This window comes from Oncorhynchus kisutch, linkage group LG24 (genome assembly GCF_002021735.2).
Source record: "Oncorhynchus kisutch isolate 150728-3 linkage group LG24, Okis_V2, whole genome shotgun sequence".
In the NCBI taxonomy this organism is placed as follows: domain Eukaryota; kingdom Metazoa; phylum Chordata; class Actinopteri; order Salmoniformes; family Salmonidae; genus Oncorhynchus; species Oncorhynchus kisutch.
This window is the reverse complement of record NC_034197.2, coordinates 14296014-14434877: the sequence shown is the minus strand read 5'-3', so window position 1 is coordinate 14434877 and position 138864 is coordinate 14296014. Positions and strand designations below refer to the sequence as shown.

At 41.0% G+C, this 138864-nt stretch overlaps 9 protein-coding genes across 10 annotated transcripts; 6 read left to right on the top strand and 3 right to left on the bottom strand.

Moving 5' to 3' along the window:
- The first annotated feature begins 570 nt into the window (after positions 1-570).
- On the top strand, positions 571-2494 carry tcf15 (transcription factor 15). Its single transcript, XM_020459709.2, has 2 exons — positions 571-1282; positions 2134-2494. Exons 1-2 carry the CDS (start codon positions 794-796, stop codon positions 2197-2199), a joined length of 555 nt encoding a protein of 184 aa, XP_020315298.1. The 5' UTR covers positions 571-793; the 3' UTR covers positions 2200-2494.
- A 33539-nt stretch (positions 2495-36033) lies between these two features.
- Positions 36034-48410, top strand: slc13a3 (solute carrier family 13 member 3). Its single transcript, XM_020459360.2, has 13 exons — positions 36034-36382; positions 36993-37258; positions 37455-37618; positions 39853-39913; positions 40025-40204; positions 40554-40679; positions 40877-40969; positions 41261-41365; positions 41489-41586; positions 45626-45738; positions 45963-46124; positions 46807-46944; positions 47060-48410. The coding sequence occupies exons 1-13, from the start codon at positions 36266-36268 to the stop codon at positions 47243-47245; spliced, it is 1809 nt and encodes a 602-aa protein (XP_020314949.1). The 5' UTR covers positions 36034-36265; the 3' UTR covers positions 47246-48410.
- Positions 48411-49832: 1422 nt separating this feature from the next.
- Positions 49833-52014, top strand: ocstamp (osteoclast stimulatory transmembrane protein). The gene is made up of 2 exons (XM_031803481.1): positions 49833-50993; positions 51151-52014. Exons 1-2 carry the CDS (start codon positions 49908-49910, stop codon positions 51529-51531), a joined length of 1467 nt encoding a protein of 488 aa, XP_031659341.1. The 5' UTR covers positions 49833-49907; the 3' UTR covers positions 51532-52014.
- A 9542-nt stretch (positions 52015-61556) lies between these two features.
- LOC109869593 (thyrotropin-releasing hormone receptor) lies at positions 61557-64506 on the top strand. Its single transcript, XM_020459828.2, has 2 exons — positions 61557-62418; positions 63263-64506. Exons 1-2 carry the CDS (start codon positions 61624-61626, stop codon positions 63674-63676), a joined length of 1209 nt encoding a protein of 402 aa, XP_020315417.1. The 5' UTR covers positions 61557-61623; the 3' UTR covers positions 63677-64506.
- A 12114-nt stretch (positions 64507-76620) lies between these two features.
- On the top strand, positions 76621-83528 carry LOC109869517 (transmembrane protein 198-like). The gene is made up of 5 exons (XM_020459710.2): positions 76621-76767; positions 77875-78349; positions 79608-80183; positions 80336-80475; positions 80648-83528. The coding sequence occupies exons 2-5, from the start codon at positions 78160-78162 to the stop codon at positions 80789-80791; spliced, it is 1050 nt and encodes a 349-aa protein (XP_020315299.1). The 5' UTR covers positions 76621-76767; positions 77875-78159; the 3' UTR covers positions 80792-83528.
- On the bottom strand, positions 83503-84779 carry LOC116357023 (matrix metalloproteinase-19-like). Its single transcript, XM_031804335.1, has 4 exons — positions 84479-84779; positions 84169-84336; positions 83887-84014; positions 83503-83764 (listed from the first exon to the last, which is right to left on the bottom strand). Exons 1-4 carry the CDS (start codon positions 84483-84485, stop codon positions 83528-83530), a joined length of 540 nt encoding a protein of 179 aa, XP_031660195.1. The 5' UTR covers positions 84486-84779; the 3' UTR covers positions 83503-83527.
- Positions 84780-84802: 23 nt separating this feature from the next.
- LOC109869694 (matrix metalloproteinase-19-like) lies at positions 84803-91040 on the bottom strand. The gene is made up of 5 exons (XM_031804344.1): positions 91029-91040; positions 90778-90869; positions 90517-90647; positions 90134-90352; positions 84803-85132 (listed from the first exon to the last, which is right to left on the bottom strand). Exons 1-5 carry the CDS (start codon positions 91038-91040, stop codon positions 84828-84830), a joined length of 759 nt encoding a protein of 252 aa, XP_031660204.1. The 3' UTR covers positions 84803-84827.
- A 631-nt stretch (positions 91041-91671) lies between these two features.
- Positions 91672-99684, bottom strand: LOC109869444 (partner of Y14 and mago B). The gene is made up of 3 exons (XM_020459610.2): positions 99566-99684; positions 93318-93411; positions 91672-93229 (listed from the first exon to the last, which is right to left on the bottom strand). Exons 1-3 carry the CDS (start codon positions 99603-99605, stop codon positions 92740-92742), a joined length of 624 nt encoding a protein of 207 aa, XP_020315199.1. The 5' UTR covers positions 99606-99684; the 3' UTR covers positions 91672-92739.
- Positions 99685-108675: 8991 nt separating this feature from the next.
- LOC109869199 (spermatogenesis-associated serine-rich protein 2) lies at positions 108676-133241 on the top strand. Of its 2 annotated transcripts, XM_020459170.2 has the most exons (14): positions 108676-108840; positions 121324-121544; positions 121643-121684; positions 122715-122794; positions 122974-123082; positions 123254-123303; positions 123702-123939; positions 124082-124264; positions 124361-124496; positions 125124-125182; positions 127975-128084; positions 128238-128340; positions 130172-130305; positions 130433-133241. In XM_020459170.2, the coding sequence occupies exons 3-14, from the start codon at positions 121660-121662 to the stop codon at positions 130709-130711; spliced, it is 1506 nt and encodes a 501-aa protein (XP_020314759.1). In that variant the 5' UTR covers positions 108676-108840; positions 121324-121544; positions 121643-121659; the 3' UTR covers positions 130712-133241. The 2 variants fall into 2 exon arrangements, with proteins under 2 accessions (XP_020314759.1, XP_020314758.1); XM_020459169.2 differs by having other exon boundaries at positions 121324-121684.
- The last annotated feature ends 5623 nt before the right edge of the window (positions 133242-138864 follow it).

Here is a 138864-nt window from a genome sequence, read left to right as displayed (position 1 = left end):
TATATGGCAAGGTTGGAACTCGTAAGATGTTGACCTTCTCAGTCAGTGCCATCTTTATTGTCCTTATTTTAAACAATTAATTAGGCCTATAAGGGTTCATTAGTGATCTATCAGATACATATACTTTTTTTTTTTACTGTCAACAACATATAAACCGTTTACAGCCACCTTTAAATTGTACCTTAATGTAAAGGGTTACCAAAAGTTTTAGAAATGTTACTTTTAAACTGCGATATGCATAATAATAATACATTTACCATGCATGACTATAACAGCCTTATTGTATTAAAATATGAATTGCCAGGCTACTTATTATTGACAATAATAAATGGTATTACTATCATTACAGGCCTATTAATTATATTATTATTAAACACTTTAAAATCCAATTAAATCCAATTAAATAGACAATAGAGGCAATTGAAAAATAGATGATGAAAAATAGATCGTATTTACTATAGTAGTCTGCAATAGGCTGGTTATAGGGCCTACATCTCGATTGGAGGCTGAACATTCCATGCACTGAACAACTCCTCCCATCCAACTATAAGAGCTATGTGGGCCGGTACACTGACTATGAGATGCTCAAGACTTTGAAAAAACACGTGGCTGAGGAAAACTAGACATTTCTAACTCGTTTTGGAACTACCAATAGGCCTATTTTAGACATAGGCCAAGTCTACATTAGGTCACCAAGATGCATGCATAGAAGATTAATTCGTTTAGGGATTTGTTTGCTCCTCTTATTTTTTCTTGGGCCATCGTTTTAGAGACCCAGACCCAAAACATTTCGATGATGACCTTTGCCATGCTGCGGCCAATTGCGACTCATCTGATCAGCTACCCGGACCTGAGTATGATGTCCGAGGACGAGGAGAACCGCAGCGAGAGCGACGGCAGTTCGGATCAGAGCTATGGATGCTGCGTAGCCGCGGACAAACGGCGGAGGATTTCTCTAAAGTCGGGAGGCAGCAGTGTTGTCATTGTGAAACAGCGGAACGCAGCCAATGCCAGGGAGCGCGACCGAACCCAAAGTGTCAACACTGCATTTACTGCACTTCGGACTCTAATACCCACTGAGCCAGTGGACAGAAAGCTCTCCAAGATTGAGACGCTTCGCCTAGCATCAAGCTACATCTCCCACCTCGCCAACACCCTGCTGCTCCGTGACGGGAATGGAGATGGACAACCTTGTCTTGGCGCGGTTTACGCGCAAGGAGAGAGCAGAGGAAAGCAGCCTCGCACCATCTGCACCTTCTGTTTGAGCAACCAAAGAAAAGGGGTAATTTAATGCGTTTTATTAAATATTATTGTCCACAATTCAAGTGGAAAAGGTTTAGATCAGTGAAGAAAACAATAGATTGAAAACATGGCTGAACGTCAGGCAAATAGCAATCCAATTATAGACAGGCCCTGCCTATCACGTTGTTGGGAAGTAATAGGGAATTATTTGTTTTTGGAAGACATACATTTGACACTGATTGACATTTCCAAATTATTATTTGTTCTATTCTGTATCGAAATCTTCGCGCGTAAAACAATATTTCCCCCATTTTCGCACGTAAAAACAATATTTCCCTCATCTTCGCACGAGGCGTCATTATGCCCATACTGAGGGGTCAACGCGACACCTAAAATTTGATAAATGTGATTGAACTATTTCTTTAACTTTTCTTTTACAATGTTTTTTAATTAATTCAAGGATATTGAATTTGTTCATCGGTGTTCCCTCAAGATGACGCCTCTTTCTTCCACTGCCAGTGTTTCATGTATTAGCATTTTGAAGAACAAAATATTTAAAATATATAGGATAGCCTATTATTTTGTAAAAAGAAAACATACATTGTTTGCACAAGTTTTTTTATTTATTTGAATTTATGCCTAATGCAATATTCAATACACATTTATAACAGAATAGTATTACATTTATGTAATACACTTTAAGTAACCTTAAATCAGTGGCGCTAATACTATATCAGCATCGCCATCATTATTATCATCGTCATCATTATTACCATATACTGTATACTGTTGTTTATGTGTTGTTGTTGTCGTTGGTTGTGGTATATGCAGTGCCATTTTGAAATTGTTCACTTATTAATTGTCCCCAAAAACGTGCTTTTCCCCCCCCAGATAAAGGATAGCAAAGACTGTCTGAAGATGCGAGGCGTTGATTCTCTGAGGGTGAACCGCAGATAGAAGGCCGTGAAACACAACAACAAGAACCCGAACCAGAACTCCTCATCCACAAACTCAGGGAACACTAAAAGCAGGCCATAACAGAACCATTCTCATCATGCTGGAGAACATTATATAACAAGAGACTATTTATGCTTGAGAGAATGCCGTGAGAGGCACGGAACAAACCAATGTCCAATGTGAATGAAGCCTTTAACAAATGCAGTGCATTTATAGATAGAGAAATTATAGATGTGTATATTTGTGTGATATTTGTGTTGTACATGTATTACATTTTGAAATAAAATAATTGTTTTATCTGAATGAAATTTCTCCTAGTGGTTTTCTTTCCTTTGAACACGTGTGTATATTCCTCCTCTGTTGTTGCAGTTAAGATTCATTTAAAGACACATATGACAGACCTATTCACTTGATTCCTTGTCTAGTTCATGCCAGGGCACAGAAAAACAGGAAAACGTTGAGACTGAGATTTGAGGACTTTTCCATATTTATTCTTTATGTTGCTAAGGATTTCCTCATGGCAACCCCTGTGCCAGAGTAGATGGCAGGCGGTCAGTTAGGGTACAAGGTTATAAAAACACGAGAAATGTTACATTGACTAAAACAGCATTTACAATTAAAGCATTTAGGGTCGGGTATTGATTGTAAATGTTTTTCTTAATGCAATGTAAAACTATAAAAGCTTTGGAGATGGTACAAGCATTTATGTGTGTGTACTGTATGGTCCAAGAACATGACATTTACTGCATTCAAAACAAAACCCTGGGAAAATGAGTCCAACAGTTTAAGAGTACAAAATAAGGTTAACATCCTCAAGAGAATTAAGCTGGGCGCCAATCGTCTGCTGGGTGGCATCTCCAAGAGGCTTGTCAATGAATACCTCTAATGGCAGGTTTATTTGGTCTTAACAGTTACACAGGAAAGATAAGGAGAAAGGAACCCTCTACATTAAGCACTTATCTAGATATCCTTGATTAGACTCAAATCTATTTCAGTTTCAGTCAAACAATCAGGAGCTCAATTTAAAGTTTCTCTCTCTCTCTCTCTCTCTCGCTCTCTCTCTCTCTATTCAATTTCAATTTAAGGTGCTTTATTGGCATGGGAAACATATGGTTACATTGCCGAAGCAAGTGAAATAGATAATAAACAAAAGTAAAATAAACAATAACAAATTAACAGTAAACATTACACTCACAAAAGTTCCAAAAGAATAAAGACATTTCAAACGTCATATTATGTCTATATACAGTGTTGTAATGATGTGCAAATAGTTAAAGTACTAAAGGGAAATAAATACAAATAAATATAGGTTGTATTTACAATGGTGTTTGTTCTTCACTGGTTGCCCTTTTCTTGTGGCAACAGGTCACAAATCTTGCTGCTGCAATTGCACACTGTTTTGTTTTACCCATTATATATGGAACTTTATAAAAATAGGATTGTTTTCAAATTCCTTGTGAGTCTGTGTAATTTGAGGGAAATATGTGTCTCTAATATGGTCGTACATTTGGCAGGAGGTTAAGAAGTGCAGATCAGTTTCCACCTCATTTTGTGGGCAGTGTGCACATAGCCTGTCTTCTCTTGAGAGCCAGGTCTGCCTTCGGCTGCCTTTCTCAATAGCAAGGCTATGCTCACTGAGTCTGTACATAGTCAAATATTTCCTTAATTTTGGGTCAGTCACAGTGATCTGGTATTCTGCTACCGTGTGTACCCTCTGTTTAGGGCCAAATACTATTCTAGTTTGCTCCGTTTTTTTGTAAATTCTATACCAATTTGTCAAGTAATTATCTTTTTGTTTTCTCATGATTTGGTTGGGTCTAATTGTTTTGCTGTCCTGGGGCTCTGTGGGTTCTGTTTGTGAACAGAGCCCCAGGACCAGCTTGCTCAGGGGGCTCTTCTCCAGGTTAATTTCTCTGTAGTTAATGGCTTTGTTATGGAAGGTTTGGGAATCACTTCCTTTTAGGTGGTTGTAGAATTTAATAGCTCTTTTCTGGATTTTGATAATTAGCGGGTATCGGCCTAATTCTGCTCTGCATGCATAAAAGGCAATTGGTTCTATAACTGATTCAAGAAATCAGTAATTGGTATGTCTAATGTTATGTTCCTTTTGATGGATGGCATAGCAGGCCCTTCTTTCCTTGTCTCTCAGATCGTTCACAGATTCGTGGAAGTTACCTGTGGCGCTGATGTTTAGGTATGTATACAAAAATATGTGCCTTGCAAAAATATTCAGCCCCCTTGGCATTTTTCCTATTTTGTTTTGCATTAGAACCTGTAATTTAAATGCATTTTTATCATGTAATGGACATACACAAAATAGTAAAAGTTGGTGAATTATTTAAAAAAAAAATGGAAAAGTGGTGCGTGCCTATTTATTCACCCCCTTTGCTATGAAGCCCCTAAATAAGATCTGGTGCAACCAATTACTGTCAGAAGTCACATAATTAGTTGAAAAAAGTCCACCTGTGTGCAATCAAAGCAAAATCAAAGTTTCACCTTACAGTGAAATGCTTACTTACAGGCTCTAACCAATAGTGCAAAAAAGGTATTAGGTGAACAATAGGTAGGTAAAGAAATAAAACAGTAAAAAGACAGGCTATATACAGTAGCGAGGCCACATACAGACACCGGTTAGTCAGGCTGATTGAGGTAGTATGTACATGTAGATATGGTTAAAGTGATGAACAGAGAGTAGCAGTAGCGTAAAAGAGTGTACCGGCATTCAGAGGAAGAAGGTGAGGACCAAGATGCAGCGTGGTACCTGTTCATATTTATTAAATAGAACTGAACACTAAACACAAAGTAACAAAAGGAATAACCTAAACAGTTCGGAAAGGTGGTACAAACACTAAACAGAAAACAACTACCCACAAAACCCATGTGGGCAAGAGTTACCTAAGTATGGTTCTCAATCAGAGACAACGACAGACAGCTGTCCCTGATTGAGAACCATACCGGCCAAAAACAAAGAAATACAAAAACATAGAAAAAGGAACATAGAATGCCCACCCTAGTGACACCCTGGCCAAACCAAAATAGAGAATAAAAAGCCTCTATGGCCAGGGCGTGACAAAGATGGGTTGGCGGCTGGTGGGTGGCGGGACACAATGCAGATAGCCAGGTTAGCCAATGTGCGGGAGCACTGGTTGGCCGGCCCAATTGAGGTAGTATGTACATGAATGTATAGTTAAAGTGACTATGCATATATGATGAACATAGAGTAGCATCAGTGTAAAAGAGGGGTTGGGGGGGCACACAATGCAAATAGTCCGGGTAGCCATTTGATTACCTGTTCAGGAGTCTTATGGCTTGGGAGTAAAAACTGTTGAGAAGCATTTTTGTCCAAGACTTGGCACTCAGGTACCGCTTGCCATGCGGTAGTAGAGAGAACAGTCTATGACAGGGATGGCTGGGGTCTTTGACAATTTTTAGGGCCTTCCTCTGACAGCATCTGGTGTAGAGGTATTGGATAGCAGGCAGCTTAGCCCCAGTGATGTACTGGGCCGCTGCACTACCCTCTGTAGTGCCTTGCGGTCAGAGGCAGAGCAATTGCCGTACCAGGCAGTGATGCAACCAGTTGTCACGCCCTGGTCTTAGTATTTTGTGTTTTCTTTATTTATTTGGTCAGGCCAGGGTGTGACATGGGTTTATTTTGTGGTGTGTTTGTGTATGGGGGTTTTTCGTAGGTTTTGGGATTGTGGCTTAGTGGGGTGTTCTAGCAAAGTCTATGGTTGCCTGAGGCGGTTCTCAATCAGAGGCAGGTGATTCTCGTTGTCTCTGATTGGGAACCATATTTAGGCAGCCATATTCTTTGAGTGTTTCGTGGGTGATTGTTCATGTCTCTGTGTGTGTTAGCACAAGATAGACTGTTTAGGTTTTCACGTTACGGTTGTTGTTTTTGTTTTGTTTGTTTTTGCTTCGCTATTAAACATGTATCTAACTTACCACGCTGCATTTTGGTCCGACTCTCTTTCGACAGAAGAAAACCGTAACACCAGTGCTCTCGATGTTGCAGCTTTATAATTATCCTTTTGAGGATCTCAGTACCCATGCCAAATCTTTCTAGTTTTGTGAGGGGGAATAGACTTTGTCGTGCCTTCTTCACGACTTTCTTGGTGTGTTTGGACCATTTTTTAGTTTGTTGTTGATGTGGACATCAAGGGACTTGAAGCTCTCAACCTGCTCCACTAGAGCCCCGTCGATGAGAATGGGGGCGTGCTCGGTCCTCCTTTTCCTGTAGTCCACAATCATCTCCTTAGTCTTGGTTACGTTGAGGGATAGGTTGTTATTCTGGCACCACCCAGCCAGGTCTCTGACCTTCTCCCTATAGGTTGTCTCGTCATTGTCAGTGATCAGGTCTACCACTGTTGTGTCATCAGCAAACTTAATGATGGTGTTGGAGTCGTGCCTGGCCATGCAGTCGTGGGTGAACAGGGAGTACAGGAGGGGACTGAGCACGCACCCCTGAGGAGCTCCAGTGTTGAGGATCAGCGTGGCAGATGTGTTGCTACCTACCCTCACCACCTGGGGGCGGCCCGTCCGGAAGTCCAGGATCCAGTTGCAGAGGGAGGTGTTTAGTCCCAGGATCCTTAGCTTAGCGATGAGCTTTGAGGGTAACTTTGGTGTTGAATGCTGAGCTGTAGTCAATGAATAGCATTCTCACATTAGTGTTTCTTTTGTCCAGGTGGGAAAGGGCAGTGTGGAGTGCAAAAGAGATTGCATCATCTGTGGATCTGTTTGGGCAGTATGCAAATTGGAGAGGGTTTCTGGGATAATGGTGTTGATGTGAGCCATTACCAACCTTTCAAAGCACTTCATGGCTACGGACGTGAGTGCTACAGGTCTGTAGTCATTTAGGTAGGTTGCCTTTGTGTTCTTGGGCACAGGGACTATGGTGGTCTGCTTGAAACATGTTGGTATTACCGACTCAATCAGGGACATGTTGAAAATGTCAGTGAAGACACCTGCCAGTTGGTCAGCACATGCCCGGAACACACGTCCTGGTAATCCATCTGGCCCCGCAACCTTGTGTATGTTGACCTGTTTAAAGTTCTTACTCACGTCGGCTACGGAGAGAGTGATCACACAGTCATCCGGAACAGCTGATGCTCTCATGCATGCCTCAGTGTTGCTTGCTTCGAAGCGAGGGTAGAAGTGATTTAGCTCGTCTGGTAGGCTTGTGTCACTGTGCAGCTCGCGGCTGTGCTTCCCTTTGTAGTATGTAATAGTTTGAAAGCCCTGCCACACAAGACGAGTGTTGGAGCCGGTGTAGTATGATTCAATCTTAGCCCTGTATTGATGTTTTCCCAGAATGGTTAGATTCTATGGATTCTTCAGTTACATTGAGCTGATTTCTGACGTGCTGTTACTACTTTTTCCGTAGTGTATTTCTGTATTCTTTTTGTGATTCACAATAGTGAAGGCATAGGCTCAGGTTTTCTCAATGGATAGGTTTCTCAATTAATTTCTTAGATTTTTGCATTCTTCATCAATCTCACGCCCTGACCATAGAGATCCTTTTATGTCTCTATTTTGGTTTGGTCAGTGCATGAGTTGGGGTGGGTATTCTATGTTCTAGGTTGTGTAGTTCTATGTTTTGGCCGGGTAGGGTTCTTAATCAGGGACAGCTGTCTATCGTTGCCTCTGATTGAGAACCATACTTAGGCAGCCCTTTTTCCCACCTGTGGTTGTGGGAAGTTGACTTTGTTTATGGCACATAGCCTTTAGCGTCACGGTTTGCTGTGTAGTGTTTATTGTTTTGTTCGGCATCTTTTCTAAATAAAAGATTAGTACGCTCATCACGCTGCACCTTGGTCCTCTTCATTCAACGGCCGTGACAATCAAACCATTTGTCATTGTTAATTTTCTTAGGTTGTCTGATTTAAGTTCTTAGATTTGATTTGGAAGCTGAGAGGTCAAATATACTGTTCAGGTTTTCTACTGCCAAGTTTACACCTTCACTATTACAGTGAAATCTTTGGTCCAGGAAATTGTTTAGAAGGGATTGAATTTGTTGCCTTTGTTTTTTGGTCGATTTCCACACTATTTTCTTTCCATCTATAGCATTTCTTAATATTATTCAGTTCCTTTGGCTTTGATGCCTCATGATTCAGCCCAGCTCTGTTCAAGTAGAGTGTGTTTTACTGTGATCAGATAAGGGTGTCAGTGTACTGAATGTGAACGGTTTAAGAGATCTGGGTTGAGGTCAGTGATAAAGTAGTCTACAGTACTATTGCCAAGAAATTAGCTATAGGTGTACCTACCATAGGAGTCCCCTCAAAAGCTACCATTGACTATGTACATACCCACCCTCTGACAGAGCTGCAGGAGTTGTGATCTACTTTTTTTGGTTATGATGTTGTTGTTGTTGTGTCTAGGGGGGGCATATTGGGGAGGGAATGTTGTCACCTCCAGGTAGGCGTTTGTCCCTCTGTGTGCTAAGGGTTCTTGTCTAGTTCTGGCATTTCGGTCGCCACAGACCAGTACATGTCCGTGGGCCTGGAAATAGTTGATCTCCCCCTCTAGGATGGAGAAGCTGTCATCGTTAAACTATGGGGATTCTATTGGGGGGATATAGGTGGCACACATTTTTGCCTGTTGAGATAATTTCCTTCATTTCTAGCCAGATGTAAAATGTTCCTGTTTTGACTAATTTAATAGAGTGGGTTAGGTCGGCTCTTTATCAAATTAGCATACCCCCTGAGTCTCTTCCCTGTTTCACACCTGGTAGTTTGGTGGATGGGACTACCAGCTCTCTGTAACCTAGAGGGCAACCAGTGGGTCCTACTCCTTTATACCATGTGCCTTGTAGGATGACAATGTCTGTATTTCCAATTTATTTGATGAAGTCTGGGTTCCTGCTCTTTAGACCAAAGGTAGATGACCTCAGACCTTGTATATTCTGGGATGAGATAGTTAAAGCTTTGTGTTCCATAGCGTTTAGTGTTGTTTTTGTGGGGTTTGGCCTGGACCATCACAGTAGGTGTGAGCAGAGCATGTTGAGTATCTGATACATACATCTCACGTCGCAGGATGGGACTTGGGCGGGTGCAATGCTGTCATGCTGAGGTCCTTGCCGCAGGGGTGGGGTGGGTGGCATGGAGTGGGCAGAAGGGGCATAGGTCTGATATGGGGGGGGTCCAATATAGGGTGTGGCCAGGGTTTGCTTGGGGTGGTCTTAACTGGTTGGGGTGTGGCTGGTGATCTCTTACACACTCGTAATTCCCATTCCATTGTTTCCAATAGCTGTGCCAATACACAATACAGGTTAAGTCTGTAGATGCATAGCTAAGGATCATGGTTTCTTGTGTTATTCATTGACTGGTGTATTTTTGCAAATCTCACGGTTGCCTCATTTGAAGCCTGGTATCGATTAGTCACGGCAAATAGTAACTCGCACTCTGCTCCGAGACCCTGACACAGCTGTTGGGATGTCAGAGGTATAAATCACTGCAGTGGCCCAATGGAGGAGGAGGGAGCTTAAGAAGTTGGATGTCTTTGTGGAGCAAGAGGGGACAGGGCTAAAGAAGAGCAATAAGACCCTGTTGACATGAAGTCACAGTCCAGGAAAAATGTTGTTGAAATATATACATTGTAATACAGGTCCTCGCATGATACCAGGAGGATACTGTGCCCTAATCTTGTTACCATGGAAAGTTTGGCCAAGTTTGAACCTGTTCAACATGCTGATGGTTTCAGCAGGCAGAGAGTAGACACAGACACACAAGCTCAGTGCTCACATTCGAATCCTGTCTGGGATCACTTTGAATGAGATTGCAGATGGATCAGAGTGCAGAGCCCCGTATGGCTGAGGAAGGCTCCCTGGTGTTGATTGTGGTATATGGAAAGTCAATTTCCAGACAGTAAACAGTTCACACAGGCTTGGGATCCGGGTCCAAGTCCATCCCCTCTCCTATTCTCCTCTCCCCACCTGCCCTGTCAGGGACTCAGCCTAATTAGACTTTTCTGTGCTCAGCCCCTTGTGCTCCGGACCCAGGCCTCTCCAAATTGCTCCCCGAGGCTCCCTCCGGCATGAAGATGTCACAGAGGCACAGGAAGGAAAAACACGCAGGGCCGACCTCTCGGAGCTACTCTCTGTGCGGCAGGCTTTGGGTCAGCGCCAGTCTTGACATCATCCGGCGGTGAGACACAGATGTACGGCTCTCTGTGGTTCACCTGAATGAACGAAAAAGTGTGTTTTTAAACCAACATATTCAGGAAGCTTTTCCAGGGATGACAGGGACAAATTGATGATAACCCTTAAGAGGAAAAAAGGAGAAAAGCAAAGGTAGCAGAATATGGAAGGTCACAAATGGATGGAGTTAAATTTCTGCTTGCGTTTCCCCACTGCCCCCAAAGTATATCCTACAGGAAGACTTTCAGCAGGGGTGAAATGGAGCTAGACAGCACTTCTCACTGAGATAAGAAATAATAATTTAAAAAACAGCCTGCATACTGTGTGTGTTCTATTATCAGTGAACGAGGAGGGAAGAAACAACCAAAAATAAGAAAATCATACTGAGTAACTTTTCAACTTATTTTTCTTAATTTGAGCAACAATTCTTTCAGTGACCCTAACTGTAGAGGGATTATTTTGCAGTTTATTTGGGTGGGAGTTAATGTCAACTCTGTTGACATAGTTGGAGCATGGGTTCAAATGTTTGCATCTCTGTCATGGTTTTCCACGTTGATTCAACGTCGTCACATTGAATTTTTGTTGTTGAAATGATGTGGAAACAACACTGATTGAACCAGATTTTGCCCAGTATATCTTCTCTCTCTTTCTCTCGCTCTCTCTGTCTCCCCTCCTGGAGGACATGAGCCCTAGGACCATGACGACTCCTGGCTGTCTCTGTCCCCAGTCAACCTTGTCATGCTGCTGGTCCAGACCTGGACCGGGAATTTTTACTAACTGCTGTGCATCTGCATTGCTTTCTCTTTGGGGTTTTAGGTTGGGTTTATGTATACTGCTGACATCAAATGGATTTATTAAATACATTTGATTTATTGATTTAATCTGTCATGGACCACTCTAATATCTCCTTCCCCCACTCTCCCCTACAAGAAAAACTAAAACAGTTTTTGTCAACACCATAAGGGAGCACTGTCTCAATTCTCTACCGTACAGTATGGTTACTTCCAGACGTTTGTAGCCCAGAGGGCCTCGCTAAACAGTTGTAGATGGAAAATGGTGCGCAGAGGTAATGTTTTAATAACATACTGAAGTAAACACAATATCATCACATTTCAAACACCCATTGACAGGGGAGATGTCCTCTTGCTCAACCTGCATGTCAGAGATTTTAAATGGCTGCCGGACACTTGTTGTGGCTCTCCGTTCAGCGGCTTGGATATACCCCTTCACCCTTTGATATTTTATGAACAACTCTCCAGAGAAGAAGTAGGAGGAGGAGGACATCTGACCAAGCAGATGAGGTTGTGCACCTGAATAGGTCATGACTGTAGCAGTACCCTCCCATGAGCACATGTACACAAGAACCATTGATTTTATGTGCTGCTGAGTTTGGCAGGGGGATTGAAAGCGTGTGTGTGTGTGTGTGTTTATGAGTGTTTGGAGATGATGGTCAGTCGGAAAGCAGAGAAATTCCCAGAGAAGGTCCGCGCGGAACAATGCAGGCTATCCTACTAATTGCTTTACTCTGGCACAGGCTGCTGTGACCCACCTTCAGAATCTGTGTCCATGTACAGAGGCAGAGGTGAGAAGTCTGCAACAGCCATTCTAAGAAAACGCTTCCTTGTGGAAAACAATTGAACAATGCGAGACAGGACTGTGTGTGCTCACACTATCCTGTTCCAAAGATGAGGTCATTTAATCCTAATCAATCTATGAACTATTATGATAGGGACTGTTTATTGTCCATGTCAGCGAAAGGATGCATGGGTAAGTTATAATTAGACTAAGATGATGACAGCATTCTTTCTGCAACACAAGTAACATGGCTGAAGTATTTCATAAAGCAATTTCTATCTTCTAATGTGAAAATTAAGATTTTTGGGGGGGGATGAGTTGCAAGTGTGTGTCAGACAATATCTACATGTCTGGTGAGATCAGGATGGGATGTGTGTGTATGTGTCACATGGGAAATTTTCCCAGCTGTGTTAGGCGCTAGGCCTGCTGGAGACCTAGAGCGGAACCATTGGCTTATTACATTTCGCACAAGAGCAAAAACTCAGAGGATATCCTTAATCAGGGGCCAGAGAGTGTGCAATGAACAACCTTGTTGACAGAAAAATGGAGCCCTACACTTGCAGCTGGGCATGTTAACAACCTCAGGGATTTACTGTAGTGTGACATAGTAAAGAACAGAATGACTCTCCACCCCACAAAAACACAGACACACCTACTCCGCTGGGAGATGTTGCAGTGACTGTTTTTAGACTACATGCGGATGCAACTTCTGTTGATATCTGTACAGCCTTTGGTCCTCTGTTTTGCACACCGTGACATGTTGTATCAGTTGCAGCTCATTCCACAGCATTTGAATAAGATGTGCTTCTACACCTGCATTGCTTGCTGTTTGGGGTTTTAGGCTGGGTTTCTGTACAGCACTTTGAGATATCAGTTGATGTACGAAGGGCTATATAAATACATTTGATTTGATTTGATTTTACTGAGCCTAACATCGGAACACCTGGACGTTCGCATGGTCTAACGAGGAAAATATTATCTTGACAAAGTGTTGCAAGCCTCAGCACCAAAACAATTGGGAACATATTTGTTAGACCAAGTGGTGTGGAATATTCCATTCCACTTTATTGCAGTAAGTTTTCTATGTTCATTCTAGAACAGTACGAAAGCAATTTTAACACAGTTTTATGGCCTTTACAGTACTTCAATTTTAGTCTCTCGTGACGTACTGTCATGTGTGCTCCCTCTCCAGGTCACCAGGCTGCTCGTTATGGAGCACACCTGTCACCATCGTTACGCGCACCTGCGCATCATCAGACTCACCTGGACTCCATCACTTCCTTGATTACCTTCCCTATCTATGTCACTCCCTTTGGTTCCTTCCCCAGGCGTCATTGTTTCTGTTTCAGTTCCCTGTCTGTGCGTTGTTAGTGTTTCTTTTTTTGTTGTGTTATGTTGTGTTTATTTATTAAAACACTCCCTGAACTTGCTTCCCAACTCTCAGCGCACATGGTTACACATACTTAACATAAAAGTCCAGCACACATGAGATTTGGGACTGGGTTCTGAAATTGCTTTAATTACTAAGGTTCATGGAATCATGCAGGGGGAAAAAATGAATAAACTTATCCAGCATTATAGCATCGTCTCCAAGATCACCACCTCTTGCTAATGTGTAAACACTCATAGCTGCAACGACCAACATTTAATAGGAAGTGGCCACATTTCCATTGATCTTATTTGGTCTTCAGCAGCAGCTCGCTATTCCTCCCTCCCTGTCGCTCATTGTGTCAGTATCTCCTGAAAGAGGAGGCATTGTTTATCCAGATGGTAGGAACCCAAAGGCCTCACTCCATAAAGTCAGTCTCCTAATAATAACTCATATCTGAATACCTCTTTTGTCAACAAGAGCGACACGTTCAAATAATATGGTTCAGGAGAGACAATGGGGAAGTCCTCTGGATGAAAACAACAGGATGAGACAGCCTGCTCTGTATCATGATGACTCCTGAGTGGAGGGAGTTGGGTTGCTTAGCTTGCTTTCTTGCTGGTCTATCAAAGCAAACGATAAAGCCATAGTCTGTATTTTGAAGTATTGGAAATAACATTGAATCACAGGCAATCAAACAGCATTGAATCATTTACAGATAACTGCCACATGATGGCATGATATAGTCACTTTTACCTCTCTCTGTCCTCTCTGTGTGTGTGTGTGGGGGGGCAAAATGTTTTAGTGCTCACTCATTTTTGAGTGAGTGACTGTGTGACATAACAAGAGAAAAACTGTTGATGCACAACCAAATTCAAAATCGCACCTTGTGTATTCAACTATTCTAACTCTCAACAGTAAGTTGAGACCTCGACTGAGTTCCTTAAAACCCTTGCAACCTTTTTTTGGGGGAATGGGGCCCCCTAGCAGCTGCGCATAGTCTGTGTATAGGAAGAGGTGAGTGGGTGTGTGTGTGCGCGTATTATTTTTCCGATTTCAACAACTCTTGTTTGGAAATAAGAACTGAAAATGGGCTACGACCTAGCCCTAGCCTACCTACATCCTGTTGATAACTGTGCGGTTATCTGCTACTACAAAGCAGGTCTTCTAGTCATTACTGCTGCAAAAGATGTATAAGAGATGCCTCCATGTTAATTTGGGTTGGGGTAAGTGTGAATTTGTTTAATCAATTATAAACAAAGTTATTGTCAAATTAATACATTTGTAACATTATTATCATAAAGATGGTTTTCACAACGCTCTCTATAAATGCAGGCCTAGAATGTTAGAATGTTGCGTGTGTCAGAACGTACCTAATAAATCATATTTGTGAAATAAAAATGTTAGTTTGAACCAAACAATCTTTCTTCATCAGGCACACATTAGAATTGAAAAGTTGTCTTCCGTGTGTTTATTTTGTGTTTGTTTGTTACAACAGTGTATATGATGGCCAGTTTAGTCCTTTCCGAGAGTCTAGTAATCCACGTAGACTGCAATGAAGATATCTCTATGAAGTGTGACGCTATCGAGGATAAGAGCTATCGATCCATTACATGGTATAAGGTAGGCTACAGTAGGCCATCATTGGTACTGTGTTTAACCTATTTCATCAGTGAATGCCTCTGTTTCAAATACATTTGGGTATTTGTTGATGATGTGAGTAGGTGAGAAGGAAATCTTTCAAATCAAACTATATAATGTTGTATTGTAATGGCAAATATTTTGGGGGGGTTTCTGATCTGATGTAACTAGTGTCACATATTATGCTGAACAAAAATATAAAACGCAACAAGCAACAATTTCAAAGATTTTACTGTATGAGACATTAAATCTCATGTTAATTCCTTTTGTCTGGTAAAATACCTCTGATAAATAACAGAATATATCAATATACAATAAATACAATCTTCTTTTCTCTGTGCTTAGCTGAACAACCGGACTGGTATTATCAGAAGAAGTGATGAAGAGAAGCCGCAGTTCTATGAATTTCCCCGACCTGCCAGGTTTGGAATGAGGGACAGTCTGGTCCTTCCCAGAGTCAGACCTGAGGATGCAGGGACCTACCTGTGTCTCATCAGGGCCAACATAGGACAGACTAACAGAGAGTCAAAAGTCACCCTCAGTGTATCTACAGGTAAAACTATTACTCACTATAGTGGGTTGACTTAGAGTAGGCTATGGAAATGAATAGTATTATGACCTAGGTATGACGAGGGATGATGGATTGATTGATTGTTTGGATACATTGCTTTAATCACCATAAAAGCCACTGGGCCAAGCAAAAATCCAGGTTTCATAGTACAGTAACAGGTCCAGAGAATAACAGAGCATCCTATAACTTTCCTGGTCTCATTAACTTTAATCGCATGTCCACAGATTGTGTTATCCAGACTACAGTGACAGTGACAGCATGGCAGGGCGTGACTCACAGTACCCCACAGTGTACCATGCATTTGGTGGAGGTCTCTGTCATATGGACTTTATGTGGATTCTTGATTCTTGGCCTTGTAAAAATCGCTCTGTGTCTCATCTCTATGCAGGTAAATCAATATATTTTCTATAGCCTTTAACCCTATGTGGTGTCGTTGTAGCAGAATATGTCGTTGATAGGCTACTTTTGATATAGCTACAATGACACAAACTAGTGGATGTGGAGGGTACTTACCGTAATCATGCGAGTTGTTTTCATGACATAGAACTATCCAAACTCCATAACTGCAGCGGTTGTGACAATCTATGTGAGGTGACGTTGCCCTTTCCTGAAGTCAAATCACCTAGTGGCCTCATGGCTAGAGTGTTATTAATATTTTTCAGAATTTCAAAGTTAATAAACATAGAAATAAAACAATAGGCAGGAAATCCGGTGTTTCTATATCAAGCGTTTTTGTTATTTTTCAGTCTTCTGTGATGTACGTAAAGTGTATTATTGGGATGTAAACTCAAAATGTAATACATTTCAACTCTTTATCTGACATGGTACAGGTGTCTTCTTTTTTTAAAGCCCATAACCATGTCTGTGAGGTGAATACTTTTGTTTCAAAGTAGATTTGTTTAAGACCACCAAGACCTTGATTTCGCCCCACTGTAATGCCCGGGGTGTAGTGGAGGAAGGAGTCAGACGCAGGAGACAGAGAGTTCAGAGTAGCGCGACATCTTTATACAGCGACCAGGTGAAAACAGACGCCACTCAAAACAAATACCCCAAAACACAGGGGAACTAAACAGTATAAAAAAACAGCTCACGTACACGAACAACCGTGACATACATGCGTGTACAACGAGTATAACTAATAAACAGACAAGGAGGGGGAGGAAAAAAATCAGTGGCAGCTAGTAGGCCGGTGACAACGAGCGCAGAGCGCCACCCGAACGGGAAGGGGAGCCACCCTCGGTGGGAGTCGTGACACCCACTGCAGTAAAAGTGTAATAGATGGATGATGATTCACTCTGTGAGGTAACATTTCCTCTCAAAGCGGGAGCCGTCACTAAACAGTTGTCACCACATCCTCTTTTCTCTTCTCCAAATGTGGAAAATATACTGGATGTGGGCATAATTTCCCACTCAAAGACTTAATATTAATGTTTATTTTTCTCATCAGGTTGTTCGAAACATCAAGAGGAGACATAGCAGGGGCAAACAACAGCAGTGGTAATGAAAATGGTTGAGCCTTTGTCAACAGTTCCGAGTGCAGTGATTTCAAAAACATGTTAGGCCTGTGAAAACATCTGAGGTTAGCTACAAGCAGATGGCAAAATAAAGGAAACACTTGAGTAAATGAGGGATTCAAAGTATATTGGAAGCAGGTGCTTCCACACAGGTGTGGTTCCTGAGTTCATTAAGGAATTAACATCCCATCATGCTTACGGTCATGTATAAAAATGCCCAGTTGCCCATTATTTTGACTACCATGTCTAGAAGAGATCTCAGTGACTTTGAAAGAGGAGTCTCAAAGGAGTATATGGGGTTGAAAGGGTGTGTGTGTGTGTGTGTGTGTGCGCGCGCGCATCTCAGTCACCAGATCTCAACCCAATTCAACACTTATGGGAGATTCTGGAGCGGCGCCTAAGACAGCGTTTTCCACCACCATCAACAAAACACCTAATTATGAAATTTCTCGTGGTCACATCCCTCCAATAGAGTTCCGGACAGATGTAGAATCTATGCCAAGGCACATTGAAGCTGTTCTGGCGGCTTGTGGTGAACCAATGCACTATAGACAGGTTGGCTGACAACGTCACGAGAATGATGCACGCACATCAATGAGGCAAAAGTCAGTGTGGTGTTATGATTCTGAATGGTCAGATAGCTAGCAACAATGACAAGAAACTACCACGTGGGGAATCATAGGTGGCTCAAATTTTAAAAAGGCAAAAATTTGCTAGCTAGCTAACCAACAACTGCAACAATGTATTTGAGAGACAACAAGTGCACATTGTGCACATCAATTTATACACATTTGGAGACTAAATATAGGTTAAATGTTGTAAACAATCTAAGTTACCCTGTCTGTTTTGCCCTATAGTTGGGCACACATCGGTTTTGTTGCTAAACATCCAACCCGTCTATGAAATAAAGACACTTTTATGTTGGTGTTTCCTTTATTTTGGCAATTACTTGTAGGTCACCTGGATACACTTCAAATTTATGACAAACACAATCATGTAAAGTAAAACCTAACAATACAATGAAAGATGTAAATATCTGCTTCAAATATACAGTATATCAGAAGTTCTGCTTTGTGTTGCAAAGTTGCAAGTTCTGCTTCTGCTTTGTCTTGCTTTGTCTTGCAATGATGCCCTGAGCAGTTATCCACTAAATGCCGTTCTATATAGATTGTTCACCCTACTTATCATAGACTACTGTAATGATTTCATTCTGCCAATACTGGAGTTGATGGGTGAAGATCCATTGATTGGTGAAGATCCAAGTTCCACTTTGTGAAGTGTTTGATGCTGATGAGGTATGAATCATGTCCAGGATTGCTGGTAGCCCTTGCTGGTCATGCCCTATCGAGTAAACCCCTGCTGTTCAAACTGCAGGGTGCTGTAATGACTTAGCGTCAGGCTTTGGGGATTTCTCTGCCTACGATACTGTATTGTTATTAACTATGTAGGCCAGAATATACAAATGTTATGAGGCTCAGGTGTGTTGTTTTCTGTATTCATCTGTATTGTGCCCTGTATGATACAGAAGAAAAAAACCTTTCCAAAGAACTGTCTGTGGTTTTTCACAAAAGTATCTATGCTTCTGCCAGGAAGTGTGTAATGGAGGGGGGAGGGGGGTTAGCATTTAGCAATTTTGTTTGCACATGAAACACCATGGCCTATTAACCTGTTCAGTGTATTGCCCTTTCTCCCTAACATGGAGAAGTTACAGTGAGTGAGGTGACTTGGACATTTCTCCATAAGAATCTCTCACGTCCTACGCTTCTAGGAGGGTACTTTGTCACTATGTGATAACACACTTACACCTTGCATTTAAACCTCTGTCGTATAGGTATGTTTGTGATATGTTTTCCTTTTAATAAAAAAAACGTAAATCGTGTCTGTTAAAACAGCAAGTAATACAAGTTGAAAATCATTCTGTGTTTCATCACTGATAATCCTCCTCCTGCCCGTGCAATGTTGTTTCAGTTCCTGCTCTTGCTTTCCTAACTATGGAAAGTGAAAGAGCTGTGTCATTCTTCCCTTACTGTTCTCCAGCCCGTATTGGCCTTACCTTGTGGGGGGAAATCCTGCTGGTTCGGATGCTGTCCTTCTGGGGGCATTGACTTGACAGAATCTACTGAACACAGAGGGGCTAACGCAGACTCCCCAATGACTTGACCTATGTACTGCAGCAGATTACCCTGGTAGCATCAGAACAAAGGAACATGTTTTATGGATCCTGTACGCATCGATTTGACATTTCCAGAGATGTGTCTTCTCATTGAGGGTCGATTGAAATAGACCATTTGAAAACATGAGTACAGAACTCCACCTGTTGGTGATTCTTGAAAATACCACCAGAATTGTGACACAACAACTTAGATAATATCACATGGATAAAAAAGTGTGAAAGTTGTTTTTCTTAAATAAAAATAAAAATACAAAAATATATTTGAAATATTGTACTGTAGTTTATCATGTGGACATTAATACAGGTTCATAGTGCTACTCATGCGTACATGGCAAATCGTACCATGCACACATGTTGAGCTTTTATGGTTCCTTTTTTTCTTCTTAAATACTTGCAATCATATTCATTACTCCTGTTTGATACAGCCTGACAGGAGGCCAAAAGCAGCAGCTATTCTTCCTGGGATCCACATTAAACATGAAACAGAACATTAATAAACAAGAACAGCTCAAGGACAGAACTACATTTTAAAAAATGGCTCATATAGCCTACATATCAATACATACACACACACTATCTAGGTCAAATAGGGGAGTGGCGTTGTGGTTGAGGTGTTGCTTTATCTGTTTTTTAAAAACCAGGTTTGCTGTTCACTTGAGCAATATGAGATGGAAGCGAGTTCCATGCAATAATGTCTCTATATAATACTGTACGCTTTTTAGAATTTGTTCTGGATTTGCGGACTGTGAAAAGACCCCTTGTGGCATGTCTGGTGGGATAAGTGTGTCTGTCAGAGCTGTGTGTAAGTTGACTATGCAAACTATTTGGGGATTTTCAACACAATGTTTCTTATAAAAAGAAGAAGTGATGCAGTCAGTCTCTCCTTTACCTTTAGCTAAGAGAGACTGGCATGCATAGTATTTATATTAGATCTCTGATAACAATGAAGAGCAAGACGTGCCACTCTGTTCTGGGCCAGCTGCAGCTTAACTAGGTTTATTTCATTTGATTTCATGTGTATAATGGCAGCTAAAAGCTGAATTACAGTAACACATACAATTAAACAATTAATTTTTTAAATAAGACGAGATGCAACAAATTGAACAAAATCAAAACGATTTTGGAGGTAGAAGGAACTGAGCAGTGGAGGGTGCATCTTGGTCACAGTCACAGCCAGGGAGCTCGGTAGTCATATCAGAGTCAGAGACAGGTTCACAGCCATCAGCACACCTCGCTGTCCCCGACGTCCTCAGCCTCTCCTTATGGAATCCATAGGTAGCTGGCTAGCTACTCCTCTACACTACCAATGTGTAGCACCCACTTGGGTGATGCCCCAGCAGCCGCTGCTACCAGAATGTCAAGAACATTGAAAGTTTCTTCAAATGCAGTCACAAAAACCATTAAGCGCTATGATGAAACTGGCTCTCATGAGGACCGCCACAGGAAAGGAAGACCCAGAGTTACCTCTGCTGTAGAGGATACGTTCATTAGAGTTACCAGCCTCAGAAATTGCAGCCCAAATAAATGCTTCACACATCTCAACATCAACTGTTCAGAGGAGACTGTATGAATCAGGCCTTCATGGTCGAATTGCTGCAAAGAAACCACTAGTAAAGGACACCCATAGGAATAAGAGACTTGCTTGGACCAAGAAACACGAGCAATGGACATTAGACCGGTGAAAATCTGTCCTTTGGTCTGATGAGTCCAAATGTTTGATTTTTGGTTCCAACCTCCCTTTCTTGACAAAGAAGGAGAGTAATGGAGTGCTGCCTCAGATGACCTGGCCTCCACATTCACTGGACCTTTTTTTCACCTTTATTTAACCAGGTAAGCTAGTTGAGAACAAGTTCTCATTTGCAACTGTGACCTAGCCAAGATAAAGCATAGCAGTTCGACACATACAACAACACAGAGTTACACATGGAATGAACAAAACATACAGTCAATAATACAGTAGAAAAAAAGAAAACAAAGTCTATATACAGTGAGTGCAAATTAGGTCAAATAAGGGAGTTAAGGCAATAAATAGGCCATGGTGGCGAAGTAATTACAATATGGCAATTAAACACTGGAATGGTAGATGTGCAAAAGATGGATGTGCAAGAGATAGAGATACTGTGGTGCAAAGGGAGCAAAATAAATAAATACAGTATGGGGATGGGTAGATAGATGGGCTGTATACAGATGGGCTATGAACAGGTGCAGTGATCTGTGAGCTGCTCTGACAGCTGGTTCTTAAAGCTAGTGAGGGAGATGGGAATCTCCAGCTTCAGTGATTTTTGCAGTTTGTTCCAGTCAGTGGCAGCAGAGAACTGGAAGGAAAGGCGACCAAAGGAGGAATTGGCTTTGGGGGTGACCAGTGAGATATACCTGCTGGAGCACGTGCTACGAGTGGGTGCTGCTTTGGTGACCAGCGAGCTGAGATAGGGCGGGGCTTTACCTAGCAGAGACTTGTAGATAACCTGTAGCCAGTGGGTTTGGCGACGAGTATGAAGCGAGGGCCAGCCAACGAGAGCGTATAGGTCGCAGTGGTGAGTAGTGTATGGGGCTTTGGTGGCAAAACAGATGGCACTGTGATAGACTACATCCAGTTTGCTGAGTAGAGTGTTTGAGGCTATTTTATAGATGACATCGCCGAAGTCAAGGATCAGTAGGATGGTCAGTTTTACGAGGGTATGTTTGGCAGCATGAGTGAAGGAAGCTTTGTTGCGAAATAGGAAGCCGATTCTAGATTTCATTTTTGATTGGAGAGTTTACAGTCTAGTCGGACACCTAGCTATTTGTAGTTATCCACGTATTCTAAGTCAGAACCATCCAGAGTAGTGATGCTGGATGGGCGGGCAGGTGCGGGCAATGATGGGTTGAATAGCATGCATTTAGTTTTATTTGTGTTTAAGGGCAGTTGGAGGCCACGGAAGGAGAGTTGTATGGCATTGAAGCTTGTCTGGAGGTTAGTTAACACAGTGTCCAAAGAAGGGCCAGAAGTATACAGAATGATGTCGTCTGCGTAGAGGTGGATCAGAGAATCACCAGCAGCAAGAGCGACATCATTGATGTAAACAGAGAAGAGAGTCGGCCCGAGAAGTGAACCCTGTGGTACCCCCATAGAGACTGCCAGAGGTCCGGACAACAGGCCCTCCGATTTGACACACTGAGCTCTATCAGAGAAGTAGTTGGTGAACCAGTTGAGGCAATCATTTGAGAAACCAAGACTTTTAAAGAATAACCAGGCATCCTCTACTGTCGGGATGAGGTCAATGTCATTTAGAGAAAAAGCAGGTCCACACCACATTGGGTGAGGCGGGTTGCAGGAGAGTATTTTGAAGTAAGGGTTTAGAAAAATATAAAAAGATATGCGAAGAAAAATATGTAAAAATATATATACATGGGGCACGACAAGACGAAGGACAAATACGTCTGACTGCTATGCCATCTTGGAATTGCCCTCAGCCCAATTGAGAGGGTTTGGGATGAAGACCGCAGAGTGAAGGAAAAGCAGCCAACAACAACTTCTTCAAGACTGTTAGAAAAGCATTTCAGATGAAGCTGGTTGCCTAGAGTGTGCAAAGCTGTCATCAAGGCAAAGTGTGGCTACATTGAAGAATCTAACATCTATATATATTTTTTCCTAACATCTAAAACACTTTTTTGGTTACTACATGATTCCATATGTGTTATTTCATAGTTTTCATAGTTATTCTACAATGTAGAAAATAGTACAAATAAAGAAAAACTCTTGAATGAGTAGGTGTTCTAAATCTTTTGACTGGTAGTGTATATCATAAAAAAAACAGGTAGGGAGAGTGAGCTTGTCCGCGGTGGTATTCAAACCCCAACGTTCTGGGTCGTAGCCCAGTTCAAATCAAATCAAATCAAATGTATTCATATAGCCCTTCGTACATTAGCTGATATCTCAAAGTGCTGTACAGAAACCCAACCTAAAACCCCAAACAGCAAGCAATGCAGGTGTAGAAGCATGGTGGCTAGGAAAAACTCCCTAGAAAGGCCAAAACCTAGAAAGAAACCTAGAGAGAAACCAGGCTCTGAGGGGTGGCCAGTCCTCTTCTGGCTGTGCCGGGTGGAGATTATAACAGAACATGGCCAAGATGTTCAAATGTTCATAAATGACCAGCATGGTCAAATAATAATAATCACAGTAGTTGTCGAGGGTGCAGCAAGTCAGCACCTCAGGAGTAAATGTCAGTTGGCTTTTCATAGCCGATCATTAAGAGTATCTCTACCACTCCTGCTGTCTCTAGAGAGTTGAAAACAGCATGTCTGGGACAGGTAGCACGTCAGGTGAACAGGTCAGGATTCCATAGCCGCAGGCAAAACAGTTGAAACTGGAACAGCAGCACGGTCAGGTGGACTGGGGACAGCAAGGAGTCCTCATGCCAGGTAGTCTTGAGGCATGGTCCTAGGGCTCAGGTCCTCCGAGAGAGAGAAAGAAAGAGAGAAAGAGATAATTAGAGAGAGCATACTTAAATTCACACCGGACACCGGATAAGACAGGAGAAGTACTCCAGATATAACAAACTGACCCCAGCCCCCCGACACATAAACTACTGCAGCATAAATACTGGAGGCTGAGACAGGAGGGGTCAGGAGACATTGTGGCCCCATCCGAGGATACCCCCGGAGAGGGCCAAACAGGAAGGATAAAACCCCACCCACTTTGCCAAAGCACAGCCCCCACACCACTAGAGGGATATCTTCATCCACCAACTTACCATCCTGAGACAAGGCCGAGTATAGCCCACAAAGATCGCCACGGCACAACCCAAGGGGGGGCACCAACCCAGACAGGAAGATCACATCAGTGACTCAACCCACTCAAGTGACGCACCCCTCCTAGAGACGGCATGAAAGAGCACCAGTAAGCCAGTGACTCAGCCCCCGTAATAGGGTTAGAGGCAGAGAATCCCAGTGGAAATAGGGGGACTGGCCAGGCAGAGACAGCAAGGGCGGTTCGTTGCTCCAGAGCCTTTCCGTTCACCTTCACACTCCTGGGCCAGATTACACTCAATCATATGACCCACTGAAGAGATGAGTCTTCAGTAAAGACTTAAAGGTTGAGACCGAGTCTGCGTCTCTCACATGGGTAGGCAGACCATTCCATAAAAATTGAGCTCTATAGGAGAAAGCCCTGCCTCCAGCTGTTTGCTTAGAAATTCTAGGGACAATTAGGAGGCCTGCGTCTTGTGACCGTGGCGTACGTGTAGGTATGTACGGCAGGACCAAATCAGAGAGATAGGTAGGAGCAAGCCCATGTAATGCTTTGTAGGTTATCAGTAAAACCTTGAAATCAGCCCTTGCCTTAACAGGGAGCCAGTGTCGGGAGGCTAGCCAGTGTAGGGAGGCTAGCACTGGAGTAATATTATCAACTTTTTTGGTTCTAGTCAGGATTCTAGCAGCTGTATTTAGCACTAACGGAAGTATATTTAGTGCTTTATCCGGGAAGTAACAAAAGCATGGATACATTTTTCTGCCACATTTTTGGACAGAAAGTTTCAGATTTTTGCAATGTTACATAGATGGAAAAAAGCTGTCCTTGAAACAGTCTTGATATGTTCGTCAAAAGAGAGATCAGGGTCCAGAGTACCGCCAAGGTCCTTCACAGTTTTATTTGAGACGACTGTACAACCATTAAGATTAATTGTCAGATTCAACAGAAGATCTCTTTGTTTCTTGGGACCTAGAACAAGCATCTCTTTTGTCCGAGTTTAAAAGTAGAACGTTTGCAGCCATCCACTTCCTTATGTCTGAAACACAGGCTTCTAGCGAGGGCAATTTTGGGGCTTCACCATGTTTCATTGAAATGTACAGCTGTGTGTCATCCGCATAGCAGTGAAAGTTAACATTATGTTTTCGGATGACATCCCCAAGAGGTAAAATATATTGAAAATATATTGAAAACAATAATGGTCCTGAAAGGGAACCTTGAGGAACACCGAAATTTACAGTTGATTTGTCAGAGGACAAACCATTGACAGAGACATATCTTTCCAACAGATAAGATCTAAACCAGGCCAGAACTTGTCCGTGTAGAATGTGGTGATCGATGGTATCAAAAGCAGCACTAAGGTCTAGGAGCACGAGGACAGATGCAGAGCCTCGCTCTGATGCCATTAAAAGGTCATTTACCACCTTCACAAGTGCAGTCTCAGTGCTATGATGGGGTCTAAAACCAGACTGAAGCATTTCGTATACATTCTTTGTCTTCAGGAAGGCAGTGAGTTGCTGCGCAACTGCCTTTTCTAAAAGTTGGGGAATGGAAGATTCGATAGGCCGATAGTTTTTTATATTTTCTGGGTCATGGTTTGGCTTTTTCAAGAGAGGCTTTATTACTGCCACTTTTAGTGATGGTGGTACACATCCGGTGGATAGAGAGTTGTTTATTATGTTCAACATAGGAGGGCTAAGCACAGGAAGCAGCTCTTTCAGTAGTTTAGTTGGAATAGGGTCCAGTACGCAGCTTGAAGGTTGAGAGGCCATGATTATTTTAATCAATGTGTCAAGAGATATAGTAATAAAGAACTTGAGTGTCTCCCTTGATCCTAGGTCCTGGCAGAGTTGTGCAGACTCAGGACAACTGAGCTTTGAAGGAATACGCAGATTTAAAGAGGAGTCCGTAATTTGCTTTCTTATGATCATGATCTTTTCCTCAAAGTTCATGAATTTATTACTGCTGAAGTGAAAGCCATCCTCACTTGGGGAATGCTGCTTTTTAGTTAGCTTTACGACAGTATCAAAAATACATTTCGGATTGTTCTTATTTTCCTCAATTAAGTTGGAAAAATAGGATGATCGAGCAGCAGTGAGGGCTCTTCGACACTGCACGGTACTGTCTTTCCAAGCTAGTCGGAAGACTTCCAGTTTGGTGTGGCGCCATTTCCATTCCAATTTTCTAGAAGCTTGCTTCAGAGCTCGGGTATTTTCTGTATACCAGGGAGCTGGTTTCTTATGAGAAATGTTTTTAGTTTTTAGGTGTGCAACTGCATCTAGGGTATTGCGCAAGGTTAAATTGAGTTCCTCAGTTAGGTGGTTAACTGATTTTTGTCATCTGACATCCTTGGGTATGCAGAGGGAGTCTGGAAGGGCATCAAGGAATCTTTGTGTTGTCTGTGAATTTATAGCACGACTTTTGATGCTCCTTGGTTGGGGTCTGAGCAGATTATTTGTTGTAATTGCAAACGTAATAAAATGGTGGTCCGATAGTCCAGGATTATGAGGAATGTCACGAAACGACGCAAAGCCCGTAACAAAAGGGAGACAACGTGGAGATAAGGATGAACAAAATATATATTTATTAAATAAGTAACTAAGTATAATATACAATGGTGTGTGTAATTAGTAGTGTAAGTGAGTGTTTTGCATGCATGAATGTGATAATGCAGGGTGTTGAAAGATGCTAAAGCAAACAACCAAAAAAACACCAAGAAACACAACAAAATCTATGTGTCTGCATGGAGGGAGTCTCTTCCATGAATGTGGAAGAGGTCTATTTATCCTGGGACACACCTGGCCCATAGTCACTTCTCATTGAGCCGAAGGTCCGGCGGCAGCAGATGTCTGTAAGTGTTGTTCATCTGGTGGTAATTTAGACAACAGTTTACAGAGGGAGATGCCGTGATGCAGGAATACAAGGTAATGAGAGAGCCACCTGCCCCTTAAGAACCTCTTCTGGAGCCCTGCTGCTGGATGCTCCTCCTTTTAGATCACAGCTAGAGAGAACTGTGGTTTCTCCTGAGCCCTGAGAGCCCTTTCAGCTGCCCCGGTCCAATGAACACAGCCTGGACCTGGGTGCTTGTGCAGACATACACAGACACACACATTCACTCAAGTGCACACACAGACACACATAGACACACACATTCAATAGTTTGACATAGACTAAGTTTTCACATTATACAACTTTCCCTTCACCTGATAATACTTCATCGATGACATTCATTCTATTTGACTGCCTTCTTGAAGGTAAAAATATCCCAGCCAATTGAGAAACTTACAGTAAATTAAACTGGCAAAACCGATGGTGCATGTAAAACCAAAATAGAGAAGTATCATTGTTTCAAAAGTAGCTACAGTATTTTGCACCAAATCATGTAAAGCCAAAGGCGATGTGGTTATACACACACACACACACACACACACACAGCAAAAAGGGTGTTTCAAGAAAAAAAATTGTATTTAGGTCTAACAGTGGATAGAACCTGAGACCTACTGTATGTCCTTAATCTCTATGAAACTTGTCAGAACATATAGGCATTACAACAACCTTTTCTTGGCTCAGGAACCATCTGTTTGCATTTCATCCAACATAGCATTACACAACTGGATTTTCCTTTTTTATGATCTTTAAATAATGAGTTGGGCAGACAGTTGATGTGTAACCAAGCTGAAGATGCCAATATTCAGGGTCATGTGTCGCCAAGCTGAAGATGCCAATATTCAGGGTCATGAATACCGACCCGTAGCATTCATGTCTGTAGCCATGAAGTGCATTGAAAGGATGGACATGGCTCACATCAACCCCATTATTCCAGAAACCCTAGACCCACTCCAATTTGCATACTACCCTAACAGATCCACAGATGATGCCATCTCTATTGCACTCCACACTGCCCTTTCCCAACTGGACAAAAGGAACACCTATGTGAGAATGCTATTCATTGACTACAGCTCAGCGTTCAACACCATAGTGGCCTCAAAGCTCATCAATAAGCTAAGGACCCTGGGACTAAACACCTGCCTCTGCAACTGGATCCTGGACTTCCTAACGGGCCGACCCAAGGTGGTAAGGGTACAGTTGAAGTCGGAAGTTTACATACACTTAGGTTGGAGTCATTAAAACTCGTTTTTCAAGCACAAATTTCTTGTTAACAAACTATAGTTTTGGCAGGCCGGTTAAGACATCTACTTTGTGCATGACACAAGTCATTTTTCCAACAATTGTTTACAGATTATTTCACTTATAATTCACTGTATCACAATTCCAGTGGGTCAGAAGTTTATATACACTAAGTTGACTGTGCCTTTAAACAGCTTACCTTCAAACTCAGGGCCTCTTTGCTTGACATCATGGGAAAATCTAAAGAAATCAGCCAAGACCTCAGAAAAAAATTGTAGACCTCCACAAGTCTGGTTCATCCGTGGGAGCAATTTCCAAACGCCTGAAGGTACCACGTTCATCTGTACAAACAATAGTATGCAGGTATAAACACCATGGAACCACACAGCCGTCACACCGCTCAGGAAGGAGACGCATTCTGTCTCCTAGAGATGAACGTACTTTGGTGCGAAAAGTGCAAATCAATCCCAGAACAACAGCAAAGGACCTTGTGAAGATGCTGGAGGAAACAGGTACAAAAGTATCTATATCCGCAGTAAAACTAGTCCTATATCGACATAACCTGAAAGGGTGCTCAGCAAAGAAGAAGCCACTGCTCCAAAACCAACATAAAAAAGCCAGACTACGGTTTGCAACTGCACATTGGGACAAAGATTGTACTTTTTGGAGAAATGTCCTCTGGTCTGATGAAACAAAAATAGAACTGTTTGGCCATAATGACCATCGTTATGTTTGGAGGAAAAAGGGGGAGGCTTGCAAGCCGAAGAACACCATCCCGACCGTGAAGCACGGGGGTGGCAGCATCATGTAAGCATCATGTTGTGGGGGTGCATTGCTGCAGAGGGACTGGTGCACTTCACAAAATAGATGGCATAGTGAGGGAGGAAAATTATGTAGATATATTGAAGCAACATCAGTCAGCAAGTTAAAGCTTGGACAAGCACCCCAAGCATACTTACAAAGTTGTGGCAAAATGGCTAAAGGACAACAAAGTCAAGGAATTGGAGTGGCCATCACAAAGCCCTGACCTCAATCCTATAGAACATTTGTGTGTGGAACTGAAAAAGCGTGTGCGAGCAAGGAGGCCTACAATCCTGATTCAGTTACACCAGCTCTGTCCGGAGGAATGGGCCAAAATTCACCCAACTTATTGTGGGAAGCTTGTGGAAGGCTACCAGAAACGTTTGACCCAAGTTAAACAATTTAAATGCAATGCTACCAAATAGCAATTGAGTGTATGTAAACTTCTGACCCACTGGGAATGTGATGAAAGAAATAAAAGCTGAATTAAATAATTTTCTCTACTATTATTCTGACATTTCACATTCTTAAAATAAAGTGGTGATCCTAACTGACCTAAAACAGGTCATTTTTACTGGGATTAAATGTCAGGAATTGTGAAAAACTGAGTTTCAATGTATTCGGCTAAGGTGTATGTAAACTTCTGACTTCAACTGTAGGTAACAACACATCCGCCACACTGATCCTCAACACAGGTGCCCCTCAGGGGTACGTGCTCAGTCCCCTCCTATACTCTCTGTTCACTCTTGACTGCACGGCCAGGCACTACTCCAACACTATCATAAAGTTTGCTGATCACAACAGTGGTAGGCCTGATCACCGACAAAGATGAGACAGCCGTGTGGTGCCAGGACAACAACCTCTCCCTCAACTTGATCAAGACAAAGGAGATGATTGTGGACTACAGGAAAAAGAGGACCGAGCACGCCCCCATTCTCATCGACGGGGCTGTAGTGGAGCTGGTTGAGAGCTTCAAATTCCTTGGTGACCAAGAAACTAACATGGTCCAAGCACACCAAGACAGTCGTGAAGAGGGCACGACAAAACCTATTCCCTCTCAGGAGACTAAAAAGATTTGGCATGGGTCCTCAGATCCTCAAAAGGTTCTACAGCTGCACCATCGAGAGCATACAGACTGGTTGCATCACTGCCTGGTATGGCAAATGCTCAGTCTCTGAACCTCAAGGCACTACAGAGGGTAGTGCGTACGGTGAAGTACATCACTGGGGCAAAGCTTCCTGCCATCCAGAACCTCTATACCAGGCGGTGTCAGAGGAAGGCCCTAAAAATTGTCAAAGATTCCAGCCACCCTAGTCATAGACTGTTCTCTCTGCTACCGCACGGCAAGCAGTACCGGAGCACCAAGTCTAGGTCCAAGAGACTTCTAAACAGCTTCTACCCCCAAGCCATAAGGCTCGGAGAACATCTAATCAAATGGCTACACAGACTATTTGCATTGCCCCCCCCCTTTTTTACACTGCTGCTACTCTCTGTTGTTATCATCTGTCACAGATCCCTCTGGTACTGTTGATCATTCCGTGCACCAGTTTCGGAGGTCTACGTCATCGGCCTCTAGGCACTGAACTGTGTCATTACGCACACCTGGTTCCTATTCCTCGCTGATTGTATTTGTATAAATGTGCCCTTTGTTTCTCCATTGGGCTGTCGATTATTGTTCCAATGTCCGTTGTTCCTGTGCTGTGTTGTTTTGGCTTTCGTGCTGTTTGGATGTGCATATATGATTACGGGTCTCGTCCCATGGTGTATCATTGTGCGCTTGTGTTTTTCAGGACTCGTCCCGCGTAGGTAGTACGGGTCTCACCCCGTGTATTTATTTGAGGTACTCCTCGCTCATTTGTTTGGGTTCAACCCTGTATTTTGTATACGTGTTTGTTTGGTCTTCGTCCCTGTGCCTTTACATGGCACACTGTAATTTAGGTAAATAAAAAACCCTATTACGCATTCCTGCGCCTGTCTCCCGATCTTTCACAACGTGACAATCATCTATGCATAGTCACTTTAATAACTCTACCTACATGTACACATTACCTCAATTACCTCGACTAACCGGTGCCCCCCCCCCCCCCCCCCCCCCCCCCCCCCCCCCCCCGCACATTGACTCTGTACCGGTACCCCCCTGTATATAGTCTCGCTATTGTTATTTTACTGCTGCTCTTCAATTACTTGTTACTTTTATTTGTTTTTCTTATTTGTATTATATTTTTTTGTACTGCATTGTTGGTTAGGGGCTCGTAAGTACACATAAGGTTTGATTTGATTTGATGGCAGGTATAAAGCAAAAAATAGGGGGAAAACCTGTCCTTTGGGAATTGCCGAAGTCTACCCAGGTTTTCGATATGAGTACTTCATACTCACTATTTCATTTGGAATAACTGAATGGAACAAATTGATCTGTGATCAAATATGATCTCAAGTCAAATATGTAATGACACTGTACCTTTTTTCAATCTTAGAGTAGAGTTGCTTAGTTGCACTGTCTGCTAAGGGCAAACCACTATGACCATGTCATGGTCTAATCTAATCAAAACACAACCAAAACAGACCACAAATGCATCCAACTAGTTTTTAGAGATCACAAGCTTGATGTAGTCATTGTGTGGAAGGAATATGGGACCAAATACTAAACTTTTGACTGCTTTCCGACACCATAAATACATTTTCAAAAATACTTATGACTTCTTCACATGGGGGTATTAAATAGAGAAAGTGCTTTAATTTATAAACGGTAAATCGGGTATGAAAATACCCGTAAAGGTACAATCAGCTGTTACTTCAGTACATCAATATTTTGACCTATAAATTCATGATTCTTGATTCTTGATGAATATAACTCATGAGCTGAGTTCAACTGTCGTACCCCATCAGAACCCAAAATATAAGCGTATTTTACTCCAATGTCTGTAAACAAAGAAAATGTAAACAAAACATGGTTAAAACTATAATATTTTGATATCATGGATGTTCAACTCTTGCATCATAACTCTGTCTATGAATTTGAGAGTGATTCAATTTCTCCAGCCCCCATCCCTCAGCTTTTTACGGAACCAGCGATGGGGAGGCAGGTTTGGTGTTGTTTCTACTGCTGATTACTGCTTTAAGCCAAATGTGACATTCTGTAGGCTACTGTAGTCTCATATGAAACATTTGATCTCAAATCCAAAATGCTGGATTATTCAGCCAAACAAAACAGTGTAGCTTCCCTGTCCAAATACATATGGAAGGGAGTGTACCCCACAAACCGTTTTTTTCCCCTTCAGTTTTTATGTATGACACATGTTGACACTAGATGGCACCTCTGCATCGCAGAGAATAGTTCAACAGTGGAAAGCGCTACTTATTCCTGTGATCAAGAAAAATAGAGGGTTGGCTCTGACCTCTATGAGGCCATCAGACTGGTGCCAGCAGAGACCGTTTCTTGCCAGGCCAGGGTAGTTATGAATGGCTTTAGAAAGTCAAAGAGAGAGGGAGCTTTTCCCGTGGGAGAGAAGCGAGCCTGCCATTACCTTCTTTTGAGAAGTGCCAAAGCAGAGAGTCAGTTGTCACTAGTTACCACAGCCACAATGGACTATATCGTAAAAATGTGCTTGAGCAAGGGTTAGGCATAAGGTTAGCAGTGTGGTTAAGGTTAGTGTTAGGTTTAAAATCAGATTTTAAGAATATACATTTTAGAAGTAGGCAGGGTTTAGTCATAATTATGACTTTGTTTTTAAAACAAGCCAGCTCACCCGTGATACAAGTCAGTATTCAAGGTCCATCCATGTGTGAAGATGTCGGGAGATGACATGGAAACTGGCTACTAGGGGCAACAATAAGCATCTGATTCCAAAGGTTGCAGGTTCAAATCCTGCAATAGAAAAACATTTTTGAAGTTTAGGAATTAGGAGTTAATGCCCAACCTTAAGATTTTGGAGTTAAAGCCTGAATTTAACCCTAACCTTAAAAGTGAATGCCTAAATGTAAACTTAAACACTTCGAAATTTGAAGTTAGAAACAACTTTGAAATTTTATGTTTGTGAAACATGGAGGAATGTCTAATTCTGACATGCGACTGTGAGAGCTAGTAGCTTAAATTTGTTATGCGGAGTGGAACAGGGAAATCCAAGAGTAGACTCAGACAAGTAGACTGGAATGAAGTAACCAAGGTATTTATTGAAGGAGGCTGTGGCTGGAGCGAGAGGGGTTGGGACAGAGTAAGCAGGTCCGGAGGGGAATCCAAGAGAGCAGGAAGGTGGGGAATCCAGGTCAGAGTAGCAGGATGAGGAGACGTGGGACTGGAGACAGGGACCAGAGTCAGAGTGAGGCAAGGAAAACAGGCACAACAGGATCTAAATCGTAACAAATGGCTAGAACCGTAGACTGACTGAGCAGAGATTACGATCTGGCAGTGTGGAAGTGACAGGACTGAGTATTTGTAGTGGTCTTGATTATGGAACAGATTGCAGCTGGTGGGGATCTTCTCTGACTCCAGCACACCTGTCTCCACCCACACAATCACACACAGAGAGAGAGAGGGAGAGGGAGAGAGCACTGGGGGAGTGGCGGCAGATCAAGGAGACACAGGATGAGCAGTAAAGGTCGTGACAGGAGCAGATGTAACAAAAGTAGGCCCACTCCACATCACTCCACATTGTCCCTGCAGAAATATCATTGATGGTTAGGCCTATAGGAACATTTGGAGACCTCTGCTGCAGCCTCTTAAACCTTGTGTGTAGTAGTGGCACAGTACCCACAATTGCTAATAACCCATCTGCATCCACCAGCCGTTGCTAACAACCCATCGGCATCCGCCTAAAATGTGATAAAGTGAAAATCTGAGGCCTGAATCAGACCCTTACGGCTAATATAAGAAAATGCACTGTAGGCTGCTGTCAGAGAAGGAGGAACGATTTTTTTTGACAGGGGTACAATATTTTATTTAGCATGATTTAGATATGTTAGTCAAATTGTCTGTAATTAGATACATAGCAGGTTCTCTAGGAAACTAAATAAACCCTTGCACAGCAGAATAATGTCATAAATCGATAGAATGAATGCGTCAATCTAGTTGACATCGGTAAAGTTTTCTTTGTCATCTCTGCTTCATTTGCAGAACAAACGTTTAGGGACCGTTGAGAACATGCAATAGGACTAACAACATAAACAAAAAAACGAGAACGAATTTCTGTGCAAAATGTCCAAATGCCATCAGTTTGCCCGGTTATAATGAAATATAAAGATGTGAAAATGACCCAACATGTTTCTGATATGATTTCAGTTCGGCTTGGATGCATATTTTATGTGGTTGAAAAACGATCCGCTTTTATGATGCTGATAAAGACAGCACCTCTACAGACAGTATTTAAATGCCATTCGCATTCTCTCAAGATGCTGAACGAATTCCGTCATTTTCTCCACTCCTGTTGCAAAGACGAAATGTTGCCTACGTATAGTAGACCTATATAATTCTATTGCAAGAAATGCTTAATTCTGCAGGAGTTGATATTAAGGCTATGTGAGAGGTTATAGATCTACAGTCAGTGTCCAGATTTCAGTTTCCATTGAACCCATCTGAACAGTAGTCTTAAAAGTTCCCTTGACATACCATGCCTATTTGAAGTCCCCGTCTTGTGACTGTCGAATTTGTATAGTGCCTCACAATCATCACACATAACCTAGCTGGTCAAGGTACTATCATCCTCTTTTACCTTTCCCATAAATATTTATTCTGCCACTCTCTTCTCTTTCAACTCTCCATTTCGCAGCTTTACTCTTATTGAATTAAACGCCGACATTGTCCTTTTTGCCTCAGTGGATCTACGTTAACTTTTTCAGCCCGTTCACAAAAGCATTCGGCTATTGGCACGTGGGCTATTTGGCGCGCCAACAGTTAGGCCCTAAAGTCTAGGTTTACGCACTAATGCCATATAGCCTAACATAAAAAACGCGTTGTAGCCTAAATATATCAATTGCACAATAATTATACATTCATAGATTTAAACAAAAAAAAAGTATCCTCTTACCTTTATTTAACCTACACGCCACCCACCAACCTACACGCCACCCCGCCACCCACCAACCTACACGCCACCCCGCCACCCACCAACCTACACGCCACCCCGCCACCCACCAACCTACACGCCACCCACCAACCTACACGCCACCCCGCCACCCACCAACCTACACGCCACCCCGCCACCCACCAACCTACACGCCACCCCGCCACCCACCAACCTACACGCCACCCCGCCACCCACCAACCTACACGCCACCCCGCCACCCACCAACCTACACGCCACCCACCAACCTACACGCCACCCCGCCACCCACCAACCTACACGCCACCCACCAACCTACACGCCACCCACCAACCTACACGCCACCCACCAACCTACACGCCACCCACCAACCTACACGCCACCCACCAACCTATACGCCACCCACCAACCTACACGCCACCCACCAACCTACACGCCACCCACCAACCTATACGCCACCCACCAACCTACACGCCACCCACCCTTCATCCACACAATGTTGCATGACCATAAATCACCCACCGTGCGGGTAAAACCCCGAGGACTGCGGGTTATGAGGAAAACGCGCATCACTAGTGTGTAGGCCTATGTGTGTGTGTGTGTCGGAGGGTTTGGGTAGAAAAAAGTAGAAGACAAATTTCCATCTCTATGGACTAATAAAAGAACATCTTATATATTGCGTTGTTGTGCGCGCAATTGTGGGATCCGCCAACGAAATTACAAATGAACTGAAGTCACCTCTTTATCCAGCAAATGCAATAGGACATAGGCCTATCTTTCAATTATCTACAAAAAAACAACTAGACTACGTAAACTGTGTTTGATCAAATGTTACTGATTACAATAGTAGCCTCCATGTAGTTGGTCTTCATTTTTTCTCTCCAAACTTATGAATTCTGCTTAAAGGTCCTGACATTTATGGCACAGAGGCATGTTGCTCTTATCCTTTAATAACTTCAAGCAAGGTCACTGGTTCAAGTCCCTACCCCCTTAAATACAGTTTTACATGTCTTACCTGTTTGGCCCGTTTCCTTGTGAGATCCTCCATGGATGGGTTATAGGCTATAAGATCACATGATGATTGACAGTTTTTGATTAACGATGACATGGCATCTGTTTTGCAGGGAGGAACCAGACAACCAGACTGCTGGAATGCTTTGCATTTTGGTTGTTATCAGTAAAACAAAATAAATCATCTGCCTGATGGGACAATCAGAGAACAGGCTCAATTTGCGCACATCCATAATAACTTGAACAACGCGCTAGGAGTTAAACTGTAAGCCAATAGTTAAGCTTCTCCAAGAGTGCAAAAACAACAAAGTCAAGGTAATAAAAGAGATAGAGGCGTCAAGTTCAGCACTAAAGCGTAACATAACGAGCTTTGACGCTCATATTCGACATGGAAATGGAAACCATATCAACATTCGCTAAGAAACTTTGGTGTGTCAAGAAACAACTTATTCTTTTCCTCACTCCACTTATTCTTCTCCCGCTACTTTTCGGGCTACCAGAAAAGGTACGTGGTTATTGGAAGATGCACAGATATTCTTACTGTAACCATTTATTCCTCTAATTTACAAAGAAGAAGTAGATTAAACTTTTAAGTTATACCTTAACCAAATTGCTAAACCATATCAAGCCTAAAACTGATATTATCATTAATATCCACACCTGCCTTTAAACCCGAACAAGAACACCCTTTAACCTGATATCACTGAAATTAGAATCAGGATCCTAAGAAGAGCCCCATTAGATTAAAACCTACAATTCTATACTTTTGATCTGTTTTAGGGTGATCATGTTATTCCAGTGTATAGGACTTGGCCCTGCTCCATCATATGTCTAAAAACACAATCCTTACATCCATAACTTGGCTTAACTCCATCCCCCCTTCTTAATCATAACCACAGCCCAATCTGAGCCCTTACTAATAACTTCAAAGACTTCTTTATTTACAATTCTCCCCCTAATTTTGCAAATCCAGTCACATTAAAAAGGTACATTCCTTGTACATTTAACTTTCCACAGCACAATACAAACATGAATTAAATAGATCACCTTTGTAAATGGTACAGTTGGCTTTTCCTCTTGGGTGTTCACCAACATGTTTCTGTTATGTTTTGCAGGAGGGGAAATGCCTGTACGTGGTGCTGCTGATGGCTGTGTTCTGGTGCACAGAGGCTCTTCCCTTAGCTGTCACTGCCATGCTACCCGTTTGCCTCTTTCCAACCATGGGAATTCTTCCATCCAAAAAAGTCTGCCCCCAGTACTTCCTCGATACCAATTTTCTCTTTCTCAGTGGTCTTGTTATGGCATCAGCTATTGAGGAATGGGGTCTGCATCGCAGAATAGCTCTGAAAGTTCTTAAGATTGTTGGAGTCAAACCAGCCTGGTGAGAAGACTATATCGCCATATACAACAGTAATAAATTCATCATAATTTATATTTTGGGATTATTTTCCATCATCTAATGTGAATGCCCTGCATATGTCAAAATATAGCCTACATAATCATATTATCAGAAAGATGAAATGTATTGATGTGTCACTCCACTTACTCCGGACCTATGTGTACATCTCTCTATGCAGGTTGATTTTGGGAATGATGATCACCTCTGCCTTCCTGTCCATGTGGCTCAGTAACACCGCAACAACGGCCATGATGCTTCCCATTGCTAACGCCATCCTGGAGAGTCTCTTTGGAGACCTGGACACTCTGAAGGAAAACTGTAAGGTGAAAGACGAGACAGAGGGTGAGTTGCTGTGTAGGGTTTCTCCAACTGTCCCATATACACTTTTTTTGTTTTTAGAACACCTACTCATTTAATGTTTTTTCTTTATGTTTACTATTTTCTACACTGTAGAATAATAGTGAAGACATCAAAACTATGAAATAACACATATGGAATTATGTAGTAACCAAAAAAGTGTTAAACAAATCAAAATATATTTTATATTTGAGATTCTTCAAATAGACACTCTGCCTTCATGACAACTTTAAACACTCTTGGCAGTTTCTCAACCAGCTTCATGAAACAGGTGTGCATTGTTAAAATTTGATTTGTGGAATTTCTTTCCTTCTTAATGCATTTGAGCCAATCAATTGTGTTGTGACAAGGTAGGGGGTATACAGTAGATAGCCCAATTTGGTAAAAGACCAAGTCCATATTATGGCAAGAACAGCTGAAATAAGCAAAGAGAAATGACAGTACATCATTACTTTAAGACATAAAGGTCAGTCAATACGGAACATTTCAAGAAAGGTTCTTCAAGTGCAGTCGCAAAACCCATCAAACGCTATGATGAAACGGGCTCTCATTAGGATTGCCATAGGAATGGAAGACCCAGAGTAACCTCTGCTGCAGAGGATAAATTAGAGTTACCAGCCTCAGAAATGGCATCCCAAATAAATGCTTCACAGAGTTTAAGTAACAGACACATCTCAACATCAACTGTTCAGAGGAGACTGGGTGAGTCAGGCCTTCATGGTCAAATTGCTACAAAGAAACCAGTACTAAAGGACACCATTAAGAAGAAAAGACTCCCTTGGGCCAAGAAACACAAGCAATGGACATTAGACCAGTGGAAATTTGTCCTTTGTTCTGAAGTCCAAAGATTTTTGGTTCCAACTGCCGTGTCTTCGTGAGACACGGTGTGGGTGAAAGGATTATCTCTGCATGTGTATTTCCCACCGTAAAGCATGGATGAGGAGGTGTTATGGTGTGGGGGTTCTTTGCTGGTGACACTGTCTGTGATTTATTTAGAATTCAAGGCACACTTAACCAGCATGGCTACCACAGCATTCTGCAGCAATACACCATCCCATCTGGTTTGGGCTTAGTGGGGCTATCATTTGTTTTTCAACAGGACAATAACCAAACACACCTCCCGGCTGTGTAAGGGCTATTTGACCAAGAAGGAGAGTGATGGAGTGCTGCCTCAGATGTCCTGGCCTCCACAATCCCCCGACCTCAAACATATTGAGATGGTTTGGGTTGAGTCGGACCGCAGAGTGAAGGAAAAGCAGCCAACAAGTGCTCAGCATATGTGGTAACTCCTTCAAGACTGTTGGAATAGCCTTCCAGGTGAAGCTGGTTGAGAGAATGCCAAGAGTTTGCAAAGCTGTCATCAAGGCAAAGGGTGGCTACTTTGAAGAATCTCAGATATAAAACATATTTGGATTTGTTTAACACCTTTTTGGTTACTACATAATTCCATGTGTTACTTCATAGTTTTGATGTCTTCACTATTATTCTACAATGTAGAAAATAGTCAAATAAAGAAAAACCCTTGAATGAGTAGGTGTACAAAAACGTTTGACCAGTAGTGTACATCGAGTGAAAAGATAAAAAATATTAAGTAGCCAAGCCAGGACAAATTTGGTCTTTTCGACACTGCAACGCAAATTGTTTGTAGTGCTTACAAAAACAAACATACTATACTTCAACTTTCTAAAGCCAAGAGTGATATTTCCACACTAAAACTGTAATAGGTGACTGAAGGTGTGAACTTTTTTACAACTACATGTTCCATCACATGGAACTTCAGTGCACGACATGTCAATATTCAAATGATAATTGATTAAACATATTAGCCGCCTTTCAAGTCATATATTAAATATGACGAAGGCCTAAAGACAACCTACTTAGAAAACTGGAACTCACAGGCTTTGATGAGAAAGAAATGTTTAAATATCTCTGTTATAGCTTGTCTCATTCATTCTATAGCTATGGATACTGTAGCATCACAGTAATTGGTTCATGGGAAACGTGTTGATTCTCAGTAGAGGTCGTTTTAATTGTAACAAATGTAGCCTTTATTTACACTTAGATGACCGCCTAAATCACGTTCAAATTGGTCTTCAATATGGAATTGTTATGACGTCTAAACCTGTCCTCAAAAAAAAAATATTTTGTCATTTGTCACCGCAGAGTAAACAATGGAGAGAATAACTCTAACACAACCTGTTCACTTCAACATCCATCAGGTCAAGCACGAGTAAAGCTGCACGCACTGCCTTCTGAAAAACAGATCTTGTCTATAGACGGGTAAGAAAGCAAACACAAACAAACTGAACAATTGAAGCTCTCATGTTGTTAGAATAGGATTCATGGTTATCGTGTAGCTATTTACTAATGTTGGTATAATTATATCTTCAGACCTGATCGGATGGAGCGTTCAGATGGGAGTACTGCAGAGGAGATCAGGACAGAGTCAGAGTACCAGATGAAGGTATGGAAAGGCTTCCTGATATGTATCCCGTACGCTGCCAGTATCGGAGGGACTGCCACCCTGACAGGCACTGCACCAAACCTCATCCTCATTGGACAACTTAAGAGGTACCCAAATTGAAGACTTGGCTGATCTCACTTTCTCCTACTGCATCTGAACATACACTCTCAGGCCCATCGGATAGAGCAATAAGGTGACAATGTCTCTCTGAGGAGGTCTAGTAGAGGGTTTTGTACAACGTACAAACTTTTAACCATTATGAAAAAAGACGAGACAAATGACACAGGTACTGCGATGTTTCAGACATCGTAGAACTTCAGACGTCCCTCTTAAAGGCCTGTTAGGATTTAACTGGCAAATAGCTGTGTACGAATAACATGTTACATTTAGACCATAAAAAACTACTTTATTCACGTTTGCTGTACCGTTTTTGACAGTTGCTTCTTTGTGTTCTAGTTACTTCCCAGAGTGCGACTTGATCAATTTTGGCTCTTGGTTTGCATTCGCATTTCCTCTCATGGTGTTCTTCCTCATCTTGGGATGGCTATGGATTTCTTTCCTCTACGGGGGCCTGAATACACGGTATGATGGTGAAATCAGATCTAAGTACAGCACCTCATCAGTGTTAAATAAAAATGTAACCATAGATGATGACATGTGGCAGTCTGGTAGAGTTCTAGGATTTGTTACTGTACACTTTTTGAAGTAGTATGGAGTAATACATTATTCTACCTGTCAGATATTTCCACATTATTTTCATACTATTTTTTTGTGTTCAGGTTGTGTGTGAAGAAACAGGACGAAAGAGCACAAGCAGAGGCGAAGGCTGAGGCCGTGATTGATGAAGACTACAGAAAACTAGGCCCCATAAAGTAAGGACATATCTCTAGACTAAATCACAGGCAACATGCTCCAGTCTTAAATCATGCCCTACACCAGGGATGGCTAATTCTAGTTCAGGAGGGCCACATTGTTCACATTTTAGATTGTTTATTTGAATCAGTATGTTAATGCTGGGATGGAACAAAACGCCTGCTGCAGCCCTCCAGGACTAAAGATGACTACCCTTGTTCTAGACCCTACCCCTGTTCTAGACCCTCTGGACTATATGTCGGTGGTAATGTCAAATTCCTTAGACTATCATTTCCTATCTTCCATTTTAGTTTTGCAGAAGGAGCCATTGCATTCTTTTTCATTTTGTTTGCCGTTCTCCTGTTTACAAGAGATCCTAAATTTGTGACTGGATGGTCCACGTTTTTCAACAAAGGGTAAGAGAGACAAGCTGACAATCCACTGCCCGCTAACTAGGATATGTCTGTATAATTCACTGGAGGCTTGAGGAAACCAGCCGCTTCATGACTTCCTCTTCTTTGATTCTCTTCCTCCTGCAGGTATGTGTCAGATGCGACCACTGGAGTGATCATTGTTTCAATCCTATTCTTCTTCCCTTCCCAAAAGCCCTCTCTTAGCTGGTGGTTTGATTCTAGAGGTCAGTACCAGAAAGGATATGTCCCAAATAATGAGAAATACATTTTTTGAATATGTACATTTAAAATACCACTGTCTCAAATCATACAGCCTTTCTGTACTGATATAGAGAAAACTGTATATTTTCAAATCAAAAGATTAGATGGAGTGAAGCAGCTGTATACATTGTATTCGGAAAGTATTCAGACCCCTTGACTTTTTTCCACATTTTGTTAGGTTACAGCCTTATTCCAAAATTGATTAAATCGTTTTTTCCCCTCATCAATGTACACACAATATGCCATCATAACAAAACAGAAACAGGTTTTTAGCCATTTTTGCAAATGTATATATATATTTTTTTAAATTACCCTTTACTCAGTACTTTGTTGAAGTACCTTTGGCAGCGAAGCCACTCCTACGTTGTCTTGTCTGTGTAATTAGTGTCGTTGTCCAGTTGGATGGTGAACCTGAGATCCTGAGTACTCTGGAGCATGTTTTCATCAAGGATCTCTCTGTACTTTTCTCCGTTCATCTTTCCCTTGATCTTGTCTAGTCTTCCAGTCCCTGCCGCTGAAAAACATCCTCGCAGCATGATGCTGCCACCACCATGCTTCACCGTAGGGATGGTGCTAGGGTTCCTCCAGACATGACACTTGGCATTCATGCCAAAGAGTTCAATCTTGGTTTCATTATACCAGAGAATCTTGTTTCTCATGGTCTGAGGTTCCTTTAGGTACCTTTTGGCAAACTCCAACCCAGCTGTCATGTGCCTTTTACTGAGGAGTTGGTTCCGTCCGGCCACTCTACTAAAAGGCCTGATTGGTGGAGTGCTGCAGAGATAGCTGTCCTTCTGGAAGGTTTGTCCATCTCCTCAGAGGAACTCTGGAGCTCTGTCAGAGTGACCATCTGGTTTTTGGTGGTCCCAAACTTCTACCATTTAAGAATGATGGAGTCCACTGGGTTCTTGGGGACCTTTAATGCTGCAGAAATGTTTTGGTACTGTCACGATCGTCGTATGGAATGGACCAAGGTGCAGCGTTGTGAGCGTACATTTTCCTTTATTTGCAAATGTCGCCAACAAAACAATAGTACAACAAAAACAGATGTGAAGCTCCGTAAGGCTATACATGCACAAACGAAGACACCTACCCACAACTACCAAAAGGAAAAAAGGCTGCCTAAGTATGATTCCCAATCAGAGACAACGATAGACAGCTGTCCCTAATTGAGAACCATACCCGGCCAAAACATAGAAACAAACAACATAGAATGCCCACCCCAAATCACACCCTGACCTAACCAAATGGAGAAATAAAATGCCACTCTAAGGTCAGGGCGTGACAGGTACCCTTCCCCAGATCTGTGCCTCGACACAATCCTGTCTCAGAGCTCTTTGGACAATTTCTTAGACCTCATGGGTTGTTTTTTGCTCTGACATGCACTGTCAACTGTGGGACCATATATAAACAGGTGTGTGCCTTTCCAAATCATGTCCAATCAATTTAATTTACCACAGGTAGACTCCAATCAAGTTGTAGAAACATCTCAATGATGATCAATGGAAACATGATGCACCAGAGCTCAATTTCAAGTCTTATAGCAAAGGGTTCTGAATACTTATGTAAATAAGGTATTTCTGTTTTAAATTGTTTATAAAAACCTGTTTTCTCTTTGTCATTATGGGGTATTGTGTGTAGATTGAGGAGTATTTTATTTAATCAATTTTAGAATAAGGCTGTAACGTAACAAAATGTGGGAAAAGGGAAGGGGTCTGAATACTTTCCGAATGCACTGTAGATGCACTGTAGATCTGGGTTTTTAAAGTCACATTATTATTCAGTCATGCCTCATCAGACAGAAATTACAGTAACATTGACTCCTATTAAGGCAGAATCATTTTTTTGTAATTTCATTAATCCATTTCTGAAGCAGAACTTGTATTGGCTCTGTTGTAAAGTACTGTAAATAACCTGAGGAATGTTAAGGACGTAGACTAGTGAGTCTGAGCAGAGTCCCGTCGTGAGGTAAGACTGTCGCCCCTTATTATTAATCCCTCAAAAATGTGTTGCCACACTTTGGTTTGCTCTGTGTACTTTGCTCTGTGTTCACCCACTGGTTTAACATAGCACACAAGTTCTTATGCAACAGAAATACCAGTGTTTTCATTTTCTACCCTCATGTTTTTCCAGCGAGATTAGAATATGTACACGTTTGGCATTGAGCTCTTTAATGTTCTTTATTATAAACTATTTTGAGTAGGTATGTTAAGAATTAGCCTGTGAAGTAATAGTTCCCTTTCAGTCAGTTCACTCTGTACAACAAAAGCACAACTCCCCATAGTGATGTTGTACCTCATTCCCTCCCTTCAGGGAACAGTAGTTATATTCATAACTTTATGTTTTGCCTGGCATTGACAAATGAAAAATGTCCGGCAGATGTCCGGCAGAGCGGTACCCGAGAAAGAAACAAAACCCCAACCAGCCTTATTTTGTTTACTACACTGTAAGTGGGTCCTCAGATCTTCAAAAGGTTCTACAGCTGCACCATCAAGAGCATCCTGATGGGTTGCATCACTGCCTGGTATGGCAACTGCTCGGCCTCCGACCGCATGGCACTGCAGATGGTAGTGCGTACGGCCCAGAATATCACTGGTGCCAAGCTTCCTGTCATCCACGACCTCTATCTAGAAGAAAAAGAAACGCACACCTATTTAGGCGAGGTGCTGGCTAGCGGAGTAGAAAACTTGAAAATCAAAGAGAGCCGCACACTCTAGGAGCTCAGATGCAAACATTTCATTACCAACGTTTCGACAGCCTAGCTGTCTTCATCAGGGTATAATCACAAACACTGCGGGATGACTCGTTTATATAGTGTCAAAAGACACAGGTGTCTGTAATCATGGCCAAGAGTGGTCTAATATCATTGGTTAATAATCAAATATTAAAATGTCATACAAAGAACAGCATACAAACAACAAATGGATAGCATACGATCATAGATTAATTTGACTACACAAGTTTACAAACAATTACAATGGCAAAGTCACAATAATCACAAGAATGGCTTCAGATCAAAGTCTACGTTGAGACCGAAGGGCGCAGGGGTCTTTAAATTAAAGATCCAGGCAGCCTCTCGTTTTAACAATAAATTATCAAGGTCACCCCCTCTCCTAGGGAGGGTGACATGTTCGATGCCAATATATAACGCAGAGACGAAATCGAGTGGCCTGCCTCCAAGAAGTGGGCCGCAACTGGATAAGTAAAGTTTTTACACCTAATGGTGCTACGATGCTCTGAGATACGTACTTTTAATTCACGCTTTGTTTTACCTACATAATTTTTACCACAAGGACAAGTTATAAGATAAATAACTGCCTTAGTGGAGCACGTAATAACACCTTTTATTGGGATTGATTTCCCTGTTTGTGGGTGTTTGGAGGATCTACATTTATAAGTGCCATTGCATTGAGCACAGCCATTACATTTGTAATTTCCATCTAGTAGGGGCGCAAATAGACGTTGTTCAGGAATATCTTGGGGTGGTAAATCAGAGTTTACCAATTGGTCTCTGAGATTTCTGCCCCGCGAGAATACGACCAAGGGAAGGTCCGAAAACACATTACCGAGACTATCATCGGATTTTAGGATGTGCCAATGTTTGTGAACAATTCCCTTAATTTGTTCAGAGCACTTTGAATAGTTAGTAGTTAGAGCGCAAGAATGCGTCTTTTTGCGAGACTGACCTTGAAAAAGGTCATGTCTCGTTTTGTTTTGAATTTTCTCAATGGCAATATTAATCTGATCATTCCTGTAGCCCCTCTCCTTGAACTTTCTTTGTGTCTCAGCCCTCTATACCAGGCTGTGTCAGAGGAAGGCCCTAAAAATTGTCAAAGACTCCAGCCACCCTAGTCATAGACTGTTCTCGGAGCGCTAAGTCTAGGTACAAGAGGCTTCTAAACAGCTTCTACCCCCAAGCCATAAGACTCCAGAACATCTAATCAAATGTCTAGCCAGACTATTTGCATTTGTCGATTTCATACCCTGTCATGTTTTCCACAGCACCAAATACTCCATATGTTCCTCTACTATCATGGAAGAAAGCACAGGAATGTGTCCCATGGAATATCATTCTGTTGCTGGGTGGAGGCTTTGCCATGGCCAAGGGATGTGAGGTAAAACTATATAATTTACATATAGAATCATTCATCCTTAAGATCTCTTTGGGTAAACCCCTTTCATGTTTAAGGGTGCACACCATAGATATGAAATCCCTTTAACTCACATTCTCATTTGTGTACATTCGAATAGCTGTTGTGTGGTGATTTCTATACTTTCTGACCTATTTCTGCTACTACTGAGTCAAGGGCCGTCTTGATGCTCTGTCCCTGTGGTGTAGGAGTCAGGACTGGCGGCGTGGATAGGAGCCTACCTCCAGCCTATCGCTCAGGTCCCTCCTGCTGTGGCAGTCATGTTTATCACCGCTTTCCTGGCCTGCTTCACAGAGTTCGCCAGCAACACCGCCACCATTATCATATTCCTGCCCGTCATTGCTGAACTGGTGAGCTGTCAGCTACTGTATGACATGCCCACAACACTCAACATTTAGTTAGATGTTTCCATTATTAAGAATGAAGTACCCTGTGGGTATGAAGAGGTCAGTCAGCACTCATTTTGAAGAAAGGCGTATTTTGTGTGTAGTATTTTTGAATACCCTTGTGAACTACAGTACCATTAAGCCTTGAACTCCACTGTATTACTAATCCCCCCATGGGAAAAGATAATGGGGAAGTTGATGCTCTCTACTCTAATCTCCCACAGCAATTTACTTTTTTAGTGTTTGTCATGGGGTCAACAGATCTGTCAGTTTAGCACCGTGGCTGTTTGGTCTGTTGGACATTAACCACAGTTATCAGTAACCAGTTGTCTTCGTCTGTCTGTGCCAATGTCTTACAGTATTGTTAAATCTAAGCAATAATATCACCCAACCAGTATCATCCAGTATCACCCTGACAAGGGCACCCTAGTTACTTATCTCCAGAGACATTTCTAAGCCAAGTACTTTACTAAGAATTTGGAATATCGTTGCCACTTATTGAATGCGATGTGGATTCACACACTCTTTGTTCACGTGTGTTATTTGTGTTAATCTGCAGAAAACTGTTTCAAAGTATTATTATTCTCCATTAACACAATATTTCAGCAAAATAATATCAATGACTGTGTTTGTCTCCTCTCTACAGGCCATGTTTGTCAAGGTGAATCCTCTTTACTTCATGATACCTGCGACAACAGGATGTTCATTTGCCTTCATGTTGCCAGTCTCCACCCCTCCCAACTCCATTGCCTTTGCATCTGGCCATCTTCTGGTGAAGGACATGGTAAGATCCTCACGCCAATATACTGTGTGACCATATTTCAGACTGTTCTTAAACTTAAACATACTCTATCCTAGTAGATAGATGATTTACATCTGGTTGGTTTCTCTGTTCCCAGGTGAAAACGGGCTTTGTGATGAACATTTTGGGCATTTTATCAGTTTCTCTGGCCATGAACACTTGGGGTCGTGCCATGTTCAGTTTGGAGACTTATCCAGACTGGGCCCGTCCAGTCAACATGTCCAGTACTGTCACAGATATACAATTCCCCTCCGTCCCACCTTTCAACCTTACTAGTTTGTGATACACTGCATACCATAGATCTGAAGCTTATCCAATACAAAGTATTACACGGTATTATATAGTAAATACTAGAGCAGCATTTCTGAATATGTACAAAAGTCAACTATAGATTTGGGGAGCATTAGCCGTTACTTTAAGTTATTTAGCCTATGGTGTGATGGCTATACCATGTTGCGAATGTACCGTACACTTCTAGATTCTTCCATTTGCCTACTGTATACTATATGAGTTTAGATTTTTGTTGTTGTTCAGGCTCTCCTTGTGCTCTACTTCCTCTGTCGTGTAGATTATACTAAGTTCTATCAGCTAATTTTCTTGCTTGTCACATGCCACGAACCCCTGGTCTCCCAGATGTGTCCAATGTTTTGTCCTGGTTTGTTTTAGGTCCCCATGCCAAGTTTCCATTTGAAGTTAATTTGTTTGGGCAGGGCAGGGGGTGACAGAATAGACAGTGGTTGGTCTGTCTGTTGTTACATTCTCTTCCACAGTTATACAACAAGTCATGTCGGACACCGTTTTTGTCCGGACACCGGTGATGTCTGTGTCATCATTCTGTCGCTATGCTTGCTGAAATGCCTTGCATCTTAGTGACCTCTGGTGTTCAAGTGTGCCACTTTGCGAGTGTCTGTCTCATTTGTCACTGTAACATTCCCTAGATAGTATTTGTGAGGATAATCCTTATTGATTAGGGTGTTAGCAGTCTGCTTGATGATAATAGACCCAATCCATTTCATCACACTGAACGCTCAACCTCCAAGTCCGCCACCTACTAGTAAATCACACTTGAACTTGATCCTCCATTGATCTTTAGTTAGGATAATCTGTGACTGTCTTGATGCACAACAGGAGTTTGTGAATTATTAATGGAAAGATACTTACTTAGCCCATGGGGTCACAGGCTGCACATGGTTTAACACATTCTAAGTTACACACATAAAGTCATTTTTACTTTTCATCATGTCTTTAAAATACACAAATCGTGATTTTCTGATCTTATTTCATTTGAAGTAATCATTTGAAATGTGGTACGTGGAAATCTAATTAACAATTTTCTACCGTAGTTTGTATTTTGTGTAGTACGTTTAGGTTTATCAATGCACATTTTGGAGCTTTGTTCTTTTCTTAATACTACTGTTGTTACCAAATAAAACTCAACAGCAAATGGGTTCTTTTCTTTTTTCGTCAATCCATGGAATTGGTATATTTAGCTGCTGTCAGTGAGCAGGCACCGACAGACATGCCACACAGTAATATATACTACAGAGCAACTCAAACCATGAGATGATATTCAGACGGGGGCCATGCCACTATAGTCCTTTTTAGTTTTAATCATTGACCCAGGTGACACAGCATAAAATGTACTGGAATCAAGTCTCATTCAATGCCTGATAGCACCAAACAAGATACCCAATAAGCCAAATGAGGCGAACAAACAAACGAACAACACATGTGAAAGAAAGTTGCATTGAAATTTGCTTGGAACACAATTTCTACATGTGTCTGGAACCAAGCGGTGATATTTTGGCCCCTGTTTCTCTAAAGAATGGTGAAGGGCTGTACATTCCTTATAGTGTCTATTTGGCTATGTAAAGTCTCAAGGTCTGGCACATGGTTAACTCAGCAGAACTCTGAAGTAGTTACTCAGTGTAAGAGAGGAAGGGTCATTGGTGGAGCCGCCATTAAATGAGACAAACTACAACAGAACACAATGACACTTTGTTAAATAGAAGAACTTGTTGGAAAAGGAATACACAACATTTTGGAAAAGGAAGTTTGACAAGTCGTACCACAACATGAAACTGCTCAACCTTGATGCTCAACCATTCAAATATACGTATTAATTGACTGTAATGCAAAGGGAAATTAAAAAAGCCACAGCTAAATATTTTATTTTGGAAAACACGCACAATTGCTCACATGCTCATAGTTTCCCAGATCATAGCAATCCCCGCTCCTATCAGTCAGTAGTAGTATGATCTCCCACGGGGTTATGTTTTCGACCTTTAAATAGGATACCACAATGCTCATATAGAACCTTTTAACTCACCAGTACTTCCCTAAATGATTAGTCACCAAGTATTGCATGTTCCATCATGTGTTGATTTGTTATGCCTGTCAATGTCAGTGAGTGTGTGTCAGCATGTGAGCATGAGCAAGAGCCCTTCTGTTCCCTTTGGGAACCGTCTTACACATCTATGTGGCAATGACTGTGCATGATAAGTTCCTGTATCAAACTTCACAGTTACCCCCATCAGACAACTGTGTAACTTCACATGCACTGTTGCCAAGGAGAATGAAGAGCATTACTGAGTGCATGGGCTTTGGCTTTTCATTGAGGTAGGTGTTCATTTTTCAGTCTTTTGAGTGAGGCCCTTCTTGTGAAATGAAGAAAGCTGGCTTATTAAAGTGTTAATTACACAATAATAAGCTATTCTGCTCTTGTATAATGTTGATATTAAAACAATACATTATGTTAGTCAGAATGGTGGATATTGCAGTTTGATCAAATTCACAGCCTAGTTAGAATACAGTGCAATTCTAAAATGTGTTTCATGTTTAGTTTATTCTAATAAGCCATTTACTTTATTGTTCGCATTCTTACCTTTTATTATTTCTTATTGTTGTTGCATTGTCGAGGAGCCTGCAAGTAAGCACTTTGTTTGATGGTGTATACCATGTGTATACTGTACATACAACTAATAAAACTTGAATTCACACAATCATTGGTTTTCAGGCAAGAACCTTGGGGTGCCATGAAGACCACTCTACAGTATCTGTGGGATGTTTACTCAAAACCGACCCAGGCTGCCAAGGAGGTCCTGACATTACTTTCTATGTGTTTCATTATCGCCATGGTGACTGGTGGTCTCCTCTACCATTGGATGACAGAGATCCTGAGATATGACAGTGGTACTTCCAGCACTGCTGCCTGCATCTATAGTGTGGCCATCCTTTTCCTCTCGTTCCTCTGTCATCCTCTCCGTTGTGTGCTAACTATGATCCTGCCCACTCTGGGCACCAAACAGGGGCGCAAGCTGATCATTTCCACCTCTGTGATTGTGTTAGTGTTGAGCATCATCCTTAACATAACCGTTAACATGGGAGTGGTGATGCACGTTTTAAAGTGCACCTCTGAAGGTTTTGTCCGCTCTCTTTTAAACTCATCTGAGCTGTTTCAAGAAGCAAAGAGAGATCTTGTTAGAGAGGCTATCAAAGTGAAACAGGAAGAACTGAATATTGTTAACAGGTTGAGGAAATTTGATCATTTTACACACATTGATGTGTCAAAGGTCCAAAATATGTTTGTTACTGTAAGCAAACAGATTGAGAGTGACTTTTCACGTGCCAATAAACTGCTGGAGGATTATAAACTTCTGTCAAACAGGATTCTGGCGGCCATCTTTCTAATCTACCTGATAGTTGAATCAGCCTACTACCTGAAGTCATATGTCATTTCGGTTAAGTTTGACAACGTTTACATCACCAGACAGTTGCTGCAAAAAGCATCTAAGGATGGAATCCAGATAGAGCCAACTAACTTGAAAAATATGGTTAATTCCACAAGTTGTAAAATAACAAAACAGGAATTTACCAAATGTCTTGCTCCCATAGTAGTGGTGACTTTGTATTTTATTGTTATTATCTTCATAATGGTTTTGGATCACATTGTGTACCATCTAGTTACAGTGAGTGGGCCTTGGCTGCTGGATGTTCCAGCTACATCTGTCAGCATAGCTGTGAAATATAAGGTAGGTCAATATTGATACAGTACTTTTCTATATGAGGTCGGGCACATCACAGGACATAATGTGACATTATATAATGTGTAGCCTTGAGATCAATGATGATATAGAAATTGAATAACACAGTGGACAAATGGGGACTGGATTCTCTTTTCTCTGACAGATTCACCTGCGCTTTCCAGGTCTATGTCTAATCCCAGCTATCTGTAGGGATACAGAACTGGCAAACCTCCACAAGCAGTATGACTGGACATTTAGCCCAGAGGCTTTACGCTGTTATATTGAGCCCTCTGCACCAGACCTGAGAGTGAGGGTCTTCCTGGGACTACTCTGTCTGGTGAGCTACATCATGGTGTTACTGGAGGTCTATGCCAGGCGCATCCGCAGGAAAGTGTCTGCATCCTTCTTCAAAACGCAGGAGGAAAAAAGAATTAATTTCTTATTGAAGAAGATACAGGCGAAACAGGACAAAAGAGAAAACAATATATTTTTCATTGAAGCTGTGAATGAGACCCGCTTTCACACAAACCAAAACGTAATTTGAAGCTTGACTTGCTGTCATTATATGTAGTTTAGGGAGACCTCTGCTTTTAATACGTTCACTGCTCCTCTTGAGCTATTGCCGTTATAATAGATTTATTTTAGAATTGGAGAAAACCCTCCTCAGTCTCCCCAGCTGTCAGCTGAGAGAATTTGTTGATTCGATTTGTCCATATTTTCAGATTGAACTGATTCTGCAATATACAAATGAAAAGCATGGAATAAAAAATGTAACTTCAAAGTGATACAAGCATGCTTATCCCTGTGTTACAATACAATTGATGAATTCAGTGCCAACATCCTGCTCTCCATGAGCCAAAGGGCCTGTTGAGAACAGGACAGGGCATCCTGTTACTGAGTCACAGTCATATGACCTTTCTCCTGGTCGTGGAGCACCCCTCTTACGCCCACGTTGCCTCGTCTCAACAACACTCATGAAACCATGTTTGTAGGCTTAATGAAGAAATAAAGACCATATAACAGACTATCACAAGCGTTTTCACTCAATGTTTTATATTGTGAAAGGTTGATGCTTTTAAAGAATTTGATAAAAATGGCTTTGAGTTCCCTTTTAAAGTAAAACTACTTTTAACATGTAAAGGAACAAGACCATGTATTACTTTGTTTCTTACTGCAAGGGAGAACTCCACAATCAACAGACGACTAGGTGACACCTAGCCCCACTAGGTGTCACTAACACTAAGTGCATTTGAGAAGTTTTTAAGGGACAAATAGGCTATGAAAATTCTTATAACAAGGAGCGTAAAACAAACTCATTGAAAATCTGTGTCAACAAACTATTTGTCCAATTCAATTAATTAGACTCAGATGAATGTTCAGAGGGCAAATATTGTGACACATAGTCGTGTCATGTGTGGGCCTTCCGAATGTTATTACAAATGAATGAATATAATCATGCTTTAAAATGTGCATAACAATCACAATTATTATTTTAGTGTTTTGGTATTATACCGTTTATTATTTCTGGTCAATGATGGATTCGATTGTGTGAAATTCATTTTCATATGACACCTAAAACTTAAACTTTATCTGAGAGCAAAAACCATTTCTGTACCTCTGTGATTAATATTTGTACTTTTTTTGTCATACCTCAAAAATGCTTCAGCGTTTTTAGCAGCACACTGCTTTCAACTCCCAGAAGGCATCAGAAGGCACTTTTAGCTAGAGTATTATTAGAACGCCTGTTCATCTATTTTTTATCCAGCCATTTTGTCCGTCTTCTTTTTTCTTCATCTTTACCTCATAATTCAAGACTATGTGTCTAATATTTTATGCTTTGTTGCTGTGAGGCCTGGAACAAAATGTATAATTCAGATAATTTCTCTTCACATGAATCTTTGGTTCTGTACCAAAAATAAAAGGTTAATAAATTGTATATCTTGCCTGTAACTTGATCTCTTGATTCAAATCCAAGCTAGCATAGAAATTGAATGTCATTAATGAAGCATCATGTAAAAAGTAAGACCAGCTTTGTCAAATGGGGTGATTATGAGAGACAGAAGGTCAAATAGTCCTGCTGATAGGTTAAATAATTGTTCAATTTTATGATACAAATATCAAACTTGGTACACTAATAGATACCTTAAAGAACATTTGGAAGATTGGAGGCAGTCTGGGAAGCCTGGCCTGGCCTTAATATAATTGGCTGCCACTCCAGATGTCCTGTTAGAAGAAAATAGGGTAAAATCATTCCAAACAATATAAAAATGTATTTACCCACTAAATAAACCCCACAGATAATAAAGACAAAAAAGTACTCTTAAGACCTTAATAGGAGTCAAACTGAGGTAATTTTGACCATAGTCCAGTGGCTAAATAAACAAATTGTGGACTTTGTGATAGAGCCACCAAATTTCACGCACAGCTAGGTCCTGTCTAAATAAGTATTTCTGGTTATAGTGCTATATCAGATTTTGTCCATTACCCCTGGCAATCATTTCCAAAATGGCCGCTGAAACGTAGGCTAAGAACCAAAGATAGGTAACTGGTTGGATAGATATCACCAGGGTTGCTCTGCTCCGGTCAGAAAGAAAACGGATGACAGAGATAGTGCCAAAGTTCACATATTTATTAAGAACTTGTGGTTTGACATGATAAAGTTGGATTTGTGTATGGTTCTGCAACAAAGGAGAGAGATCATAAGCAGGTTGCATAACATAAAAGGTAAAGGTGATAAGGATGCATTTATTAAACCAATATATCACTAATAACGAAAATAAGGAAATGACATGACATCTTAATGTTAAGGCTTAATGCTAAGATTGAGAGAGAGTCAACAGGTGAAATCAACTTGGTTGATCAAGTTCATCGCAGTAGTATGAAGCTCTATCAAGTCTGAGGGTTTTTGTACAGCCGCCAACCAGCTGCATGGGGCTGTACTGGACACGATTCACATGGCCATATTTCCATAAATAATTGGTACATACAGCCCAATGATGGCTTAAAATGTTTGAGGAGGTCTGTAAAACAATAAAATGTCCCAAAGATGCCATATACAGTTGAAGTCGGAAGTTTACATACACTTAGCCAAATACATTTAAACTCAGTTTTTCATCATTCCTGTCATTTAATCCCAGTAAAAATTACCTGTCTTAGGTCAGTTAGGATCACCACGCATTGCCTTTAAATAGTTTAACTTGGGTCAAATGTTTCGGGTAGCCTACCACAAGCTTCCCACAATAAGTTGGGTGACTTTGGCCCATTCCTCTTGACAGAGCTGGTGTAACTGAATCAGGTGTGTAGGCCTCCTTGCTCTCACACGCTTTTTCAGTTCTGCCCACAAATTTTCTATAGAATTGAGGTCAGGGCTTTATGATGGTCACTCCAATACCTTGACTTTGTTGTCCTTAAGCCATTTTGCCATAACTTTGGAAGTATGCTTGGGGTAATTGTCCATGTGGAAGACACATTTGCGACCAAAGTTTAACTTCCTGACTGATGTCTTGAGATGTTGCTTCAATATATCCACCTAATTTTACCTCCTCGTGATGCCATCTATTTTGTGAAGTGCACCAGTCCCTCCTGCAGCAATGCACCCCCACAGCATGATCCTGCCACCCCCATGCTTCACGGTTGGGATGGTGTTCTTCAGCTCCACCTTTTCCATCCAAACATAACGATGGTCATTATGGCCAAACAGTTCTATTTTTGTTTCATCAGACCAGAGGACATTTCTCCAAAAAGTACGATATTTTTCCCCATGTGCAGTTACAAATCGAAGTCTGGCTTTTTTATGGTGGTTTTGGAGCAGTGGCTTCTTCTTTGCTGAGCGGCCTTTCAGGTTATGTCAATATAGGACTCGTTTTTACTGTGGATATAGATACGTTTGTACCTGTTTCCTCCAGCATCTTCACAAGGTCCTTTGCTGTTGTTCTGGGATTGATTTGTACTTTTCGCACCAAAGTACATTCATCTCTAGGAGACAGAACGAGTCTCCTTCCTGAGTGGTATGACGGCTGCGTGGTTCCATGGTGTTTATACTTGTGTACTATTGTTTGTACAGATGAACGTGGTACCTTCCACGTTTGGAAATTGCTCCCAAGGATGAACCAGACTTGCAGAGGTCTACAATTTCTTTTCTGAGGTCTTGGCTGATTTCTTTTGATTTTCCATGATGGTAGGTTTATTTGAACAGTGAGAGACAGAATAACAACAAAAACATCCAGAAAAACGCATGTCAAAAATGTTATAAATTGATTTGCATTTTAATGAGGGAAATAAGTATTTGACCCCCTCACAATCAGAAAGATTTCTGTCTCCCAGGTGTCTTTTATACAGGAAAACATTTGACCTCTGTCATTGCCAACAAACGGTATATAATAAAGTATTGAGATAAACTTTTGTTATTGACCAAATACTTATTTTCCACCATAATTTGCAAATAAATTCATAAAAAATCCTACAATGTGATTTTCCTGATTTTTTTTCCTCATTTTGTCTGTCATAGTTGAAGTGTACCTATGATGAAAATTACAGGCCTCTCTCATCTTTTTAAGTGGGAGAACTTGCACAATTGGTGGCTAACTAAATACTTTTTTGCCCCATTGTATTTCCCTCATTAAAATGCAAATCAATTTATAACATTTTTTACATGCGTTTTTCTGAATTATTTTGTTGTTATTCTGTCTCTCACTGTTCAAATAAACCTACCATTAAAATTATAGACTGATCATTTCTTTGTCAGTGGGCAAACCTACAAAATCAGCAGGGGATCAAATACTTTTCCCCCTCACTGTATGGGTGTTCCCTGAAGTCTACTGATTGGAGTGATATACAGATAATATGCTATTCTGTTTTGTGTCAATTTTAAGAAATGTGACAAGAAACCTGACTTTACAGGTCACTTTCGGTAAAATCCCATAGGAATGCAATATGTCCAGCAGAGAGACAGGTAACCCATTACCAGTATTTACACAAAGTGAGTAAACTACTCCATAAATATGTCTAGCTATAGTGCCATTTCAGATTTAATAACCTAAAATGAACACCAACAAGCTACATAGGTTCTAATTGAACAGGATTCACATCGCCATATCTCCATAAATCATTTGTATTTACAGCCCACTATACAATGGGTGGTTCTAATCCTGAATGCTGATAGATTTAAACCGCATTCCATCTGGTGGCTATTCCACAGTTTACCAACGGCTACATCTATGACATTAAAATGCCTATTTACTCTGTTCCATCTGACTGCGCAATCCACTGTCTCATCAGCCCAGCCAGGTAATTTCTAAACTTGATCTCCACTATAAAAAGCTTCTAGACATGATCTTATATTTCTTTTAGACTAACATTTAGTTTTCAACAGCGAATATTTGTATAAACCTTACTGTCTATCTCTCCGACATTCGCAACATTGTTTCAATATTCAAATTCGATCTCTAGCTGTCCCATAGTAATGAACGTGTCGGGAGTCGGGACGAGACAGACAGGCAGGAAGTCGAAATCATGAATCAGCTGGCATAATTTTTATGGATATATACAAAGAAATGTAAAAAAAAAAAAAAAAAAAAGCAAGTAGTAGAAGTACAGCTAGTTTGCAGTCTTTCCAGTCTTGGCTAGCTCCTCTGAACAACAGTGTCCTGACGAGAGAGCACATTTTCTATGCCAGGTGAAATCGCGCCTCATTAGCTCATTGTTATGGATGTATTCAAATAAATGTCAGTAGAAAACAGAGTAAACAAATGCAACTACTTTGCTGTTTTCTGTCTGCACTGTTTGACTTGACTGTAAGTTAGCTGTAGCTGGCTAGTTAGCAAGCAAGGGATAAGAACGTTGCCAGGCCAGTATGGCAATGGAACATTTAGAACGAACGACTGGGTCGCGTCCATGGATACAGAACAAAAAGACTGAATGACTGGGTCGCGTCTCTGGCAACCGAACTGATAGAACAAATGATTAGCCAGCTTGGGTAGCAACCCTAGATTTGTATAAGACTATATCTTGTGGAAGGATGAAAGGGTATGAATAAATTCATCAAAATAACATTTTTAATGAAAATATATCAATCATTATTTGAATATGTTCGTAACCCGTTGTATAAAAGTGATAATGCCCACAAAGCCGGTGTTTTGAGAATATATTGGCACGGTTTGCCGGCCCTCGACTTCATCTCAGGCCGAAAACAACCGTGCCAATATATCCTCCAAACACCGGCTTCTCGGGCATTATCACTTATATGATGGTTTAAAATGTTTGAGGCGGTGTGAAGAACACAATAAAATGACCCAAGTATGCCTTATGTATGTGTCCTTTATATGTTATGCAGAAATGTACCTTAAAATTAATGTTCTGTCGTTTGAATTGGGCATAAATTCATTTGTAAGTGGGATAATAATGATGCCTTAAAATGTTCTAGGTAGCATAAAAAATATAATCAAATGGATCATGTATTTTTTGTTGTTGTTGAAAATACAACTAAAAATGTTCCTAAAATGCTGTCAAAATTACAGATTGTTGGAATTTTGATCCCTGAATTGAGACGATCAAATTTCAGCATGCTCCTAATGATTTCAAAATATTGTGTTATATATGTGGATTAGAATGATATATAACATGTACCAAAAGAGTAAGGAATGGTAGAATTAGTATCGTGTCCCATACATCCAATTAAAAAATGTGGAGTTCTATAATTGGAATGGCTTCACGTCCATGGTTCCAAAATACAGAATATCATATTTCATATCATTGTAATTAATAGACTTTAGGGGACACCCATTTGCCTGTTTTAAGTGTTTAAATGTAAAATACTGAAAATGAGGATGAAAGTATGTTCAAGAACCAGTAATGTTGGTAAATTTGTGGCCACTTTTTCACCACTTTTCTACAAAATATTTAAAGGATACATGCAGTACCAATCAAACTTTTGGACACACCTACTCTTTCAACGGTTTATCTTTATTTCTACTATTTCCTACATTGTAGAATAATATTGAAGTAATCAAAACTATGAAATAGTACATATGAAATCATGTAGTAAGCAAAAAAGTGTTAAACAAATCTAAATATATTTTAATGTTAGATTCTTCAAAGTAGCCACCCTTTGCCTTGATGACAGCTTGGCACAATCTTGGCATTCTCTCAACGAGCTTCACCTGGAATGCTTTTCAAACAGTCTTGAAGAGTTCCCACATATGCTGAGCACTTGTTGGCTGCTTTTTCTTCACTCTGCAGTCCAACTCATCCCAAACCATCTCAATTGGGTTGAGGTCGGGTGATTGAGGAGACCAAGTCATCTGATGCAGCACTCCATCACGCTCCTTCTTGGTCACCGCTCCAAAGGCGCCACTTAAGTGGGCCAAGACTATGGTGGAGTGGGGCCCACGTCCTGCGCCAGAGCCGCCACCGCGGACAGATGCCCACCCAGAACCTCCCCTAGGGGTTTAGGTTTTGCGGCAGGAGACCGCACCTTTGGGGGGGGGGGGGGTACTGTCATGCCCTGACCGTAGATTGCTTTGTATGTTTCTATTTTTAGTTTGGTCAGGGTGTAATGTGGGTGGGTATTCTATGTTGTATGTCTAGGTGTTGTGCTTCTATGTTTAGGCCTGGTATGGTTCCCAATCAGAGGCAGCTGGTTATCATTGTCTCTGATTGAGAACCATACTTAGGCAGCTTGTGGGTAGTTGTTTTCTGTCTTTGTGTGTCTGCACCAGACAGAACTGTTTAGTTTGTTCCGCTTTGTTGTTTTTTTGTTCTAGTGTTCAGTTTCTTTATTAAATTTACCATGAATACGTACCACGCTGCACCTTGGTCCTCTTCACCTTCTTCCACCTACCAATATCGTTACACACACACTTTTCACTAAAGCCAAAACAGCACGAGCCATAGGATAAATGTGCTCTGATGGAAACAATACAGGTAGGATAGTCTGTAGCTCATTAATATCCCCTGCTCTGAAATCCGCTCAAATAGTATTTACTCACATCACTCAGGAAGCTCTAAATGCATATTCTCATGAAACTGAGTGAGATCACATGGTTATGGTTGACATTCAGATGCAGCTTGGACGTTTCACCTGTAAAACAAGATTAATTTATCATTCATGATTAACAGTGATGATGGCCTCTTTTGCAATAAGATAGGAATCATTTCTTGTTTAAGGGTATTAAAAATACAAACATTGATTAAAGTCAATGCGTATAGGCATAGGGAGATGTTGCATTTGGATTAAGTGTTTTATGCATATAAAACGTTATTATTTAACAGGCTACGGTGCAAACGTTGATTTAGACATTTCATTTTCATTTTATTTACGCTCCAGCACCTAAGAAAAAAGCACTACACCACTGAATATAACAGGTTAATCCTGCAATGACACTATAGCTAGACATCTTTGTTAAGACTTTTACTTACTTTGTGTAAAGTCTGAAAGGTCTCATCATACAAGTATTTTGTTAAAATGGGTTACCTGTTTCTCTGCTGGACATACTGTAATATATTCCTGTGAGATTTTACCCGAAGTAATGTGTACAGGGAAGGTTTCCTGTAATTCTTATTAAAATTGGCTGAAAAGAGAATAGCATATAATTGAAATCAGTAAACTTCAGAGAACACCCATATGACGTTTTAGTATTTACATGTAAACTACTGGAACTAGCCATGAAAACATACACACACAAAAGTAATTTGGCATGCGTTTTCACCAATTTATACTAAAAGTTTGAAGGATACATTACATTTTTAGGCCATTTTATTGTGTTTTCCAGACCCCCTCAAAAATGTTAAGCCATCATTGGGCTGTATGTACCAATTATTTATGGAGATATGACCAAGTTATTCTAATCCAATATGGCCCCACACTACTGGTTGGTGGCCATATTGGAAATGGCCACCAGGGGAGTAATGGACTAAATCTGTGATGGCACTATAGCCAAACATACCTCTTTAGACACGCCCCAGCTGTGTGAAATTTGGTGGCTTATCACTATCACATTTATCACTATCACATGGTTGACTTTTTTTTGCTTCCCAGACTGCCTCCAATCTTTAGAAATGTCCTTAAGGTATCTAGTATTACTGTACCATGGTTGGTACTTTTATCATAAAGTGAAACGATCTCAGGTATATTTGTTTCTTTTCCGCTGGACTAAAAGGTAAAAAGTGATCTGCCTGAGCACTGTATTTGTACATTATATAATTTATCAATACAGGGACGCAATGATTTTTACATTTTAGTAATTTAGCAGATTTACAGTTAGTGCATTCACCTTAAGATAGCTAGGTGGGACAACCACATATCACAGTCATTGTAAGTACATTTTTCCTCAATAAAGTAGCTATCAGCAAAATCAGAGGTAGAAAGGGCCTACAGCAGGCTCTCCTGGAGGAAGAGCAGCTCCGTCTTGTCGGGGTTGAGCTTAAGGTGTTGGGCCGACATCCAAACGGAGATATCTGCGTGTCACCACGTGGGTGTCAGAAGGGGGAAGTAGAAAAGTAGTTGAGTGTCATCCGCATAGCCATGATGGGAGAGACCATTGAGAGGATATGACAGAGCCGAGTGACTTGGTGTATAGAGAGAAGAGATCTTTGACTGAAGGAAAGCAAATCAGAATTAGCTATAGCATGGACAGCTCTGTCATAGTAGGGCTGGCGTAGCCTATTCTGATACGGTCCAAGTGGCTTAACCAAATGGTTTGAGAGAACGCCAGATTAGGTTGGCTGAGAGCTGAGGGGCTTCATTAACACGATCCTCAGAATCCAATGCATCCAACAGAATTAAAGCAGTGGTTAATTAAAGCAGTCTTCCCACAGGACCAAACCTTATTAGCCAGCCCAACGCAGTAGTGTTCTGTGATTTGTGTCCACCAAAGTAGCTAACATAAAAATCACTTTTTACTTTGCCTTACATAGTAAAAACAAGTGACATGCATTCCAGCATTTTTGGACCCATTGTGTCAACATAGTGGGTCATTAAATCTATGGCCATTGCTGGTACTAGACAAGGCTGAGTTGTAGTCTATTTTTGCTGCAATTTGCACTATGTTGTCAAATCAAATCAAATCGCATTTTATTAGTCACATGCGCTGAATACAACCTTACAGTGATAGAGAGAGAGAGAGAGAGAGAGAGAGAGAGAGAGAAAGAGAGAGAGAGAGAGAGAGGGAGAGAGAGAGAAATATATATATGTGTATATATATATATATATATATATATATATATATATATATATATATATATATATATATATATATATATATATATATATATCTTTCTCTCTCAGAGAGGGGTACAGCACCACTGAGAGGGCAACTAGTCGTTTTACTATCTCTGTGGATATCAGATGGACTTGAGTTATGAAGCTCGGACCTTTCCAAACCATGGTAAGCTCCTTTTTTAGCAATCATTGCAATTGTTTGATAATAGCTATTTCATTTCAAATATCTTTGTCATCTCAGACGATAAATTACATAGTCATCGACTTATATTTGTATCTCATTTTGAAGGGGAAAAAATATCATGTATATATTCTGGGCAATTTTAGAATAATTTGTATCTATATTTTTTCAGGATTTTTGTCAACTGTTCCACCTCAAGGCAAATTAAAGCAGAAGAAAGGTGCCAACAGTAAAACACCATGGAGAATACTACTGACACCTCTCAAGATGTCTTAAATTTCACACAGAGTGAAGTTCTGATCAATATGCCACAGAACTCTATTGAAGTGCAAGTTGTAACAATTGTTCTCGCACTTCTAATATGCGGTGTTGGGATAGCGGGGAATATAATGGTGGTGTTGGTTGTGCTGCGCACCAAGCACATGATGACCCCTACTAACTGTTATCTTGTCAGTCTGGCTATTGCGGACCTTGTCGTCCTTCTAGCGGCAGGTTTACCTAATATTTCTGAAGTAGTCGACTCTTGGATATACGGTTACGCTGGGTGCCTTTGCATCACATACCTGCAATACCTGGGTATCAATGTATCATCGTGCTCCATCACAGCCTTCACCATTGAGCGCTACATTGCTATCTGCCACTCGATCAAGGCGCAATTTATTTGCACCGTGTCTCGGGCGAAGAGGATCATTGCATGTGTGTGGATTTTCACCTCGCTGTACTGCATAATGTGGTTCTTTTTAGTGGACACGAACGAAACCGTCTACGCCGATGGGGTGGTGGTCAGCTGTGGCTACCGTGTCTCAAGAAATCTCTACATGCCAATTTACTTTCTAGACTTCACTTTGTTTTACGTCATCCCTCTCATTGTGGCTACTGTACTGTACGGTCTTATCGCAAAGATTTTATTTATGAGCCCCTTGCCAACCAATCTCAACGACAGAAGTGAAGGTTCTATACACCAGGGGCGATCCACCAGCAACGTGAAGGTGTCGTGCAAATCGAACAAGGGTGCAGTGACGTCAAGAAAACAGGTAAGCTACATTTTGTGAATTATTGTGGAAAATAGTAATCAAAGACTTTTAAATTGACAAAATACAAAATGTGTTCAAATAATAATTTAGGCTACAATATACAAAATAATTCCACTTTGAAAGTTTATCCATGTAGTTTGTAGTTTATGTACACAATGCAGGCTAATGCATAGTTCATCAATGTAGTGTGTAGTTTATCTACACAATGCAGGCTAGTGCATAGTTCATCAATGTAGTGTGTTGTTTATCTACACAATGCAGGCTAGTGCATAGTTCATCAATGTAGTGTGTAGTTTATCTACACAATGCAGGCTAGTGCATAGTTCATCAATGTAGTGTGTAGTTTATCTACACAATGCAGGCTAGTGCATAGTTCATCAATGTAGTGTGTAGTTTATCTACACAATGCAGGCTAGTGCATAGTTCATCAATGTAGTGTGTAGTTTATCTACACAATGCAGGCTAGTGCATAGTTCATCAATGTAGTGTGTAGTTTATCTACACAATGCAGGCTAGTGCATAGTTCATCAATGTAGTGTGGAAGATACAGCAGCAGGCCCATAGTAATGGTTTCAAAGTTCATAACATCCTGTTATTATCACCTTACGTTAATTATAGCTTTGTTTACCATCATTAGACTGTTCAACTCTACGCCAGAAAAAAAAAAGTTTTGTCTTTGCAATTTGAAATGTAGTCCTAAAGTCCTTTCATCAGTCAAACAAACAACCAGAAACATTTGAGTCAATTATTATGACACTGTAGTAACATTTACAGTATTATGAAGAACCTGAATATTTTAACACAATTTTTTCTAACCCCCCCCCCCCCCCCCCCCATAATTTAGGTTACAAAGATGCTAGCAGTGGTGGTGATTCTTTTCGCCTTGCTCTGGATGCCATACCGGACACTGGTGGTGGTCAACTCATTCATGGACCCACCCTACCTCAACTCGTGGTTCTTGCTCTTCTGCCGCATGTGCATCTACGTCAACAGCGCCATCAACCCTATCATCTACAACCTCATGTCTCAGAAGTTCCGGGCCGCCTTCAAAAAGCTTTGCAAGTGCAAAGGCCAAGACCCAGAGAAAGTTATCAAGTACAGTGTGCCAGTGTATTACAGTGTCGTGAAAGACTCTTCCCGTGAGAGCCATGAGCAGACAGAGCAGGAGGATGTCAGCAGCTTTGGTAACACTAGTGTTAAGAGTGTCAACTTCACAGATGACTGTGGGGACACCGGCACTATGTTCAGCATTGCCTGACAGAAGGACAAAATTGAGAGCAGTTCTTTGTGTAAAATTAGGTTTTATAAAGGCCATGTGCGTAGGGTCACCATTAATGTGATGTACAGTATTTTTACCATATGTGTCAAAGGTCAGTACTAATGTACTTTTTTCTTGTACATACACTTTGTCATTTACTGTTGAAATGTATTGACCATCTTCTATAGTTTACATTCTTATACCACAGCTCAAACCTACAGTATATCACTTAATATTTAGGTAGAGAGTTTCTAGTTAAAAAACCCATTGTCTGCTTGTTAAAAGACATTCAGTCAACCAAACAATCTAAAATATTGGCTGTAGAACTCATGAGGGTTGGAGACTATCCTGGTATTAATCTTAGCATTTTAATCAGAAACTCATTCAAACTTAGAGCAGCAGGTGGATGGACTAGTTAGTCAATCAATAACTATAATTCATCATTGAAGATCCAGGTAGAAACATAAACAACAGGACTGCAGCCTCTGAGTTGTGGACTCCTGTCATTTACAGGAAGTAAAGGCTTGAAAGTCACATGACTAATATCATCAAAACACCTTCATGCAGGTTGTGGGTTTGTTTGACATTTCCTTGTTGGCCTCTTGAAACCTGGTCTATGTACGTTGAAGCATGTAAATCCTGTTGTAAAATGTGACAGTGTGGAAGATGGAATGTTTTATTAATATATTGCATATAGCTTTTTTACATTTTCAAATGCAGCACTTTCTCATACCGGTTATAACAATGTCTATAACAGTCATGGCTTTTTGGGGACTTGATTTTTGTCATTAATTTGAGCAATTCATTGAATTAAAGGTGACCAACCATCATGCTTTTGTCCAATATTTGTAGAAGAGCGAGCAGGCAAGTTATTTGCTATAAAGTTAAGTAATGGAAACTGGGAGGAAACTGGCCTGATTGTTTATACAATCTGAAACTCAAACATTCAAAAACTGTATGGACTGCAGTGGAAATATCCAGCTTTACATTGGCATGTACATCAAATTGTTTTCAAAACATCCCAGTTGATTACTGGTTCCATAAACTGCCGGTCAGTTTGAGATCCTGTAGGAAATGAACACAAGTCAAGTTTGACATCCATCAATTTCAGCACCACCCCAGTGAACAGCGCCAACACACTGCTCAAATCTTTGGCTGCAATCACTGAAATTTAGGCTATTTCAGGCCTATAAAAATGTATTAGATTGCTCTTGTTTTTCTCTACTGTCTTTTAGTTATTTCCTTTTATAATTTGTGCTTGTTTGATTTCCCACCAAGATGTTAAAACGTCTTTTATAGATTTGCATTCAAATTGACCCATTTGGAAGAAAAATATATTTAGAGGCTTAGACAAACACTCTATTCAATACTTTTTTTCAAATTCCAGTTCATTAATTTCCCTGTAACATTTTCCTTGAAAGCATACATTTATCAGCTAAACATTCCCTTTCAGTTTGCATGGTGATGACCCCCCCTTCCCCTCCCCCTTCAACAGTGTCAGTTGGTTTGACAGTAATGTTGTGCTTGGTAAATAGTGGTTCTATACTGGGGACCTGTCACGCAGCTCTGCTCTGCTTCAGATGCTTGCCAGGTTACAGCAACATTGTCTTCTCACACAGCCTCAGTGATGATCATAGACAGTCATAAACAATGGAGGAGTATCCATACTACAACAAACGTCCATTTACATTGCATTCCGCTGAACCTAATTAGTGTTTATGGTTATGTCCACCCCATCCTGTTCATAAAAATAAAATACAAATCTGCCTTAAGATATTTTTTTCTCAGGATTCTGGTTATGGGGTGAAGAGATTTCTTCCAATCTTTTAGACATTATAAGAGCCATTCCTTTCTCATCAAGCTCTACATTTAAAGCAGCCAGAGAGGGATAATTCTTACTGTTCATAATCTCTGTGCTATGAGCTTCTTTCTCTGAAACCAAGATAACTGCTTAAAGATTTTAGCAGCCTTTCTGCACAATCAAATTTAGTATGCTTCACACTGGGTGGTGGTGGGGGGTGGGGGGGGGTTCAGCTGAATTTTAAGAGGTTTCTAGGGACATAGTTTTTTTTCGAAACATTTGCATCAGATGAGATTAGCTACACCGGTCACATTTATGAATTTTACTCTAAATTGCCTGCAGCGACTAAAATAGAAAGAATGGAATGAAAAGGGAGGCATTCTGACTGCAAGAGGTTTGAGTCTCAAACTTTTAGACTTTACTGTAGACTGTTTTTTCACATACCGCAATATAATGTGGGTAGTGCATCCTTTATCCAAACTGATATCAACATGTTATTTTGATGGATGGTGTCTATTCCCGAGGAATCATATTATTTTAATATTGATGGCGGGGTAGACACTCATACCCAGCCATGGCCATGCATAACCTGTGCACCACACCATTAAGACGGTATGTGTGTTGTAAGACTACTAATGCAGTTATACAAAGCCGCTCTGACAACAAGGCACTCTTCTGCACCATGCTTTTCACATGTAGCCTACTAAGCCTCATTATGATAGGGATGGAAGTAATTCATCCACCTCTTGCCCCTCAAGGGTGTCTGCCTCCTCACTATTAGGATTCAAACCAGCACAATCAAAGGCTCAGCAGAGACAGACAATAGCCATTCTGTATGGAGAGGTGAATCATATCTGTTTTGGTTTTCAGGATGTCTATTATGCAGCACTGAAGAGCCCACTCAAATGGTCTCTTTTTATTTTTTCATTTCATGGTTATTAATCCTCTTCCCTGTCTGAATATGAATTATGCATTGCCTGGAATATCATGTACTGAGGTAACACTGAGAAACAAGCCATCATTCAGGCGTCTATGTCTGTTTCTGCTCATGTCCGACAGTTAAACCTTATGTATTTTATCACCTTGTTTCTAACAGGGCATAGTTTTCAGTGTTGTCTACAGTTTCTTTGAATTAATCCCTGTATGGACCGTATGTACAGTATACTATAGGTTGCATTTTCCTGAGAAGCATACAATGATGAAAAAGAGCTAGAAGAAGGCTGAGAGGAAGAAAGGTGAGGAGGATGAGGAGAAGCAGACAGTATAGGATAATTGCAAAGTATTAGTTGATTTATTTATTTGAATATAGAGGTTTATATTTCAGACATTTATTGGACATTAACAACAAAGAGGAAAGAAACCCAAAGGCGTGTACTTCATATTTGGGCAATCAGACACACCAGACATAATAAAGTCTGTGAGAGTACCCATTGTAGTCTCAATAATAGAGCACCTATTGTAGTCTCAATAATAGAGCACCCATTGTAGTCTCAATAATAGAGCACCCATGTAATCTCAATAATAGAGCACCCATTGTAGTCTCAATAATAGAGCACCCATTGTAGTCTCAATAATAGAGCACCCATGTAATCTCAATAATAGAGCACCCATTGTAGTCTCAATAATAGAGCACCCATTGTAGTCTCAATAATAGAGCACCCATTGTAGTCTCCATCATTTTTATCAAGGCTACTGCAATGGCCATTTTGATGGCAATCAGAATGAATTTCTTCAGCAAAGAAAATATCAAAGTAATTAAAGAGTCTAAGCACATTGAATTAGTTTTAGATCTCTTTTCAGTATGCTCTGAGGCTTTAATAAACAGAGGTAAGGTGGGGGAGGTGGCAGATCATTTTGTTAGCTTTAATCTATGCTTCTAAGTCCAATTAAAATGGTTTTCAGGGTAGAACAAGATAAAAACATTTTAACACTAGCAGTCTACCGAACCGTTTTATAACATAATGTTTGAGTTCATCGGATGAAAGTTCAGAAGGCATATTCAGGATTGTTTACTGCCAGTTCCAGAACTATAACCAGTCAAGCAGCAGATTAAAAGCAGCCTTCCGAGGCACAAACGTCATTGGCTCAGAGAGAACTGAAGCGTATATGTGTTTCCTGCCGAAACAAACAGGGACTTGCCTAAGTCGATAGATATTGACTAAGTTGGCCATATAATTCCTTCCGTTCCGTATTGAATAACAGAATGGGTTTTCAGACAAGGCTGGCCAACAAACTGGTACAGATGACCTATTCAGTAAAGTAACAGTGCGTGTGGCTTGGGTGATCTGTCTACACTTTCTCCCTAAGCATGTGGCTCACAGGTTGCCCCTTTCTATCAATCACAGAGCAAATCACACACCAGTCCTGGAGGAAACTACATGTCATCCATCTTATTAATATTTCGGCCATGTGTTGGCATTGTCACCCAGATTTACTGAGCACCAGTCACATTCTGTCAGTGCCGGGGTGGTAGTTTGACCATATTAATCTGGACCACATGTTTCAGGCTGTGTTCAGCCACTTGGGAGATGAAAGGATTTCAAAAGCGTAACACAATTCAAGTAGTAAGCTACAGTGAACAGCAGGAAACATACTTTCATTCAATGCCAGTAGGAAGAACATTTCCCTGTGAACACGGCTATGATGTCCTTACAGTATTTAAATCTGTATCAATTTCTCTCCCACACATCTACATCTATTTGAAAAAGCACTGATGTTCACGAACAACAAAACCAAACATATAACCCGACATGAAAAGGTCAGGGTACAGTGTGATGGCCACACATTTAATCTGAAATGTTTGCTATAGGTTTATGACTTAGACTTGAAAGCATCAGATAGCTATTATGACATTTGCCCTTCTGCAAATGGATGGACATATGAAAAGATTCATGTTTTTATCCCATCTCCTCATGGTGACTGACAGTGTCTATAATTGTCCTAACTTGGGTTTACGTAGTATGAATGCTAACCCGGGAAAAACATAGTTATCCACCTAACATTCAGAAAGATCAGCTGATTGATTAACAAATCAATACATGTGTTATCCCCAGATGATACGTTTTTATATTGTTTTCGCTGCATCTGACAGATGTCTTGTCATTTTTTATCTTGATGTCTCATGCTCTCTGGGGCAAAAAGCAGCTGAACACACCCTCCCCTCAGTCACAAAGAAAGGAAGTAAAGCATATTCTAGACTGAGCAGAGAGGACATATGACACTTTATATATTTCAATATGGCTAAGACATCTGCTTAAAACAATTACTGTGCAGCAAAAGGCAATTTCACAAAGACTAGTATGTGTCCTGCATAGAAGGCAGTCATAGAGCAATAGAAGTCTGCGGGAAATAGGGTTTATACAGGAGACTTTCTTTCAGGCTCCACTCCCAGGATGATATTGCTGCTCACAGATGCGGTGTGATACATAGTTCAGCAGCACTTCACTGCAATGCAATATTCCTGAGGGGCTGCTGGTCTTTAAGACACTTGAAGTTGAATCCATAATGGATGGGCATTGCTCTTTTACCACGGAACATCGCAAGGGATCTTTTGGCGGGACACCTTGTTGATCCTTGTGGTGAATGACATTTCTATTCCATTTGTCTTTTGGACAATGGCTGAGTTTACACAGGCAGCTCAATTTTTTTCCCCCCCACTAATTGGTGTTTGCACATCAGATCGTTTTCAATTAGTGAATAAAATAATATTTGATTTAATATTTTGTAGTCATAAGCCATTCAAACTCTCTGTTAAGTATCCAGGAAAGATGAATATATTTGTATTCATGAGATCTCAAAGTGTTTACCCATACACGCAGAGCATTAATTTGCTAAGACTGGAATGTGGATAGAATCACAACATGTAAATCACCAGGCAGATGATCTTTCCCCCAGGTAAAGATGTCTGTAATCGTGTAGCAGCTATGGCTGGTCAGGTTTCTAATCAGGAAGGGCAAAAGAGTGCATGACTGATTTAGCTGTATTTAAAAATGACTTTGATATATCTACTAACACATTCCTTTGCCTGGAATCTCTTCTGTGCCGGTAATAAATCTAAGTAAAATGTATCCCTTTCTGTGCACATGCAGACAGTAGTCAGTATGGCCCTCTCAGGAAGCCACAACAATAGATTTGACCACATAATGCAGCCTTGTATTTAGGAACATTTGTCATAACAGATTTATAATTACACTTATATCACTGTGGTTGATCACTAACAAATAATTTTCATTGTTTACTGGGAGTTTTGGCTGAGACAAGACAATGGGACAATGTTCAAACCAGAGATTCAGTTACCTCAGATGTCTTAGAATGATATTCACAGACTGCATTTTCTTGTTTTCCCCGGGGATTTCAAGTTCTCCCTGGTTTTGTCAAAAAGAAGTGCAGATTTCAGGCATACAGTACAACTTCTAAGCTATTTTGTAAGCCTTGGGTGACAAGGCTTCAGAACGTCAGAGTAGTGTTCGATTCTCAGAGACAGAACATTCAGTCTGGAAATTGCTTCAAATCCACAGAACTGATGAACAAATTGAGTTTGTGAAAGAGGCATAAAATGCTAGATTATTTTAGGAAATGAATCATAGAAATAGATAGAACATCTACGCCAAAAGTATAATTGCAAGTGCAGACTTTGTAGACTTTGTGAAATTGCAATCCATCAAATTCATTTTAGACTTTGAAAGCGACTTTGAAAGGAAGAGAGAGGATGTCCTGAAATGGACACGGTAAATCTGAGGCCGCAGAGGCTGTGCAGATAAGAAATACACCAAAACACGTCCATTTTACTAGTAATTTATGTGGCCATTTTCTCGACACAAACCTTTGTTAGATCTTCCCCAGAGAAGGAAAAGAAAAACATCTATTCTCTATAACTAAGCCTTGCCTAGAGCCAGAAAGGCCCACATGTCTTAACAACAGCTCAATAATATACCATATTGTTCTTTTTCATACCAAGTCAAAGGCCGATAAAACAAATGGAGTTTACAGAGAACCCAAGAGTATTGTTAGGTTGGGTTGCTGCTGCATGACAAACAATAGACACCTCAAACTTCTCTAAACTGTTCAGCGATATCCTACATTTTTTGGTTGACATGCAGGAATCTTATGGTAGTAGTATGGTGTAGTCCTAGTATAGGGTATGTTATGGAAAACTATTTGATATACATGGGCCTATGAATGTAACTTTCTACCACCCACTACAATTCATTCTCATGAAAAACACAATGCTATGATTGAAAAGCACCTATTGTTTATTTTGGCATTATTGAAACTGCAGTTAAACATGTGCGTCTTGTATATTCTCCAAGTGATGCAACAAGTGGAACTCAATGTATTTTCTTGTGGATTTCCCAAGGGTAGAATGAACACATGTGGTTTCTCCAGTGCTCAATATTGGAATTAATGGGAATGAAATTACAAATTAAATAAATACCCAACAAGTTACAATATTCTCTTTGACATACAATATATTCACAAGAAAACGCACGCAAAAAAAGTCTTAATAACATACTCTATCATACGGATACACTCCATAAAAATGATCATCCCAGATCTTCCTCGTACCTCTAGGGATTCCACTCTCCACAGGTTCTGTCAACAACAACAAAAGGTGCAGATTCTGTCAACAACAACAAAAGGTGCAGATACTGTCAACAACAACAAAAGGTGCAGGTTCTGTCAACAACAACAAAAGGTGCAGATTCTGTCAACAACAACAAAAGGTGCAGATTCTGTCAACAACAACAAAAGGTGCAGGTTCTGTCAACAACAACAAAAGATGCAGGTTCTGTCAACAACAACAAAAGGTGCAGATTCTGCGCCTACAGTGTGTACAACTAATATGCTATATCTAGCTCACAAACATTGGCTAGATGAGACATCTGAAACATCCGACTGAATGTATTCTCTGTTGACTATGCCCATGCCACAACCATTTTAAATGAATGGAGTCAAATACCACAGTTCCTGGCTGGACCACTGAAGTGAAAAACACCTTTCATTTATGGAGGGTAAATTGTCAGTCATAATCAATACACTTTCAGAATTCCAATCAGCAGTGCCATAAAGAACCCCACGTAGAAAGCTCTTGAGAAATGATTAACCTTTTGGTTTGATATGTCTGTGAGCAACAGTGCCTGTAGGTGTATTTTCATACATATCTTTTTTACCATTTAGAAATGAAAACACTTTATGTATCTAGTGCCCCATTTGAAGGTATTGGACAAATTCACTTACATGTGTTTTAAAGAAGTCCAAAATATAGTATTTGGTCCCATATTCCTAGCACGCAATGACTACATCGAGCTTGGGACTCTACATGCTTGGATGCATTTGCACTTTGTTTTGGTTGTGTTTTGCACAATAGAAATGAATGGTAAATAATGTATTGTGTCATTTTGGGGTAACTTTTATAGTAAATAAGAATATAATATGTTTCTGAACAATTCTTGATGAATGTGGATGCTACCATGAATACAGATAATCATGAATGAATCGTGAATAATGATGAGTAAGAAGGTTAGAGGCATAAATAACATACCTCCCAAACATTGCATGTTTTGGGGGCATTTTTATTTATTTAACTAGGCAAGTCAGTTAAGAACAAATTCTTATTTTCAATGACGGCCTATGAACAGTGGGTTAACTGCCTGTTCAGGGTCAGAATGACAGATTTGTACCTTGTCAGCTCGGGGGTTTGAACTTGCAACCTTCCGTCCAACACTCTTAACACTAAGCTACCCTGCCAGCATGATCTTTGTGCATCTGTAACTTTCTCACTCATCATTATTGGGCAATTCCTTCATGATTATCGGTAATCATGGTAACATCCACATTAATTTAGAAGTGTTCAGAAACATTTTGCTGCATGTGATGTGATCATATTTGACATGGATAGAGGGCAGACATAGCAAGTAGGGACAAACATCAAAATCAGTGGTGTTAAGTAAAAAATACTTTAAAGTATTACTTAAGTAGTTTTTGGGGGTGTCTGTACTTTACTTTACTATTTCTAATTTTGCCACTTTTACTTCACTACATTCCTAAAGAAAATACATTTTCCCTGACACACAAAAGTACTCATTACATTTTGACAGGAAAATGGTCCAATTCACACACAATTCACACATCAACATCCCTGGTCATCCCTACTGCCTCTGATCTGGCGGACTCACTAAACACAAATTCTTCCTTTGCAAATTATGTCTGAGTGTTGGAGTGTGCCCCTAGCTATCCACCCATTAAAAAATAAAATCTAAATTGTGCAGTCTGGTTTGCTTAATATAAGGAATTTGAAATGGTTTATTCTTTACTTTTACTTTTGATACTTAAGTGTAGTTCTGTCCTTGAGCTGTTCTTGTCTATTGATGTTCTGTATTATGTCATGTTTCATGTTTTGTGTGGACTCCAGGAAGAGCAGCTGCTGCTTTTGCAACAGCTAATGGGGATCCTAATACAATACAACAACTACCTCGTCAGCACATAGATTGTGGCGTCAGCATAATCTCAAAACCATAGCTTTGTCATGACTCTCTCTCTTTGGTGAGGATCAAAGGTGCCAGATCAGCTCTGCAAATGGCTGACAGATAGCTAGACCCCCCCTCACAGAAGAGGAAAGGGGGTGAGTTGGGACAGTTTTATGACTCTTAACACCCGGTCATAAATAGTTTGCAACAGATGACTCTTTCTTTCACTGCAGTATTGGGAAATAAATCTCCTTTTGTTACAGAGAGACTATTGCCGCCAAAACCCTTTTCTCCAAGAGAATGAACTTTGGAACAATATTCGTGAGATAGGAATGTTAAGAATGGTCCGTGGGGATCCGTGGGGATCATCAAGAATAATCATGTCATATTGTTTATTATTTTGTGATGTCATTAAGGATGGTATAACAAAGTAACTGTAACTCTGAAAGTGTACGCATTCTATGTATCAAGTTTACATCTAAATGTGGTATAAAATATATGATTAAATATGAGAATACTTTTGTGAGGATAGCAATGTCATTTTAGCTTTCTATATTAGATAATTGTTTTTCATATAAACTTGTGCCCAGTCAGTAACCACACCCAAGTGAGCACAGACAACGTGATGGAACACACCCTTTTTTCCCGAGGATAAAAGGACTCGCTAACTAAATTTACATTAAACCAAGTAGACAGACGGTGACATTATGAATGGTTGAAACTACCAGACCAGATAGCATGGAGCGGTGGCTACATGGCTGAAATGGTGAGACCAGTACATTGCCGTGTTACTACTGGCGTGTAAAGTGGTCGGGAGCTGAACCCTGAATAATCAACCATTGAGACCATGCAGACAGATGGTGTGAGCCGGACGTTACGAATGGTTAAAGATCAGGAAGCGTGGAGCGGTGGCTACAAATTTAAATGGTTAGAAACTCTGAAACACTCAACACGAGTGAAAAAGATAAAGACTAGACCAGAACATTCACTGTCTGGAGCTGTGCATGTAAAAGTGGTCCTAGAATTGGACTAAAGACACGAGGGGGGAAGGAAGACTTCCCATCTCAGACAACCGTTGGTGCATCTGAAGTACTTGTTCAAACAAACACTTCACTACCAGAGAAGCTCTACAACTAAGAAGTACATTGTGACCTCTGGTGGACAACCAGAGCCTTACATCGAGCCACTCCCCATAGACGGATCGATTGGGGTCCACACCAAACATGAAATTTAACACAAAATGACATAATACAGAACATCAAGACAAGAAGAGCTCAAGGACAGAACTACATAAAAAAAATGTAAAGGCACACATAGCCTACACATCAATACATACACACAAACTATCTAGGTCAAATAGGGGAGAGGTGTTGTGCCGTGAGGTGTTGCTTTATCTGTTTTTGTTAAACCAGGTTTGCTGTTTATTTGAGCAATATGAGACGGAAGGAAGTTCCATGCAATAAGGGCTCTATATAATACTGTATAATACTGTATATGTATGTATAATTCTTGAATTTGTTCTGGATTTGGGGACTTTGAAAAGACCCCTGGTGGCATGTCTGGTGGGATAAGTGTGTGTGCCAGAGCTGTGTGTAAGTTGACTATGTAAACAATTTGGGATTTCCAACACATGAATGTATCTTATAAAAAGAAGAAGTGATGCAGTCTGTCTCTCAACTCTTAGCCAAGAGAGTCTGGCATGCATAGTATTTATATCAGACCTCTGATTACAATCAAGAGCAAAACGTGCCTCTCTGTTCTGGTGTGTATGTGTATTCTGTGTTATTATTATTCTGTGTTTGCATATATATTTGGTGTTGTTATTTAGTTAGTTGATAAATAAATGATTAAATCAATTTGTGTAGTACTGAATATTCATAAAGGCTGGGGTTCAGAATGAGACTGATGGGGTAATGATTATTAATAAGTGACTGTTATTGATGTATCATTTATTGATGTATCTTCGAGTTTCATTTGGGAGATGGTAACTTGTTAAACAACTTATTCCGTGGTGCCCCAAATTCCTAATGAGTTAATTGTCATATGATTCATTTAATCATATGTAACAATTAAACATAGTTAGTTGATAAAATAAATAACAGTCATCAGATTAATGATAGTCACGTCACGACAGCTTTCTATATACCCCAAAAGCCTCATATAACTCCATGATGGGGTTTCACTACATGTGATTTATGATCAGTAGTGAAATACAGGTGGTGCAACAAGGACAGTCAGTGATTCCCACTTTGCCAGCAGGTTAAGGTTATTCAGTCAGATTAATCTCCACAGTGTCGGTATCAACCCTCTGAGGAGACTTCCCTTGGTTGTCTTTTAAACCCAATATCCTTATGCTGTGCATTCCTTTTGGGGGAAATAGATTAGTCTTATACATTTCATGATAGCCTTCACAGTTCTCTATAAGGAGCATCAAGAGGCCGTCTTTTAAAGATGTGTCTAGAATCATAACTTTTCTAACTATCAATTGGGAAAGGTTGGCTCTAGTATATGCTTATTCTGTTACAAACCTAGAACGTACATCTCCCTTTGTCAGATGTTTTATGTTATTTATTCAATCTCGCCAGCTCTGTTTATTCAATCCGGTCAACCAAGAATAATGGTTCAGTGAACAGTGCATCAAAAATATTGCATAAATTAGTCTCTGAAATAAAAACGGCAACATGATTCATCATGCAACATTTTGGGGACATTTTATAAAAATACATACATATATTTTTTGACTTCTATCCTATCTTGTTTGAGATGTGGGACAATTGTCCCCATTGATTTATTTCAAACACAGCAACACACATACTCAGTACATGACTGATGGACATTTAGTATAGCATCTTTCTTTGCCGCCCAAGGCTGCATGACAGCTCTATTATACTGCTGATTTCAACATCATTGCAGCTCAGTGCTCTGGCAGTATGAGTAAACCCATTGTCATTTTTAATCTGCTCTTTTTCACATGATATTTGGCTTAATAGTGTTCGTGCCCATGCAGTGTTACTGAGACATTTTGACTGATCTTTTGCTGGATATATGTGTTAATGGCAAATTGGGTATAGACTGAGGCATGCTTTCTCAGCCTTCTCCAATCTCAATCCAGTGGCTACTGCAAACTGTGTGTCTGTAAATATACCTCTGTACATTCTGTGAGCGTCATAACTAATCTGTCAGTCGTATAAATAAAATGTGTATGTGCACAATCTTAAAAAATAAACATCAGTGGTTGATAACGTCATCATGAAGCACCATTTCATTTATCAAGCTTGTGAGGGAATTTTTCTGTTCTGACAAACCATTTATTTAACATTTGCATATACACTGAGATACAAGACTACATGAGTGCATTTCATTATTCTGTAGTATGGGTGAGCTGTTTACTCATAGCATCCAGAATATCACCTCTTTCCCGGAACACTCACTTTTTCCAGAACTTAAACTTCCATATTCCATCCCTGACATGTTCCATCATGCCTGACTCATGATGGAACCTGTCTGGCAATGGATTTAACCAATCTTTCCTCTGTTGTAAATTGAAAATCTGTATGACTGGAGAGACATCATGTGGACAACAACAATATTGCCTCACCTCTGATCTATAGAACAAGCTTGGCACAGATGGTCACTCTCTTGCACTGATGTCTGACGCTGTCAGAGGTCCAGTGGCCACATTTGAGAGGGACGCACCGCACGAGTAGGTTGTCCTCAACGCAGCATAGACAGAACAAACTAATGTAACTCCTCCAAGGGTCAAATGAGTAGCAGTCCTATTTCTTCTCATCGCAGTTTGTAATTCTGGATATGCCGCATGTCAGGTAAGATGACTTATTTTCAGACTCTTAAAATGATTCATGAGAACAGTATTTGTAAACTCATGACCTCAAATACTCTCTGGTCTGCATATGTCTGCTAATGTCAGATCCAAATATGTGATTCAATCTATTAATGATCAAACAAGTGGAATTTGGTTTACCACTCATGTCATGCCTGTTGAATATGACTACTTTGTCGATAACTGATAATGAGGTGCTTATGTGTCTGACTGTATATATATATATATATATATATATATATATATATATTTTCACAGGAAGTCTCTTTTTGGCAGATGGCTCAGTATTCAGTTTTAATTCATTATCAAAAATGAAGCGTTTATCATCCTGACATGAAGTTATATTATAATAGCAAAGGTCCCTTGATTGGTGCCATAGAAAGTGATAGTGTTTTCTTTGTGACTTACAAACAGGTAGCAGGTAGCCGGACATGAGGCTAGCTAGACTCTGCTAATAGGCCTCTAATTCAATTATCTGGGGATCTGCCTGGAAAGCTTATAAGGTCATTCAACGTAGAGCATACTCTGTTGCTAGTCAGACTAAGGCAACACAATTTCTCCTTGGGTGAAGAGTTAAGTATGTGGTCACCAAGGTGGATGTGGTTTGAATGCTGAGGATATAGCTTTTTTCAACTTTTTCCAGATTATTCTAAATTGTGTTACATAGTTTCCCCCACAATTCCTTTTTAAGGTTTTGGAACGATATGTCCTACTGTTGGGGTGTTTGTTTGCTTAGCATTGTTTTGTGATTGGAGCGCTTATAACATATGTTCAAAACAAAGAGGCTCAATGACTCAGTCGGCATCAATCCACCCCTCATTTCCTCAGCTGCATCCTGCATTTTAACAAAGGGTCAAGAAAAAGATGCATGACCCAGAGAGGATCTCAGTTTCCTTTTCTGGTTCCTGGGGAGAGGATTGTGTAGTACAGAGATTACCGTCTCTATGCAGATTATTTAGACAACACCTTAGATGTATATGTGGAGACTAGGTACATAGAGTAATGTCCAGTTTGATCATTTATAATCTGCCTATTAAAGGGGTAATAATTCTCTCTGGATGTATTTGACTCTCCTCTCCTCTTGTTGCAGGTGCAGAACAGGAAAGGGTCTGATTCACACACTTCTCATAGGAACTCCCTGTTTCCTCAGCTCTTACATTCGACCAAAATGAAGCATTCGTCAAATTCTTTAATTCAATGAATGAAGTAAAGTCCTGTCCCAATGGAATACTGACAATATCCTGGCTTGGTGTTAACTGTTGAAATATGCTCTCATGTGAGATTAAGACAGGAAAACAACACAGTTACACAGATGGCCTAAATTGCTAAACAAAAGCACAGTCTTTATCCTAACCTGTTAAACGACTGCTCCAAGATGGCAAACCCCAGCTCACTCTTGGTCACTGATGGGGCAGTGCAGAGGCAGGCTGAAGAGGATCAATATATCCTCTATGGCGTGGCTGAAGAGGATGCGTGTGAGTTGGGGTTCACTAGGAAGTATGACCTCATCCCATCCATCGTCTGCTCAGTATGCTTTCTGTTCGGCCTCATCTACTGCTTTTTTGGTAAGTCCCTGGCCTGTAATAGAAGACAGTTGGAACTTGCACATGTGTACTCTCAAGACATATGCATTAAAGATATGATAGGCATATCTGCAATTTAACTACAGCATTAACACAAAACAATCCAATGCTCCACTGTAGATGCATCATTATTTAATTCCCAGTCCAAATCAAATCCAATTTATTTATAAAGCCCTTCTTACATCAGCTGTTATCTCAAAGTGCTTTACAGAAACCCAGCCTAAAATCCCAAACAGCAAGCAATGCAGGTGTAGGAGCATGGTGGCTAGGAAAAACTCCCTAGAAAGGCCAGAACCTTTCAGTTGACATTTAACCCCATCAGACTAAGTGAAACTATTTCATCAGCTCACTTTGAGTCTATTGATGATATACCCTACCTATACTGTAACCTTACAGTAAACACAGCAGGGCCAGGTGTCTGGGCTGGGCCAGCCCGGGGTATAAAGTGGATAACTTCCAGGGTAGGCTAGGAGAAATAGGCAGATGGGCCACCTGGTTCTGCTGCATTCCGCTGCGAGAGAGTTGGAGAACTGCCACCTGGGATAATTCAGGTAGCCTCCTAGCCTGGTCCAAATCCATTAAACCCAACAGATGCACTCGCTGTGAATGTTGTCTGATAATAGACACGTTTAGATTGTCTTAAGCAGACTATGCCTCATGTGAAGTTAACTATATCTCTCAAATAGTCTGCAAACTATAGTTTACCAAAGACAAAATCTAGTCTACAAATGACTTTTTAGGTATAAATCCCAACTCAGTCAAACCTAGTACACTTAAAGGACAATTCCGCCACTTTTTAACCTCATATTCTTCATCTCCAGCACCATACCTGTGTGTACATATGTGAAATGCCTCGTTTCTATGATCTGTGGTTAAAAAGACAAAAAGGTCCTAAAAAAATGCTTCTTTGTGACATTAAACGTTTTAAAAAAGTGTGATTTTCAAAACCTGCAACAAGTTTCTAGCCAGAGGGAGGGTATGTTCTTGCTCCACATCACCACAAATCTCAGAGTTTGAAAATCACTGTTTTCTAAATGTTTTAGCTTTTGATGATGTCATAGTGTAGCACTTTTTTACATAAAAAAAAAAATCCTTTGTTTTCACATATGTAGACAATGGTATTGTGCTGGAGATAATGAAAATTAGGTTAAAAAGTGGTGGAGTTGCCCTTTAAGTACACTTTGCTTCCTTCTCCATCTTTTCTTACTTAACATCCCTCCACTTGTCTCTCTTTCTTTAGGATACCGCTGCTTTAAGATGGTCATGTTTCTGTCCGGCTTCATGTTTGGGTCTGCACTAGTCTGCATGTTGTACCATAAGGAGCCTGTGCTGGACACCCAATTGACTACAGAGACCAAAGCAGGCATCCTCCTGGGAGTGGCTGTGCTCTGTGGCCTGGTGACTATGCTGGTACAGACTGTGGGGTTCATTATTACTGGCCTACATCTGGGGAGTCTGCTCACCCTTGCCAATCTGCTGGTTGTCGGACAGTTTTACAGCCTTACCCCCCTATGGGCGCCTCTCGGTGCCCTCCTGGCCACAAGCACCTTTTGTGCCATTCTCACACTGCAGTGGCAGAAACTATTCACTGTGCTCTCCACGGCTGCAGTCGGTGCCGCTGTGGTGATGGCGTGTGTGGACTTCTTCGTAGAGACGTCGCTGCTGGCTGGCCATGCGTACGACATCCTGTCTCAGGTTCCCCCTCGTTCCCTCTGCTGGTACAGCTGGGTTATAACAGGTGTATGTCCTCTATTCAGTCTGATGGGGGTGCTGGTGCAATGGATGCTCACTGCCAAAGGAGTGTCCCACACAGGAGGTGAGTGGCAGTTTCCTAAAAAATATGGAATGCTTTCTTCCTCGGTCATCACTACTTCATTTGATACTTAGGTTACACTGAACATGAAAACTTAATACAACATAATTCGCTCTTTTTCTGTCCTATGCTAATTTACATTGAACATCCCCAAGTACCTGTCAGTGGCCGACAAAGACAGGTCCAACTGATGCGAATCAGACGAAGAGATGCCCAGAGACGACCCCAGCAGGGCACTTACCGCCATCGCAAGCCTCCAATCCTAAAGCGCTATGCTTGGGACGTCCTGGCCCCAGTGAGTTTCTTCACTCCTAATGGGCATGAATGAGCTCGATTAAAACACTTATTTCAAAATGTTTATGCACTTAGCTAATATACATCATCGTGTGTCACCAGTGTCAATTATTTTCTATCATCCTAGACCTAGGGAAGCAATGTCATTCTTTCCTTACCACTTTGCCTTCCAGAGTTACATCCAAAGCATTCGTGACCGCCAGATGGGTACAGGCTCCTCTACCAACAGCAACAGCACAGTCAACCACTCCATGATTGACTTTGAGACAGGCTCCATGGTGCCCCTGACTGCCTCCTCCCTAGTCTACAGGGTCTGAGGGATGACCACCAAATACTAGGCATCCCCTCCCAGTTCCACTTAGGTGCCCTATACCTCTCTCCAGCAGACCATTCATAGACTGTTTGAGACGACAGAATGATTCTTGAGACAAAATTCAAAATACTAAATCAATCTGTTGTTTTGTTTATTATTGACAGTCTTAAGGTATCAGACAGTCAATTGACAGTAAATCAAATTGCTTTATTTTAGTCAGTTTGTTAATATACATTTTTGTGAAGACATCCATTGTTAGTTTTATGCAGTGTACAAGGGGGGAATTATACATTTAGTGATTTACACACTTTACACACACATAAAACATTTTTCTAACTCGTGTTATCAAAATAAATAAAATCCTTAAATGTTACTATGTTTCACCTTAGCGGGTTAGGTGATACATTGGCTAGGCTATACGGTATGAAACTCCTGCCTACTTCCTGGATTGTGTCACTGTTTTTGAATGGCCTTAAAGATTATATCATAACATTTATGAAGACGGTAAATTAAAATAAATGTCAAATTATACTCGTATTCGTGGATGAATTTACTTCGAGGTAAATTAAGCCATGAATATAATTGTACATACAGTTGAAGTCGGAAGTTTACATACACTTAGGTTGGAGACATTAAAACAAGTTTTTCAACCACCCCACAAATTAATTGTTAACAAACTATAGTTTTGAGAAGTCGGTTAGGACATCTACTTTGTGCATGACACAAGTAATTTTTCCAACAGTTGTTTACAGACAAGATTATTTTACTTATAATTCAATGATCACAATTCCATTGGGTCAGAAGTTTACATACAATAAGTTGACTGTGCCTTTAAACAGCTTGGAAAATTCCAGAAAATTATGTCATGGTCTTAGAAGGTTCTGATAGGCTAATTAACATAATTTGAGTCAATTGGAGGCGTACTTGATGTATTTCAAGGCGTACCTTCAAACTCAGTACCTCTTTGCTTGACATCATGGGAAAATCAAAAGAAATCAGCCAAGAACTCAGAATTTATTTTGTAGACCTCCACAAGTCTGGGTCATACTTGGGAGCAATTTCCAAACGCCTGAAGGTACCACGTTCATCTGTACAAACAATAGTACACAAGTATAAACACCATGGGACCACGCAGCAGTCATACCGCTCAGGAAGGAGACGCGTTCTGTCTCCTAGAGATGAACGTACTTTGGTGAGAAAAGTGCAACTCAATCCCAGAACAACAGCAAAGGACCTTGTGAAAGATGCTGGAGAAGACGGATATCTATATCCACATTAAAACAAGTCCTATATCGACATAACCTGAAAGGCCGCTCAGCAAGGAAGAAGCCACTGCTCCAAAACCACCATAAAAAAGCCAGACTACGGTTTGCAACTGCACATGGGTACAAAGATTATACTTTTTGGAGAAATGTCCTCTGGTCTGATGAAACAAAAATAGAACTGTTTGGCCATAATGGCCATCGTTATGTTTGGAGGAAAAAGGGGAAGGCTTGCAAGCCGAAGAAAATCATCCCAACCGTGAAGCACGGGGGTGGCAGCATCATATTGTGGGGGTGCATTGCTGCAGGTGGGATTGGTGCACTTCACAAAATAGATGGCATCATGAGAAGGGAAAGTGATGTGGATATATAGAAGCAACATCTCAAGACATCAGTCAGGAAGTTAAAGCTTGGTTACAAATGGGTCTTCCAAAAGGACAATGACCCCAAGCATACTTCCAAAGTTGTGGAACAACAAAGAACAACAAAGTCAAGGTATTGGAGTGGCCATCACAAAGCCCTGACCTCATCCTATAGAAAATGTGTTGGCAGAACTGACAAAGGGTGTGTGAGCAAGGAGGTCTACAAACCTGACTTGATTACACCAGCTCTGTCAGGAGGAATGGGCCAAAATTCAAACTTCTGACCCACTGGGAATGTGATGAAAGAAATAAAAGCTGAAATAAATCAATCATTCTCTCTACTATTATTCTGACATTTCACATTCTTAAAATAAAAGTGGTGATCCTAACTGACCTAAGACAGGGAATTTTTACTAGGATTAAATGTCAGGAATTGTGAAAAACTGAGTTTAAATCTATTTGGCTAGGTGTATGTAAACTTCCGACTTCAATTGTATCTTAAACAACGGCATTTTCATGAATTTGACGATGTAATCTTGAAGGCCATTCAAATGCGGTGGGACATGATCCAGGAAGTAGGCGGTTCTTTCATACCGTATAGTGTTGGAGTGAAAATTTGGTTCTGGAAGCTGACGTCTTACATTAGAAATGGAGAGGAAAGGGCCAGGGCAAACTGCAGTGCATTGTCCGGTCTCAACAGCTTCTTCCCCCATGCTGTGGCCCTCATCAACCGGCCATCGGACTCATAGGGATTAAGTGACTTTGCATTGGACAGATTACTACACCTTGTCGCCAATGACCTCAAATACTAATCTGCACTATGTACAACACTGTATACATTTGCCACGGCAGCATCCCTCGCTCTGCTTATAGATATATCCCCTCTGTAAATGATACATCTCCACTGTAATCAGCCTATGCACCAGAGTTTTCCGTTTACTGTTCCGATATTGTATATTCTGTATGATGTCTATGTGGACTAGTGTCTGTATTCTGTTTGTATATTGTCTATCACTGGCAGCACCTTCTCACTAAGGCAAATGATTATAGGTGTGTGTAAATGTACTTGGTGAATAACGGTGAGTTTGAAATAAAACACCACTGACCTCTAAAGGCCTATTTATCACATTGCATCCATTTTTCACTCGTTCTGAGAGGGTAGCCCTTATCCACAACTTGGTTGTTGTTGATGCGCCAGTACTGGTTCCCTTTGAAAATGTATATATGGCCGTTTGTCCATGTGAAGGCTGCATCCAGGTTGTAGGGTACCCCAGAGAAGAGATGTGATATCGGTTTGGGATACGTCCTGGAGTCCGTTGCCCCAGCTTCATCCCACTGCCAATACTGAGAACCCTTTGGGATAGAATGAAGTGTAACTATTATTTGGTCGTCCCACTCATTCTGAAACGGTCTAGACTCGAGCGTATGTTACATGTTCACACATTAGCCTAAACCATTGTTTGTTTGTTCCTTACCTTGAAGAAGATCACTTTGTTGTTCCGGTTGAAGTACAAGGCTGAATCGACATTAGAAGGAATGCTGGCCAAGTGTTTCGGAAAGCCAACGTCAAGTTTGAATCTGGTATACCTCCACACTTTGTCTCCTGAATCAATAATATGACAGTGACACATGAAAACTGGTCCATGATCTGTGTGTGATGTCTTGCCGACTCCTATGGTAGGTTTGGTAAATAATGACAACGAAGTTGGCAAGACAGCACAAACTGATATGGGAGTGATGCAGGGTGAAAGGTTTACCTTTCAGGAAGTAGGACTTGTTGGTCCTCTGAGAGTACACAGCTGCGTTGAGGCTCCCTGGCAGATCCTTCCACAGCACAGAGATCAGGATGGGTGTGTTGTAGCCAGTAGTGTCAGACACTGTCCAAACATACTGACCGCTGAAGACATATGTCTTGCGAAAAGGACCTGGGTGGTCGATATATATTAGACAAACACTTGTAGATACTGTATATCTGAATGAAAGCGCTTTGATAATTTGCAGTTTCATATAGAGTTTACATCGTTTTTTGTACGGCTAAAATTTGGACTAAATCTTTACAATACCTACCTAACATAATTGCATCTATGACACTCTTGCAAAGATGTGGTGAACCTGCCTCTTGGGACGAATCATTTGGCTTTCTGGATAGTGTTGGACGATTGCCTGGCTTCCCTAAAGGAGAACAGAAAAGACAACTGTTTCAAACACATAACATTTTTGTCGTTTAGCAGACACTCTTATCTAGAGCAACTTACATTAGTGAGTGCAAACATTTTTGTACTGGTCCCCAATGGGAATCAAACCCCCAACCCTGGCATTGCAAGCACTACTCTCTACGGGACATACCTTTTTGAATCTGTCTTTATCCTCTACATACAACATTCACAGGAAATCAAAGTCTGACTATGGAGTAATTCTATGACACATACTCTGTCTGTCTTAACTCAATAAAATAAATGATGATCCATCCCCCACCATACAGAGCTTGGATTCCATGAATGTCATCAGGATGTAGTTTGAAGTTGGCACGGTAACCAGAGTAGACAGGTCCCATCAGAGCCTTGTGGTTCTGAGAGTGACCCAGGCCAAGGGCGTGACCAATCTCATGGGCTGCTACAATCCTCAGGTTATGGCCAGAGGTCGTCCCCTCTGTCCACTGCTCATCTTCGTCAAAATGCACAATGCCCGATTCAGGGTTATCTGCGTGGGCAAGCACTCCCCCTAATGACAGAGGATGTTTTCAGAAAGGTAAACATACATTGCTCAAAAAAATAAAGGGAACACTAAAATAACACATCCTAGATCTGAATGAATGAAATATTCTTATTAAATCGTTTTTTCTTTACATAGTTGAATGTGCTGACAACAAAATAACACAAAAATTATCAATGGAAATCAAATTTATCAACCCATGGAGGTCTGGATTTGGAGTCAAACTCAAAATTAAAGTGGAAAACCACACTACAGGCTGATCCAACTTTGATGTAATGTCCTTAAAACATTACATCAAACTGCCTACAACGCCTGGGCATGCTCCTGATGAGGTGGCGGATGGTCTCCTGAGGGATCCCCTCCCGGCCCTGGACTAAATCATCCGCCAACTCCTGGACAGTCTGTGGTGCAACTGGTGGTGGATGGAGCGAGACATGATGTCCCAGATGTGCCCAATTGGATTCAGGTCTGGGGAACGGGCAGGCCAGTCCATAGCATCAATGCCTTCCTCTTGCAGCAACTGCTGACACACTCCAGCCACAGCCGCACCAGCATATGGTCTCACAAGGGTCTGAGGATCTCATCTCGGTACCTAATGGCAGTCAGGCTACCTCTGGTGAGCACATGGAGGGCTGTGCGGCCCCCCAAAGAAATGCCACCCCACACCATGACTGACCCACCGCCAAACCGGTCATGCTGGAGGATGTTGCAGGCAGCAGAACGTTCTATACGGCGTCTCCAGACTGTCACGTCTGTCACATGTGCTCAGTGTGAACCTGCTTTCATCTGTGAAGAGCACAGGGCGCCAGTGGCGAATTTGCCAATCTTGGTGTTCTCTGGCAAATGCCAAACGGTGTTGGGCTGTAAGCACAACCCCCACCTGTGGACGTCAGGCCCTCATACCACCCTCATGGAGTCTGTTTCTGACCGTTTGAGCAGACACATGCACATTTGTGGCCTGTTGGAGGTCATTTTGCAGGGCTCTGGCAGTGCTCCTCCTGCTCCTCCTTGCTCAAAGGCGGAGGTAGCGGTCCTGCTGCTGGGTTGTTGCCCTCCTACGGCCTCCTCCACGTCTCCTGATGTACTGGCCTGTCTCCTGGTAGCGCCTCCATGCTCTGGACACTACGCTGACAGACACAGCAAACCTTCTTGCCACAACTCGCATTGATGTGCCATCCTGGATGAGCTGCATTACCTGAGCCACTTGTGTGGGTTGTAGACTCCGTCTCATGCTACCACTAGACTGAAAGCACCGGCAGCATTCAAAAGTGACCAAAACATCAGCCAGGAAGCATAGGAACTGAGAAGTGGTCTGTGGTCGCCACCTGCAGAACCACTCCTTTATTGGGGGTGTCTTGCTAAGTGCCTATAATTTCTACCTGTTGTCTATTCCATTTGCACAACAGCATGTGCAATTTATTGTCAATCAGTGTTGCTTCCTAAGTGGACAGTTTGATTTCACAGAAGTGTGATTGACTTGGAGTTACATTGTGTTGTTTAAGTGTTCCCTTTTTAGCAGTGTATAAACTCAGCAACAACAAACAAAAAACATCCCTTTTTCAGGACCCTGTCTTTCAAAGATAATTCATAAAAATCTAAATAATTTCACAAATCTTCATTGTAAAGGGTTTAAACACCTTTTCCATGCTTGTTCAATTAACCATAAACAATTAATGAAAATGCACCTGTGGAACAGTCGTTAAGACACTAACAGCTTACAGACGGTAGGAAATTAAGGTCACAGTTGTGAAAACTTAGGACACTAAAGAGGCCTGTCTACAGACTCTGAAAAACACCAATAGCAAGATGCCCAGGGTCCCTGCTCATCTGCATGAACGTGCCTTAGGTATGCTGCAAGGAGGCATGAGGACTGCAGATGTGGCCAGGGCAATAAATTGCAATGTCCGTACTGTGAGACGCCTAAGACAGCGCTACAGGGAGACAGGACGGACAGCTGATCGTCCTCGCAGTGGCAGACCACGTGTAACAACACACCTGCACAGGATCGGTACATCCGAACATAAACACCTGCGAGACAGGTAAAGGATGGCAACAACAACACCCCGAGTTACACCAGGAACGCACAATCCCTCCATCAGTGTTCAGACAGTCCACAATAGGCTGAGAGAGGCTGGACTGAGGGCTTGTAGACCTGTTGTAAGGCAGGTCCTCACCAGACATCACCGGCAACAACGTCACCTATGGGCACAAACCCACCGTCGCTGGACTGGCTAAAAGTGCTCTTCACTGACAAGTCGCGGTTTTGTCTCACCAGGGGTGATGGTTGGATTTGCATTTATCGCCGAAGGAATGATCGTTACACCGAGGCCTGTACTCTGGAGTGGGATCGATTTGGAGGTGGAGGGTCCGTCATGGTCTGGGGTGATGTGTCACCGGAGGAAGACATCCTCCTCCCTCATGTGGTACCCTTCCTGCAGACTCATCCTGACATGACCCTCCAGCATGACAATGCAACCAGCCATACTGCTCGTTCTGTGCGTGATTTCCTGCAAGACAGGGATATCAGTGTTCTGCCATGGCCAGCGAAGAGCCCGGATCTCAATCCCATTGAGCATGTCTGGGACCTGTTGGATCGGAAGGGTGAGGGCTAGGGCCATTCCCCCAAAGAAATGTTCGGGAACTTGCAGGTGCCTTGGTGGAAGAGTGGGGTAACATCTCACAGCAAGAACTGGCAAATCTGGTGCAGTCTGTGAGGAGGAGATGCACTGCAGTACTTTATGCAGCTGGTGGCCACACCAGATACTGACTGTTACTTTTGATTTTGACCCCCCCCCCTTTGTTCAGGGACACATTATTCGATTTCTGTTAGTCACATGTCTGTGGAATCTGTTCAGTTTACGTCTTAGTTGTTGAATCTTGTTATGTTCATACAAATATTTACACATGTTAAGTTCGCTGAAAATAAACGCAGTTGACAGTGTGAGGACGTTTCTTATTTTTGCTGAGTTTATCACATTCAGAGGCATATACAGAACTAGTTAAAGGTTTGGACACACCTACTCATTCATGGGTTTTTCATTATTTTTACTATTTTCTACATTGTGGAATTATAGTGAAGACATCAAAACTATTAAATAACACATATGGAATCGTGTAGTAAACAAAAAAGTGTTAAATCTAAATACATTTTATGAGATTCTTCAAAGTAGCCACCCTTTGCCTTGATGACAGCTTTGAACACTCTTGGCATTCTCTCAACCAGTTTCACCTGGAGTGCTTTTCTAACAGTCTTGGAGGAGTTCCCACATATGCTGAGCTCTTGTTGGCTGCGTTTCCTTCACTCTGCAGTCCAACTCATCCCAAACCATCTCAATTGGGTTGAGGTCGGGTGATTTTGGAGGCCATCTGATGCAGCACTCCATCACTCTCCTTCTTGGTCAAATAGCCCTTACACAGCCTGGAGGTGTGTTGGGTCATTGTCCTGTTGAAAAACAAATGATAGTCCCACTAGGCGCAAACCATATGGGATGGCATATCGCTGCAGAATGCTGTGGTAGCCATGCTGGTTAAGTGTGCCTTGAATTCTAAATAAATCACAGACAGTGTCACCAGCAATGCACCCCCACACCATCACACCTTTTCCTCCATGCTTCACGGTCAGAAGCACGCATATGGAGATCATACATTCACCTACTCTGTGTCTCACAAAAACACAGCAGTGGGCCAAGCAAGTCTCTTCTTATTATTGGTGTCCTTTAGTACTGGTTTCTTTGCAGCAATTCGACCATGAAAGCATGATTGTCTCCTCTGAACAGTCGATGTTGAGATGTGTCTGTTACTTGAACTCTGTGAAGCATTTATTTGGGCTGCAATTTCTGAGGCTGGTAACTCTAATGAACGTATCCTCTGCAGCAGAGGTAACTCTGGGTCTTCCTTTCCTGTGACGGTCCTCATGAGAGCCAGTTTCATCATAGTGCTTAATGGTTTTTGCAACTGCACTTGAAAAAACTTTCAAAGTTCTTGACATTTTCCTGATTGACTGAACTTCATGTCTTAGAGTAATGATGGACTGTTGTTTCCCTTTGCTTATTTGAGCTGTTCTTTCCATAATAATGTATTTTCCCAAATATGGCCATCTTCTGTATACCCCCTACCTTGTCACAACACAACTGATTGGCTCACACGCATGAAGGAGGAAAGAAATTCCACAAATTAACAAGGCACACCTGTTAGAGGGACGGCCAGGTCTTGGTAGATTTGCAGTGGTCTGATACTCCTTCCATTTCAATATTATTGCTTGCACAGTGCTCCTTGGGATGTTTAAAGCTTGGGAAATCTTTTTGTATCCAAATCCGGCTTTAAACTTCTTCACAACAGTATCTCGGACCTGCCTGGTGTGTTCCTTGTTCTTCATGATGCTCTCTGCGCTTTTAACGGACCTCTGAGACTATCACAGTGCAGGTGCATTTATATGGAGACTTGATTACACACAGGTGGATTGTATTTATCATCATTAGTCATTTAGGTCAACATTGGATCATTCAGAGATCCTCACTGAACTTCTGGAGAGAGTTTGCTGCACTGAAAGTAAAGGGGCTGAATAATTTTGCACGCCCAATTTTTCAGTTTTTGATTTGTTAAAAAAGTTTGAAATATCCAATAAATGTCGTTCCACTTCATGATTGTGTCCCACTTGTTGTTGATTCTTCACAAAAAAATACAGTTTTATATCTTTATGTTTGAAGCCTGAAATGTGGCAAAAGGTCACAAAGTTCAAGGGGGCCGAATACTTTCGCAAGGCACTGTATATATATATATTTTTTTTAACAATTTGGTTATGATGATTCTATGTGTTATTTCATAGTTTTGATGTCTTCACTAATATTCTACTATGTAGAAAATAGTAAAAATAAAGAAAAATTCTTGAATGAGTAGGTGTGTCCAAACCTTTGACTAGTACTGTAGATAATCCACATCAGACTGAGATCTGAAAAGCCTTCATTTACACATTCAAACTGCAGTGTGACTATGCTGTACTCTGACTCTCACCTGGTCCATCGAAGGGCACCGGACAAGATCTATCCTTTTTATGAAACGAGATCTTGATGTCTGCTCTTCCTGGAAACAGCACCTCCTGGAAACTCAGGGTTGACACCTCTCTCCAGTACCTAAACGCAGCCTTGAGGGCAGCACGTGTTTTTGCCAGGCCCAAGTCTGGGGTGTAGTTATAGATGCGGTAGGTCAAAATTTTCTTTCGCCAAGTAGAACCTATGGAAATAGTCATTTGTAAAATATACTAGTTGAAAATAGTTGTATAGCCTTAACATTTAAATTAAGGCTTTGTTTTTACTCGTAGTTGATTGTGGCCATGTTTGCCTCATCAAGTCAAGATAATATAACAATGAAGTCGGAGAATAAATAAAATGACCCACCCATGACTCGATATTTGAGGGTTTTGTCATTGAAGGAGTCCTCAATACCACACCGAGGTCGTTTCATCATTTCTAATGTGGCCTCATTGAACGTTCCTGAGATGGCCAAGTTAGTTGCCTTCTGGAAGGTTCTAAAGTTATAATGGGTAAGATAAATGTTAATGAGACACATATGTAGTCATACAATAAGTATAGGGTAGGAGGAAGCTAGCTGAGGGGCAGCCTAAAGCAGAAAACAAAAGTGTGATGTTTGGTGGTTACCTCAGTGCCTCTGTGATTTCTTCAGTCAGATACATTTGGCTCTTACTACGGTCCAGTGGAATGTGTAGGTAGCCATAGTTCCTTAAATAGACCTAAGATGTGGCAGACATATCATTAACAGTATTAGTACGTACATGTTTGGTATGAAAACAAATACAGAAAGGAGTTGGCGAAAGCACAAACCAGGCTGTTTAGTAAATAACTAATTGCAGCAGTTCTTATTGGTCATTTACTGTACAGTATATTCTTACCATGGCTTCCATGATTTCCTCCCTGTTTAAGGCAATGGAGGACACAGTTGTCAGCAAGACAAGAAACAGCATGTACTCCATTTGAAAATCTGTTCTAAGATATTTTCAAGTACTATATCTCGGTTTCCCTTATTTCTTCAGTAAGCTCGTGGGATGAAAATGGTAAAGAACTTCTTTACTATTTCAGGTCTCTATCCAAGAAAATAAAAGGAAATTTTGAGGTAAAGTTAATCCATTTAGATGATTATTCTAAACCTAGTCCGTCATTTCCATTCTGTTGGTCCCGGTTTTATAATGTTCCCTGGAACTCTGTACTTTATAGATTCATATACCGTTTTTATACCATTGTCTGCCCACTGGGACCCGTTTCCAACCACACAATAAACAATTAGAGGAATGCAGTCTGGGATTACTTTATAGCGAATAAATACTCCACTGACAGCAACTCTTGAAGTACACAGCCCACTTACACTCCCAACTATCCCAAAAACGATCCCCTTTCAACTGTTTAAATGGTCTCTAAATACACACTCTTGCTAAAGAGCAACACAAAATCATTAAGTCAATATAACTAACAACATCTTTTAAAGGTCTATTTTTGGTCCATTTTAAGGACAACCGAGACAAGGTTACAATACAGATGGTGTCTTCAATACATTTAATATTGCAAAGTTAAACAATGTAACATTGTAGTGATTCACTACCAGCGAAAGACCATGTGTGATAGAGTTACAAAATGTATCTTTTAAGTTGCTCGATCAAGATTCTTGTTTCTGAATGACTACGTTTCTCTCCATAAATACCATGTAGTCTATGAGACAAAACCTCCTCCTCCTGTAATGTAAATCATGATATTTTTATTTTATTTTTTAACTGTCCTATGAGAGAAAAACAACTAACCACATTTCCATTCCGAGACAACCATTAATTAGTATGTTTATATATAAAGAACCATTAACACATCAATGTTACATTTCGGCTTCTCCATGTCACCACAACAATCCTCCCTATGCCCTGTAATCAGGGGGAGATAGCATTTGTCGTTTCCACTGAACCCGGTTTTGCCTGATTTCACCTGTAGAGGGAGCTATCTACTTAAAACTATCCTTTCATATGAGTGATGTTAATGTTGTAAACCATGAATCGCTTCAAATCATCCAATCATTGGGAAAATGTGTATCATTTCAGTGCACAGACGGGTCAACAAAATGGCATTCTCTTGAATAGGGGCTTTCTGTATCTTTAATGCAATAAATAATATTCTATGCAATTTTCTTGACAGATAAAGGTAAAAAAAAATGCACAGTAAAAATACTGAGCACAAAAATAAATGCTATTACAACTATGAATGGCCAATAAGTTAATAGCCAATACAAGCATACGGGATCAGTTCAATTGTTTTAAAAGTACATTTGAAATTAAGAGAAAAAACATGGCTGTCTCATTGTCGTTTTGGTTTTGGAGAAAGTGTGGGAAAAGCATGATCAGTTCTTGTCAACAACATAACTTGAGGTGTTAGGTTTATGTACACTTGGTATTCCAAAGCCAAAGTTAATGTTGATTGGCTGTCTGATAACACCAAATCTCAGAAAAATGTTTAAGGGAAGCTCATCAATGCAGCTGTAAATATCCATTTCTTGTAGAACTTGGTGTTTGTATTTTCCAACAGTCTAACTTCCACAACTCGTCTGCTGCCCTTTTGACAACCTTTTTAATCTCCTGAATCCTCTTCAAGCTGCAGCAACCCATCCTGTATGGCCTTGGCCCTCCCAAGCTTATCCAGCTGCTCTTTTGTAGCTTGCTTGATCTCCCCAGAGTCCAGTTTCTGCTGCAGTTCCTCAACCTGCCTCAACTTCTTTTTCAGGTTCTTGATCTTCTTGGCCTTTTCTGCTGCTGCTCCTGAATGGTCATTAGTAGCTTCAGCTGGGTTAGCTGTAGGCATCTCACTGTCACCGCCCTCTGCAATCGCCACATTCTCAACAGCATTGATAAGTGCTTCCACATTGCTATCCGGGCCTTGCAGCTTGCGCTTTTCCTTGCGTTTCATGTTTCGCTTGGCTGTCTTGGAAAGCCCAGCTGTCTCACTCTCTGCAATGCCGGGAATCCCCTGCTGCTGCCTTGCCTGGGCCTCATCTCCGGGGCTCATACCTGGTGGCAGGTCGGGCTTGCCCTTGAAGAACTTCACAAATTTATTCTCGTAGCTGAAAACAAAGACAGATTTGCAAAATAAATACAAAATTAGTATAAAGGTTGACTTGACAGAGGTCACTGTCCGTTAGAATTACTTACACAGGGACTTCTTCCTGAGGGGTATAACCATCCTTCACTTTCCGAGGCTTTCTCCAGGTTCCATCAGGTCGCTGTGTAGCAGCAATGTATTTCCCTATAACAGGAGGCGCAGACATGAGCAAATATTACAAATTCACGGAAAACCAAGCATTTACATTTGAACCAATGAATGTGCTTTGCTCAGCTGGTCGACTCAGGCTTGATAAAACATGGATGTGTGTGTGTGTGTGTGTTACAACAATATACAAATAAACATTTAATAAATTCTAACTTTATTTGCCACATGCGCCAATACAACAAGTGTCAACTTTACCGTGAAATGCTTACTTATAAGCCCTTAAACAACAGTGCAGTTCAAGAAGAAAATATTTACCAAGTAGACTAAAATAAAAAGTAACACAATAAGAATGAGGCTATATACAGGGTGCACCAGTACCGAGTCAGTGTGCAGGGGTACAGGCTAGTTGAGGTAATCTATACATGTAGGAGGGGGTGAAGTAACTATGCATAGATAACAAACAAACAGCGAGTAGCAGCAGTGTACAAGATGGGGGGATCGATGTAAATTATCCAATAGCGATTTTTATGAATTGATCAGCAGTCTAATGGCTTGGGGGTAGAAGCTGTTGAGAAGCCATTTGGTCCAAGACTTGGTGCTCCAGCACCACTCAACTACAGTGCATTAGCTAGCCACATTTGCATCGGCACTAGCAAGAACAGGACCGAGAACAATATAACATAATTTAATGTTTTCTAGTCGCTAGCTAGCCAAATTGACACTGGATTACTGGCTAGCTAGCTAACATTACGGTAGAGACTATAGGTAACTTACAAAGATTTAGCTAGCTGGCTAATGCATTTCAAATGTGCCACTTGCTGCTGCTACTACTATAGCCCATTCATAGACAGTAATGCTAAAGATATACTGTCTAGGGATGTACAAGTTTCCCTTTAAGACGATTCAATACATGACCAAGATACCTGCTCTCCGATACATTTCAGTTTGATTAGAAGAACGAATTGATATGATGCACTAAGAGTTGTTGCATAAAGTTGTTGTTTAATGAGTCTGACGCAAAGGATATACTGCTTAGTCGAGACCCAGCCCAAATCCCTGTCATCCACGTGAATAAAAGTCAAGAGGAAAGGGAGAGGAGGGCGGGGTGCCTTGTAAGAATTCGCTGGCAAGTAGGTAAACCACCACTCCCCTCCTTATTATTGGCTAAAGTGCAATAATTGGAAACCAAACTGGACAATCTACGATTAAGGCTATCCTACCAACTGGACATTAAAAATTGTAATACCTTATGTTTCACCGAGAAGTGGCTGGGTGGGTTACCCACGCATTGGCAGGACAGAGCATCTACGTCTGGAAAGACGAGGCGCGGGGGTGTGTGTCTATTTGTCAATAACTGCTGGAGCGTGATGTCTAATATTAAAGAAGTCTCGAGGTATTGCTCGCCTGACGTAGAAAACCTCATGATAAGCTGTAGACCACACTCTCTACCAGGACAGTTCTCATCTATATTATTCGTAGCAGTCTATTCACCACCACAAACTGATGCTGGCACTAAGACCGTACTCAACGAGCTGTATAAGGCCATAAGCAAACAAGAAAATGCTCATCCAGAAGCGGCACTCCTAGTGGCCGGGGACTTGAACGCTGACATACAAATCCATTTTACCCAATTTCTACTAGCATCTTACATGTGCAACCAGAGGTGAATTTTTGATAAATAATTAAAACACTTTCTTTGAAAAAAAAAAAACTGTTTTTATAGCTCTACACCACCTTTACTCCACACACAGAGACGAATACAAAGCTCCCCTATGCCCTTCATTTGGCAAATCTGACCATAATTCTATCCTCCTGATTCCTGCTTACAAGCAAAAACTAAAGCAGGAAGTACTAGTGACTCGCTCAATACGGAAGTGGTCAGATGACACGGATGCTACGCTACAGGACAGTTTTGCTAGCACAGACTGGAATATGTTCTGGGATTAATCCAATGGCATAGAGGAGAATAGCCCATCAGTCACTGGCTTCATCAATTATCAATACACCAGACGAGCTAAACGCCTTTTATGCTCGCTTCGAGGCAAGCAACACTGAAGCAAGCACGCACCAGCTGTTCCAGACGACTGTGTGATCACGCTCTCTGTAGCCAATGTGAGCAAGACCTTTAAACAGGTCAACATTCACAAAGCCGCAGGGCCAGACGGAGTACCAGGACGTGTACTCAAAGCATGCGCAGACCAACTGGCAAGTGTCTTCACTGACATTTTCAATCTCTCCCTGAGAGTCTGTAATACCTACATGGTTTCAAACAGACCACCATAGTCCCTGTGCCCAAGAAAACAGATGACGCAATCTCAATCGCACTGCCCTTTCCCACCTGGACAAAAGGGACACCTATGTGAGAATGCTGTTCATTGACTACAGCTAAGCGTTCAACAACATAATGCCCACAAAGCTCATCACAAAGCTAAGGACCCTGGGACTAAACACCTCCCTCTACAACTGGATCCTGCACTTCCTGATGGGCCGCCCCCAAGTGGTAAGGATAGGCAACAACAAATCTGCCACGCTGATCCTCAACACTGGGGCCTCTCAGGGTGCGTGCTTAGTCCCCTCCTGTACTCCTTGTTCACCCACAACTGCGTGGCCAAGCATGACTCCAACACCATCATTAAGTTTGCTGACGACACAACAGTGGTTGGATTGATCACCGACGTTTATTTATTTAGTTTATTTAGTAAATATTTCTTTAACTCCATTTCTTGAACTGCATTGTTGGTTAAAGGCTCGTAGGAAAGCATTTCACTGTAAGGTCTACTACACCTGTTGTATTCGGCACATGTGACAAATAAAATTTGATTTGATTTAAACAATTATTTTCCATTCCAAATTCAAATCTGCTGCCGATGGAGCTCATGAGCTGGGCCTCTGAGCTGGATCTGTCTGAGCTGACTCTCTCTCTCTCGGTGTGTGTGGATATGCCTATGGTGTCAATTATACAGATAAAAACAAATATATAACACAACTTTGGATTTCACCCGTCTCATAATATAATGGTTTAGACCTCTTAAACTCAACTCTGGACCTCAAAGCTAGTTCCACTGCCTTTTTAATTGTTCCCCTCTAATCAGGGACTGATTTAGACCTGGGACCCCAGATGTGTACAATTAATTATCAGGTAATAATCATTTAAGCTATCGACACAGGGATGGTGGTTGGAAGAGCGTAGCGGTAGCTTTTGATAAAGAATAACATCAAGACAAAGCAGCTGCATTATAAGTGGGATGTGCGCTACATCCCGAGGGGTTTGTGCTGATTGTACCTTAGATTGTGACAGCCGGTTAAATGGCGTCCCTTGAGAAAGCAAGAACAAGATACATGTCAGGAGAAGTGCAGTGGGGGGGAAAAGAGAGGCAGAGGAGGTCTAAGAAAGAGAGGGACGAAGACGGTGAGCATCCCGACAGGATGTACTGTAAATCATCCTGTACGAGCTTTATTGACGAAAACATTACGTTGTTACAGGTGTCAAGCTTATGGACATGTGGCAGCAATGTTTAAGAGGGAGGTTCCTAAGTGTGAGAAGTGTGCAGAAGGGCATGAGACAAAGGAATGTGTACCATTAAGGAAAGTAGAGGTATGTGTTAATTGTAGGGGTGCTTATGGGGCTGGGGATCAGAAATGTCCCGTGTGATTGAGGTAGTTTGAGGTTTCCAGGGGTAGAGTAGCGCAGAAGTTGTCATATGCTGAGGCATTGAAGAAAGTAGAGGAAGATGGGTCAAGGGGGAGGTATCATGAGAGGAGTGGTGTGAGTAGTATATCTGTACCAGTACAGAAGAATAGGCCAACAAGTGATCTATGTTGTTTCAGTAAGATTGGATTTTTAGCGTTTATAGCAATGGTTATCAACTGTACTGCAGGGATGGAATGTAAGTCGCAGAAAATGTAGGTTGTGGTGACAGCTGCAGAGAGGTATTTGGGTGTGTGAGACTTGACATCAGAAGAGTTACAGGGTGTGTTAAGTGGTGATGTCCCATCCTTTCAGGTTGTTGGCATGAGTTAAGAGTAAATGGATTGAAATAGTGGAGTAGTGTGGTGTTATTTTTATTTATTTTGTTGTGAGTGTAGTAATAGATGGTAGGGTATGCTTATTTATGTATTTTTTCAAGCAAAGTCTAAGGGAGTTGTACTCCAGTCTAGTAGGTTGCGATAACGCAACATATTGGATGCCAACCGCCGTTAAACCTCATCAACGAAGAAGAATTATCAGGTCGAACGGAAAACCAGCAGGCTCCGGACCTCGTAGGGTAAGAGTTGAGTACACGTGGTTTAGACCATTTGGAAGTTGACACTCTTCTCCTGCTTCAACCATGCAGTGTTAGTAGTAAAAGTGATCGCTGTCTTCATTACAAAATGATCAACTTCACCCTGCATATCAAAAAACGTGACACACAGATGTGCCAGATCAGGAATAGTCCTACTTCTCGTTGGTCAGCGCGCAAAGCTACGCACAGCATGCAGTTTGACTAGGCCAGGGGTTTTCAAACTTCTTCTCTGGGAACCCTAGCCATTCCATGTATTTGAACTATTCCACAGCTAGCATACCTAATTAAACTTCTCAACTAATAATCAATCCATTGACAAAAAAGATACAAGTAAAAATAAATAAAGTCAAAACAAAACATAACAAAAAAGTACGTTTGAATGACACTGAGGGGCAGTGTTTTTACAGTTAATGAAGGTTTGTCTAAGGCTGATGCAGTGCAGGCGTTTGTACACATGCAATATACACACACTCTCATTCAAATGCACACACATACATGTAAATAGTGCCACACATGCAGTCAAACATATTCAGTTGACCTTGCTGTTATGATTTTTGTTGTCCTTGATGTCTTTTGCATTGTTGTTTGTCTTTCCCTTTTGTTCACTTTGTTGGTTGTTGGTGCATGGGGGGGCCAGCTCTTGGGGAACTGTCTGGGGGGGTCTTGGAGGGCTGGTGGGAGATCTGTCAACGTGCCCTTAAGCAGGGTGTTGACCCTGGTTGCTTCGGTGTGTTGCTCTGGATGGGAGGCTATTAGATGACTAATGTGATGTAGTTGTTGAGTGGCTTCACTGCAAGTATTTGTATGTTTAATATTTAAAAAAAAATATATATATATTTTTTAAATATTTTTTAAATCCCTCGGCTATGAATTGTGAAACGTCTAGAGGTCCTCGAGGAGAGGTTTGAAAACAGCTGGACTACACTCCTTAACAGTAAATTATTGTGCTGATTAATCAGGCTGTAGTACACAATTAATTTGGTACGTTGCCGAACGTCTGAAACGTGCAGAATCGTGTAAATGTTACTTACAATAGAACGTTGAATAAAATTACATTTGAACTTACTCTACTGGTTGTTTGTGCGGTTTGCCTTTCAGCTGCTCGAAATTTGAGAAAATATCCATAGGAAAGTATTATTTACCAGACTTTTTAGAGAGCCAGTGTGTAACGTTATATTATTCGGTTCGGCACCACGGTAAAGTTAGTTTTATATTGAATATTCGGGTCTTCGTTGATAGCTATTGCACCGAGCATGCCATGATGACAATGAAAATGGCATATTTTGAATAAGGGGAAGATGGAAAACAATCCACACTTCATTCGATTTTTTTTAAAGACTGAAATCGGAAAAATGAAATGTAACGTTACACACACAAAATATGTGGATTGTTCGCTATCCTTCCCGATTCAGAATTGTATTCAACATTCTGACTTGTAAGGAACATTTACACGATTTTGCACAAATGTTTCAGGCTGTATATGCCAATTGTGTATTTAAGCCTGATTAATCAGACTAGGGCTACTACTACTAATACTACTAGTTAGGTACTTTTGCGCCCTAGTTTGGCTAGGCTAGCCAACAGAATATAGTGTCCCATATAGCTGACGTAAGATAGTTACGACATAGCTATTAACTAGACATTATCTAGTAGTAACGTTGGCTACGCTAGCTATCTGGTAACTAGCTAACTACGTTAACTAGTGTGTTTGTTAGCTAGCTAACTACGCTAACTGGTTAGCCAGAAGCAGCACGCTTGGACAATTTGTTCGCGCCATAACGCGAGCGTTGCTGGGTTACTGTTCTGGGGAAGCGACGTAAAGACAAACGGGTTAGTAATTCTAAACTGTATTTATTCTCACACTCCAACAATAATTTAATTAGAGTTCTGACTTAAATCAGCCTTACCAGATTCATCTTCAACATAGGGGGTTGCCATTTGAGCCATTTTGCTCAATTATCTATTTCCGTTGGCTGGTAGAAATGACAGGAAGTGATGTCTTCCTAGCTGCCCCAAAAATATACCCGAATTTTGTCCAATCGACGTAAAGTCAACATGGCGTGTGTGTGTGTGTGCGCAAGTAGAAAAAGCATGTGAATTCACCCTACTTAGAGAAACGCCAATGCCATCCTCCTCTTTTATGTTGATGAAACGGTCTATCACTCTGTTATACAATACACGCTTTTATTTGTTGTTGTCCTAAGCTACCTGGCTAAAATGCTTGCTGTCTAGCCAAACTTTCTGTCATGGGCAACGCCAGCCAGCTAGTTAACATAAGTCTTCTACATATTGATGGCAATACGGAGAATTCACTAGGCTGCCGGCCCAGACGACATCCCAAACTGTGTTGTCAGAGCATTGCACACTGCCCTATCCCATATGGACAAGAGGAATACATATGTAAGAATTAATGAACTACAGCACAGCCTTCAACACCATAGTGCCCTCCAAGCTCATCACTAAGCTCTGGGCCCTGGGTCTGAACCCCACCCTGTGCAACTGGGTCCTGGACTTCCTGACGGGCCCAAGTGGTAAAAGTGGGCAACAACCCCTGATACCTAAACACTCAACACCTGATACTCAACACGGGGCCCCACAATGGTGCATGCTCAGCCCCCTCCTGTACTCCCTGTTCACCCATGACTGTGTGGCCATGCACGTCTCCAACTCAATCATCAAGTTTGCAGACGACACAACAGTGCCTGATTACCAACAATGACAAGACAGCCTACAGGGAGGAGGTGAGGGCCCTGGCGGAGTGGTGCCAGGTAAATAACCTCTCCCTCAACGTCAAGAAAACGAAAGAGCTGATCGTGGACTTCTGGAGGCAGCAGAGAGAACACATCCCAATCCACATCAACGGGCCGCAGCGGAAAGGATGAAAAGCTTCAAGCTCGTTGGCATGCACATCACTGACCATCTGAAATGGTCCATCCACACAGACAATGTGGTGAAGAAGGCGCAACAGTAACTTTTCAACCTCAGGAGGCTGAAGAAATTTGTCTTGGCCCCTAAGACCCTCACAAACTTCTACAGATGCACCATTGAGAGCATCCTGTCGGGATGTATCACCGCATACTATGGCAATTGCACCATCCACAACTGCAGGGCTCTCCAGAGGGTGGTACGGTCAGCCCAACGCTTTACCAGGAGCATACTGCCTGCCTTCCAGGTCATCTACAGCACACAGTGTCACAGGAAGGCCAAGAAGAGTATCAAGGACCTCAGAGTCATGGTCTGTTCAACCTGCTACCATCTAGAAGGCGCACCAAAGCTGGGACAGAGAGACTGAAAAACAGCTTCTATCTCCAGACCATCAGACTGTTAAATAGTCACCACTATCCCGCCTCTGCCCAGTACACTGTCATGAACTTAGTCACTGTTACTAACCGGCTACCACCGGCTACCACCCTGTACTCTACCCTGCACCTTAGGGACTGCTGACCTATGTACATATTCATTGAACACTGGTCACTTTAATAGTGTTTACATATTGTTTTACCCTCTTCATATGTATATATTCTAATAAAGGCTCATCCTGTTTAACTACTGCTGTACACACCGTTTCTATTGATATACTGTCCATAATGTCTATACACACCATCATATACATATACGTATATTAATATTCTGAACTCTGACATTGCTCATTCTGATATTTCTTAATTCCTTTCTTAAAATTTTGGGGATTAGTGTGTGAATCTCACCGGAGAAATCATCAGAGCAAATGAAACACCGCCCCCCTGTCTCAGTATGTGTAGCCCATGTATCTGATGCTGTCTGGACAAAATTAATATGGCATGTTGTCGCCGTAGCATTTGATTGATTGATGGCCTCCCTTGTTTTTTATTAAATAATTAGTCAATCAGCTTTGAGTTGAGCTAAACTGTGGGTAGTCCTGGCACAGCAAAACCATCCCGCAAGGGAGGCCAGGGATCCGTACAGTATGTTCTTACGTTCTGGAACCTTCAATTGCATGGAAACGGTACTGGGGGGTTGGGTTATGGGTTGGGGAATGCTGTCAGCAAAGGCACTGCCCTATAAATATGTCACTGATTGCTTCAAGCCACACCACACCCACCAAATGGGAGCAAATGTACCTAAAAGTCTGTTCAATAACATTTTGAGGAAATGTGTCGTTCAGTACAAACCGTTCTGCAACGTGGCAAATGTTCAAGCGAACTCAACACACCTCAGGTTGAAGAGGTTGGATCCGGGAGCTGGATGACCCGGTTTGGGGGCAATGGGGGCCAGCAAGGAGGTCGGAGGGAGGGCTGAGATTTGATGCGGTGAAAATATCCTGAAGGGGACAAGGGACATCTTTCTGAATGTGGCAGTGGCAGCTTGGACACAGGGAGGGTTGAGATGGAATTTCTCTACAGGAGTGCAACAGATGATAGGGTTCAGATGATGGAGGGAGAGTGTGTAGTCTGTGGGTGTGTTCGCCCGTGCCCGTGGTGAGCAGAGTTTGCACATTTGAGAACATTCCGTTGGTCCTAAAAGGATAACTCACCCAGGGGCATCGGGCGATGCATAATGAGTGTGTCTTTTTATTGTTGTTTATTTTTTTTAAATGTACAGTATCAGTCAAAAGTTTGGACACATCTACTCATTCAAGGGTGCTTCTTTATTTTTACAATTTTCTACATTTTAGAATAATAGTGAAGGCATCAAAACTATGAAATAACACATGTTTAATCATGTAGTAACCAAAAAAAGTGTTAAACAAATCTAAATATATCTTAGATTCTTCAAAGTAGCCACCCTTTGCCTTGATGACAGCTTTCCACACTCTTGGCATTCTCTCAACCAGCTTCACCTGGAATGCTTTTCCAACAGTCTTGAAGGAGTTTCCACAAATGCTGAGCTTTTCCTTCACTCTGCAGTCCAACCCAAACCAACCATAACAATAAACGAGACTATATACAGGGTCAGTATGCGGGGATACAGGTTAGTTGAGGTAAATTGTACATGTAGGTGGGGGTGAAGTGACTATGCATAGATAATAAACAGTGAGTAGCAGCAGTGTACAAAAGGGGGGGGGGGGGGGGGGGTCAATGTAAATTGTCCAGTGGCAATTTTATTAATTGTTCAGCAGTCTTATGGCTTGGGGGTAGACGCTGTTGAGGAGCCTTTTGGTACTAGACTTGGAGCTCCAGTACCGCTTGCCGTGCGGTAGCAGAGGTCTGGGGTCCCATGCCAAATCTTTTCAGTCTCCTGGGGGGGAAAAGGTTTTGTCATGCCCTCTTTACGACTGTCTTGGTATGTTTGGACCATGATAGTACGTTGGTGATGTGGACACCAAGGAACTTGAAACTCTCGACCTGCTCCACTACAGCCCCGTCGATGTTAATGGGGGCTTGTTCGGACCGCTTTTTTCTGCAGTCCACGATCAGCCCCTTTGTCTTGCTCACATTGAGGTAGTGGTTGTTGTCCTGGCACCACACTGCCAGTTCTCTGACCTTCTCCCTATAGGCCGTCTCATCATTGTCGGTGGTCAGGCCTACCACTGTTGTGTCGTCAGCAAATGATGATGGTGTTGGAGTCATGTTTGGCCACTCAGTTGTGGGTGAACAGGGAATATAGGAGGGGACTAAGTATACACCCCTGAGGGGCCACAGTGTTAAGGATCAGCGTGGCTCTTACCACCTGGGGGTGGCCCGTCAGGAAGTCCAGGATCCAATTGCAGAGGGAGGTGTTTAGTCCCAGAGTCCTTAGCTTAGTGATGAGCTTTGTGGGCACTATGGTGTTGAACGCTGAGCTGTAGTCTATGAACAGCATTCTCACAAAAGGTGTCCCTTTTGTCCAGGTAAGAAAGGGCAGTGTGGAGTGCGATTGAAATTGGGTAATCTGTGGCTCTGGTAGGTCTAGGGTGTCCGGGAGGATGCTGTTGATGTGAGCCATGACCAGCTTTTCAAAGCACTTCATGGCTACCGACGTGAGTGTCACGGGGCAGTAATCATTTAGGCAGGTTACCTTTGCTTCCTTGGGCACAGGGACTATGGTGGTCTGCTTGAAACATGTAGGTATCACAGACTCGGTCAGGGAGAGGTTGAAAATGTCAGTGAAGACACTTGACAGTTGGTCCGCCAATGCTTTGAGTACATGTCCTGGTAATCTGTCTGTCCCTGCGGCTTTGTGAATGTTGATCTGTTTAAAGGTTTTGTTCACATCAGCTACCGAGAGCGTGATCACACAGTCATCCAGAGCAACTGGTGTTCTCATGCATGCTTCAGTGTTGCTTGCCTCGAAGCGTGCATAAAAATGTATTTATATAGCCCTTCGTACATCATCTGATATCTCAAAGTGCTGTACAGAAACCCAGCCTAAAACCCCAAACAGCAAGCAATGCAGGTGTAGAAGCACGGTGGCTAGGAAAAACTCCCTAAAAAAAAAGCTCTAGCCTTTAGCGCAATGCCGATGTTGCCTGTAATCCACGGCTTCTGGTTGGGATATGTACGTAGAGTCACTGTGGGGACGACGTTGTCAGTGCACTTATTGATGAAGCCAATGACTGAGGCGGTGTACTCCTCAATGCCATTGGATGAATCCCTGAACATATTCCAGTCTGTGCTAGCAAAACTGTCCTGTAGTGTAGCATCCACGTCATCTGACCACTTCCGTATTGAGCGAGTCACTGGTACTTCATGCTTTAGTTTTTGCTTGTAAGCAGGAATCAGGAGGACATAATTATGGTCAGATTTGCCAAATGGAGGGTGGGGGTAGAACTTTGTATGCATCTCTGTGTGTGGAGTAAAGGTGGTCTAGGATTACTTTCTCTGGTTGCACGTGTGACATGCTGGTAAAAATGTGGTAAAACTGATTTAAGTTTGCCTGCATTAAAGTCCCCGCCACTAGGAGCACCGCTTCTGGGTGAGCATTTTCTTCTCTGTTTATGGCCTTATAGAGTTGGTTGAGATCAGTCTTAGTGCCAGCTTCATTCTGTGGTGGTAAATAGATGGCTACAAATAATATAGATGAGAACTCTCTTGGTAGATAGTGTGGTCTACAGCTTATTATAAGGTACTCTACCTCAGGCGAGCAACACCTCGAGATTTCTTTAATATTAGACATTGCGCACCAGCTGTTACTGACAAATAGACACACACCCCCACCCCTGGTCTTACCAGAGGTAGCATCTCTCTTCTGCCGATGCATGGAAAATACCGCTAGCTCTATATTGTCCATATCGTCGTTCAGCCACGTCTCGATGAAACATAAGATAGTACCGTTTTTAATGTCCCGTTGGTAGGATAATCTTAATTGTAGGTCATTAATTTTATTTTCCAATGATGACATGTTAGCAAGAAGAACGGATGGCAGTGGGAGTTTACTCGCTCGCCAACGGATTTTCAGAAGGCTGCCCGATCTACGGCCACTTGTCATGTGTCTTTTCAACACCAAAAGGTGGGGGTCTGGGCCTTTTCCGGTGAAAGCAGGATATCCTTCTAGTTGGACTCGTTAAAGGAAAAAGTTTCTTCCAGTCCGCCGTTAGTAATCTTTCTGAGCTCCAGAAGTTATTTTTTGGTCATAAGAGATGGTAGCAGCAACATTATGTACACAATAAGTAAAAAAATAAGTTACACAAAATGCTAAAAAACTAACAAAATAGCACAATTGGTTGGGAGAATGTACAGTTTACATACACCTTAGCCAAATACATTTAAACTCAGTTTTTCACATTTCCTGACATTTAATCCTAGTAAAAATTCCGTCTTTAGGTCAGTTCGGATCACCACTTTATTTAAAAAATGTGAAATGTCAGAATAATAGTAGAGAGAATGATTTATTTCAGCTTTTATTTCTTTCATCACATTCCCAGTCAGAAGTTTATATACACTCAATTAGTATTTGGTAGCATTGCCTTTAAATTGTTTAACTTGGGTCAAACTTTTTGGATAATCTTCCACAAGCTCCCCACAATAAGTTGGGTGAATTTTGGCCCATTCCTCCTGACAGAGCTGGTGTAACTGAGTCAGGTTTGTAGGTCTCCTTGCTCGCACACACTTTTTCAGTACTGCCTACAAATTTTTTATAGGATGAGGTCAGGGCTTTGTGATGGCCACTGCAATACCTTGACTTTGTTGTACTTCAGCCATTTTGCCACAACTTTGGAAGTATGCTTGGGGTCATTGTCCATTTGCGACAAAGCTTTAACTTCCTGACTGATGTTTTGAGACGTTGCTTGTATATATCCACATAATTTTCCTTCGTCATGATTTCATCTATTTTGTGAAGTGCACCAGTCCCTCCTGTAGCAAAGCACCCCACAACATGATGCTCCCACCCCTGTGCTTCGCGGTTGGGATGGTGTTTTTCAACTTGCAAGCCTCACCCCTTTTTCCTCCAAACATAACGAAGGTCATTATGGCCAAAAGGTTATATTTTTGTTTCATCAGACCAGAGGACATTTCTCCAAAAAGTACAATCTTTGTCCCCATGTGCAGTTGCAAACCGTAGTCTGGCTTTTTTATGGTGGTTTTGGAGCAGTGGCTTCTTCCTTGCTGAGCAGCCTTTCAGGTTATGTGAATATAGGACTCGTTTTACTGTGCATATAGATACTTTTGTACCTGTTTCCTCCAGTATCTTCACAAGGTCCTTTGCTGTTGTTCTGGGATTGATTTGCACTTTTCGCACCAAAGTATGTTCTTCTCTAGGAGACAGAGCACATCTCCTTCCTGAGCGGTATGACGGCTGCATGGTCCCATGGTGTGGTACCTCCAGGCATTTGGAAATTGCTCCCAAGAATGAACCAGACTTGTGGAGGTCTACAAAAAAAAATTTTTTGTTCTTGGCTGATTTTAGATTTTCACATGATGTCTAGCAAAGAGGCACTGAGTTTGAAGGTAGGCCTTCAAATACATCCACACGTACACCTCCAATTGACTCAATTGATGTCAATTAGCCTATCAGAAGCTTCTAAAGCCTGACATAATTTTCTAGAATTTTCGAAGCTGTTTAAAGGCACAGTCAACTTAGTGTATGTAAACTTCTGACCCACTGGAATTTTGATACAGTGAATTATAAGTGAAATAATCTGTCTGTAAACAATTGTTGGAAAAATGACTTGTGTCATGCACAAAGTAGATGTCCTAACTGACTTGCCAAAACTATAGTTTGTAACAAGAAATGTGTGGAGTGGTTGAAAAACTAGTTTTAATGACTCCAACCTAAGTGTATGTAAACTTCCGACTTCAACTGTAAAACGTCGGCCATGTTCTTCGGCGCCATCTGTGTTTAGTTTGGGTGATTGTGGAGGCCAGGTTATCTGATGCAACACTCCATCACTCTCCTTCTTGGTCAAATTGCCTTTACACAGCCTGGTGGTGTGTTGGGTCATTGTTCTGTTGTAAAACAAATGATAGTCCCACTAAGTGCAAGCCAGATGGGATAGCGTATCGCTGCAGAATTCTGTGGTAGCCATGCTGGTTAAGTGTGCCTTGAATTCTAAATAAATCACTGACAGTGTCACCAGCAAAGCACCACCACACCATCACACCTCCTCCTCCATGCTTCACAGTGGGAACTACACATGCAGGGATCATCCGTTCACCTACTCTCATAAAGACAGCGGTTGGAACCAAAAATCTAAAATTTGGACTCATCAGACCAAAGGACAGATTTCCACCGGTCTAATGTCCATTGCTTGTGTTTCTTGGCCCAAGCAAGTCTCTTATTCTTGTTGGTATCCTTTAGTAGTGGTTTCTTTGCAGCATTTCAACCATGAAGGCCTGATTGAAGCAGTCTCCTCTGAACAGTTGATGTTGAGATGTGTCTGTAACATGAAATCTGTGAAGCATTTATTTGGGCTACAATTTCTGAGGCTGGTATCTCTAATGAACTTATCCTCTGCAGCAGAGGTAACTCTGAGTCTTCCTTTCCTGTGGTGGTCCTCATGAGAGCCAGTTTCATCATAGAGCTTGATGGTTTTTGTGATTTAAATTTTGTGGATTGACTGACCTTCATGTCCTAAAGCAATGATGGACTGTTGTTTCTCTTTGCTTATTTCAGCTATTCTTGCCATAATATGGATTTTTTTTTTTACCAAATAGGGCAATCTTCTGTATACCACCCCTACCTAAGGGCTCCTTAGTGGCGCAGCGGTCTAAGGCACCGCATCTCAGTGTTTGAGGTGTCACTACAGACACCCTGGTTTGAATCCAGGCTGTATCACAACCGGATGTGATTGGGAGTCCCATAGGGTGGCAAATAATTGGCCCAGCATTGTTCGGGTTTGTCGGTGTAGGCCGTCATTATAAATAAGAATTTGTTCTTAACTGACTTGCCTAGTTAAATTTAAATCAAATTTAAAAATGCATTAGGAAGGAAAGACATTCCACAAATTAACTTTTAACAAGGCACACATTTGAATTGAAATGCATTCCAGGTGACTACCTCATGAAGCTGGTTGAGAGAATGCCAAGATTGTGCAAAGCTGTCAAGGCAAAGGGTCGCTTTTTCTACAATAGAAAATATATTTTGATTTGTTTAACACTTTTTTGGTTACTACATGATTCCATGTGTTATTTCATATTTTTGATGTCTTCACTATTATTCTACAATGTAGAAAATAGTACAAATAAATAAGAACCCTTTAAAGAGTAGGTGTGTCCAACTTTTGAATGGTACTGTGCCCAGTATTTGGGTATGTTCCAGATAGACTCTGTGCAGATTATCAGATCTTTACAATGCCTGGAGAATATCAGGCACCACATCAATGTCAAGATCCTGTAACACTGTATGTATTTTAGTGTTATACTTTTGTGGTCCAGGTCAAAGGTAATTAGGAACCCACCGTGCAAATAGACATGACATGCCACTGCAGCCAGGATTGAGCCCACATAACTAGCTCTCCCTCTGCCGTCATCTTTTTTACAATCCTATAATTTGCACAGCGCTCCATGATCCCTGTTCAGAATATCAATGGCTCATAAAAGTTATAATACAGTCAAGACTACCCCTTGAAATGATCAAGAGTATGTGTTAATAATTCAAATTTACATAAATTCACGCCTCTATGAACTCATTCGCGTTGTCCAAAGGTTATTTTGGCATGCGTGGCGTGCATGACCGATTTCAGTCTGTTCGGAAGTGACGACGTGGATAGATTTGTGACTAAGCCTGAGGGCAAAAATATTGGAGACCATAGACGACTGGTAACGTTGCGGAGAAAGACACCCAGGTAAGCGCTGAATCACTCAAAAATACAAGTTTTATATAGCTAGCTAACTACATGGCTAGCAATCTTAGTAAGTTAGACCCAGTTAGCTGTGTGCCACAAACTGGAGAGACGAGCGTTAGCTAGCTAACGTTAGCTAGCATTGTCAATTGAACTAGCGGCTAATTATCTAAGGTTATTAATTTAACTAGCGTAGTTGACGATTAATACAGTGATGAACTACACTGCAGTCTCAGGGGGCTGTGAAAATATTAACGTTAGTTAGGTAACGTTAATAACACCAATAGCTTGCTAGTTACCTTCCTTGCGAACAGTTCATTGTGGATTTGGCACGTTATTTTAACAAAGCGAGAAGAGTTAACGTTAACTAGCTAGGTTAGCTTGCTAACGCGTTGGGTGGTCTCTAGCACTAGTTTTCTACATTCCATAGATTATTTTGATGGTACCCGGCCAGTTAACGTTAGTTAGTTAAATAAATAAATACACTTAGGCCAATGTATATAGCTAGCAACAAGCTAAGTATAAAATGGGGCAAGTTTGGCTAGCCAGGACTGGCGTTGCTAAGATACAGTCACCAACACATTGCACAAAATTTCTAGTTTGGGACTGCGCTACCTAGCTAATTGGCCAGAAATGTGTTTTTTAATTAATAACTAGAAGCAGGTAGCGAGCTAACGTTAGCTACTTGTGGTATTTTTCAGAAGCTCGCACAGACGAACGTATTAGGTTGCGAAGTATTTTAAAGGGCTAGTTTACCCAAATAATGTTGCCTTATCTTTACTGAGTGGTAACGTTATATTGCCCACAAGAGACAGACTACTAATATATCAGATTTGTTCACTAGCGAAGTTAGTTGCCATGCTGTGGAAGCACACAGGTGAATGTAGCAATTGTTTGAGAAGGGATTAAAAAGAAAATCCAATGGTTTATTGTCTTTACACACAAAATCGCTCTGGCTATATGTCAGTAAACCTCGGCAAAAAAAGTGTAATTAAATCGTTGCCAGCAGCACAATTAGTCACCAACTATATGGATAACATGAAAACTGCCTGTTCTGGGGTGAGTAAAATGGTCTGAGGGAGGTGTTCTCTCATTTGTGTCGACGTAGCTAGCAGTGTGCGCTCTGAACGCTCCAATGGCTGAAACGCTTGGATTTAACAGACAATCTGACATGGCACTGCTCTGAATTTACGAACGCCCAGAGCACACTCGGCACTCCAGATTAAGTTTATGAACACACCCTAAATTAATTGGTCTCGTACACAAATGTGCAATTGTTATCGCAGGTACAGCGAAATTCTTGTTTCTAGCTCCAACAATGCAGTTATACAAAATACCTAGCAATACAAAACAATACACACATAATCCCAAAAGTTAAATTCAAATCAACAGCGAACGTGTGTGTGCACAACGTTCAAAAGTTTGGGGTCACTTAGACGTTCCCTTGTTTTTGAAATAAAAGCTAATTATCTGTCTAAAATAACTTATAATTGATCAGAAATACAGTTTAGACATTGTTAATGTTGTAAATGACTATTGTAGCTGGAAACTGCAGATCTGTTTATCAGCAACCATCACGCCTGTGTTCCAATGTCATGTTGTGTTGCCTAATCCAAGTTTATCATTTTAAAATGCTAATTGATCATTAGAAAAACCTTTTGCCATTATGTTAGCACAGCTGAAAACTGTTCTGATTAAAGAAGCAATAAAACTGGCCTTTAGACTAGTTGAGTATCTGGAGCATCAGCATTTGTGGGTTTGATTACAGGTTCAAAATGGCCAGAAACAAATGCATTTCTTCTGAAACTTGCCAGTCTATTATTTTTCTGACAAATGAAGGCTATTCCATGTGAGAAATTGCCAAGAAACTGAAGATCTCGCACAACGCTGTGTCGAACAGCGCAAACTTTCTCTAACCAGAATAGAAAGGGGAGTGGGAGGCCCCGGTGCACAACAGAGCAAGAGGACAAGTACATTAGTGTCTAGTTTGAGAAACGGAGGCCTCACTAATCCCCAACTGGCAGCTTCATTAAATAGTACCCGCAAAACACCAGTCTCAACTAGAGGTGGACTGATTATGATTTTTCAACACTGATACTGACTATTGGAGGGCCAAAAAAGCCCATACCAATTAATCAGCCGTTTAATTGATTTGTATATATATATATATATATATATATATATATATATATATATATATATATATATATATATATATATATATATATATATATATATATATATATATATATATATATATACATGTATATATATGTATATATATATATATATATATATATATACATGTATATATATATATATATATATATATATATATACATGTATATGTAATAATAGGTATGTGTGTATGTAATGACAATTACAACAATACTGAATGAACACTTATTTTAACTTAATATAATACATAAATAAATCTATTTAGTCTCAAATAAATAATGAAACATGTTCAATTTGGTTTAAATAATGCAAAAACAAAGTGTTGGAGAAGAAAGTAAAAGTGAAATATGTGCCATGTAAAAAAAAAAAGCTAACGTTTAAGTTCCTTCCTCAGAACATGAGAACATATGAAAGCTGGTGGTTCCTTGTAACATGAGTCTTCAGTATTCCCAGTTAAGAAGTTTTAGGTTGTAGTTATTATAGGACTATTTCTCTCTATACCATTTGTATTTCATTAACCTTTGACTATTGGATGTTCTTATAGGCACTAAAGTATTGCCAGCCTAATCTCGGGAGTTGATAGGCTTGAAGTCATAAACAGCGCTGTGCTTCAAGCATTGCTAAGAGCTGCTCGCAAACGCAGTAAAGTGCTGTTTGAATGAATGCTTACGAGCCTGCTGCTGCCTACCACCTCTGACTGCTCTATCAAATGATAGACTTACTTATAATATAATAAACACAGAAATACGAGTTTTGGGTCATTAATATGGAAACTATCATTTCGAAATCAAAAAGGTTACTCTTTCAGTGAAATACGGAACCGTTCCGAATTTTATCGAATGGGAGGCATCCATATGTCTAAATATTGCTGTTACATTGCACAACCTTCCATGTTATGTCATAATTATGTAAAATTCAGGCAAATTAATTACTGTCTTCGTTAGGAAGAAATGGTCTTCACACAGTTTGCAACGAGCCAGGTGGCCCGAACTGCTGCATATACCCTGTCTCTTTTTGCACAGAACGCAAGAGAAGTTACACAATTTCCCTAGTTAATATTTCCTGCTAACATGCATTTCTTTTAACTAAATATGCAGGTTAAAAAAAATATACCGGTTTATTGATTTTAACAAAGGCATTGATGTTTATGGTTAGGTGCATTGGTGCAACGACTGTGCTTTTTTTCACGAATGCGCTTGTTAAATCTGCACCCGTTTGGCGAAGTAGGCTGTCATTCGATGATAAATTAACAGGCACCACATTGATTATTTGCAACGCAGGACAAGCTAGTTACACTAGTAATATCATCATCCATGTGTAGTTAACTAGTGATTATGTCAAGATTGATTGTTTTTTTTAATAAGATAAGTTTAATGCCAGCTTGCAACTTAACTTGGCTCCTTGCTGCACTTGCGTAACAGGTGGGTCAGCCTGCCACGCAGTCTCCTCGTGGAGTGCAATGTAATCGGCGTCCAAAAATGCAGATTACCGATTGTTATGAAAACTTGAAATCGGTCCTAATTAATCGGCCATGCCAATCGCATAGCCTGTTGGAAGGCAACGGGTGCAGCAAATAGGCTACCAAATAGATGATTAAGTTGCGAATTTCAGTGAGAGAGAGGCCCAGCCAGGCATATAGCAATATTTCAAAATACAATTGTGGGAATTGCTATTGCTTCAAAGAAGACAATGAAAAGACTAAACTAAAAGACATATCATATTTCTCAACTTAATTGTGCTAACATTATTGTTAGCACTAGTGGAGTATTGGCCATATCCCCGGTGAGCATGCGTATTCTGTTTTTAAGCATTGGGTCAGTGCCACCTTGAAAAAAAATATAAGATTCTGTTCATCTCTCCAGTCAAGTGTAAAAGAATTGCATGATAAAAAAAGGCCTAATTTTTCCTGTGCAAGGAAAGAAAAAGGAATATCTGCTCTAGCCTAGGCCTACCACACCACATGCTGCATTTAAAAAAAATTTGCAAACTGATTGAGTTATATTATTAGCTTAAATTATGACTATCCAATGTACCAATCACATTAGGAATAGTCAGATATCTTACATAACTCAAATGTGATGACGCATGGAATGCACCCCCGTCGGCCCCACCCGATGACTCGTACATATGGCATGCCAATCACCAACACCTGAAATTCCAAGATCGTCAGTCAAATGATAAACTACTTAGTATAGAATTTAAATTTCTTCTAACTGTGAAATAAATATGATCATACTAGTGCCAATATTGTATTGTCACCATTTCATATAATTGCCGACAGAATTCTCTCCTCAATGTCCACTGAGCGGAGCACCCATGCCATTCAAATATATGCAGACTTGTTAAAACTTCAGCTTTAAGCACGGGGATTTGTTCCTTCTGTGACCAAGAAAAAGGAGGTTTTGTTTCATTTTATGACATTTTTTCATGAATTGTGGGGTGTGAAACCAGACATTTAAAGTCAGCTCCGATAAGAGAGTGAAAGGGGAGAGCAGACAGATGTCAGTCGGAACCTGTCCAGAACCGCTCAAAGTCCCCCATATAGGTGTCTTAACATATAATATTAATGGTTGGTGGCTAACCATAGGATGCATTACACTCTCTCCTTGTCCATAAGAAACCAATATGTAATTCATTTAGATGAACTATCACTTTTTAAAATAGGACTGTAGAAAAGCCAGCTTAGAGGTACAGGTAACTGCCAAAGTAAAGAAATGCCAAATGGACAAATCAGGTCCCTCTACCTAAATTCACTCTGGATACTGCCTTTTTGTTGTTAAAGCCTAATGAACCATGACTACATTGCCAATGACCAAACGAGTCAATTTAATGTAGCCTATGGATCTGGGCAAATTCAATTGTTGTATTCGGGGCATGTGACAAAATTTGATTTGATATATGATCAAATCAAATTGTCACATGCGCAGAATACAACAGGTGTAGACTTTACAGTGAAATGCTCACTTACAAGCCCTTAACCAACAATGCAGTTTTAAGAAAATACATAAAAAAATTTAAGAGATAAGACGAACAAATAGTTAGAGCAACAATAAATACCCGCTTGCGGTAGAAGCTGTTTAGAAGCCTCTTAGACCTAGGCTTGGCTCTCCGGTACTGCTTGCTGTGCGGTAGCAGAGAGAACCGTCTATGACTAGGGTGGCTGGAGTCTTTGACATTTTTTAGGGCCTTCCTCTGACACCGTCTGGTATAGAGGTCCTGGATGGCAGGAAGATTGGCCCCGGTGATGTACTGGGCCGTACTGGGCCGTTGTGGTCGGAGGCCAAGCATTTACCATACCAGGCAGTGATGCAACACGTCAGGATGCTCTCGTTGGTGCAGCTGTAAAACCTTTTGAGAACCTGAGGACCAATGACAAATCTTTTCAGCCTCCTGAGGCGGAATAGGCTTTGTTTTTCCCTCTTCACGACTGTCTTGGTGTGCTTGGACCATGTTAGTTTGTTGGTGATGTGGACGCCAAGGAACTTGAAGCTCTCAACCTGCTCCACTATAGCCCTGTCGATGAGAATGGGGGGCGTGCTAGGTCCTCCTTTTCCTGTAGTCCACAATCACCTCCTTTGTCTTGATCACGTTGAGGGAGAGTTTGTTGTCCTTGGACCACACGGTCAGGTTTCTGACCTCCTCCCTATAGGCTGTCTCATTGTCGGTGATCAGGCTATTGTGTCATCAGCAAACTTAATGATGGTGTTTGAGTTGTGCCTAACCGTACAGTCATGAGTGAGCAGGGAGTACAGGAGGGGACTAAGCACGCACCCCTGAGGGGAGCCCGTGTCGAGGAGCAGTATGGCGGATGTGTTGTTACCTACCCTTACCACCTGTTGACGCTCGTCAGGAAGTCCAGGATCCAGTTCCAGAGGGAGGTGTTTAGTCCCAGAGTCCTTAGCTTAGTGATGAGCTTTGAGGGCACTATGGGGTTGAATGCTGAGCTGTAGTCAATGAATAGCATTCTCACATAGGTGTTCCTTTTGTCCAGGTGTGAAAGGGCAGTGTGGAGTGCAATATAGATTGCGTCATCTGTGGATCTGTTGGGGTGGTATGCAAATTGGAGTGGGTCTAGGGTTTCTGGGATAATGGTGTGGATGTGAGCCATGACCAGCCTTTCGAGGCATTTCATGGCTGCAGACTTGAGTGCTACGGGTCAATATGCCGCGTTCACATGCGATAAGAGTTATCGAAAGTTTCTCCACATACGAGCCTCCATATTGGAATTACAAGTGGGAAACTGATAATGTTGCAGTTGCAATGCTCGTGATGTAGAATTGCAGGCGATTATGCTCCAATTTCAAGACTATTTGAAGGCATAGTTGAAAATAAGTTAAATAACACTGAACATATATATATATTTATCACACACAGGATTAATTAGAAAATAAAAGCTGTAATTTTTTCAATGCGTGACAAATGAAAGGTGTGGCTTGTGTGAAGAGGGTTAAATGCATGTGTCTCATGCCTAATGCGTGAGTTGGCAGCACTGCAAAGTAGTTTGGTTGGTTGGATCAGTGTGTCATGTCCTTTGATTACACAAACTACAAAGTGGTCCAGATTCTAATTAAAATAATTTTCCAATGTATTTATCCATTATGGAACACACAGCCTGGTGAGTCTTTCAGGTGGTATAATCTGTCTCTGAAGTCCTAACAACTTTGATCAACACAGCTACACTTTTTATCTGAGGTTATCCGTGAGTTTTCTGAATCTAGGCCCTGCAGGATGCATTGTCTGTAAGATAATGACTGATTGAACTATCAGTGCTGTTCACCTCACAAGACAGTGGGTTACCAACATCTTGAGTTATGATGACCCGTGTCAATTCGCTTCACGCTTCAAACGGACCTCTTATTTCAGGTTCCTCCAATTTGCTAATCTCAAATTCAGTTTATAGAATGTAGGTCAATTTATATATTTTATATTGCATGATCCTCTTCAGTGTTTTGCCTAAGTCAACACATTATGTGTAACCTACTTGGGGAATCAAGCACCATCCCTCTTGATAAACACAATGCATCAATGTCTTGACTGACTTGAAACATTGTTGTGCACATGCTGGCGTCACGGCATGCCATGCTGTAAGTGTGACGTAAAGGGATAATGAAAAGGGTGTGGGTTTGCACAGTAAGTTTCCCTTTCCATGATTGCTGGGTCAGAAAGAGAAACCTAAGTGGGAAACAGCTGGCCTATAAATGACTACAGTTTACTGAGGGTGGTGTTCAAGGTTCTCAAGGATCAAAGACAATTTTATGTCTCATGCTTCGTATACAGGTATAGACTAACAGTGAAATACTTACTTACAGGCCCTTTCAAACAATGCAAAAGAGAAACAGTAAAACAGTTTAAATTTTTTTTTAAACCTTTATTTAACTAGGCAAGTCAGTTAAGAACACATTCTTATTTTCAATGATGGCCTAGGAACACTGCCTTGTTCAGGGGCAGAACAACAGATTTTTGCCTTGTCAGCTCGGGGATTCGATCTTGCAACTAAAGGTCGACCGATTAATCGGAATGGCCGATTAATTAGGGCCGATTTCAAGTTTAAATAACAATTGGAAATCTGTATTTTTGGACACAGATTGTGCCGATTTATTTGTATTTATTTTTTACACCTTTATATACAGGTGTAACTGCAGTGCACTCTTTATTTAACTAGGCTAGTCGGCTAAGAACACATTCTTATTTTCAATGGTGCCCTAGGAATGGTGGGTTAACTGCCTTGTTCAGAGGCAGAACGACAGATTTTCACCTTGTCAGCTCAGGGGACCCAATCTTGCAACCTTACAGTTTACTAGTCCTTGTGCACTCCACAACGAGACTGCCTGTTACGCGAATGCAGTAAGCCAAGGTAAGTTGCTAGCTTGCATTAAACTTATCTTATAAAAAACAATAAATTAATCATAATCACTAGTTAACTACACATGGTTGATGATATTATCTAGCGTGTCCTGCGTTGCATATCTGACTGAGCATAAAAGTATCTAAGTATCTGACTGAGCGGTGGTAGGCAGAAGCAAGAGCGTAAACATGAATTCAAACAGCACTTTAGTGTGTTTTGCCAGCAGCGCTTCATTGTGCGTCAAGCATTGCGCTGTTTATGAATTCAAGCCTATCAACTCCCGAGATGAGGCTAGTGTAACCGAAGTGTAATGGCTAGCTAGTTAGCGTGCGCTAATAGCGTTTCAAACTTCACTTGCTCTGAGCCTTGGAGTGGTTGTTTCCCTTGCTCTGCATGGGTAACGCTGCTTCGAGGGTGGCTGTTGTGTCCCTGGTTCGAGCCCAGGGAGGAGCGAGGAGAGGGACGGAAGCTATACTGTTACACTGGCAATACTAAAGTGCCTATAAGAACATCAAATAGTCAAAGGTTAATGAAATACAAATGGTAAAGGGGAAATAGTCCTATAATGACTACAACCTAAAACTTCTTACCTGGGAATATTGAAGACTCATGTTAAAAGGAACCACCAGCTTTCATATGTTCTGAGCAAGGAACTCAAACGTTAGCTTTTTTTACATGGCACATATTCCACTTTTACTTTCTTCTCCAACACTTTGTTTTTGCATTATTTAAACCAAATTGAACATGTTTCATTATTTATTTGAGGCTAAATTGATTTTATTGATGTATTAAGTTAAGTGTTCATTCAGTATTGTTGTAATTGGCATTATTACAAATCAATTTTTAAAAATCGTCCAATTTAATCGGTATCTGCTTTTTTGGTCCTCCAATAATCGGTATCGGCGTTGAAAAATCATAATCAGTCGACCTCTACTTGCAACCTTCCGGTTACTAGTCCAACACTCTAACCACTAGGCTCCCTGTGTGTAGATTAAAGGAACACTGCCTTGTTCAAGGGCAGAATGTATTCAAGCACCAATCCTCTTGATAAACACAATGCATCAATGTCTTGACTGACTTGAAACATTGTTGTGCACACGCTGGCGTCAGTATTCAAACCCCTTCACTTTCTCCACATTTTGTTATGTTACAGCCGTATTCTAAAATGATTAAATTGTTTTTTAAATGTCATCTGCGCACACTACTTCCTAATGACAAAGCCAAAACAGGTTTTTAGAAAAAATGGCTATCACATTTACATAAGTAAGATCTTTACTCAGTACTTTGAAGCACCCTTGGCAGTGATTACAGCCTCGAGCCTTCTTGGATATGACGCTACAAGCTTGGCACACCTGTATTTGGGGAGTTTCTGCCATTCCTCTCTGCAGATCCTCTCAAGCTCTGTCGGGTTGGATGGGGAGTGTCGCTGCACAGCTATTTTCAGGTTTCTTCAGAGATGTTAGATCGGGTTCAAGTCCGGGCTCTGGCAGGGCCACTCAAGGACATTCAGAGGCTTGTCCCGAAGCCACTCCTGGTTTGTCATGGCTGTCTAGGTCAGGTTTAATTCACCCAAAGAATTAGGTCTCAACTAAATCATGATTAAATGGTTTCTTCATGTATTTGAACCAAACTGTTGTGCCAGACAGTAATTTATTGATTTCTTTTTTATAATGTTTAATGACTTATGCACAAAGGATATATATATATATATATATATATATATATATATATATGTACTTTACTCTTTAAAAAAAATCTGGACAATGTACATTCATAGTAGTATTAATTTCTATACGTTTTCCCTAGAATCGCCTAGTTATAGGCTTGACGTCAGGGCATTTCCATCTATACAGATCCATGAGCACTAACGTGACATTTATAGGAGCATATCAGATGAAAGCCAGGAGTCTGTTTGAGAAATTAAGGCATATACCCTACCAGTCAAGAGTTTTAGAACACCTACTCATTCCATGGTTTTTCTTTATTTGTACTATTTTCTACATTGTAGAATAATAGTGATGACATAAAAACTATGAAATAACACATTGAATCATGTAGTAACCAAAAAAGTCTCAAACCATCAAGCGATATGATGAAACTGGCTCTCACGGGGACAGCCACAGGGCTAAAGACCCAGAGTTAACTCTGCTGCAGAAGATGAGTTCATTAGTTACCAGCCTCAGAAATTGCAGCCCAAATAAATGCTTCAGAGTTCAAGAAACAGATACAGCTCAACATCAATTGTTCAGAGGAGACTGCGTGAATCAGGCCTTCATGGTCAAATTGCTGCAAAGAAACCAGTACTAAAGGACACCAATAAGAAGAGACTTGTTTGAGCCAAGAAACACAAGCAATGGACATTAGACCAGTGAAAATGTGTCCTTTTTGTCTGAAGTCCAAATGTGAGATTTTTGGTTCCAACTGCCGTGTGGGTGAACGGAAGACCCTCCGCATGTGTATTTCCCACCGTAAAGCATGGAGGTGTTATGGTGTGGGGGTGCTTCGCTGGTGACACTGTCAGTGATTTATTTAGATTTCAAGGCCCACTTAACCAGCATGGCTACCACAGCATTCTGCAGCGATACGCCATCCCATATTGTTTGGGCTTAGTGGGAATATCATTTGTTTTTCAACAGGACCATTACCCAACACACCTCCAGGCTGTGTAAGGGCAATTTGACCAAGAAAGAAAGTGGAGTGCTGCATCAGATGATCTGGCCTCCATAATCCCCTATCTCAACCAAATTGAGATGGTTTGGGATGAGTCAGACTGCAGAGTGAAGAAAAAGCTGACAAAATGTGCTCAACATATGTGGGAACTCCTTCAAGACTGCTGGAAAAGCATTCCAGGTGAAGCTGGTTGAGAGAGTGCCAAGAGTGTGCAAAGATTGCCTGGTCTGTAATTATGTTACCAAAAACCCACATCTTTAAAATATTTTTAAATTTCCCTCGTGGGGGAATTAGTTAGTGTACCAATTAGTTAGTGTTTTTACTGATACATTTTGTTTATGAATTATTAAGCACTTAAAACTGGGAAATCCTAGTAGTCACAAACAACAGTTGGGTCACCTGCTTCTGCCCTCCTTTCCAGTGGTATACTGTTCATGTATGTATTTTTGGTCAAAGTAATACTGTGAACAGTTTGGAGAACCTCTCGCTCTGCCGCTCGGGCTCCAGTTAATGCCACCTCTGCCGGCTCTTACTTACACCTACTGTCACATACCGCATACCCTCTTTCCATTTACTGAAACGAGCATCCTCATCCACTGAGCACCGACCAACACCAGATGTCCATGAACGTTGAAAAGTAGTTTAAATTTGGTCAGTCTGCCCTGGCCAGACCAAATCTAAACCAATCAGACATTTCACAACTTTGGAAAATCCTGTACAGTAGGGCACACTATAGTACAGCATAATGTAGTGATTGGGGGTGGTCAATACGGTTACATATCAGGATATTCTTTTTGATATATAATTTTGACAATATGGCTTTATTTTTGCACTTAATTTTCAATACCTGCAGGTGCTCCACAAAAACTCTAGTATTTTTCCTTATTTGAGTTGGAGCCCAATATTGTTTTTATCACTTATTTCCATGACTGATCAAAACTTTTCTCATGGCTTCTGTTGTCCCTCTCAATACATCTCGAATCTCAATACATATTGTATCGGCACCAAAGTATTGTGAAGTCAATGGCAATTCCCAACCCCAGTATTGTACTATACTGAACATATCTACTGAACTCTACTGTACAGTACTCTGTGATGTCCAAACTTGTGAAGCATAGACATCTATGATTGGTACATATTTGTTCTGTTCTTGGTCTTGTTTGGGGGCGGAGCTCATTACAATAATAGCCAGTGTGTAGAATACCCAAATATACTAAAGAGAGCTACTGCATATTTCTGCCTTTGTACCTGTTCAGGATGCTTCACCTTGAAGAGGGTGACATTCAGTTCCATAATAAGCCTATACATTTCTGTATAGTGCAGATCAGGAACCCATGATGTAAATTCACTTCACCTACTGTAGTTCAACGAGTAAAATATATATATTTTTAAACTCAAGGGGTCCTGTCATATGTATGTTTTTGGTTGCATAAATGAGGGAGATTTGACCATAATTCTGTAACCAAATTTAGCATCTGCACACTTCTTCCATTAAACATAGTAGTCCTTGTGCATAGAGTTGTCATTAATTTTCTGGCATACTTTTTTTGGGGGGGGGGGCATTTTTAAGTATAAAATCTGACTCAAAGTGTAATTCCGGCACCAATGTTATAGTTCTTCTGCCTGAATATGCTAAATGTTATGATTTTCCTTTTTGTGCATTTGATGGGTCAACATTCATTACTAACTACTAGTTTGTTCCATTGGATCGTCTCATGAAACTGTTTTTAATCCTGTGTGCTTATTACATCCACCCTAGACAGTAACCTTATTTCCCTGTCTCCTTTTTTCAGAGTTGGATCAACTTTGTGGAGAACTGAGAAGAAAAGTTGAATCCAAGCCTAAGTGGTGGAGGCCTGATCTGACCCTGCCTACTCCAACCCCTCCTACTGCCAGATTTGTGAGCTTTTGTTGGCTTCCTGTCTGAGAGGGAAAAATCAAGGAGGAACATTTCTACAAATGAAGAGCTGAAGTCTTCACATAGGAAACAAGTTCAAACTGAATATCTGGAAAAGTGCATTATTTTATTGATTTGTTTTTGACTTGAGCTAAAAACTTGGACGCTATACACTGGGATCAGTTGGGACTTACTTACTTACTGTACCTTTTTAGACTAGTGGTGTTTCAACATGGCGAAGAAAAACAGCCAGAAGGGTATGTGTGCTACCATTTGTCTTTTAAAAGCAGATGAACTAGTATTGATAATGCAATAACTAGTGTGTGAATGCTTGTAAATGTGTAGAGTTGATTCTCAAAACATAGCTGGTGGAATGAGCAGCACTTGACATGCAACTTCATCAAGTGTCTACCAGAATGGATCCTTTCAAACACAAAAGCTGGGGATAGCTGAGAGAGATTGACAGCAATATGAACTCATGTCCGTGCAGTCCACTTTGGATGGGATACCTTTAGAAGGGTCCCAGCTTTTCTCCGGAATAAAATTAAGCTATTTCTGAAATGAAGCTCTCCATTAGGACTGTCTGACTTGCAGAGCACAACATTTTCTGTTGAGTTTGCCATTGTTAAACTGTCCTCTGGCATTCTTTGGTCATGCCACATGTATTTGGGTCACAGCAACCCAGCTGTTTCTCATCTCATTGAGCTTACTTTGTTTGGGGCTGTAATTCTTATCCATCTGATGCATAAACCCCCTGCTTTGCTGACTCATTCTGTTTCTACAACTCTACATCAGTTATAACCGGTTCAAATTCAATGCAGATCTCGGGTCCTTTACGGCCAGTCCAGATGCCAATATTTCTTGAGTTTAATCTTATGGCTCCAGGGCCAGTTCTTTTTGGTCCTAGCATATATAAATCCATTAAAAGTGTTGTAAAATCTTTAGGCCTCAAGCAACTTGAAACAGTTGTTAAATGTGTACATATTTTACGAGAGGTCATCAAGCATCTTGTCACATTTGCCCATAAAGGAAATATCTGGGTCCTAATAGGTTTTTCATGTAAATCACCTATTCTGTCTGTTCCACATGATTTATGATAATCCCTGTGTTCTCTGCCATGGTTTACTTTCAACACAAATAGGCCTAACTTTGAATGACTAGGTATGGGGAGAGTTTTGTTTAGCAAATGATGTGCCTATGTACTTACAATTGTTTTGCAAATAGACCTGGGTCTAGCAGAAAACAATGAGAAATTACAAATCAACTCTTTCTCCCTTTTTTGCACAGATACCTCTGGTATGGTGTTTGACACAAACTTGAAAATGGTAATGTCCCAGGGAGGGACTTTTGAGAGAATGAAGGAGAAGGTAAAAACGGCTAATTATTTCTCGCTAGGCATAACATTCCAATTGATTTGAATACATGAAGTGCTATTCCTCTTTAGCTAGTAGGTTTTATTGGGTGAGAATGCCCATGGCCTTAGGATATGTATCACTATGCTAAACCTTAATTTGTCAGATCGTTCTCTTATTTGTTCTCTTCACAGATCAGTGCTGTCAGGGCCGTTGTTCCCAACAAAAGCAACAATGAGATAGTTCTGGTCTTGCAGCACTTTGAGAACTGCGTCGATAAGGCCGTCCAGGCTTTCCTAGAAGGTATGGAAATGCCATAGTGATAATTCTTGTTGTGATATAGAACACACACTAATGAATGGAAAGTGAATGGAAAATACCTTTTTGATTTCTAATTTAAGAATACACTGGTTCAAACTGCGTACATTAAGTACAACTTTGTCACCCTCTTATTACCTGATGTTTTCCTCTCAGGTAGTGCTGTGGAAATCTTGAAGGAGTGGAATGTAACTGGTAAAAAGAAGGTAAACTTGTTTGTTGTCCTATACTGCAGGGTATTGCATTCTATATGCAAGGGCAACATGAGTATGAATGAAATTTAGTGTCATGACGTTTTTAAGTACGGCCTATCCCTCACTTGATTGAGACGGCACTTTTTAAAACAAGTTCCAAAGATATTCTTCCAGTGACAGCTCATCCAGATTTTGAAAAGCAATTAACTTTAAACTCTAAATGTTTGTTTTATTATTTTGTTCACCTATTTTCATTTGATGTCAGAAGCTCTACCTGAAAATATGGCATCTGTCATGAGGACCTACAACCTGCTCAACCATTGCTATATATGAATTATGGATGAACATCAAAAGCTGTTTAAGTTTATATTCTAGTGGTTAAAATCCAACTTTGATTATTCAACATACAGCCCAAGAAGAAAAAGAAGCCCAAGCCCCAGCCAGAGCCAGAGCCTCTGGCAGAGGAGCCTGCTCTAGCCGAGACCATGCAGCCCTCTGAGACTGAGAGTAAGGAAGCTGTGAATGGGTTCCATGCCAATGGCTCCGTGTTGGACGGAGACTCACTAGACTCTCTGAGTGAGCAGTTGGATTCTGCTTCCTTGGACGCAGCCGAGTTGGATTCTGAACCTGCCACGTCGGACATTACAGGTATTGTAATGGAGTGTTTTCAGTCGCTTTATTTTATCCATCAGACGGCCTTTGAATTGTTGCGACAATATAAGACTTTTGATAATCCTCCATGTAGTTGAAACCAACCCCTACAGATCAGAAAACATCTTTCTCTTAACAGGTGCGGAAGCAGACTCTCTTTGTAGTGGCCCAAGCCCCACCCCTCACCATGCTCAAGGAGGAAGGAATCACCAGCCTCCCCGTGGCAACAAGTTCCGTTCCAGAACTAACTCCCAGCCATCCACTTCCTCTGTGCTCACCACTGACGAGAACCAACAGGGATCCTCTGGAGCCAAGAAGATTGGTTAGTGACAAATTTCTTTAAAACAAAAATGGTAATGATTTTGTTTTTCTAAGACAATATGTGATGTCTAGTCTAACCCTGTTCTTTGACTCTCAGCGCCCAACATTGACCGCTCTGTGAAGGACCTGCAGAGATGCACAGTGTCGCTAACTCGCTACAGAGTGGTGGTCAAGGATGAGATGGACTCCTCTATCAAGACCATGAAGCAAACATTTGCTGAGCTCCAGAGCTGGTAGGTACATCTACCATCATTACCTCCACTACATTAGTTTGTAAAGTTGTAGTTTATATTTGGAATATGAACTTATGGTGGGATATAACAGCACAAATTCCCTTATGTTAAGCAATTTGGGAGCCTTGATTTTAAGGTCCAATGCAGCCTTAACCTAATAGCAAATCATTTTTGGGTGACAACTAAGTACTTTACTGTGATTTGTTTTCAATTAAAATGGTAAAAGAGAAACAAATAGCTTCTTAGCCAAGAGCAATTTCATAAGCAATAATTTTGCTAGGACTGTCTGGGAGGGAGGGGAGTACTTTATACTAGCTGTTAATGGAAGAGATGTTTGAAATTATTTTTATTGGCCTATCCACTAATTTATCACCTGATGTCACCAGGCAGGCTGAAGCTCCAAGTGCATTGCTCTCAACTCTGCTCTACAACAACCACCACCAATATCTATTTCAGTGTCGCATGTAGTCTATTGCTGTAGTCTAACCAGTGTTATTGTAGTATAGAAATGGTGAGTGTAGCCAAAATCAAAGTACAGAGACTATCTTAGAAATCTAAGGAATCACGATCCCTTTATCTTAGTAAAGAATGTAATTTCATATCTTTTCCCCTACCCCGCTCTCTCAGCCTGATGGACAGAGAGGTTACTCTGTTGACAGAGATGGACAAAGTCAAAGCAGAAGCCAGTGAGTACAACACCTTTTTAATTAGCATTTGGACTTCAATGTATATTATACTTTAATTCTATTCTTACTATGTTTACATTTTTTCCCTGAAAGCCTTTGTCCCAGAGTCGTCCTGCTCTCAATTGGTCAAAATGTTTAAACTTATTTTTCCATATATAGACACACACACCCTATGTGTTTGAATACATATGCACTGAGCTTGTCTGATGCTTTAAGCACACTGTTTGATTAAATAATTAAGACCCACAAATGACTCCGTCACTGTTAAAAATGTAATGGCAGCGAGTGCCTGTGTGAGTGGTGGGCATTGTCTCGCTCTCCTCCCTACTGCAGCGAAAAGGCACCACAGCAAGTGTTTATTGTGCTGTTCGTGCTGAAGCTGCCACATCATTACAGCCATTTAGTTAATTTTTTTCTGACTGGAAAGTTCTGTTACTGAAATTCATAAGTTGTTTATGAAAAACATTCCCTATTCTCCCATAGCTCTCTTTATGTGCATCATGTAAGCATCGCATGCGTATGACCAATGGGGCCTGACCTATAGCCTATCATAATCACATCGCTAAATTGGTTATAACAAACTTCGACAATGTCGAGAGCAAAATCAAAGCGGAGAAAGTGAAATTGAAACTCGAAAAGGGAGAATGTTTACTGGTTGCTCAGGAGGGAAAGGGGAAGTCAGGTCTATGGAAGACATTTGACTTAGTTGTGGAAACTTCTGAGGATCAAGAGGGAGATAAAGAAAAAGGGGGGTGTAGGACCAAGCGTTGGTGAGCATTGTGTGCCAAACAGTTGCTTTTAAATTACAATATGAAACATTTTTCCTGACCCTTTGGAACAGTGTAAACAACACTAAATAAGTCTAACAGTGTGTTCTAACAAACATAAGATATATGTAAAGCCTTTATTACAGTAGACTAAACGGTTGCATGCCTTGAATTGCGGTTTAGGCTAATTATTCATTTTAAAACTAAAATGCTTGATTGCATTTCAAAGCATAAATGTCTCATGCTTTTTCATGGCATGAATGAATGAAGGATTGATTGATACAGTAGCCTATAAATTGAAATGTAGGCCTAAGTAAGTTAAGGTATTAAGACTTAACAGGATGCGCTCTTTTGCCTACAACTCGATGGTGGTTATACAAGGATACTATACTAAGCTTACTAATGATAACGACATTACTTATTATGATGATCATAATAATTGTAATAACAAAGAGATTAAGAGGATTTAGGAGTGTGCATATCTGACAAACCGATGCTGTTAGATTACAATATAATTTTTCTGCCTTTTTGGAAAGGTGTAAACGACACATTAAATGCGAAAAGACTGGTATTACTTACAATAAACATTTGTGTAAAACCTTTATTACAGTCAAATCTGTGAAATTGCTTTATCTGACGTTTAGCTGTTACAGGAGGCATGGCGCTCACGGAATCAGTAGGCTATTAAACACTCAAACAGGCAACAGAAACCGGATCTGTCTTATTTCTGTAGATGTATATGGATCATTTATAAAGCCAGGTACATTTTAACAGTTAGGCTATTGATTATAGACCTAATTAAATTGAGGTTTCTCCTCTCAATTTTCTTAGACAATTAGGCTAAAGCATTGGCTGTTTACTCATCTCTGCTGCTGCCTCTGCACATTGTTCTCAATACCAATATGTTGGTTAACTTTGCTAATATGCACATATCAACATAGGGAAATGCACCAATTCTACGGCACACTGAAGATTGTTTCAGAACCGCGGTCAGCGACCGTATCCAAAGCGGGAGAAAGCACGTTTGTTCTAAAATTTGATTTGTTAATGTTGCACTTTAAAATTAAAAAAAAAAAAGTACTTTAAACATATACAATTTCAGTAACACGTCTTGGTGATGGACTGTGCCATCCCTGTGGCCTCCGCAATGGATTAGTCCACTGAAATATGTTCTAATCAGACAGGTGTCTTGTGAACCATAAACTAAGTTGTGACTGCTTGACTAAAGAAATCTGTCCACCAGCAACCTATCGACCAAACAAAATACTAAATGGGATCAGCTCTACAGTTAAGGTATTCCAAATACACTAACTGTCTTAAATGCATTTCCTCAGGGTTATTTTAGACGTTAGACATACCAGAATCTTCTATGTAGTGAAACATGACAGAGCAAGACTGCATATTTCCCCAAGTGGGCCATTCTGCCCTCATTCTTTCCTTCTTCCCAATGCACAGTGTTGTGTGTTCTGAGTCTGGAAAAAGTGAATAGTGTCAGGTGTCATGGCAGACTAAATGCTGTCTTTGTGTCGAGGTGTGTGGGGAATTGAGGGAAGAAGAGGGAACAATAGAGCAGTTCTTTGACATTACAAAAACCCAACATTCCTTGAAATGTACCAGTTTCAGCCCTAATCTCCACTCGTTTAGATGTGTTACTGTTAATGGATGAGACTTGCTTTCTTCCCTCCCCCCTCATGAAAAAAGTATTTTCTGTGTATCAGTTGCCAAGGAGATTCAAATGACAAAGTGCTCTTCCTCATGTTTTGCATGTGTTTATTTCCCCCCCTCTGTCCTGATAATGGTCAGCACCAGGAAAAGCCTGTGGAGTTATTTATGGATGCAGGGTTGTATCTGATCTATTTTGTAGAAACTAGTCAACTAATAGGCCTACCCTTTACCTTATAATATTGAGGACATGCCTAGTCCCAAGTTTCAGTATGGTATTGCCTGTGTGTGGATTTCTCTCTGTACAACTGAAGGCCTCTGAATATGGGGTGACGTGGTCAACTAATAATGTATCTGTTTCAGTGGCCATTTTGGATGGCCGTCAAAAGAGAGCAGAGGAGCTCCGCAGGCTGACTGACCAATCGGCATCCATGTCTGAGGACCAGCTGAGTGAGCTGCGTGCTGACATAAAGGTAAGTTGACTACCATAATAACACACTATATAGTCAAGACAATTGTGCAACCGGCTCAGGAACGGTGTTGTATGGGAATTGAGCCGTGATCTGACCTAAGACAAGTCCATAACCCCTGGTCAGCGATGATATGTTTTCTCATTTTTTTTGCAGCACTTTGTGAGTGAGCGTAAATTTGATGAAGACCTGGGAAAAGCTGTGAAGTTCACTTTCGAGCTAGAACCACTGAAGACAAGCATCACAGGATTTGGATCAGGTACAGCCCTTTGTTCTTCTCTAGTTGATGTCTTTTCTCTCACAGAAACTCATTGTGGTAGTACAGTATTGCATTGCTATTTGGAGGGCAGTATATCCATATCCTTGATAGTAACACCACACAGAATTAAATAGAACACGTACAGTATTTGTATAATAAACTCAGCAAAAAAAGAAATGTCCTCACTGTCCACTGCATTTATTTTCTGCAAACTTAACATGTGTAAAAATTTGTATGAACAAAACAAGATTCAACAACTGAGACATAAACCGAACAAGTTCCACAGACATGTGACTAACAGAAATGGAATAATGTGTCCCTGAACAAAGGGGGGTCAAAATCAAAAGTAACAGTTTCTGGTGTGGCCACCAGCTGCATTAAGTACTGCATTGCATCTCCTCATGGACTGCACCAGATTTGCCAGTTCTTGTTGTGAGATGTTACCCCACTCTTCCACCAAGGCACCTGCAAGTTCCCGGACATTTCTGTGGGGAATGGCCCTAGCCCTCACCCTCCGATCCAACAGGTCCCAGACGTGCTCAATGGGATTGCAATCCGGGCTCTTCGCTGGCCATGACAGAACACTGACATTCCTGTCTTGCAGGAAATCAGGCACAGAATAAGCAATATGGCTGGTGGCGTTGTCATGTCGGGATGAGCCTGCAGGAAGGGTACCATATGAGGGAGGAGGATGTCTTCCCTGTAACGCATAGCCTTGAGATTGCCTGCAATGACAAGAAGCTCAGTCCGATGATGCTGTGACACACCGCCCTAGACCATGACGGACCCTCCACCAAATCGATCCCGCTTCAGAGTACAGGCCTTGGTCTAATGCACATTTGACGATAAATGCGAATCTGACCATCACCTCTGGTGAGACAAATCCGCGACTCGTCAGTGAAGAGCACTTTTTGCCAGTCCTGTCTGGTCCAGCAACGGTGGGTTTGTACCCGTAGGTGACATTGCCGGTGAGGACCTGCCTTACAACAGGCACTCATTCCAGCCTCTCTCAGCCTATTGCGGACAGTCGGAACACTGATTGAGAGATTGTGCATTCCTGGTGTATCTCGGGCAGTTGTTCTTCGCATCCTGTACCTGTACCGCAGGTGTGACACTCGGATGTACCAATCCTGTGCAGGTGTTGTTACACGTTGTCTGCCCCTGCGAGGACGATCAGCTGTTTGTCCTGTCTCCCTGTAGCGCTGTCTTAGGTGTCTCACAGTATGGACATTGCAATGTATTGCCCTGACCACATCTGCAGTACTCATGCCTCCTTGCAGCATGCCTAAGGCACATTCACACAGATGAGCAGGGACCATGGGCATCTTTCTTTTGGTGTTTTTTAGAGTCTGTAGAAAGGCCCCTTTAGTGTCCTATGTTTTCATAACTGACCTTTATTGCCTACCGTCTGTAAGCTGTTAGTGTCTTAATGACCGTTCCACAGGTGCATGTTCATTAATTGTTTATGGTTCATTGAACAAGCATGGGATACAGTGTTTAAACCCTTTACAATGAAGATATGTGAAGTTATTTGGATTTTTACAAATTATCTTATTCTGTTTTACCTTTTATTTAACTAGGCAAGTCGGTTAAGAAAAAATTCTTATTTTCAATGAAGGGGCAGCCTGTTCAGGGGCAGAACGACAGATTTGTACCTTGTCAGCTCGGGGGTTTGAACTTGCAACCTTCCTGTTACTAGTCCAACGCTCTAACCACTAGGCTACCCTGCCGCCCCATCTTTGAAAGATAGGGTCCTGAAAAAGGGATGTTTCTTTTTCTGAGTTTGTATCTCTATGGTAACGCCTGCCCTTGTGTCACCCTCCCCTTTCAGTGTACCACCCTCAGACGGGTTACTCCAGCCGCTCCCGCTGTAGCTCCACCACCTCCTCCATCACAGGCCCAGGGTCCGTAGAAACTCCACCTCCCTCCAGCTATGAAGGACGCCCTACCCAGCCAAACAAAACGGTTAGCTCACAAAGCAACCATAAACATGCAACTAAGTTCTCATTAATGTTGTCTCCTTAGGAGTAATAATTATCAACATATGATTGTTTTATTTGATTTAACTTTGATTTTAAACTTGAACTTTCAGACTTTCCTAGGCAACAGGCGTTACACAGCGGGTCCAGGGTACCACTCCGGTGGGCAGCGGTATAATGGCGGCTCCTATCGTGACAGGAACCCCAATCGTGGAGGCTACCGTTCTCAGGGCTACCAGGGCCAAGGCGATGGCCCCAGCCATCCTACTGCCACACAATCCTCCAACTCCACAAGAGCCCCTTCCAACTCCGCTCCATCCTCTTCTTACCGTCAAGACCACCCTTCTCATAACGGTCTGCCCCAAAGGCCTCCGCGGACACACTGCCCCTGACACCGGAATTACCTGGCCCATTTGTCAAACCCCCTACTAACCCTGGCATTCCACCCTCAATACCCTGCCCCTTCCACCCCACTAACTCCTCTCAATGAAGAATAGAATACAAGTTTACATATTTTTGTCAATTGAGCTGTAGTGCCACCCATAGGCAACCATTCATCCTCCTAACTTGAAAATTAGCTACCCATGTTCTGCCACTTTCTCCATACTTTAGAATTAGCTATTAAGACCTATTTTCTCATGCCTGTTGATATAGCAGCTACCCAGGTCCCCTTATGTGAGTCTGTGATTTAATATTTGCTATTTGAGGCCAGTGTTATCTGGTGATGCGTTTATATGCATTTTGTAGCATTTTTATTTGATCTGTTTTTGTTCTCGAGCATCAAATTAATTTTATTTTGCTTTAGGTTGCAAGTTTTTTACAGTCTATCAAACCATTTCAGTTCCTTATTTTAGACGATTCATGACACCCTTACAATGGTTTCACAAGTATGTATGGGAGATTGTCATCAATGGCATTGACTCAACACTACATAATTGTATCTTATTGGTTGCTCCTGTAAATAATATGTACTCATTGAAATGTATGATGAATATGTTGTTAATCAGAACTAGCAGGTGAACCAGAGCGGTAATCACGTCGGTTGTTGCCTGATAGCAGTTTATTCCTTCCCTCACATGTAAATTCAGAATTTTTTTAGTGGATAGTTTTTCTGTCCTCCCTATTGTTATTGTATAATCCAAGGAGAGGGCTCCTTTTCCCCCCATTTTTTTTCATACATCCTTTATTATGTGGGACTCCTTCTCAAATCTCAGGTATGAGAAAGGAACCTACACTCCCCTTCACATATGGTCTGAATTAGGACTTCCTTTTGTTAGTACATCTATTCTGCTGTTATTTGGTCTTCTCATTCTTTCCTTATGTTTAGTGTGTGTCAGACAGGACCATAAACCGCATACACTTGACATGCTCGTATCACATTGCAACTTCCTTTGCCTTTCTAGAAATGCAAAGATGCTCGCATCACGAACACTGTTAAGCGCACACTCTTCTGATCTTTTACATTACTGAAATGTGAGCTGTAGGAACGTTGTCCTTTTTTGATACGTTCACTTTCCTCTTAATTATATCCTAGAGAAGAAAAAAAATTGGATGAAATTTGTCTATGCTGTTTCGGTCTTATTGTGAACATGTTTTATGGCTGCTGAGTTGGGACAAATTGAAATGGTAATGCCAGGATTTAATATTATTTTTAATGTCTACAATAACTGAACAAAAATTTGGAGAATACCTCATTGTTGCCCCTTGTACACTGCTTGGTAGCATAATGTTGCTTTTGGGACTTTGCTTTACAGAGGTCTGAATGCTCTTTTGAAATGGGGCTTGGTATGGCTTACCATTTAGCGAAAGCAGAGTCGTCTCATGTCAAGCTGCAAGGCATGTGTATAAGATCATACAAACTAACTGTTTCCTCTGTGTACCAAAGGGTCATACTGATGAGTAGAATAATTGAGAGAAACTTAGACTAACTGCCCCCCCCCCCTCCCCCCAGGTACTTAAGTCTTCTTATAGGAGTGTAGTTTGGTCATGAGAAAAATAACTTAATTTGGGGTTTTGTTATATTGCACATCAATGTAAAGATTGTGGTTCTGGTTTGTTCAGTGGTTTACAAAGTATTCTGTGGAAGTGCAGAGTATACAGTAGGGCAGATCACTTGGCATGTATCAGCAACTGTGCTTGAGCAGGTAAGGCTTGGTAGCCAACACCAAGATCTTCCAGCCTTCAGCAAATCTTTCCTCATCTCAGATCTGCACTGTAAATATAGTCTCAGTAATCATAATGCACAGTAGTGGAGATGCATGCATTACAGTACAAAGCATTCTATCTCCACAACACTGCTAGTTGTTACCTTTTGGTGCTGTGCATGTTGAGGTTTGATTTTAATAGCTGAACTGATTCTGCATAGGGAATGAATGATGCCGGTCTCAATCGCTCTTTTACCAAATGTATGTTAAGTCACATTCACAGCATTCCAAACTATCTGGATAGGTTATCGCCAAAGAGATCATGTTGTCTTGTTCGAGTTGCTGCCTTTTTTTCTTACTCTGCTTATAAAAAAAAGATTGTTTTACAATGGGATAATCTATTCTAGGTTGAGTAACATTGTTTCTTTGACATTTTTTTTCTTTCCTAAATCTTTACTGTATATATGTAGCTATAATTTAGTTGTGCTCACATGGTGCATTTTGTATGTTATATACATATTGAGCATATGGTTTACCTATGACAACTGTAAACTTAAGTGCCTTCTCTTGTCTCCCTCAAATTCATTCACTACCCCCCCCCCCCCATCCCTACCACTACCACCCAGTATGGACCAAAGACATCTGCCCTCCACACCCATTCCAATACAAGCGCCTCTTGTATACACGGCCCTCCCCATACATTCCAATAGAAGCACCCCATCCCCCAATACACAGAAAGGCACACTTTTCCTTTACTATTAAACGATTGTTTGCAATACATTAGTGTCCTTTGTCTTAATCTGCATAGTCCATTTCAATGTGACTGTATTTTACAGATCCGTAGGTCAAGTTAACTGTAAGCAAAAAAATTGTGATAAGCTCGCCTATCACCTCTCATTTTATAAATAACTGCTCTCCTCACAATTTATATGGACAATGAAGCTTAAAGTTGTACATTTGGCTCTACACTCCAGAATCTTGGATTTGGTTTGTAAGAATTGTAATTTAATTTGCCATACTGGAGGAAGTAAGGTTGTTTAAGATGTGGAGTGGGGGGGGGTGTGCGATGTTCTCCAATGCTGGAAAGGGGGCCCAGATTGGGAAAAAGTTTCTGAACCCCTGCATTAGTATACCATCTTCAGAATTGTAGGTGTCTTAAGGCATCCTCTGGTTCGGTTTGCTCCTAGCAGAACTCTGCTAGGTGAAGTGAACGTCTGTGCTCACATCCTTCCTAAAGACCATCGCTTCAAAAATGAGAGAAAAGCGGCAGTATTACCGTTTGTCTCTCTTGAGCCACCGTAGCAACATAGCCATAACGCTTCCTTACAATGGTCCGAATTAATCTAATTTGACGTTCTTGTTGGTCTTAGCCGTGCAATTGTACATCTAGCTAGGCTGTTTGGTGCAGTACTTCTCAAGTGAAAACATTTGCATGAAAACTAATAGTGCACTGCAGACAGTAGGGCCTAGCAGCTGCTGTGCTCTCGTTGAATGACAGCAAACACTTCATTGAAGAATCCCGTCTATTGTTCCCACCCCTATTGTTAACCAGTCAGACGATGCTAAACAAGTCACCATTTCGTCATATATGCATGAACTGTGGAAAAACGCATGTAGATGGAGTTCCTTTAGCTGTTGATTGGATTTCTGCTGCATTGCATAGACAGAGGAAATAATTTGTCAGACAAAGTAGAAGTGTAACTCTGGCTTTTTCTTCTGGAGACAAAAGTTTGGGAAATTGAAGGATTTCTCTCGCCTGTCATTGGTTTGCTTTCCCTGAGTGTTAGTGTTACGAGATGGCTCTGCTATTCCCACTGGGCACATGTGTTGAATCAACGTTGTTTCAATATAATTTGTCTTTGTTTTGACGTCATGTCATCAAGCTGTCTACTCAAGAAAAAGCTTAAACAAACCAGTGCCTGCAACCTGGTTCAGGTTCAGTCAACCTAGCAGGGTATTTAGGAACATCTCAGGAAGGAACTCATCCACATGTGTTATTTACATTTTTATTAATGTTGCAGAAATATGCTTTGGTTTTCCTAGATATGGTTACTAAGGCTGGGCCTAATATACTGTAGTGTATAAATGTAATAAACATGCACCCATTAAGAAAATTACTAAAAACTAAAAATATCCCTGTGGATTGATGAGGAATTGAAAAATTATGGTTGGGATGAGTCAAAAGAAATGGCAAATAAGTCTGAGTCACAGCTGATTGGCAGAGATATTATATTGTAAATTGAGACCATATAACTAAACTTAACAAAAATAAACTGCTATGAAACAAAGTGATATAAAAGTAAAAAGCTATGGAGCACCTTAAATTTGGGGGGAAATCCTTCACTTGAATCAGAAGGCTCATTCATCACAGAACCCACTTATATTGCCAATTACTTTCAAGATTTTTTGATTGGCAAGATTAGATCATTTAGGAATGACATGCCAACAACAAATTCTGAACCTACACATCCATGCATAACTGACCAAATTATGAAAGACAAGGATTGTAATTTTGAATTCTGTGAAGTGCGTGTGGAAGAGGTGAACAAATTGTTGTTGAGCAACAATGGCAAGCCACCTGGGTCTGAACTTGGATTGAAAATTACTGAGAAGGATAGCGGATTATATTGCCACTCCTATTTGTCATCTCTTCAATCTAAGTTTACAAGAAAGTGTGCACTCTCAGGCCTGGAGGGAAGCAAAAGTTATTCTGCTACTCAAGAGTAGCAAAGCACCCTTTACTGGCTCAAACAGCTGACCAATCAGCCTGTTACCCATCCTTAATAAACTTTTGGAAAAATGGTATTTGACCAGATATAATGCTATTTCACAGTTAACAAATTAACAATATACTTTTAGCACGCTTATAAGGAAGGGAACTCAACATTTATGACACAGACTTATGATTGGCGGAAAGAAATTGATAAGATTGTGGGAGTTGTTTTGTTAGACTTCAGTGCAGATTTTGACACTACTGCTCATACTTTGCTGCTGGAAAAACATGTATGGCTTTACATCCCCTGCTATATTGTGGATTGAGAGTTAACTGTCTAAAAGAACACAAGAGAGTGTTCTTTAATGGATGCCTCCAACATTATCCAGGAAGAGTCAGGCATTCCCCCGGGTAGCTGTCTAGGCCCCTTCGTTTTTTCAATCTTTACTAATGACCTGCCACTAGCACTGAATAAAGCCTGTGTGTCTACAGACTATGTATGCTAATGACTCAACACTATACACGTCAGCTACCACAGCAAGTGAAATCACTGCATCACTACCCAAAGAGCTGCAGTCAGTTTAAGAATGGGTGGCAAGAAATAAGCTAGTCTTAAATATTTAAAAACTATAAAAGCATTGTATGTGGGACAAATCATTCACTAAACCCTAAACCTCAGCAAAATATTGTAATGAATAATGTGGATATTAAGCATGTTGAGGAGACTAAACTGCTTAGTGTAATCCTGGATTGTAAATTGTCATGGTCAAAACATATTGATGCAACAGTAGCTAAGATGGGGAGAGGTCTGTCCATAATAAAGCACTGCTCTGCTTTCTTGACATCATTATCAATTAAAACAAGTCCTACAGCCCCTAGTTTTGTCACAACTGCCTCCTTGGATTACTGCCCAGTCAAATGGTCAAGTGCCACAAAGAGGGACATAGGCAAATTACAGTTGGCCCAGAACTTTTTTTAATTTTTAATTTTTTAATTTCACCTTTATTTAACCAGGTAGGCTAGTTGAGAACAAGTTCTCATTTGCAACTGCGACCTGGCCAAGATAAAGCATAGCAGTGTGAGCAGACAACAAAGAGTTACACATGGAGTAAACAATTAACAAGTCAATAACACAGTAGAAACCAAAGGGGGAGTCTATATACAATGTGTGCAAAAGGCATGAGGAGTGATGAATGATCAGATGGTCATGTACAGGTAGAGATATTGGTGTGCAAAAGAGCAGAAAAGTAAATAAATAAAAACAGTATGGGGATGAGGTAGGTGAGAAAGGGTGGGCTATTTACCAATAAAAACAATTAAGTTTTGACTTAAATCTACTTGAAAATCTATGGCAAGACCTAAAAATGGTTGTTTAGCAATGATCAACAACCAATTTGACAGAGCTTGGAGAATTTTAAAAAGAATAATGACCAAATGTTGCACAATCCAAGGAAGACTCACAGCTGTAATCGCTGCCAAAGGTGCTTCTACAAAGCATTGACTTATGTAAATTAAATATTTCTGTATTTAATTTTAAATACATTTGCAAATATTTCTAAAAACATGTTTTCACTTTGTCAATATGGGGTATTGTGTGTAGATGGGTGAGAAAAAAAACAAAAAAATTTAATCAATTTTGAATTCAGGCTGTAACACAAAATGTGGAATAAGCCATGGGGTATGAATACTTTCTGAAGGCACGGTATGTTGTGGTAGAGTAGTGTGTAGTAATGTGTTGTGTGATGTACTGTTTTATTTTGTATGTAATTGCCTTCATCTTGTTTTCAATTAAAATGGTCAAAAATAAGAAAAAAATTGCTTCTTAGCAAAGAGCATTTTCTTAAGCAAGTATTTTTCTAGGACTGTCTGGGAGTGGTTTGAGTGGGGAGGGAAAACCGAAAACTAGCTGTTATTGGCAGAGGTTTGGAATTCTCTTTCTTATTGGTCTATTAACTAATTTACAGCCTGGCGATATCACCAGGCAGGCCAAAACTCATCCCACCAAAACAGGCTGACATTTCAGTATGTCTTTTCATACAGCTCTTACAGTAAAAGGCATTATCATCATTTTTACAATTTCACATTATTATTACAACTTCATTGTGTGAAAATGTAAAACACAGATTAATCACGTTTTGACTGCACTGGCCCTTTAAACGTGACTCTGTGAACTGTTAGTTAGACTGTTTTTCTTTTTCGAATAACTGATTAATTAAAAAGATATATATATATATATATATATATATATATATATATTACCAATGTAGAAAAGTCTGTATACATACAATAAGTACATAAATAGACAATGATAACATATGCTAGGGGGTAGAACCAATTACAGATTACACAAAGACCTTAAAAGAAACACATATTGATTGTTTTAACAGCTTTCTTATTAGAAGAATGTAGAATGGTCTTAATGTACTGCTCAAATCCTTATAGAAAACACGAAAAAGTGTTTTTTATTAGTGAATTTACATTCATGAATATGAAATTTTGCTATTAGCACAATTAGATTTATGAGGTAAAAAGAAAATCTTTATCTTTATTATAGTTAAGGAAACCAAGCAGCACATTCTCCCATAACAAACAAAAGTCATCAAGAATATTAACAATTATATAACTGTGAAAATATTTCTGCAAATGTTATACATGTAGACAATGCCAAAATAAATGTGAAACTGTTTCTGGATGCGCAACACAAAAAGTACTATCAATGTTAATGTATTTTTTGAGACCTATTTGACCTTGATAACAAGCAAGTATTTGTGTGGTAATAACCAGACTTTTTCCCAACAGATATTAGTGACCAATGTATTCCAGTAAGTTATGACATAAGGAATAGATACAATATCCCTTTGAAATAAAGCACGTATAGATCTGTTGTTCTGAGGGAGCAAGGAGAAACATATTTTCCCTATTGGAGAGTCAACTGGATTAAGCGAGGGTAGGTCAAGAAGGCGAGGTCTGGCTACACCTCTAAGTAACATGAGAGTTCCAGATGGAATAGCATCAAAGACTATGGCAAACTCTCTAGGTGTTACAAGGATACTGTAATGAGATAAAACTTCCTCATAATTGAGTAACAGTCCTTCTGCATTAAAAAGTTGACTCAGCAGGATATGATTATTGAACCAGTTCTTAAAAAATAAAGACTTGTTTCTATACAAAATGTCCTTATTGTTCCAAATGAAATACCTATGCAGGGAGAAATTATGTTTATATATTAACGACCACGCTATGAATACTTGTCTATGTAAAGCAGATAATTTTTCAGGAATCTTATCAATGTTATAGTTACATAGTAACATAAAATTGAGGCCACCAAAATGGGAGAAGATATAATGAGGGATGAAATTACAAATTGAAGTTGGATTCTTAAAAAAATGTTTAGCCCAATTTATCTTAAAAGTAGGAAAATCTAAAAAATTGGAAAATCTAAAGTTGGAAAATCTAAAAAATTGAGACCACCATATTCACGAGTTCACAACAACAGATTTCCTAATATAATGTGTACAATTTTTCCAGATGAAGTTGAAAAGCACCTGGTCAACCGCTTTACCTATTTTGTTGTCAAGATATAGGGACTGGGCTGCATAAGTATGTCTGGAGATACCTTCAACTTTAGAAAGCAATACTCAACCTTTCAAGAATAAATCCCTCTGCAACCAATGGTTCAACTTCTTTT

What these genes read in the sequence shown, in the direction of transcription:
- LOC109869694 (XM_031804344.1), bottom strand. An exon ending in GAAATCACAGAGGCACTGAG is followed by an intron (nt 90,648 to 90,777) that starts GTAACCACCAAA and finishes TTATAACTTTAG; the next exon opens with AACCTTCCAGAAGGCAACTA. An exon ending in CCTCAAATATCGAGTCATGG is followed by an intron (nt 90,353 to 90,516) that starts GTGGGTCATTTT and finishes CTATTTCCATAG; the next exon opens with GTTCTACTTGGCGAAAGAAA.
- LOC109869444 (XM_020459610.2), bottom strand. Translation starts at nt 99,605, where the DNA reads ATGGCTCAAATGGCAACCCCCTATGTTGAAGATGAATCTG. An exon ending in CTATGTTGAAGATGAATCTG is followed by an intron (nt 93,412 to 99,565) that starts GTAAGGCTGATT and finishes CTCCTGTTATAG; the next exon opens with GGAAATACATTGCTGCTACA. An exon ending in CCTCAGGAAGAAGTCCCTGT is followed by an intron (nt 93,230 to 93,317) that starts GTAAGTAATTCT and finishes CTTTGTTTTCAG; the next exon opens with CTACGAGAATAAATTTGTGA.
- LOC109869517 (XM_020459710.2), top strand. Translation starts at nt 78,160, where the DNA reads ATGGCAAACCCCAGCTCACTCTTGGTCACTGATGGGGCAGTGCAGAGG. An exon ending in CCTCATCTACTGCTTTTTTG is followed by an intron (nt 78,350 to 79,607) that starts GTAAGTCCCTGG and finishes CTCTTTCTTTAG; the next exon opens with GATACCGCTGCTTTAAGATG. An exon ending in CTTGGGACGTCCTGGCCCCA is followed by an intron (nt 80,476 to 80,647) that starts GTGAGTTTCTTC and finishes TTTGCCTTCCAG; the next exon opens with AGTTACATCCAAAGCATTCG.
- LOC109869593 (XM_020459828.2), top strand. Translation starts at nt 61,624, where the DNA reads ATGGAGAATACTACTGACACCTCTCAAGATGTCTTAAATTTCACACAG. An exon ending in CAGTGACGTCAAGAAAACAG is followed by an intron (nt 62,419 to 63,262) that starts GTAAGCTACATT and finishes CCCATAATTTAG; the next exon opens with GTTACAAAGATGCTAGCAGT.
- ocstamp (XM_031803481.1), top strand. Translation starts at nt 49,908, where the DNA reads ATGGTGTATACCATGTGTATACTGTACATACAACTAATAAAACTTGAA. An exon ending in GCATAGCTGTGAAATATAAG is followed by an intron (nt 50,994 to 51,150) that starts GTAGGTCAATAT and finishes TTTCTCTGACAG; the next exon opens with ATTCACCTGCGCTTTCCAGG.
- LOC116357023 (XM_031804335.1), bottom strand. An exon ending in CAAGTCCTACTTCCTGAAAG is followed by an intron (nt 84,015 to 84,168) that starts GTAAACCTTTCA and finishes TTATTGATTCAG; the next exon opens with GAGACAAAGTGTGGAGGTAT. An exon ending in ACAAAGTGATCTTCTTCAAG is followed by an intron (nt 83,765 to 83,886) that starts GTAAGGAACAAA and finishes TCTATCCCAAAG; the next exon opens with GGTTCTCAGTATTGGCAGTG.
- LOC109869199 (XM_020459170.2), top strand. Translation starts at nt 121,660, where the DNA reads ATGGCGAAGAAAAACAGCCAGAAGG. An exon ending in GAAGAAAAACAGCCAGAAGG is followed by an intron (nt 121,685 to 122,714) that starts GTATGTGTGCTA and finishes TTTTTTGCACAG; the next exon opens with ATACCTCTGGTATGGTGTTT. An exon ending in CGTCCAGGCTTTCCTAGAAG is followed by an intron (nt 123,083 to 123,253) that starts GTATGGAAATGC and finishes TTTTCCTCTCAG; the next exon opens with GTAGTGCTGTGGAAATCTTG.
- slc13a3 (XM_020459360.2), top strand. Translation starts at nt 36,266, where the DNA reads ATGGAAATGGAAACCATATCAACATTCGCTAAGAAACTTTGGTGTGTC. An exon ending in CAGATCTTGTCTATAGACGG is followed by an intron (nt 39,914 to 40,024) that starts GTAAGAAAGCAA and finishes TTATATCTTCAG; the next exon opens with ACCTGATCGGATGGAGCGTT. An exon ending in TCCACGTTTTTCAACAAAGG is followed by an intron (nt 41,366 to 41,488) that starts GTAAGAGAGACA and finishes TTCCTCCTGCAG; the next exon opens with GTATGTGTCAGATGCGACCA.
- tcf15 (XM_020459709.2), top strand. Translation starts at nt 794, where the DNA reads ATGATGACCTTTGCCATGCTGCGGCCAATTGCGACTCATCTGATCAGC. An exon ending in TGAGCAACCAAAGAAAAGGG is followed by an intron (nt 1,283 to 2,133) that starts GTAATTTAATGC and finishes TTCCCCCCCCAG; the next exon opens with ATAAAGGATAGCAAAGACTG.